Here is a 126,767-nt window from a genome sequence, read left to right on the forward strand (position 1 = left end):
CAAACTAGAGATCCAATAAAGCTGTGTTTCCCCTCTGCTTACATTACTCATTACATGGATGACCTGATGGTTTCTTCCGCTTGTTTACAGGAAACCCCAAAATTAGCCCAAATTATTGTTTTAGCCTTGCAAAAAAGGGGCTTCACTATTGCCCCTGAAAAAATTCAAACACAATACCCCTTTTTGTTCCTTGGATTCCAATTAGAACCTACATCCATTTATTCTCAAAAGCTAGCAATTAGAAGATCGCAGCTACATACCTTAAATGATTTTCAAAAACTTTTGGGTGATATTAATTGGCTTAGACCTTACCTTAAACTAACTACCGGTGATTTAAAACCTCTATTTGAAATCCTGAATGGTAGCCCTGATCCTAATTCCATTAGGGTTCTGACTCCCGAGGCTGAAAAGTCTCTACTAAAGGTTGAACAGGCTATTAGCCAACAATTCAGCCCCTCCAAGACACTGTATCTGATCCTTTTTGGAACAAAGTTTACACCCACAGACCTCCTATGGCAAGATAATCATCCACTAATGTGGATCCACCTGCCCACAACCCCCCCCCCAAATACTCCCTACTTATCCCTCCTTGATTTGCCAGACCATTTTCTTGGGGCTTAAGCTGGCTACCCACCATTTTGGCCGCGATCCAGATATTATCATTTCTCCATATTCACAGGAGCAGCTTGCTTGGCTGCAACATAGACATGATGACTGGACAGTCCTGCTGTCCATTTATCAGGGAACATTTGATACTCATTTACCAGGAGATAAATTATTACACTTCCTCCATGTTACCCCCTTTGTCTTCCCAAAGGTTACACATCTAAAACCGATACCAAATGCCTTGACTGTTTTCATAGACAGATCTAAGAATGGAAAGGCCTCCTTTGTTGTTAAAGATCAAGCTTTTTCTGTCAATACTCCATACGCTTCTGCCCAATTGGTAGAACTTTATAGTGCTTTAGAAGTATTTAAATTAGTAAATCAATCATTTAACCTTTTCTCTGATAGCCATTATGTAGTCAGAGCTCTCCAAGTCTTAGAGACTATCTCTACCATACAACCTTCAACACCTACCTTTAAACTATTTTCAGAAATACAAAAACACATAAGGGCCCGGCCAAACCCATTCTTTGTGGGCCGTATCAGGGCTCACTCGAATGTGCCCGGTCCTTTAACCAAAGGAAATGATCTAGCCAACAAAGCCACTAGGCTGGCCATGATTGCTTCTCTTAGTGAGTCCTTACAAGAGGCACAGATGGCACATTCACTCCATCACCTTAATGCTCAAACTTTGCGGCTTAAGTACAAAATTACTAGAGAACAAGCCAGACAAATTGTCAAAAATTGTAAGAACTGCCTGACCCTACTTCCTGAGCCACACATTGGGGTTAATCCCAGGGGCCTTGTTCCGGGAGAAATATGGCAAATGGATGTCACCCATGTCCCATCTTTTGGAAAATTAAAATTTGTACATGTTACCATTGATACCTTTAGTGGGTTCATATGTGCCTCTGCACACACAGGAGAGGCCACAAAAGATGTTATTGCTCATATCCTCTACACATTTTCGGTTATGGGACAGCCCAAAATGCTAAAAACAGATAATGGGCCCGGCTATGTTAGTCACAAATTTAAACAATTTTGCTCCCAATTTCAAATAAAACATATTACAAGCATACCTTATAACCCTCAGGGACAAAGAATTGTGGAACAAGCCCATCAAACCCTTAAAAATACACTGTTAAAGCTTACTGCCCAAGAAACTCTCTATTCTCTTAAAGGCAGCGCTAAATTCTTATTGTCCCATGCTCTTTTTGTTTTAAATTTCTTAACCTTGGATAATCAAGGGCGTTCGGTCACTGATCGCTTATGGTACCCCTCAACCAAGATGGATCATGCTCATGTTCTTTGGAAGGACCCCCTAACTGGACAATGGCAAGGTCCTGACCCCGTGATAGTTTGGGGAAAAGGGTTCGCCTGTGTTTATAATTCTAAAGAAGGGGGAGCCTGATGGCTCCCTGAAAGATTAATAAAGCTGTACAATAAATTCCAAACAAATTCCAAGATTGATAAAGCCTTATAACAAATTCCAGGGTGGCGCCTGAGAACAATCTATTTTTCCTTTCAGATAATGACCCACTACTGGATTACTGGAGAGGAGGTGTGCCTCCTCTCCCTCCATCTGGAGATCATCGGAGCATGAGCACCCTATCAGGTCTACAACTATACATGGGTAATTATAAACCAGGCTGGAGACTAGGTCCATAGTACATCTCATACAGGAACTTCACCAATGTGGAGTCCCCTCCATATTGATTATGCAAACTGGCCCTAGGAGCCGAACCAGCCTGGGGGGGGGTACCCAACATCTATTGGCCTCAAGAAAAGGTACCCCCTAACAAAGGGAGGCTCAACCCGGGAAGCCCTGGATTTGGGGGCCTGGGGTGTACCGGGCCTGGCTCTACCTCTCCAGGATGTGACTCCATTGCTGGCCGAAACGCCCTTTATGAGATACTATACAAAATTGGCTATAATACTGGGTTCTATGTTTGTCCTGGGCCCCATCGGCCCAGATCACAAAACTATTGCGGGGTCCAGGAGGCGTTTTTTTGTGCTTCATGGGGATGTGAGACTACAGGGAATACTTACTGGAAACCCTCCTCCACATGGGATTATATCACCGTGGATATGGATACACAAAATAAACCTCACAACTGCACCAGTTGGTGCAGCCCCTTGTTAATTAATTTCACTTCCCAAGGAAAAGCGAAAGATTGGACAAAGGAGCCATGAGGCCTCTCCTGGGGCCTTCGCCTCTATCTGACTGGCTATAACCAGGGACTCTATTCTACCATAAAGTTACTCAAAACTGTCCCTAGCACATACAGGGCTTCTATTGGACCAAACCCTGTTCTTCATAGTTTTGTTACCTCTCTGCCAAATAGGGCTCAGAGCCCAAAAACCCAGTGGCCACACAGGCCCCACAAGATTCCCTTGTAAGTACTGTCTTTCAGCCAACCATTCCTCCAGGCCCTATGCCATCCTCCAGAGTCATACTTTCCATCCTTAATGCACCAGCCTCAGCTTTACTTCTCCAAGAGCAGATAAATAATTCCTCCAAATATGTGGAATGCTGGATGTGCTTTTCTTCTTCCCCTCCATTTTATGAAGGCATTGCCCTTTTTGGAGAATTTATTTATACCAATGAATCCAATGTCCTATATGAAGGCTCTTTAGGATTTACCCTCACTGAGGTATCCAGGGTGGGAAGTTGTATTTTGGGAGAACATATGCTCCCTCCTCACCAGCTGTTAGAAATATGCAACCATACCTTGGTTGTTAACAAACATCATGAGTACCTGCTTGCCCCAAACCATATCTATCTGGCATGTTCATCAGGGCTGGCTACCTATGTAATAATATCTGATTTCTTGCAGCAGCGTGATTATTGCATATTAGTACAATTACTCCCCAGACTCAGCATTCATGAGCCACAAGATATCTTGGATTTTTGGGATAGAAACCCTGGTGCACCCCATCGAAAAAAAAGAGAGCCTATATCGGCCATCACTCTCTCAGTCCTCTTGGGGTTAGGAACAGCAGGGACAGGCACAAGCATCGCTTCTCTTGTGACCTCCCAACAAAATCAACAATGCTATCATTTACTCAGCACTGAAATTGACCAGGACCTAGCTGAACTGAGAGAGGGCTTAGCCAATTTAAAAGATTCTGTTGCCTCCATTTCAGAAGAAGTACTGCAAAATAGAAGAGAGCTTGATTTGCTCTTCCTACAACAAGGAGGACTTTGTGCAGCCTTAAAAGAGGAATGCTGTGTTTTTGTAGACAAGACTGGACTTGTGGAAGACAGTCTGAGAAAAGTGAGAGATAGCCTAGAAAAACGAAAGAGAGAGACAGAGCAACAGGAGTCTTGGTACAAAAACTGGTTTTGTACATCCCCATGGCTCTCTACCCTGTTGCCTTCAATTTTAGGGCCCCTTGTGGGCCTGCTTCTATTGATTTCCTTCTGTCCTTGGGCCTTTCAGCGACTTACATGCTTTATTAAATCACAAATAGATTCTGCTTTGCCTAGAAATTCTGTTTCAGTACATTATCATCGCTTGGAGACCAGAACAGCTGAGGAGAACCAGAGAGATGACAAACAAGATGAGGTGCCCACAACATATTGGGAGAGGCTCAACTTCCACAATCTCCTAAATTAATGCCATTTGGCCCCTACCCTTTCGCCCCTGGGCTCAAGTAAGAGGAATGAGAAGATGACCCGAAGTAGCCATACTCAGAGACGGGCAACTTCCTCTGACCCTTGACCAATCTAAGACACGGAGCCTTGAGGGCGACAAGGTAATCCGATGATGGATAAGGCTAGGGTTCGAGAGGTCGATCCTAAGACAGAGGTGGCTGACCCCGTTTAAATGTACTGGCCGGTCAAATGCTCCTCTGCCCAGTTTCTCCCCCCAAAAAACATACACATATAGCCCAGAACGGTGTGTTACAGCATAAGTTCATTCCTAGCCATTGGGGTGCAGTCCAAACTGCAAGAATGGCTCGCCATGGCCGAGCTGGGCACTCTGTGAGGCATGTCTGATCTCTCTCAGACCATTACTTCTACCTAATGGTCTTTCTATAAAAGAAAAACGGGGGAGATGTAGGGAGCCATATTGGCTTTGGGCCTGGCCACTTTGTGACTGTATAGCTCAAGGTGGCTACATGACTCTGGGCTGTATGGCCACAGATGCTCACCCCTAAGGTGGCTGCTGTAAGATTATGAGATTGTTGTACAAAAGCCTCTTCCAGGAAGATTCCGGGAGCAATCACAGGATGTTTCAGCCTGAGCAAACACCAGATGTCCCTGAGCAGATTCCTGAGAAGGGTTCGACCTTTTCAAAGAACATGTTCCCGGTAGACTTTTGCCTCTTTGTTTAAGGAGGATACCTTGCAGTTTAGTGATTCACCTTATATCCTTGGGCACTTCCCAATACTCCCCCACCCTAAGCTTCAATTCCTGCCTCAGAGCTTTAAATGCTGTACATTCCTCTCAATAAACGAGACCTTGACAACAGAACCTTGCTTGGTCTCCTTCTTTTCTCCCCCCCTTTGACCCTCAGGTAGTGCCTCTTCGGAACCCTGAATAACTAGACCTGCTGGATGGGTCAAGACAAGGACTGGAGAGACAGTTCAATGACTGACTGCATGCTGCTCTTCAGAGGACACCAGTTTGTCTCCAAATAACCACACGAGATGGCTCAGACTCACCTGTGACGTCAGCTCTGGGAGATCTGTCACTTTATTCCATTAGCCAGGGGCACTGCACTCACCCCTGCATGTGTATGGATTTCTCTCTCTCTCTCTCTCTCTCTCTCTCTCTCTCTCTCTCTCTCTCTCTCACACACACACACACACACACACACACACACACACAAACGCATACACACAAACACACAATTAAAATAAAACAAATGATTTAAAAAGTAAAAGTAAATGTATATTGCATTCAAAATCAACTTTAACAAACATATAAACAAGTTTCAAAGAGGAAATCATTTATAAAAGAACATTTTATTATTGGTTTTAAATATTATTTATTGTGCGTGTGGTGTAGGATGTGTTTATGAGTGTGGGGTGCTGTGCAGCCTGCACATGGGAATCAGAGGACAACTTATGGGAGTTGGTTCTCTCCTTCCACCATAATCCTGGGCACTGCCCTCAGGTGACCAGGCTTTCACCACAAGACTGAACCATCCCACTGACCCTTAGAAGATATTTTCAAAGTCCCAAGTCATTGTGCTTACAGTCCATGTTCATAGATGAGGAAGTTATCCTAACGGTGCATTGGAGGCTCTGTGCTGCCTGGGTTTAATGTCCAATTGGCCCGAGCTATGGTCACCTGAGGGAAGGAAACCTCAGCTGAGAAACAGCTTCATGCAGGCAGAGCGGTACAGACATTTGATGCCCACAGTGGGGAGGCAGAGGCAAGGTGATCTCTGTGAGTTCTAGGACAGCAAGGCAACAGGACTACATAGAGACAGACTTCCTGTTTCAGGTCTGGGCTGGTGGCACTGGGTTCTATAAGAAAGCAGGCTGAGCAAGCCATGAGGAGCAGAACAGTAAGTGGCCGCCCTCCATGGCCTCTGCATCAGCTCCTGCCTTGGGGTTCCTGCCCTGTCTGTCTTCTGTTTTGACTGCTTTTGATGCTGGACTGAGATATGGAAGAGACAACAAAATAAACCTTTTCTTCCCCCAGTTGCTTTTGGTTGTAGTTGGTGTTTCTTCACAGCAACCGACTCCATGCTTGAGACATGGGCTCACACTCAAAGTCCCAACATGGGCTTTTCAGAAAACCTTTCCTTTTCTTAAAGCTTTGTGTCGTTTTTAATGTGTGTTATTTCTGTCTGTCTGTCTGTCTGCCTGCCTGTCTCTTTTTGTGCATCAGATCAGCGCAGTAATTTGAGAGACTAGAAGGAAGTGTAGCTCCCTTGAGAAGTGTTGTTAGACACCCAGGCTCGGTGCTAAGAAGTAAACTCAGCATCTCTGGTAGGTCAGCCTCTGCTCTCAGTGGAGCCATCTCTCTAACCCAAATTTCACTTTCCTTTTAGGAACTCGATTGCCTCGTCCCAAGATCAGAACAGCAGAGGACTTGGCCAGTGAGGAAGAAGACATACAGATATGTAAGAAGAGAGCCGAGACACCAAGACTTAAGACTACCACTCCAGCTAGAAGACCACTGTGTACCAGTGTGACCCACGCTGGCTCAGTGGATGACAATGCTTGGCAAGCCTGGGGACCTGAATTAAGTGTTCGTACCTCACGTGACTGTGGAAGGAGGGAACTGATTCCACGAATGTCTGCCCTGACTGTGGCATGCACGTGCACACAATACTCACTCAATAATCATGAAAAATAGAATGTGAGGAGTTAAACATAAACATGTTTACAATTCAGGAAAGCAATTTTAATTTTAGGGCGTCACCTTCTCTTCTCCCTGTTATGACTAGTCTCCCCCTCCTCTTTATCTTCTTAGGTTGTTAATTATGTTGAAAATATTTTTGTTTATTTTTATTTGCATGAGGGTTTGTGCCCACGTGCATGTTACTGTAGCTGGCAGTGCTCAGACAGGGCCAGAGAGGAAGTTGGATCCCCTAGAAATGGAGTTAGAGGCCACTGTGAGCTTCTATGGGGTGCAAACATGGAGGAGAAGCCAGTGCTTGTAACTGCCAAACCATCTCTCCACCATCATATGTAGTCTAAGATGATCTAGAATTTACTATGTAGCTGCGGATGAAACTCCAGGTTCTTCTGCCTCTATGTCATGTGTGCTGGGATTGCAAGCATGTGCTTGTATGAAAATTTCATAAGTCAGAGTCAAAGGCCAAAGCCACAAAGGAATATCGACTACTTTGCTACATTGCAATTAAAAACTATTCATCAAAATGTGTATCTCATTCTCTATATCTCTGTGTATGACTATCTATATATGTCAATATACATACATACATACATAAATACATATATACATACATACATAAATACATATATATATATATATATATATAGAGAGAGAGAGAGAGAGAGAGAGAGAGGGAGAGGGAGAGAGAGAGAGAGAGAGGAGGATCAGCAGAACTAACATAAAAAGCAGGTCTTGGTGATGTGTGCTTTTGCTTTATTTCATAACACCAGCAGGAAGGGGGAGGGAGGAAGAAGATGAGGATGAGGAGGGAAGGAGAGAGAAGGGAAAAGGAAAAGAGGCTTTAAGTGTTTAACAACAGAAGGCAAAAATGCTGTCTTGGGTGCTTACATAGCCACCGAGAGTGTAGCACAGACAGGGTGCATGTTAGAGCATCCACATATCAGTTGTGGGAACCTCGAAGACACAATATAAACTGGAAAAGCCACAAGACTTAGAAATGAAGCAGGTAACTGAGCATGGTAGCACATGGCTGTAATCCCAGAACCAGGAAGGCAGAGGCAGGAGGATCAGGATTGGGGGTTGCAAACTAGCCTGGGCTATGTAGGGAGACCCTATTAATGACAAAAAAGGAAGAAGAAAGGATGGAAAAAATGAGACAGACAGACAGACAGACAGGAGGGGAGGGTGGGGTGCATCTCTGTGGCAAAGTGCTTGTTCTATGAATCAGGCTTTGGGGTTAGTCTAGAACAGTGGGGAAAAATCTAACATCTGTCCTGGTATGACGATGCTGGTGAATTTCTGAGTTCAAGGCCAATCGGGTCTATATAGTGAATTCTGGACCAGACATCCATAGTGAGATTCTATGTAAAACAAAAAAAGTATAACTTTGTTTATATGACAATCAAACCCAGAGAAGCTAAAAAATACACCCTTGGCAGCCCATGAGCATGTATGCGGCAAAGCCTTAAGCCAAGCAGATATAAGTGTTAGATTCAGGATGTCTCCGGGGTGGCTGGGAAGCAGGGATGTGACATTAGACAGGGGGATCATCAGTATAGACCGCATTCTATTAGTGAATCTGGAGGACACAGTGCATTGGGTATTTCCCATGGAAAGTATACATTTTATTGGGAAACTGTCAAATTGTCCTCTAATCTATGTCTCTACCCTTTAATGTCGCTGCCCTGGCCTTAGTTGGCGATGTTTCCTTCTGCTGTGGTGTAGGTGACCATCGAGTGCTCAGCCCTGTAGGACACCGCCATCCCACCCCAAGGCGTGAGGGAGAGGAAAGAGTTCCACAGGCAGAGGTAGGGGAGGAGAGTGCCCTGAAATGCTGTGTTCTGAATGTGGCTTTGTCTCCTGATCCTGAGGTCACTGCAGCCATGGTCACATGCCCAAGTCCAAGTCAGCAAGGTCAGCTAGCATCCAGTCAGGAGGCACTAAACGTTCTCGGTGAGATATAAAAAGAAAAAGAGAAATGGGAGAAGTGGGAGGGGACATGGAGGGGAGGAGGGAACACAGGCCTGAGGGAGTGGGAGGGTGGGGACGCAGGTGTACATGATAGAGTCATGTTGTACACAAATGTGAACTTACCAAAGAATAAGTAAAGGTACTGTACTATAAGTCTATTTATTTAATTATAATTAATTTATTTACTATATGAGTGTACTATCTGCATGTGCACCTGCGCACCAGAAGAGGGCATCAGTTCCTATTGCAGGTGGGTGTGAGCCACCATGTTGTTACTGGGATTTGAACTCAGAACCTCTGGAAGAGCAGCCGGTGCTCTTAACCTCAGAGCCATCTCTCCAGCCAGTATATGTAGGGCACATTCTTTTTTTTTTTTTTTTTTTTTTGGTTCTTTTTTTCGGAGCTGGGGACCGAACCCAGGGCCTTGCGCTTCCTAGGTAAGCGCTCTACCACTGAGCTAAATCCCCAGCCCCTAGGGCACATTCTTTATGTGTTTGACACGTGCAGAGTGTCAGAGCATTCTCAAGAACACAGGTTTACTGGTTGTCCTTGGCCACCAGAGTGATGCATCCAGGGACAGGGCCTCCATGTCAACAGACTTCACTGGTTCTCATAATAGGGCTGAATGCCTTGTCTCCCAGACCACGTCTGAGGCCTGTTCACCCACAGGACGGCACAGAGCATGCACAGGAACAGGGGCAACTCCAGAAACACCAGGATGCATAAGTAGAGGCTGCCCAGAATGTACCTGGAAGGGACAAAGTCACAATGAGCTCCCTTTGCAGAAGGTGACGCTGCTGCCCTGTGTTATCTGACTGTGTCCACCCCAGGTCTGTGTCCACAGAGATCTATGCAGGGACAAGGACAGGACTGCCTGAAAGGCCAGTGTGATTAATCCATAGCCCAAGAATTAGCTGTGAACTGGGGCCGGGCCTGCTCGCTCCAGACCAAACCCATGGGCCTCTAACCTCAGGGCCTCTACCCATGCTGTCACCTCCTCCCCAACCCACACCCAAATCTCTTCTAACTGGACTTTCTCCTGGTGTCATTCATTCATTCATTCATTCATTCATTCATTCATTCTATGTAGGCCTAGCTGAACCACTCTGGCTGTGAATCAACTCACAGACATCCACCTGTCTTCTCCTCCCAGGTACTGAGTGTCTTGTGCTTCCACACCTGCTGCTTATTTATTTTACATAGATAATTGTGTGTGTGTGTGTGTGTGTGTGTGTGTGTGTGTGTGCTCATGTGAATGTATGGAGGTGCACATGCGTGTGCATCAATGTAGAGGTCAGAGGACAACCTTGGTCATTCCTCAAGAGCCACTCACTACTCTGTGTTGGTCCTGAGACAGGTCTCACTATGTAGTCCAGGCTAGAATGGAATTCACTGTGTAGTCCAGGCTGGTCCTAAAGTCATAGTGGTTGACCTGCCTCTGCCTCCCAAGTGCTGGGATTAAAGGTGGGAGCCACCACACCTGGCCCATCTGTCCTGTTTTCTGACAGGATCTCTCACTAGCCTGAAGCTCAACAAGTAGGCTGTGTAGCCAGTGAGTCTCAGGCATCCTTCTGTCTCTACATGGACAACTCTGGTCCTTCAGGTATGAGCCGCCATGGCTGACTTTCCCTGTAGGTGATATGGCTCGAACTCAGATGGGCAGAACCATCTCCGCACAGCCATTTCTACAGGCTCTGGGTGTGTTTGGCATGATTTCTCTAGGTTATTGTGAGTGTGGGCAGAGTCCACAGCAGGTAGCCATGAGAGGCCAGCACATTTTGGAATTCTAGAGCCCAGGTTTTGCCAGAAAATTCACAACTGCCAGGAGAGATACTAACAAGGGATAAATTAGGGTTAGCTCCATTTGGCCCCACAAGTGCCAGGGCTACTGCAGGATAAAAGGTTTAGCAAGGTTTTTAATATTTACTGCCAACAAGTGGGTCTTTATCTGAGTGTCATTTTGTGTCCTTATTTTTAGATGAGCATCTGGTACTCACAAGACCCTCCAGGTTAGCCTAAGGTTGGGAATGCAGGAGAGGCATACAAGAGGGAGATCCAAACCCTTCTCCTCTGCTCTCTCAGTATGACCCCTCTTCCCCAATCCAAAGGCCTCAGGGATATTGTTTCCTCACCGTGGGCTGGAAGCAGGAATTGTGTCATTTGTGGTCACGCCGGGCTGAGTGTCAACTGGTGAGGATCTGGTGGGCTCCAGAATTTTTTTACTGCTCCCAGGGCTCCAACCTGTGATTCCGGCAAAGGATGGCAACATAAGACAATTCCCACGATCTCCATACTGTCTCCTACCCATAGGAAGCTCTGTCACTCTGCTTCACACAGCTCCCTGGGGCACGTGGACAGCTGTCTGACAGCCTATCACCCCCATGTCCACACCAAAGCCTGGTCATGGATTCCCTTTTCAGCCCAGATCAGGGTGCACAGTATCTGACCTGCACTTGTAACCATGAAGCCAGTCTTCTTATAGAGGAGGGTGTAAGTGTCAGTGACAAGATACTTGGTGAATGCCATGTCTCATCCAACCTCAACCACACTGTTTGCCTCCTTGTCTGCCATTCTTCTGGGGACAAACAGGGTAGTGGGACTCCTTGTCTGCCTGGCCCACTCTTTCCCAGTGTAATCCAGAAAGGCCACTGAGCATTCTTCTCTGAGGAATGAGCAGATGGAAAGTTCTAGAAAGGCAGGTGCTTGCAGGGCCCTGGAGAGTGGCCTCTACTGCAGAGAGCTAGCAATTCAGTGGGATTTTCATTCCCAGGCTTCAGTGTGGATCCACAGAGGAGGTTGCAGGGACACATAAAGGGTAATTCATAATTGAGAGACAGGAGCTGGGTGTGGTGATGTATGTTTGCAATCCAAGCGCTGGAGCAGAGACAGGAAGAGCAGGCATTCAAGATGAGTCCTGAGAACTCAGTGACTTTGTAGTTTCCCTTGGCTACACGAGATCCTCTCTAATAATTATGATGATGATGAAGATGGAGAATGAGAACAAGAAGGAGAAAGAAATTTAAGAAGAAGAACAACAAGAACAGGAAGAAGATGATAAAACTTGGAATTTACAGAGGGGATTGACCCCTTCCTTCACTCCCTTCACAGCCGCTGCCCTTAAAGACATGCTCGAACTAGGTTCTAAGAACAAGGGAGGCCCCATAATCTGAGAATGAACTATAGACAGGGAGTATATTAGGGATCAAAGTAGCTGAAAGCCTCCTTTCCATCCTAGAAGGAGAAGTTTTGAGGAATCCTCTGAGTTTCTTCCGGCAGTAAATTGTTTCTGGGAAAGGGGGACACAGGTGAGTATGTAGAATTTGAGAGTATTCCTCAGGGAGCTGAGATGCCCCATATACTTTGTAGGCCCCTCCTTCTGTCTCTGGTAGTCTCCCAGAAGTCCCAGAACCAGTGATGAAGCTGGTACCCTAAGAACCTCCATGGAAGGGAACTGCCCACTCAGTCCCAGGACAGAGGTGTCTTTGAGAGAAGGGAGCTGATGTGCAGGGGTTCTGTTCCCATATGGAGATTAGGGACAGGATTATTTGAGTCCTTGGAGAGGGGAATTGTGTCTTATCAGGACAGGAAGTCACAAAGAGCCAGAGATTCAGAGCCTGTCTCCAGAAATGTTGACACCTGAAACTGTCCCACAGTGCACAGAGAGAATCCCCAACAGAGGCTAATGAGAGGACTCAGTGGGTCCTTGTTTGCCAAACCTGATGCCTTGAGTTTGACCCATAAGGTGGAAATCAAAAACTAACACCCAGAAGTTCTCCATTAACTCACACACAGCATGGGCCAGTCCCTATACACAAATAAACAGATAAATACACAATCAAGCAAACAAATGAATAAAGTAAAAAATGATATCCAAGAACACAGGTTCTCCACTGTGCTTGTGTGCATTTAAACACTTGTACTGGTATATACATACACTGTCATACCTACTGCACATGTTCTCATAGAAGCATGTGTGGACACACACTCCCTATCCTGGATCACTCATGCTCCGAGTTCATCACGCTAAGGATCATGGCTTCCTTCTTCCATGAGGGAATGATAGGCGTGGACTCAGGCTGCCCTGGCATGAAGGAGGCTTACCTGGGACCACAGACAATTCAACCTTAAAGGACTTATCAATAACTAAGGAGAGATCGATCAATGGTATATCCACCGCACATATGTAGGTGCCTGCATCCTCCAGGGTGAGGCTCTCCAAGGTCACTGTGAAGGTCAGGTTGTCTGGATGGTCCCTGATGGACACTTGGCCATTCCTAGCTTCTTCTGAGCCTCCAGTCTAGGCAATATCTTTGCAAAATAGAATAAATGACCCTCTGCACCAGTATTTCTTATTCATCTTGAGTCTTTCCTCATACTGACAAGTCACGCTCAGGGACTCCCCCACAGTACCTGTCACACTGCTGTGGCCACGCAAAGGGACAGAGCCTAGAGAACATGAACCTCCATTCTATACCTCATAGCTGTATGAGAAGAAAGGCCTCCCTTGAGTCAGGTCTTAGAAAACCCTCAGGTCTAAGGCAACAGTGAGAAAGGAGAGAAGCTTTGTCAGAGCAGGAGTCAGCACTGATGTTATAGAGACATTGTAAGATAAATAGAGATCTTGTTCATGGCAGTGACGGTCACAGGTAATGCTCTCAGGGGGTCCTGATTCTGTCTCACATGTGGTAGACATGACCATATTGTGCACAGAATCCTGGCAGCACTGTTGAAGCAGATGCTGACCGCTGCCACCCAACCCCTAAACCCACCCACCTGCCTTTTCTCTAGACCAGTCTGCTTGTGCTGTCTGTTCCTTTCACCTCCTTTGGCCCTGTCAGGCTTACAACAGGAGCTTCCATTTTCAACGTTGGACCTGACACACCTGCCCCTGTGCCCACCTGGCAGCCAAGGAAGGAGCAGTGCTGAAGGCAGTCACAATCCTATTCCTCTGGGGATCATTTCTTCAGCTCAGTTGTCACCTGCATCCATGCCGGAGCCCAGAGGGACAAAGGAGCAGTCTCCTTCTAGACAGTAGAATGTCCTTCTGCCTAGTTCTCCTTTCTGTCTTTAGCTTCCTGGTTCCTTGCTCCCATGTGAGGCACCAGATGAAAAGGTACAGGGAGGGCTCTATCGATGTTCCAGGCCTCAGAGGCTCTGATTCCTACCACACCCAGCAAGTAGAGACACGCATGGCTGTGGATTGAGGATGCCCTCTGTCTCCAATGCCTTCTACCTCCTGCCTGAGAGGCCTGGGGAACATTTTCTTTTTTGGTCAGGTGGCCCACCCTCTCTGACAAGCCACTTCCTGACTGGGTTTGAAAGCTGCCCCTTTTCACTCTAGCTCTGTGATCACAGAGGAACCACCTCCTCTCAAAATTCAGATTATAGGTTGCTCTTAGTCTTTGGGGTCTTTAGCACTATTTCTGGGTTCACACTGCTACTCAAGCTCATGCTATGACCCCCCCCCCCCCATCCCTCGGAGATTATCTGGGCATGTGAGTCCTCACACAGTATACGGACCTGTAAGCCACAGCTATCTTCTCTCCCATCATCCCCTCCATCATATTCTGTTTGGTTTGCAGTTTGTCTGTGGCAGCATCTCTAGCCCAGGCTAGCCTCTGTGTAGCTAAGATGTCCTTGAACTCATCTTCCTGTCCTCACATCCTGAGTCCAGAGATTTTAGGTGTCTGTCACCACAGCCCAGTCATGGTGTGCTCGAGATGGAGCCCAGGGATTCGCTCAGGCCAGGCAAGCACTGTGCCAACTAAGACACATCTGTGGCCCTGATGATTTGAGAAAGTGTCTCACACGGCCACCCAAGCTGGGCTGCAATGCACTATTTAGCTCGAGCTAACCTTGAACTCACAGAAATCTCCCTTCCCTTCAGTGCCAGAAGTAGATGGGAGCCACTATGCATGACAGCTCTGTCTTCTTGTGTCTCCTGGCCCCATGTCTAGATCTGGACATGATTTGGTTTAGGTGTTGTGTGGAGAAATGTAAGAATGACTGCAGATACTACTTTCTGATGACTCACTTTCCCAGTGCTGGCCATCCACTTCTATTTCTTGTTGAGGAAGAAGTGAGTACTGAAGCCCACTCACGCACCTGACCATAGAGACACACCCCTCTGATCTATAGAAATATCTGCAGGCTGTGGTGATATTTGCAGGGGACATTTACACTTACATTACCCTAGGTTGGGACCCTATACTGGGTATCCACTGTTATTCCACTCACTTCTCGTCCCTACCAACACAGAATGCAGATGGCCTCCCTACTAACACAGAATGCGGTTTTCCCAGTAACCCAGAATGCAGATGTTCTTCCACTGTATCATTTTCTTGCCTCTCACTGGTTTATCTTCAGGGTTTCTGCCTGCACTCTGTCTGTGTCCACTCTTTCTTTAAGCTCTACAGAATATCAGATCAACAAGAGCAAAGGAACTTTATGCATTCATTTCAGGACTCTAATTCAAGGTCACTGCTTGGTATCTGTCATAATCACACTGTTCTTTTCCTGTGAAGAGACACCATGACCACAACAGCTAGTATCAGAGAAAGAATGTACCAAGGGCTGGCTTACAGTTTCGGAGGCTTAGTCCATTTCTATCATGGGAGGAAGTATGGGGCAAGCAAGTCATGTGTGGTCCTGGAGACACAGCAGAGTGCTATTTCATGATGTTTAGGCAGAGAGAGAATGGTCCAGACAGAGAGGACAAAGAGAGGTTGGATGAGAGAGGAGAGAGAAGAGAGGAGATGGTAGACAGGAGAGAGAGAGGAGGGGGGGCTTGAGGAGAAAGAGCTCACAAGCGATTCAGTGCCTGGTGTGAGCTTTATGAAACCTCTAAGGCCACTACTACTAATCCACTTCCTCCAACAAACCCAGAACCCTAGTCCTTCAAACCCTGTCAAACTGTTCCAGTCCCTGGTAACAAGGCATTTGGATATATGAGTGGGGCTGGGGAGGTGGGGGAGATGGCGGGGTTTGGGGTCATTCTTTTTTCCAAAGCAGTAATTTAAAGTTTATTCTAGTTATAATTTAGATTATTCTGACATTACGGTAGCATCACATGGCACACTTCTGAGTCCATTCCCGAGATGTTCTGCTGTGCTTGTCTCTGCCTGTTTTACAAATCCATGCAATCTCTGACACCAGGGGGTCCTCTGGGTTTGGATCACATAGCAGTGAACAAATGGATAAAAGGACTTTAGAAATAGTTACAGCAGGAGGCTGCTCTGATCTTAGAATATCAAGACAAATCCTGCCATTACTGTTAATATTTGGATGATAAGTTCTTGGTCTAAATGGTACCTTAGCTGGTTTGAAAGGCTGGTCTGCAGGAAACCACCACAGTATCCAATGAATTCTCACTGTGTCCTAACAGCATAGGAGGGCAGGGGATTCAGAATCTGTCAGAAGCCATAACAAGACAAGCTAATAACTAGCAGGTGTTCATCCTGAGATGGCCAGCCTCGGATTATTATACAATCTGTGACTGGTTCGCCCTCATTACACAAGGATGTAAGGGATTCATTTCAGGAAAGATTACTGCTATTAAAATGCTTTTCCTGTTATTATTATTAAACACTTATAGCAATCATTAAGTAGTAGCACACCCCTTTGGAGCAGATCTCTGCAGATCTACGAAGATGTACTGTCCTGTAGTGATGCTATATAGATAAGTAGATGACTTCTTAGTCTTAACGATGATTCTATAAGAATTGCTAAAATTAAATCAGTGATTATTAAAGTCTTTTATAGTGGGGCTGCTATTCTATTATGTCTTTTTCTGCTAGTCAAAACTACAGTGAGAACTCTGCCAGTCTCCCAAGTGTCACTAGTTAATTGCTCTTAGTAAACAGACTTTCTCCTACTCAGAGCACATTCCAAGAGTTTGTAAAACAATTAACCAAAGGTCCTAAAAAGGAAACTAATAACTTATCATAGGTGCTAGGGCAAAGGATAAAATATTGACTGCAACTCCGGCGAAAACAGATTCTGATGAGGATGTGGAGAAAGAGGAGCACTCCTCCATTATTGCACACTGGTACAACGATTCTGGAAATCAGTCTGGAGGTTTCTCAGAAAACTGGACATTGAACTACCTGAGGACCCAGCTATACCTCTCTTGGGCATATACCCAAAAGATGCCCCAACATATAACAAAGACACATGCCCCACTATATACATAGCAGTCTTATTTGTAGTAGCCAGAAGCTGGAAAGAACCCAGATGCCCTTCAACAGAGGAATGGATACAGAAAACGTGGTACATCTACATAATGGAATACTACTCAGCTATCAAAAACAATGACTCTATGAAATTCATAGGCAAATGGATGGAACTGGAAAATATCATCCTGAGTGAGGTAACCCAATCACAGAAAAACACACATGGTATGCACTCATTGGTAAGTGGATATTAGCCCAAATGCTTGAATTACCCTAAATGCACAGAACAGATGAAACTCAAGAAGGATGACCAAAATGCAGATGCTTCACTCCTTCTTTAAAAGGGGAATAAGAATACCCTTGGGAGAGAATAGGGAGGCAAAGTTTAGAACAGAAGCTGAAGGAACACCCATTCAGAGCCTGCCCCACATGTGGCCCATACATATACAGCCACCAAATTAGATAAGATGGATGAAGCAAAGAAGTGCAGGCCGACAGGAACTGGATGTAGAACTCTCCTGAGAGACACAGCCAGAATAAGGCAAATACATAGGCGAATGCCAGCAGCAGACCAGTGAACTGAGAATGGGACCCCCGTTGAAGGAATCAGAGAAAGGACTGAAAGAGCTGAAGGGGCTTGAGACCCCATACGAACAACAATGCCAACCAACCAGAGCTTCCAGGGACTAAGCCACTACCCAAAGACTATACATGGACTGACTCCAACTGCATAGGTAGCAATGAATAGCCTAGTAAGGGCACCAGTGGAAGTGGAGGGCAGTAATGGGGGAAGGATTGGGAGGGGAGCACCCATATAGAATGGGAGGGGGAGGGGTTAAGGGAATGTTGTCATGGAAACCGGGAAAGGGAATAACATTTGAAATGTAAATAAGAAATACCCAATTTAATAAAGATGGGAAAAATAAATAAAAAAAGAAAATAAAAAAATATTGACTGCATTTATCTATAGAAAAGTTCACTAATAACTTAGTTGTGGTTTTAAACCATCAGTGAACCTGTGAAGCTGAGACAGGTGATGGATGGTCAACCAGATAATTACTCTTAATGGATATGCATGCAAACATTCTCTGTTGTAAATTTTTATTTCAATTTATGATTTGATTTTTTGTAGGAACTTGTGATGAACTTTGTGACATGTGATCATGTATTCTGAAAGATGTTTACGTGCTGAGGACAAGGAGAAGAGTCAGGACTGAGCTGAAGAGTCAGGACTGAGCTGGAGGGGACTGAGCTGAAGAGTCAGGACTGACTGAAGGAGAATGGAGCTGAACTGAGCTAAGGAGAACTGAGCTAAAAGGATCTGGGCTGAGGAGAAATGCAAAGTGGAATAACTTAGAGACTATAGGTAACATGAGAGAGCAATGTGCAGAATATGGAAAGAGGAAAAAAGAAGAAGCTGGAGAGAGCAGACGTAACTGGCAGGTTTTTCCTCACCATGAGACAGAACAGGTCATTTCTTAACAGCAAGGCAGACTTAATCTTATTAAAAGGAACAAGCCTTTCCTTTACAAACTTGAGTTTAATTCATTTAGCTTTTAAAGGGTAGAAGCTATTTCTTTCTCAATAAAGATTGGCGCTCATGTTTCATCCAGAATGAGTGAGTTCTTTTTGCAGCATTGCTTCTTCTTTTGCTCCATGTGCATATGTAAGTATGGATATGTGTGTAAGTATGTAATTTTGAGACTGTATGCATGTGTGTGTGTAAGAATGTAATTGTGAGAATGCATGTGAGGTGGTCCCAACTGATTTGAGAGGAAATGTATAAATGTACATTCATGAATCGGTATGTGAACTTATATAAGTTTATGCATTTTTGCCGATGTAAAAGTTTTTCCTTCTGCAAGGGCTATTCACTTCCCTTGGTGCGATAGAAGTTTATTGCTCCAAACTTCCCCCTAGCCTGACAAGCAAGAGGCATAGGGGCAAAAGGAAAAAGGCTCTAGCAATTAATCCCCTACTTTATCTCCTGATGGTTTAGAATGAGGTGCTAAATGCCAGAGACTGCAGTTTCTGGCCTCAGAGGAACACAGAAGACAGGTCAGTTACACTAGCAGAGCACAGTGACTTAGACATAGAAAAGTAAATCAGCTACAGTAGCATAGTAACTTAGACTTAGATAAGTAAACTTATTATTATACAGCAAACCTAAATCTCTTGTAAGAAAAAGTCTTACCCCCCTTATCTCCTAGGAAAAAGTCCTACCCTCCACTGATTTTGTTCCCTCTCTGCTGCCTCAAGAAGAACCAACAAGAAAGAAGACTAATACCGGGGCTGCACCCAGCACCTATGCCTGGTGAGACTTTCAGGGGTTTTGTTGCTGGCAAATTCATCATGGTGCCCTGCAGGCTCAAAGCAGATGGTCTTTGGTTGAAGGCTCCCTTTGCACCAGCAAGTAAGATCTAACTCTAGGAAGCACAAGGCTGAGCAAAAGGACCAAATGGATTTTTCTGGACTTGCAATTGTTTTCATATTTGAACCAGGTCAAAATGTCAAGGGCCTGGATAGGGTGTGTCAGGGCCAGAGGGGAAGAGGCATCGGTCAGAACTAACCCCAACTCCTCCATGCTTCCCTAGAGGAGGCACCCTCAGTCCTAGGGTATCTCTGCCTGAGGAAGGGAACAGTCAGACTTTGGGGGAATTCTCAATACTGATCTGAACCGAGGGGCACAAGGGCACTTCATCTCCTGGCTGAACAGTGGCTAATGGAGATCAGAGAATGTGAGGTTTAGACACAGGTTTGTCTTACAGATGACCTCTGGGATTTCCTCAGAACAGGACTTGACTCATAGCACAGCACATGACTCATAACTAACTCAGCCAAGAGATCAGTGCTTACCCCCTGGTCCAGACTTGAGTGACATGGGAATGGAGAGTCACATTCCAGACAGTGTCACAGAACCTCCTGCAGGTGCCACATCAATGTTCCTGACACAACACAATGTCACAGTCCCTTTATACAAACACTTCAGTGAGGACAGGGGACTCATAAGTATTGGTGATGGTTGGTAACTATGCTCCAAATTGTACCTCATGTTCATCTTAGGTCACTCTGCCAGGAGCTGTCCTGGTTAGATAATCTTTGGGCAGACAAGGAACTGCATTAAAAGTTATATTGAGTCATAAAGAGATTTATAAACACAGTGCTGTAACAGAAAGTCCTATAGCAGCTGGGCTACTTCCTCTGACCACTATGCCATCTAGAGCCCCAAGACCCCTGCAGGGAGTTGGTATCCCAGGGAGTTCCATGGGCATGGGGAGATGACTCAGTAGGTAAGGTGCTTGCAGTGCAAAGTGATGACTTGAGTTCAGATCCCCAGAAGTCACAGAAAGCTGAATGCTCCCACACATCTGTAATCTCTGCACTCTTAGGTGAGAGAGGATGCAGAGATGGGGAAGTTATGGAACCTCCTGAGACATTTAGCTTGATATCTGCGCTAGGGAACAAGAGAGGCACAGTTTCAAATAAGGTGAGAGGTGAGGAGGGGCATGAGAGGTTTCCCTCTGTGTGTCCGTGGCATGTGCATGTCTCATGGCACATGTGTGCCCCCAGGAGGATTTTCCTTGTCCCCTCAAACACACAAAGATGCAACAAAATAAAACAACAGAAAGAAAGGATAACAACAAAAATCCCCCAACCCTTCATGGCAAGAAGGTGTACACTCAGGCCCAAGCCTGCAATGTTTTTCACAGCAGGAAGCAGTTGCTCTGCATCCTCTTCTCTCAAAGAGGATGGCAAGAGGTCCCAGTGGGACTCAGGTCCCTTCAGATAGGACATGGTCTTCATCAGGACATGGAGGTATAAAGAGCTCAGGCCTTGATTCTTTCCACCCCTTGGCTGGAAATGTGTGGTCCTGGCACTGTCAGGGTAGGACAAACAGCCCCTGAAGGACAGAGTTGTCTCTGTTCATTTGCACACACCTTCACATTCAGACACACACTGCACAACACACACTGGTCATTGCCATGTACTGACCCTGTATTCTCACTAGGCTGGTTTATTTCATGTCTTTGCCCAGGGCTGTGAAGGACACTCCCATGTTTTGACAGTTCTGTGTCTGCTGGGATCACGGACTTGTGATGGGAAAGTAAGGAGAATTGGGAAGGTGGGATTGTATGCAGGTCCTTGTGGTCCCTTCCAAGTCCATTTGAATGAATCCCACAGCACTTGTGCTTGTATCATCGGGAGAGAAACATGCCTGAGTTTCCTGTGAATGGGAGGTTCATGGGACAACCTTGACTGATGCTTGGCCAAGGTCCACTTCCCACCTTGATTCATGCTAATCCTCCAGGGGCTAAGCAAGAGGGCAAACTCAGCAGAATTGGTCATGTTGTGTGTTTCTCTTCATACTGACACTATGTGCTCAGGAATTCCCCCATGGAGCCTTGCATGACAGAGCAGAAGGAAGGACCCTGCAGGCCAGGAGTCCCCAGTTCTAGCCTCAGAGGAGGGCCAGGCTTAAAGATACTCCCTGGTGTCAGGAACTAAAGAGACCTCTGTGTTACAGGAGGCTGAGCAGGGACACTGCCTTCATCAGACCCAGGACTTGAGCCCGAGTGGTATGTGAGTGAGGGCACAGGGCGAGATGTGTCCATAGAAACAGGGGAACTGGGGCACAGTGACTAAGTGCCATATATGTGATTGTGTGTATTTTCTTGCATGTGTGTTGTTCAGTGAGGTGTGTACCTGTGTGTGTGTGTGTGAGTGTGAGACCAAGATACAAAATTTGTATTGTACTGTTACAGCCACTAGTGCCACAATTACCCCTATGAGTGTATCCTGACTCAAATGACGATGTACACATGTGGTATGTATAGCTATGTAAACTGTTGAGATTATAGTTACATCTGATGTATACAGTTTATATGCATCATGTCTGTAGCATGTGTGACACATGTCCTGTGCATAAGTGCATGAGGTATGTATACATACATATGAGGTGTGTAGTATGTATCATGTGTTGTGTGTGTACTATGCAACACAAGCCTGTGTTATATGTATGCTGTGGGTGGTACATACATATGTGTGTCATCTTTAGCACATGTGAGGAATGTTTGCATGTTTATGGTAGTGCACACACATGCCAATGACTGCCATTGATCCTGGAAGGTTACAATTGTAATGATATATGTGCCTTGGGCAGCCATGCCTTTTCTGTGTAGCTATAAGCCAGTGTAGACCAGCTTGCTTCAAGTGAGTTCTGGGAGGGTGGGCTCCAGGGGTGGCCCTGGCTCTGGGAGCCTCTCTCTCTTGATAGGGGGTAGGACTGGACCATGAGTTGCTCCATACGCCTCTCTTCAAAGGCAGAGGAAAGGGAAGGAGGGGAGGCACAGGTGCTGATGCTCCCAGAAATGCACCTGTACCCCCATCCCTAACTTCCTGCAGACACAGGCTTGGACTCATAGCATTTAAGAACAGTTGCTGGCATAGGAAAACCTCAACTCCAGACTGCCACAACCACACAAGTTTGCTTCTTGCTCTCTAGGGAAAATGAGTCAGCATACCCCCAACCCCTTGCCCCGGGTTAAGATGTCTCCTGTCCACTGTAGGTGGCAGGAAGTCACATGATGGCGCTAACAGTCTCAGCAGGAGAGGCAGGGGGGCATGTGTCACATAAACCCCCATCATCATGATGGTGGGGAGTGTGTGTGTGGAAATAGCATCATTCTCTGCAGCAAAGCACAGCTCTGGGGATCTGGTGGACCTGAGCATGACCTTTGGGGACTCAACTAACAGCAGGAAGGTTAGACTGAATTCAGGTGTGTTGGTGAAAATTGCTCAGGCTTTTTGCTTTGGGCGGCAAGCAGCATCCCATCTAACTGGTTCCTGGACATATCCTGGAGCTTTGGCCTACAGGAGTAGGAGGGACACTAGGTGAAAGGGGGACAGATTCTCTGTGTGGTTGATGGAACACTGTCGGAATTAATTCAGTTCCAGTCACCAACATCATAGACATTTCTCTTATTTCTTATACTACCTGATGTCTTTCCAAAGAAATAACATGGATTTTTCTTTGTCACATGTGTTTGATTTTTGTTAGTTTTAAATTGAATTAATTAAGTATTCGATACAGTCTCTCTGTATGGCAGGTTGATTTATAAGGCTTGATCAAGTGCTATAGATATATGCAAATGTGCTCGGGTGCTCACTGCCACATGCATGTACATCCCCACGTGTGTATGTTCTCCACAACTATATGAACACTCACACAATCGCTCACACTCACACACACACACACTCAATCGCTCACACTCACACACTCAAATATATACACACTCATGCACACTCACACACTCACACACTCACACATACAAATGTCCTCACACTCTCACACATGTGCATGCACATACACATACAAATACATGTACACACACTAACACATACACCTACCCTGACACACGCATATACACAATCATACACACAATCACACACTCACACACACACTCACACACACACTCACACATACACATACCCACACTCACACACATACACACACCCACACACACTCTCACACACACACACACTCACATGCATTGAAACACATACACACAGTCACATAGACTCACACACTCACACATAAGCATGCGCTCACACACTCACACATGTGCACACACATACACATACAAATACATGCACACACACTCACACATACACATACCCTGACACTCACACATATACCCAATCACACACACATAAACACACTCACACACACTCACACATACCCATACCCACACTCACACACATATACACACCCACGCATACTCACACACACATACATACACTCATACATACTCACACACATATTCACATACTTACACACACACACTCCCACATACTCTCACACACTCCCACACACAAACACTCACATATATACACACATTTGCATACACACAGAATTATCTCCTCCCTAGAACCCTTTCTTCATCGCCACCGCATCATTTTCCCATGAAGTGTCTTTGATTAATATTGAGTGGAAAGTACAGATCCAAGGAGAAATCTTTTGTATAACAACAGAACCATGGAAGTTAACTTTGAGAAAGTAGCAAATAATCACATTTGTGGACAAGAGCTCGTCTGCATGCTTCAGTTTGAGAAGGAGAGTGTTAACGAGGACAGAATGTCTGGGAGGAAAGAAGACAAAGAAGGAGGCCATGAGGGTCAAGCCCAGGCTAACAGTGTAAAATGACCCTGGCTTGCTGACTGCCAGCTGCCGCACAGTTTGGAATATGATGAGCCACAAACCAAGCTTGAGAGCTGTCCATCTCCAGGCTGAGATTAAGGTTGCCTTGGAGGAGACACAGGAATTCAGGATTGGGAACTGGGTGATGCAGGTGTTTATCCTGATGCTCTGAGAAGGAGCTTGGTGCAACTGTTCCCCTCCTCCCAGAGTGATCAGCAGAACAAAGATGGAAGCAGTGTGTGTGTGTGTGTGTGTGTGTGTGTGTGTGTCCCCACTAACCCAAGATTCTCTTAAAAGCAGGGCACACATTTTGTATGTTCTTAGTGCCTTGTTCACAATAGCCATAGTAAATTAAACTATGCATTTGAAAGCATGCTTCACAGACTGGAAAAATTAGAAACTTATTTCTGTGTCTAGCAAAAGTCTGCTGAGGTACATACTCCACAAAGTCGGGGTTCCAGGCTGTCTCCCTGTTCTGTGCACTCCCAAGAGCTGACTTTGCTTGCACATCTAAGCTAGTCATTACTGCAAGAGTGAGAAAGAGGGGTAGGAAGTGGATGACAAGAGCTCTCCCCAGGCCTGGGGCCGATTCACACTCACCCACACCTGTAAGGACACAGAAACAAACAGAGCCACAGAAACACATGAAGATGCTATGGAGAAAAGAGGAAATTCAGAAGACAACCGTCTTTTCATGACTCTTGCCAAGGTCTGCCCTGAGAAGCAAGAAAGCCAAAAAGAGAAACAACGTTCAGCTACCAGAAGAGGAAGTTTGTAGACACATCCAGTGCTGATCACTGCATCTCCACGGGGACAGATGCATCTGGGAGGTGCCTATTAGGGCTTTTCTGGACATGGGACACCTCCTTGTGTCTCTTAAGGGCCTTCTGTTGTAATAAGAGCCTTTCTAAGGATCAGGATGGAGGTAGGTCCCTCTTAAGGAGAGGAGGGAGTGCCAGAAGCAGATGTCTACTCTGGGCTGAATGGAGGACTGGATAAACAGAAGGAAGGGAGGAAGGAAGGGAACACCATCCCTTATCCCTCTCTGCTTTCGACCGTGGAGGCAATGTGGGCAGACACCTCACAGCCCACCACCCGGTCTTTCTACCACGGTTGACTGAATCCCTTCAAACCATGAGCCAAAATAAACCTGTTTCTCCTTAAGTGGTCTTTGTCTTGTTATTAATCAGACTAATGAGAAAAAAGAACTGGCATACGGTCTCTCGACAGAGGAAGGAATGCTGGCATTGCTGGTATAGGTCTTTAATCCCAATGCTGGGAGAGGCAGAGGCAGGGGGATCTCTGCGGGTTTGAGGCCAACCTGATCTACAAAGTAAGTTTCAAGATGGCCAAGAATACACAAAGATACCCTTTATTGAATAGAAAAATAAAGCAAAATAAACAACAATAACCACAACAACAAAAATCCACCAAAACAAACCAAAAAATAAAAAAAAGAGAGAAAAAATAATAAACAGACCTACAGGCTGTCAGTGATTTCATAGGTTATAGTGCACCTGTAAGGTTTGTCAACTTGTAACAAACTCGGGAAGAAAGAACCTTTATTGAGCATTTTCTTCTCTTAGGTTGACATGGCAGGCACGTTCATAAGGACCATTTCCTGATTGTGAATTGATGGATGGCTGTGATGCCATCCCTGGACAGGAGGTCCTGGCTTCTATAAGAAATCAGGCTGAACAAACCAGGGAGAGCAAGCCAGTGAGGAGCACCCCTCCATGGCCTCTGCTTCAGTTCCTGCCCCCAGGTTCCTGCTGAGCTCCTGAGCACTTCCTTCCAAATGGACTGCACCATAGAAGCATCAGCCAAATAAAACCTCTCCTTGCAGCACGTTGGCTTTGATTAGGGTTTTATCCCAGCAACAAAAATACAGATTAGGACAGACAGACAGATGGGTGAATGAACCAGACAGACAGACAGACAGAGAGAGAGACCAGATTATCTCACCCTAGACTCAGACACAGATTGGCTTATCACTATTTGTGACCCACCCAGACTCTTGACCTCATGACCCAACCTCAGCCTGTATCTCAGTTCCCCTTTCCCATATCCTCTTTGCTGCTCACTGTGTTTTGCCTTAAAAATGCAAGCACCAACTTCTCATTACATGCTCTATTTAAAATTAATTTTTAATTTAATTTTGGCTTTTGTTTTTTTCGAGACAGAGTGTAGGGCAGTGGATGGTGTCAACGGAAAGAACTGGTAAGGCTGTAGCAAGTTCAGAACTGCAATAAATCTCATAATTGAGAACAGTGGGGGTTCCAACTAGACTCGATCAGTTTCCTGTCCTGGATCATGTGACCATGACACCCCACCAAGAGGACCACAACAGGCAGTCAGGTAGGATAAAAACCTGGAGATCTCCATGATAACGAGATATCTACATAGGCCCAGAGTGTTTAACCAATGAGATTCCCTTCCTGGGCATCCCTTCCTTGAGATAGGATCATTTGGGGCTCAATCTGTAGACCAGCATGGCCTCAAACTCAAGGATCTGCCTACCTCTGCCTCCCTATGCTGGGATTAAACGTGTGCACCACCATGCCTCACACATTAATTCTTTTCTAAGGAAAGATGATGTGCAGAGGAAAGAAACAGCTCCCCTTTAAAACTTGTTTCTTTCAGAATGTACTCATTACTGCCTGGTGTGCAGTATGCTGAAAGACTTTGGTTTTGCATATTTTGTCTAGTTCAATTTTTAAAAGGCGTTTATGTATATCTGTATGGGTGGTCTATTGAGGCTATGCACACCATGTACTTGCAGTGCCCATTGAGGCCCACACAGGGCCTCAGATCCCCTGGAACTGGAGTTGCAGATGGTTGACGAGCTACCATGTAGATGCTGGGAACAAAATGCAGTCCTCTGGAAGAGCAGCCAGTGCTCTTAACCACTGAACCATCTCTGCAGCTCCAATTTTGTCTATTTCCACTTTTGTGTTGTTTAAAGCAGGACATAGACCTGAGACCTATTACTGAATTTTGCCCAGAATTAAAGATTCTGCAGCTTCCTTTATTTTATTTTAACAGGGTGAGGACTCAGGATGAGCCTTTAGCTCCGTGATCAAGTACTTGGCTGGCATACATGAGTTTCTGAATTCAATTCTCAGATCTGCAGGAGTTGGAATATCTGAGGCGCACATACAAGGAGACAAGGCTTCCCCAGCTCTGTCTCTATCTCAGTAAATAGCAGGACACATAGAGCTGACTCAGCTTATTTTTTTCTAGTAACAGTTATTTTCACAAGGTTCCCTGATCCTTCAACAGGATTTTCTGGAATTTTTCTCTTACCTGGGTCAATGCTCAAATGAATTTTAGACATAAGATCATATCCAACTTTTGTAATTCCACACCAGTAAATGTCAGCATCGCTCATCCTCAGGTCCTCCATGGTCACTGTGAAGATGAAGTGTGTCTGGTTGTCCCTGATGGACACACGGTTCTTCTTCACCAACCGCTCTGATGCATCGGTTTCAACGAGGATCCCACAGAGATGCCAACTAGATCCTCGGCACCAGTACTTGCTGTAATCCTTCCAGTGTGAGGCATATTGGCACCGCACGGTCAGGGAGCCCTGCTCCTGACCACTCACTTTCTCTGGTCCTATGAGTAAATCCTGAGCAGTGGAGTAGCCTGGAAAACACAAAATCAGAGATCACTGATCTACTCCAAGGGTGGGATAAGACCCCCGACCCTCAGTCAGTTTCGAGATGCCCCTGAGTGGGACACTGAGGTGCAGATCAATGCCAAAGCAAGAGGTTTATTTTCTGGTGCATTGGGATCCACCCTCAATTAGTCCCTCAAGGCAAGTGACTAAAAGGTGAACCCCAATGGCTAGAGCAAGCAGTTTTTATGCTTTTAGGGGTTTAGGTTACATCAGCACGGTTACAGTTCAAACTTACTGGCTAAGTATATTGATCTTTAAATCTCTTGGCTAGCAAGCATGGGTAGATCATGACATGCATTTAAATCTATCTGTAACTTTATACAGCATTAGGTGAGCATCAGCCAGTACATTCCAAGAATTGTGGGTGGAGAAAGGAAATTGGCCTGGCCTTGACCTGAGGCCTGTGGGTGTAAGGCTGGCGAAAGCCCCTAGGGTCCTTCCGTGGAACTCTACTCTGCCAAGTAGACTTCATGAGCTGAGTAATAACCCGTGAAGGGCTTCCCTTTTCCCACCACAGATCACCATAGTTTTCCTACTGGCTGAAGCCTCAAAATAAAAAAGAAAAGAAAGAAAGAAAGAAAGAAAGAAAAAGAGAAAAGAAAAGAAAGAGAAAGGAAAATAAGACCCCAAATATAGCTCTCAGAAGATAAAATGGTGACAATGACCAATCATGGATGGAGTGGAGGAAGTGTCAGAAGGCCATGTCTACTGGACATGATTCTGTCTTCCGTTAGGTACCCATTACCCTCAGGAGATTCATCTGAAGAAGCCACATCCCATGGCCACACAGAAGCCACTTGTGGTAGTCTTGGCAGTCTCTAGGATGAATGCCTTGGAGGCTGACCAAAATGACACCAACCATTCAGATTTCCCTATGGTGCAGAGCCCAAGCACATAGACCCTCTGCTGTCCTTCAGATCCATGGAATCTGAGTCCAGAGCTCCTGGTAAGGACTGAGGATGCAGCACCATTGGTGTGGTGCTGACACAGCGTGCACAAGGAGCATCTATCAAATACCCGCTGTAAACAAAATGATACAGGAGTCTCTGGAGAGATCGCTCAGTGGTAAAGACATGTTCTGCTCTTCCAGAGGTCATGTGTTCAATTCCCAGCACCCACATGGTGGCTTCAATCAAATGGCATCTGATAACCTCTTCTATTTTGTGTATGTATGTATGCATGTATATACATATATGTATATATATATCCCTATATGTATATATATATATCCCTATACATATATATATGAAAGAAAAACTAAATGAAGTACTTCAGGTTATTGACTTGAACACCAACACCACCAAGAACAAAGTATGTCCATAGTACCACAGGTAACAAAAATTGCTGAATGTTCTTATGTTAAACCAAAAGGACTCCACCAACAGCATGGAGACCCAGCCTGCAGTGTGGGAGAAAATCTTGTCAGACAATGGGTCTGACAGTTGGATAGCCAGGTGAGGTGGTGGGGGGTGTCTGTAATCCTAAAGACAGGAGGGTTGTGCAGATCACTGGCCAGACAGACTGAACCTGTGAGGTCCACGCACACTGGGAGACCAAATCTAAACAAACAAGGTGGAGAGTAATGAAGATGCTAAGTGCCAATCTGTGGCCTCCACATGTGTGTGTGCACCCATGTGTGCATCAGAAAGCACATGTATGCACATGCAGAAGGACACACAAACAAACATTTACACATACATACACCACACAGACACATTTTTTTCCTCAAAGAAACAAAAGTTAACCTTAAAGAAGCAGAGAACAGAACAGGGGTTATCAGCCTGGGCAGGGTATTAGGGAAGAAGGGAGAGGGCTGACTGCATAGAGGGAGAGGTGTTGGGACAGAGGTGTCTGCCATTTGACGAGAATGACAACTTCTAGAGTTGTATGAGACAGAGAAAAACTATGGTTGACAGTAGATTATTTCAAAATACCTCCTAGAGAAGATTTCACAGAAGTGACAAATGGTTATGATGAAAGCCCAGCCCCTGCTCTCCTTACCTCCTGTAGCAATGTACAGATGCCATATTGCACCCCATCAGGTTTTTCCCTCAAACTGTGGTCCGCCTATTTCTGCTTTCTGACTGGTGGCATTAAAATCATTCAGCACCACAGCCAGCCCCTGTGTATTGATTACTACGTCAATTAAAAATCAAAATGTGGGGTTGGGGATTTAGCTCAGTGGTACAGCGCTTGCCTAGGAAGCGCAAGGCCCTAGTTCGGTCCCCAGCTCCGAAAAAAAGAACCAAAAAAAAAAAAAAATCAAAATGTAACTGGAGATGGAGCTGCAGCCTAGAAATCCCAACAGTCAGAGGGTAGAACCTTGAAGGTCACAAGTTCAGGGTCATCCTAGGCTGCGTGTGCCATACATAAAACTAAAAATACATTTTAAAAAGAATTAGTTCATCCCCTCATTCGTCAGCTTTTCTGGAAGGTGTAGTCTTTGGTTTTGTTTTTTTATTTGATTCTGGTTTTCATTTTGGTTTTTCTGCAATACCCACAGAATCCCTGGGAGTTTGAAGCAGGTAAGTGAATCACCTAACCCTAACCCGGGCACAACATCTGTGTCACCCACACCACAGACATGGGAGCTTCTATAGCCCCTGCTCCTTACCTGGGAGGAAGAGGAAGAGCAGAGCAGAGATCTGCCACATTGTGTGGTCCCCTCTCCTGTCCTTGGAGGTGACAAATGCCAGCACCCTGCAAGGACTTGAAGCTCAGCTTGAGTTTCCTTTAGGTCTCTCTTGTCCACTTCACTCATTAACTTCCTTGATAGAACTTCTCAATTTTGCACACAGGAAGAAAGATGATGTCAGTCTTTGAGAAGACCAAGTCAGAGCATGGGAGGTCCAGCCAGGTGAACAGGGTGCACCTGTTCTACTGAATGGATGCAATGATGGACCTCAACGTGAAAGGCAGGTGGGATTCACAAGGAGAGATGCAGACAGACAGAAAATATGGAATCCAGCAAACCCCTCACCCAGGAGGTAACTGGGCTGTAGGGGATTATGGGAGAGGACAGCAACCAAAGACAGGGTGGCTGTTGTAAGAAGAGAGTACAATGTACCTCAGGCTAAGCCTATGGCAGTAGCCTAGGCTAAGCCCAGGATGGCAAAGTTTGTTGCTAAGGCTCAGCCCGGGGCAGCACTGCTATAGACCTCAGAGGAGATATTTCTCTGGCCAGGGAAATCTGTCACGGTGGCTACTAGGGCCACAGGCATTGGCCAGGTTTCATGTGGTTCAAGCTGGTCTTGAACTTCTGATATTCGTTTTTCCAACAGCAAATGCTGTGGTTAAAGGCATTCCCCAGCATGTTCAGTTTTATGAGCATCTGGAGAGTGAATGCATGGTTTCAAGAATGCTAGGCAAGTCCTCTACTCACTGATTTGAATCCACAAACCCCTTTTCTTTTCCTAGAAGGCAGAGTTTTGCTGTACAGCCCAATCTGGCTTCAAGCTCTCTCCTTCCCTTGTCAGCCTCCCAACTTGTGGCAATCTGCAGTTGGCTTAAATCCAGAGGTAAAATTGCAAGTGTGGATAGATATAAGTACTCTATACCTCTGGTATCAAGGTTTTCATGGGAGGAAGTTTAGAAACACACAGACACACACACACACACACACACACAAACCCCGCACACTCACACACATACACATTCCCACCACACAAAATACCATTTACTGATAATCTTTTCCTTTTTGTGTGGCACTGGCATCAAACCCAGGGTTCTGTGCATGGTAGACAGGCAAGCTGCCATTGAGCCAGAACTCCAATCTAAGGACACCACTTAAACTAAAAATAAGGGGCTGGAGGGACGGTTCAGTGGTTAAGAGCATTTGCTTCTTCTTCCAGAAAACCCAAGTTCTAGTCCTAGCACACACATGAGGTAGCATAGAAATCACCTGTAGATCTAGGGATTTCTGAAGCTCTGATCTCACACAGACAAACCAATGAAAGAAAAAAATAAAATGGAGGCTTAAGCAATAAATATGTAGTTAAATAAATATAAGGAGGTAGAGAGGTGGCATATGGGTAAGAGTCACCTCTGACCTTCATGAATAACTGCATTCACATGCACATACCTACACACAGTCACACACACAGTCTCACACACACACACACACACACACACACACACACACACACACACACACACTTAATAATTAAAAATAAAAGACAGTGCCTGGCGAGACAGCTCAGTGACTGAGTGCTTTCTGCTCTTTCAGAGTACCCCAGGTTGGCTCCAAATAACCACAGGAGACGGCTCAGCATCATATGTGACTTCAGCTCTGCCAGATCTGTCACCTCATTCTGTTACTCAGGGGCCCTGCACTCACACCTGCATGTGTATCTCTCTCTCTCTCTCTCTCTCTCTCTCTCTCTCTCTCTCTCTCTTTCTCTCTCTCTCTCTCTCTCTCTCTCACACACACACACACACACACACAAAATTAAAATAAAACAAATCTTTTAAAAATTTAAAATAATATATGTAATGTATTCAAAATCAAATAAAAAACTCAGGAACAAGTTTCAAAGAGGAAATCATTAATTGAAGAACATTTTATTATTGGCTTTAAATATTACTTATAGAGTGTGTGGTATAGGATGTGTTTGTGAGTGTGGGGGTGCATGCAGCCTGCACATGGGAGTCAGAGGACAACTTATGGGAGTTGGTTCTCTCCTTCCACCCTACGTCCTGGGTACTGACCTCAGGTGACCAGGCTTTCACCGCAGGGCTGATCCAAACCACTGAACCTTAGAAGATATTTTCAAAGTTCCCAAGTCATTGTGCTTACAGTCCATGCTCATAGATAAGGAAGATGCTCAGTGCTGCCTGGGTTTAATGTCCAGTTGGCCCGAGCTAGAGTCACCTGAGGGAAGGAAACCTCAGCTGAGAAACAGCTCCATGCAGGCAGAGTGGTACAGACATTTGATGCCCACAGTGGGAAGGCAGAGGCAGGGGGATCTCTGTGAGTTCCAGGATAGCAAGTCACCAAGACTCCATACAGGGACAGACTTCCTGTTTCAGGTCTAAGCTGGTGGCACTGAGTTCTATAAGAAAGCAGGCTGAGCAAGCCATGAGGAGCAGAACAGTAAGTGGCTGCCCTCCATGGCCTCTGCATCAGCTCCTGTCTCGCGGTTCCTGCCCTGTGTGTCTTCTGTTTTGACTGCTTTGATGCTGGACTGAGATATGGAAGAGACAACAGAATAAACCTTTTCTTCCCCCAGTTGCTTTTGGTTATGGTTGGTGATTCTTCAGGGCAACAGAATCCCTGCCTGAGACATGGGCTCGCACTCAAAGTCCCAACATGGGCTTTTCAGAAAACCTTCCCTTTTATAAAACTTTGTGTCGTTTTTAATGTGTGTTTATATGTCTGTCTGCCTGCCTGTCTGTCTGTGCACCTTATAAGATCAGGACTTACAGTGGCCAGAAGGAGGCATTAATCCCTTGACCTGGGCTATGAGACACCCAGGCTCGGTGCTAAGAAGTGAATTCAGCGTCTCTGCCAGAGCAGCCGCTGCTCTCAGTGGAGCCATCTCTCTAGCCCAAATTTCACTTTCCTTTTAGGAACGTGATTGCCTTGTCCCAAGATTGGAACAGCAAAGGATTTGACCATTGTTGATGAAGACTTACAGATATGTAAGAAGAGAGCCGAAATACCAAGACTTAAGACTACTGCTCCTACTAGAAGACCACCATGTACCAGTGTGACCCACGTTGCTCAGTAGGTGACGATGCTCCACAAGTTTGGTGACCTGAATTAAGTGTTTGTACCTCAAGTGACTGTGGAAGGAGGGAATTGATTCCACGAGGTCTGCCCTGACTGTGGCATGTACATGCACACACAATACGCACTCAGTAATCATAAAATATAGAATGTAAGGAGTTAAACATAAACACGTTTACAATTCAGGAAAACAATTTAAATTTTAGGGCGTCACCTTCTCTTCTTCCTGTTATGACTAGTCTCCCCTCCTCTTCATCTTCTTAGGTTGTTTATTTTATTGAAAATATTACTTTTCTTTTTATTTGCATGAGGGTTTGTGCCCCTGTCCATATCACTGTACCTGGCAGTGCTCAGACAGGGCCAGAGAGGAAGTTGGATCCCCTAGAAATGGAGTTTGAGGCCACTGTGAGCTTCTATGGGGTGCAAACCTGGATGAGAAGCCAGTGTTTGTAACTGCCAAACCATCTCTCCACCATCGTATGTAGCCTAAGATGACCTAGAATTTACTATGTAGCTGAGGATAAAACTCCAGTTTCTCCTGCCTCTACATCAAGTGTGCTGGGATTGCAAGCACGTGCTTGAATGAAAATTTCTTAAGTCAGAGCCAAAGGCCTAAGCCAGAAAGAAATATTGACCAATTTGCTACATTGCAATTAAAAGCAATTCATCAAAAGATATATCTCCTTCTCTATATCTCTGTGCATATGTCTATCTCTATATATCAGTATATATATGGAGGATCAGCAGAACTCACATAAAAAGCAGGTCTTGGTGATGTGTGCTTGTGTCGTATTTCATAACACCAGCAGGAAGGGGCAGGGAGGAAGAAGATGAGGAAGAGGAAGGAAGGAGAGAGAAGAGAAAAGGAAAAGAGGCTTTAAGTGTTTAACCACAGAAGGGAAAAATGCTGTCTTGGGTGCTTACATAGCCAACCAGAGGGCAGCACAGGCAGGGTGCATGTTAGGGCATCCACATATCAGTTGTGGGAACCTCAAAGACACAATGTTAACTGGTAAAGCCACAAGACATAGAAATGAAGCAGGTAACTGGGTATGGTAGCACATGGCTGTAATCCTAGAACTTGGGAGGCAGAGGCAGGAGGATCCTGATTGGGGGTTGCAAACTAGCCTAGGCTGTACAGGGAGACCCTGTTAATGACAAAGAAGGAAGAAGAAAGGACAGAGAAAACGAGAGACAGACAGACAGACAGACAGACAGACAGACAGACAGACAGACAGACAGACAGGTGGGGAGTGTGAGGTGCATCTCTGTGGCAAAGTGCTTGTTCTATGAATCAGGCTTTGGGTTTGTTCCTGAACACTGGGGGAAAATCTAACATAGGTCCTGGTATGACGATGCTGGTGAATTTCTGAGTTCAAGGCCAATGGGTCTACATAGTGAATTCTGGACCAGACATCCATAGTGAGATTCTATGTAAAACAAAAAAAGTATAACTTTGTTTACATAACAATCAGAACCAGAGAACCTAAAAAATACACCCTTGGCAAGCCCATGAGCATGTATGTGGCAAAGCCTTAAGCCAAGCAGATATAAGTGTTAGATTCAGGATGTCACCGGGGTGGCTGGGAAGCAGGGATGTGACAGCGGACAGGGGGATCATCAGTATAGACCACATTGTATTACAGAATCTGGAGGACACAGTGCATTGAGTATTTCTCATGGAAAGTGTACATATTTATTGGAGAAGCTCTCAAATTGTCTTCGAAATATCTACGTCTCCACCCTTTAATGAGCGCTGCCCTGTCCTTGGTTGGTGATGCTTCCTTCTGCTGTGGTGTAAGTGACCATTGAGTGCTCAGCCCTATATGACACCGCCATCCCACCCCAAGGCAGAGAGGGAGAGGAAAGAGTTCCACAGGCAGAGGTAGGGGAGGAGAGTGCCCTGAAATGCTGAGTTCTGAATGTGGCATTGTCTCCTGATCCTGAGGTCACTACAGCCGAGGTCACATGCCCAAGTCCAAGTCAGCAAGGTCAGCTAGCATCCAGTCAGGAGGCACTAACTGTTCTCGGTGAGATACAAAATGAAAAAGAGAAATGGGAGAAGGGGAGGGGACATGGAGGGGAGGAGGAAAACAGGCCTGAGGGAGTGGGAGGGTGGGGACGCAGGTGGACAGGATAGAGTCATGTTGTACACAAATGTGAACTTACCAAAAAACAAGTAAAGGTGCTGTGTTATAATTCCATTTAATTAATTATAATTAATTTATTTAATACATGAGTGTACTGTCTGCATGTGCACCTGCGCACCAGAAGAGGGCATCAGTTCCTATTGCAGGTGGTTGTGAGCCACCATGTTGTTCCTGGGATTTGAACTCAGAACCTCTGGAAGAGCAGCCGGTGCTCTTAACCTCGGAGCCATCTATCCAGCCAGTATATGTAGGGCACATTCTTTATGTGTTTGAAACGTGCAGAGAATCTTCTGAAAGTCTCAGAGCATTCTCAAGAACACAGGTTTACTGGTTGTCCTTGGCCACCAGAGTGATGCATCCAGGGACAGGGTCTCCATGTCAACAGACTTCATTGGCTCTCATGATAGGGCCAAATGCCTTGTCTCCCAGACCACGTCTGAGGCCTGTTCACCCACAGGACGGCACAGAGCATGCACAGGAACAGGGGTAACTCCAGAAACAGCAGGATGCAGAAGTAGGGACTGCTCAGAAGAGACCTGGAAGGGACATAGACACAATGAGTGCCCTTCCCAAAAGGCAACACTACTGCCCTGTGTTATCTGCCTGTGTCCACCCCAGGTCTGTGTCCACAGAGATCTATGCAGGGACAAGGACAGGACTGCCTGAAAGGCCAGTGTGATTAATCCATAACCCAAGAATTAGCCGTGAACTCCAGACCAAACCCATGGGACTCTAACCTCAGGGCCTCTAACCAGGCAGGCACCTCCTCCCCAACCCACACCCAGATCTCTTCTAACTGGACTTCTCCCACTTTCTCCTGGATGTCATTCATTCACTCACTCATTCATTCATTCATTCATTCATTCATTCATTCATTCATTTATACTATGTTGTCCTAGCTGAACAAAGATGTCCTTCAAGTCATAGACATCCACCTGCCTTCGCCTCCCAAGTATTGGGTGACTTTGCTTCCACATCCCCTGCTTATTCATTTTACATAGATAATTGTGTGTGTGTGTGTGTGTGTGTGTGTTTGCACACGTGAATGTATGGAGGTGCACATGTGTGTGCGTCAATGTAGAGGTCAGAGGACAACCTCGGTCATTCCTCAAGAGCTACTACTCTGCATTTGCCCTGAGACAGGTCTCACTATGTAGTCCAGGCTGGTCCTAAAGTCATAGAGTTTGACCTGCCTCTGCCTCCCAAGTGCTGGGATTAAAGGTGTGAGTCACCTCACCTGGCCCATCTGTCTTGTTTTCTGACAGGATCTCTCACTATCCTGAAGCTTGCCAAGTAGGCTGTGTAGCCAGTGAGTCTCAGGCATCCTTCTGTCTCTACCTCAGCAGCTTTGGTCCTTCAGGTATGAGCCGCCATGGCTGACTTTCCCTGTAGGTGATATGGCTCAAACTCAGATGTACTCAGAGGGGCAGAACCATCTCCCCAGAGCCATTTCCACAGGCTCTGGGTGTGTTTGGCATGATTTCCCTAGGTTCTTGTGAGTGTGGGCAGAATCCACAGAAGGTAGCCATGAGAGGCCAGCACATTTTGGAATTCTAGAGGCCAGGTTTTGCCAGAAAATTCACAACTGCCAGGAGAGAAACTAACAAGAGGTAAATTATGGTTAGCTCCATTTGGCCCTACGGGTGCTGGGGCTACTGGGGGATAAAAGGTTTAGCAAGTTTTTAAATATTTACTGCCATCAAGTGTGTCTGTATCCTAGTGTCACTTCTGTGTCCTTATTTTCAGATGAGTAACTGGTACTCACAAGACCCTCCATGTTAGCCTGAGGTTGGGAATGCAGGAGAGGCATATAAGAGGGAGATCCAAACCCTTCTACCTCTGCTCTCTCAGTATGACCCCTCCTCCCCAATCCAAAGGCCTCAGGGATATTGTTTCCTCACCGAGGCTGTGGGCTGGGAGCAGGAATTGTGTCAATTGTGGTCATGCTGGGCTGAGGGTCAACCGGTGAGGATGTGGTGGGCTCCGGAATTGTACAGCACCAAGGGCTCGAACCTGTGATTGGAGCAAAGGATGAGAACACAAGACAATTCCCACAAACTCCACACTGTCTCCTACCCATAGAAAGCTCTGTCACTCTCCTTTACCCAGCTCCCTGGGGCATGTGGACAGCTGTCTGACAGCCTATCTGCCCCATGGCCACACCAATGCCTGGTCAGGGATTGCCTTCCCAGCCCATCTCAGGGTGCACATTGTCTGACCTGCACTTGTAATCATGAAGCCAGTCTTCTTATAGAGGAGAGTGTAAGTGTCAGTGACAAGATACTTGGTGAGTGCCATGTCCCATCCAACCTCAATCACACCATTTGCCTCCATGTCTGCCATCCTTGTGAGGACAAACAGGGTAGTGGGACTCCTTGTCTCCCTGGCCCACTCACTCCCAGTGTAATTCAGAAAGGCCACTGGGCATTCTTCTCTGAGGAATGAGCAGATGGAAAGTTTTAGAGAGGCAGGAGCTTGCAGGGCCCTGGGGAGAGTGGCTTCTACAGCAGAGAGATAGTTATGTCAGTGAGATTTTCATTCCCAGGCTTCAATGTGAATACACAGAGGAAATTGCAGGGAAACATAAGGGTGAAATCAACATTGAGAACCATGGGCTGATGTATGCTTGCAATCTGAGCGCTGGAGAGGCAGAGACAGGAAGAGCAGGCATTCAAGTTGAGTTCTAAGAGCACGGTGGGTTTGTGGTTTACCTGGGCTACTCAAGTTCCTCTCTCAAATAGCTATGATGATGATGATAAAGATGGAGAAGAAGAAGGAGAAAAAAGGAGGAAGATGAAGAACAAGAAGAACAGGGAGAACAAGAAGAAGATGTGATGATTAAAACTCGGATTATCAAAGGCATTTGACCCCTTCCTTCAGCCCATGTCACCACCCCTCCCCTTAAAGAGATGCTTGAATTGGGTTCTAAGAATAAGGGAGGCCCCATAACCTGAAAATGAACTCTAGACACAGAATATTGGCAACCAAAGTAGCTGAAAGCCTGTTTTCCATCCTGCAAGGGGAACCTTGGAGGAATCCTCTGAGTTTCTTCCAGCAATAAATTGTTGCTGGTGTGGCGGGACTCAGGGGATCTCGGGGGCTTGGGGGGTTCCTCAGGATGCTGAGAAGTCTCTCAGGAGTCCCAGAGTCAGTGATGAAGTTGGTACCTCAAGAACCTCCATGGAAAGGAAGGGTACACTCAGTCCCAGGACAGAGCCGCCTTTGAGAGAGGGGAGCTGATGTGAAGAGGTATTGTTCCCTCATGGAGATTGGGGACAGGATCGTATGAGACCTGGGAGAGAGGACTCCTCTTTTAAAAGAACTGGAAGTCACAGAGAGCCAATGATTCAGAGCCTGTCTCTAGAAATTTTCACACCTGAAACTGTCCCACAGTGGACACAGAGAATCCCCAACATGGGTTCAATGGGTAAAGGCCCTTGCTTGCCAAGCTTAATGACTTGAGTTTGACCTACAAGGTGAAAATAGAAAACTAACACCTAGAAGTTCTCCTTTGACTCCCACACACCATGGACCAGCTCCTATACACAGACAAATAAACAAATATATAAAAAAACAAACAAATAAATAAAATAATAAAATGTCTTTTAAGAAGACAGGTTCCCCATTGTTTCTGTCTCTGCATGCACACACATGTAATGGTATACACACTCACTGTCACTTGTACCAAACATGTTCTAACAGAAGCAAGTGTGGACATACACTCCCTGTCCTAGATCACCCAATCTCCCAGTTCATCATCCTAAGGATCATGGCTTCCTTCTTCTATGAGGGAATGACAGCCCTGGACTCAGGCTGCCCTGGCATGATGGAGGCTTACCTGGGACCACAGACAATTCAACCTTGAAGAACTTATCAATCCCCAAGGAGTGATCGATCAATGGTATATCCACCGCACATATGTGGGTGCCTGCATCCTCCATGGTGAGGCTTTGCAAGGTCACTGTGTAGATGAGGTTGTCTGGATCAACCCCGATGGACACTCGGTCATTTCTAGCTTCTTCTGAGCCTCCTGTCATGACAATATCTTCACAAAGTAGAACAAGTGACCCTCTGCACCAGTATTTCTTATTTGTCTTGAATCCCTCCTCATACTGACAAGTCACGCTCAGGGACTCCCCCACAGTACCTGTCACACTGATGGAGCCATGAAGAGGGACACAGCCTAGAAAGCACAAACCTCCATTCTGCACCTCATAGCTAGACGGGAAGAAAGGCCTCCCTTGAGTCAAGTCTTAGAAAACACTCAGGTCTTGAGGAAACAATGAGAAAGGAGAGAAGCTTTGTCCGAGCAGAAGTCAGCCCTGATGTTATAGAGAGATTGTAAGAAAAATAGAGATTATGTAGTTATAGCAGTGACAGTCACAGGTAACCTTCTCAGTGGGTCCTGATTCTGTTTCACATGTGATATACATGACCATATTGTGCACAGACACCTGGCAGCAATGGTGAAGAAGATGCTAACTGCTCCTGGGCCCCATCCCACCCAACTCCCTTCAAGTGGCTGTGGTTTGAGGATGTCCTCTGTCCCCGTGGGCTTCTACCTCCTGCTCAAGAGGCCTGGGGAACATTTCCTTTTCCAGTCAGGTGGCCCACCCTCTCTGACAAGACACTACCTGAGTGGGTTTGAAAGCTGCCCTTCTCTTGCTCTACCTCTGGAATCACAGAGAAACCTCCTCCCTTCAAAATTCAGATTATAGTGTGCTCTTAGTTTATGGCGTCTTTAGCCCTATTTCCGGGCTCACACTGCTGGCCAAGCTCATGCTACGAGCTGATTACTGGGAGTTTACCTGGGTCTCTGAGTCCCCACAAAGTGTACAGACCTGTAGGTCACAGCTTTCTCCCCTCCCATCATCTCTTCCTTCTGATTCTGTTTGGTTTGTTGTTTGTCTCTGACAGCATCTCTAGCCCAGGCTGGACTCTATTTAGCTAACAAGGTCCTTGAACTCATCTTCCTGACCCCACATCCTGAGTCCAGAAATTTTAGATGTGTGTCAACACAACCCAATCATGGTGTGATCTTGATGGAACCTAGGGCTTTGTGCATGTCGGGCAAGCAATGTGCCGACTAAGACGCATCCTCGGCCCTGACCATTTGAGAAAGAATCTCATACTGCCGCCCAAGGTGGGCTGCAATGCACTATTTAGCTGAAGCTAACCTTGAACTCACATAAATCTCCCTTCCCTTCAGTTATGGAAGTAGATGGGAGCCACTGTGCATGACAGTTCTGTCTTCCTGTGTCTCCTGGCCCCATGTCTAGACATAGACAGGATTCCAGGTAGGTGTTGTGTTGAAGAATGGAAGAATGACCTCAGATACTACTTTCTGATAACTCAGATGACCAGTTCTGGCCGTCCACTTCTCTTTCTTGTTGGGGAACAAGGGATGAGAGTGAGTACTGAAGCCCACTCACCCACCTGACCACAGAGGCACTTACACCCCTCTGGTCTACAGAAATATCTGCAGGCTGTGGTGACATTTGTGGGGGACATTTACACTTAGAGTGCCCTAGGTTGTGACTCTTCTCTGTGTATTCACTGTTATTCTACTCACTTGTGATTCCTACTAATACAGAATACAGATGGCCTCCCTACTAACACAGAACGCAGTTCTCCTAGTAACCCAGAATGCAGATGTCCTTCCTATTAACATAAAATGCAGATGTTCTTCCACTGTATCATTTTCTTGCCTCTCACTGATTTATCTTCATGGTTTCTGCCTGCACTCTGTCTGTGTCCGCGCTCTCTTTATGCTCTACAGAATATCAGATCAACAAGCGCAAAGGAACTTTGTGCATTCACTTCAGGACTCTAAGGCAAGGTCACTGCTTGGTATCTGTCATAGTCACACTGTTCTTTTCCTGTGAAGAGACACCATGACCACAACAGCTAGTACCAGAGAAAGAGTGTACCCAGGGCTGCTTACAGTTTCAGAGGCTTAGTCCATTTCTATCATGGGGGGAAGCATGGGGTAAGCGAGTCATGTGTGGTCCTGGAGACACAGTGGAGTGCTATTTCATGATGTTTAGGCAGAGAGAGAATGGTCCAGACAGAGAGGACAAAGACAGGATGGATGAGAGAGAAGAGAGGAGATGGTATATAGGAGAGAGAGGCTCAAGGAGAAAGAGCTCACAAGTGATTCAGTGCCTGGTGTGAGCTTTATGAAACCGCTAAGCCCACTACTACTAATGCACTTCCTCCAACAAACCCAGAACCTTAGTCCTTCAAACCCTGTCAAACTGTTCCAGTCCCTGGTAACAAGGCATTTGGATATATGAGTGGGGCTGGGGATGTGGGGAAGATGGGGGGGGGGCTTTTTTCCAAAGCTGTAATTTAAAGTTTATTCTAGTTATAATTTAGATTATTCTGACATTACGATAGCATCACATGGCACACTTCTGAGTCCATTCCCGAGATGTTCTGCTGTGCTTGTCTCTGCCTGTTTTACAAATCCATGCAATCTCTGGCACCAGGGGGTCCTCTGGGTTTGGATCACATAGCAGTGAACAAATGGATAAAAGGACTTTAGAAATAGTTACAGCAGGAGGCTGATCTGATCTTAGGATATCAAGACAAATCCTACCATTACTGTTAATATTTGGATGATTAGTTCTTGGTCTAAATGGTACCTTAGCTGATTTGAAAGGCTGGTCTGCAGGAAACCACCACAGTATCCAATGAATTCTCACTGTGTCCTAACAGCATAGGAGGGCAGGGGATTCAGAATCTGTCAGAAGCCATAACAAGACAAGCTAATAACTAACAGGTGTTCATCCTGAGATGGCCAGCCTCGGATTATTATTCAATCTGTGACTGGTTCACCCTCATTACACAAGGATGTAAGGGATTCATTTCAGGAAAGATTCCTGCTATTAAAATGCTTTTCCTGTTATTATTATTAAACACTTATAACAATCATTAAGTAATACCATACCCCGTTGGAGCAGATCTCTGCAGATCTACGAAGATGTACTGTCCTGTAGTGATGCTATATAGATAAGTAGATGACTTCTTAGTCTTAACGATGATCCTATAAGAATTGCTAAAATTATATCAGTGATTATTAAATCTTTTATAGTGGGGCTACTATCCTATTATGTCTTTTTCTGATAGTCAAAACTGCAGTGAGAACTCTGCCAGTCTCCCAAGTGTCACTAGTTAATTGCTGTTAGATAGTAAACAGACTTTCTCCTACTCAGAGCACATTCCAAGAGTTTGTAAAACAATTAACTAAAGGTCATAAAAAGGGAACTAACGACTTATCATAGGTGCTAGGGCAAAGGATAAAATATTGACTGCAACTCCGGCGACAACAGATTCTGGCAAGGATGTGGAGAAAGAGGAACACTTCTCCATTGTTGGAGGGATTGCACACTGGTACAACCATTCTGGAAATCAGTCTGGAGGTTCTTCAGAAAATTGGACATTGAACTACCTGAGGACCCAGCTATACCTCTCTTGGGCATATACCCAAAAGATGCCCCAACATATAACAAAGACACATCCCCACTATGTTCATAGAAGTCTTATTTATAATAGCCAGACGCTGGAAAGGACCCAGATGCCCTTCAACAGAGGAATGGATACAGAAAATGAGGTACATCTACACAATGGAATACTACTCAGCTATCAAAAACAATGATTCTATGAAATTCATAGGCAAATGGATGGAACTGGAAAATATCATCCTGAGTGAGGTAACCCAATCACAGAAAAACACACATGGTATGCATTCATTGATAAGTAGCTATTAGCCCAAATGCTCGAATTACCCTAAATGCACAGAACACATGAAACTCAAGAAGGATGACAAAATGCAGATGTTTCACTCCTTCTTTAAAAGGGGAACAAGAATACCCTTGGGAGGGAATAGGGAGGCAAAGTTTAGAACAGAGACTGAAGGAACACCCATTCAGAGCCTGCCCCACATGTGGCCCATACATATACAGCCACCAAATTAGATAAGATGGATGAAGGAAAGAAGTGCAGGCCAACAGGAACCGGATGTAGAACTCTCCTGAGAGACACAGCCAGAATAAGGCCAATACATAGGCGAATGCCAGCAGCAGACCAGTGAACTGAGAATGGGACCCCCGTTGAAGGAATCAGAGAAAGGACTGAAAGAGCTGAATGGGCTTGAGACCCCATACGAACAACAATGCCAACCAACCAGAGCTTCCAGGGACTAAGCCACCACCCAAAGACTATACATGGACTGACTCCAACTGCATAGGTAGCAATGAATAGCCTAGTAAGGGCACCAGTGGAAGTGGAGGGCAGTAATGGGGGAAGGATTGGGAGGGGAGCACCCATATAGAATGGGAGGGGGAGGGATTAAGGGAATGTTGTCATGGAAACCGGGAAAGGGAATAACATTTGAAATGTAAATAAGAAATACCCAATTTAATAAAGATGGGAAAAATAGATTAAAAAAAAGAAAATCAAAAAAATATTGACTGCATTTATCTATAGAAAAGTTCACTAATAACTTAGTTGTGGTTTTAAACCATCAGTGAACCTGTGAAGCTGAGACAGGTGATGGATGGTCAACCAGATAATTACTCTTAATGGATATGCATGCAAACATTCTCTGTTGTAAATTTTTATTTCAATTTATGATTTGATTTTTTGTAGGAACTTGTGATGAACTTTGTGACATGTGATCATGTATTCTGAAAGATGTTTAAGTGCTGAGGACAAGGAGAAGAGTCAGGACTGAGCTGAAGAGTCAGGACTGAGCTGGAGGGGACTGAGCTGAAGAGTCAGGACTGACTGAAGGAGAATGGAGCTGAACTGAGCTAAGGAGAACTGAGCTAAAAGGATCTGGGCTGAGGAGAAATGCAAAGTGGAATAACTTAGAGACTATAGGTAACATGAGAGAGCAATGTGCAGAATGCGGAGGAAAAGAGGAAAGAAGAAGAAGCTGGAGAGAGCAGACGTAACTGGCAGGTTTTTCCTCACCATGAGACAGAACAGGTCATTTCTTAACAGCAAGGCAGACTTAATCTTATTAAAAGGAACAAGCCTTTCCTTTACAAACTTGAGTTTAATTCATTTAGCTTTTAAAAGGTAGAAGCTATTTCTGTATTCAATAAAGATTGGTGCTCATGTTTCATCCAGAATGAGTGAGTTCTTTTTGCAGCATTGCTTCTTCTTTTGCTCCATGTGCATATGTAAGTATGGATGTGTGTGTAAGTATGTAATTTTGAGACTGTATGCATGTGTGTGTGTAAGAATGTAATTGTGAGAATGCATGTGAAGTAGTCCCAACTGATTGAAGAGGAAATGTATAAATGCACATTTATGAATCGGTATATGAACTTATATAAGTTTATGCATTTTTGCCTATGTAAAACTTTTTCCTTCTGCAAGTGCTATTCACTTTCCTTGGTGCAATAGAAGTTTATTGCTCCAAACTTCCCCCTAGCCTGACAAGAAGAGGCATAGGGACAAAAGGAAAAAGGCTCTAGCAATTAATCCTCTATTTTATCTCCTGATGGTTTAGAATGAGGTGCTAAGTGCCAGAGACTGCAGTTTCTAGCCTCAGAGGAACACAGAAGACAGGTCAGTTATAGTAGCAGAGCACAGTGACTCAGCCATAGATAAGTAAATCAGATATAGCAACATAGTAACGTAGACTTCGATAAATAAAATTATTATTATACAGCAAACCTAAATCTCTTGTAAGACAAAGTCTTACCTTATCTCGTAGGAAAAGTCTTACTCTCCACTGATTTTGTTCCCTCTCTGCTGTCTCAAGAAGAACCAACAAGAAAGAAGACTAATGCCGGGGCTGCACCCAGCAAGAAACACCATGCCTATGCCTGCAGGCATCTGTTAAATGGTGAGACTTTCAGGGGTTTTGTTGCTGGCAAATTCATCATGGTGCCCTGCAGGCTCAAAGCAGATGGTCATGGGGTTGAAGGCTCCCTTTGCACCAGCAGGTGAGATCTTTAGGAAGCACAAGGCTGAGCAAAAGGACCAAATGGATTGTTCTAGACTTGCAATTGTTTTCATATTTGAACCAGGTCAAAATGTCATGGGTCTGGGAAGAGTGTGTCAGGGCCAGAGGGGAAGAGGCATCAGTCAGAACTAACCCCAACTCCTCCATGCTTCCCTAGAGGAGGCACCCTCAGTCCTAGGGTATCTCTGCCTGAGGAAGGGAACAGCCAGACTTTGGGGGAATTCTCAATACTGATCTGAACTGAGGGGCACAAGGGCACTTCATCTCCTGGCTGAACAGTGGCTAATGGAGATCAGAGAATGTGAGGTTTAGACACAGGTTTGTCTTACAGATGACCTCTGGGATTTCCTCAGAACAGGACTTGACTCAGCACAGCACATGACTCATAACGAACTCAGCCAAGAGATCAGTCTGTACCCTCTGGTCCAGACTTGAGTGACATCGGAATGGAGAGTCACATTCCAGACAGTGTCACAGAACCTCCTGAAGGTGCCACATCAATGTGCCTGACACAACACAATGTCACAGTCCCTTTATACAAACGCTTCAGTGAGAACAAGGGACTCATAAGTATTGGTGATGGTTGGTAACTGTGCCCCAAATTGTACCTCATGCTCATCTTAGGTCACTCTGCCAAGAGCTGTCCTGGTAAGATAATCTTTGGGCAGACAAGGAACTGCATTAAAAGTTATATTGAGTCATAAAGAGATTTATAAACACAGTGCTGTAACAGAAGGTCCTATAGCAGCTGGGCTACTTCCTCTGACCACTATGCCATCTAGAGCCCCAAGACCCCTGCAGGGAGTTGGTATCCCAGGGAGTTCCATGGGGGTGGGGAGATGATTCAGTAGGTAAGGTGCTTGCAGTGCAAAGTGATGACTTGAGTTCAGATCCCCAGAAGTCACAGAAAGCTGAATGCTGCCGCATGCATCTGTAATCTCTGCACTCTTAGGTGAGAGAGGATGCAGAGATGGGGAAGTCAGGGAAGCTCCTGAGACATTTAGCTTGATGTCTGCGCTAGAGAACAAGAGAGGCCCAGTTTCAAATAAGGTGAGAGGTGAGGAGGGGCATGAGAGGTTTCCCTCTGTGTTTCCATGGCATGTGCATATCTCATGGCACATGTGTGCCTCCAGGAGGATTCTCCTTGTCCCCTCAAACTCACAAAGATGCAACAAAATAAAACAACAGAAAGAAAGGATAACAACAAAAATCCCCCAAACCTTCATGGCGGGAATGTGTACACTCAGGCCCAAGCCTGTGATGTTTTTCACAGAAGGAAGCAGATGTTCTGTGTCCTCTTCTCTCAAAGTGGATGGCAAGAGGTCCCAGGGAGACACAGGTCCCTTCAGATAGGACATGACCTTTATCAGGACATTGAGGTATAAAGAGCTCAGGCCTTGATTCTTCCCACCCCTTTGCTGGGAATGTGTGGTCCTGGCACTGTCAGGGTAGGCCACACAGCCCCTGAAGGACAGAGTTGTCTCTGTTCATTTGCACACACTTTCACATTCTGACACACACTGCACAACACACACTGGTCATTGCCATGTACTGACCCTGTATTCTCACTAGGCTGGTTTATTTCATGTCTTTGTCCAGGGCTGTGAAGGACACTCCCATGTTTTGACAGTTCTGTGTCTGCTGAGATCACGGACTCATGATGGGAAAGTAAGGAGAATTGGGAAGGTAGGATTGTATGCAGGTCCTTGTGGTCCCTTCCAAGTCCATTTGAATGAATCCCACAGCACTTGTGCTTGTATCATCGGGAGAGAAACATGCCTGAGTTTCCTGTGAATGGGAGGTTCATGGGACAATCCTGAGAGATGCTTGGCCAAGGTCCTCTTCCCACCTTGGCACATGCTAATCCCCCAGGGGCTAAGCAAGATGGTAAACTCAGCAGAATTGGTCATGTTGTGTGTTCCTCTTCATACTGACACTATGTGCTCAGGAATTCCCCCATGGAGCCTTGCATGAAAGAGCAGAAGGAAGGACCCTGCAGGCCAGGAGTCCCCAGTTCTAGCCTCAGAGGAGGGCCAGGCTTAAAGATACTCCCTGGTGTCAGGAACTAAAGAGACCTCTGTGTTACAGGAGGCTGAGCAGGGACACTGCCTTTGTCAAACACAGGACTTGAGCCTGAGGGATATGTGAGTGAGGGCACAGGTGAGATGTGTCCATAGAAACAGGGGAACTGGGGCACAGTGACTAAGTGCCATATATGTGATTGTGTGTATTTTCTTGCATGTGTGTTGTTCAGTGAGGTGTGTACTTGTGTGTGTGTGTGAGTGTGAGACCAAGATACAAAATTTGTATTGTACTGTTACAGCCACTAGTGCCACAATCACCCCTATGAGTGTATCCTGACTCAAATGACAATGTATGCATGTGGTATGTATAACTATGTAAACTGTTGAGATTATAGTTACATCTGATGTATACAGTTTATATGCATCATGTCTGTAGCTTGTGTGGCACTTGTCCTATGCATAAGTGCATGAGGTATGTATACATACATTTGAGGCATGTAGTATGTATCATGTGTTGTGTGTGTACTATGCAACACACGCATGTGTTATATGTCTACATATGTTATATGTAGACTGTGGGTGGTACATACACATGTGTGTTTCATTAGCACATGTGAGGAATGTTTGCATGTCTATGGTAGTGCACACACATGCCAATGACTCCCGTTGATCCTGGAAGGTTACAATTGTAATGATATATGTGCCTTGGGCAGTCATGCCTTTTCTGTGTAGCTATAAGCCAGTGTAGACCAGCTTGCTTCAAGTGAGTTCTGGGAGGGTGGGCTCCAGGGGTGGCCCTGGCTCTGGGAGCCTCTCTCTCTTGATAGGGGGTAGGACTGGACCATGAGTTGCTCCATATCCCGCTCTTCAAAGGCAGAAGAAAGGAAGGAGGGGAGGCACAGGTGCTGATGTCCCAGAAATGCACCTGCACCCCCATCCCTAACTTCCTGCAGACACAGGCTTGGACTCATAGCTTTTAAGAACAGTTGCTGGCATAGGAAAACCTCAACTCCAGACTGCCACAACCACACAAGTTTGCTTTTTGCTCTTTAGGGAAAATGAGTCAGCATACCCCCAACCCCTTGCCCCGGGCTAAGATGTCTCCTGTCCACTGTAGGTGGCAGGAAGTCACATGATGGCGCTAACAGTCTCAGCAGGAGAGGCAGGGGGGCATGTGTCACAAAAACCCCCATCGTCATGAAGGTGGGGAGCCTGTGTGTGGAAATAGCATCATTCTCTGCAGCAAAGCATAGCTCTGGGGATCTGGTGGACCTGAGCATGACCTTTGGGGACTCAACTAACAGCAAGAAGGTTAGACTGAACTCAGGTGTGTTGATGAAAATTGCTCAGGCTTTTTGCTTTGGGCGGCAAGCAGCAGCCCATCTAACTGGTTCCTGGACAGATCCTGGAGCTTTGGCCCACAGGAGTAGGAGGGACAGTGGGTGAAGGGGGGGCAGATTCTATGTGTGGTTGATGGTACACTGTCAGAGTTAATTCAGTTCCAGTCACTGACATCATAGACATTTCTCTTATTTCTTATACTACCTGACATCTTTCCAAAGAAATAACATGGATTTTTCTTTGTCACATGTATTTGATTTTTGTTAGTTTTAAATTGAATTATTTAAATATTCCATACAGTCTCTCTGTATGGCAGGTTGATTTCTAAGGCTTGATCAAGTGCTATAGATATATGAAAATGTGCTCGGGTGCTCACTGCCACATGCATGTACATCCCCACGTGTATATGTTCTCCACAACCATATGAACACTCACACAATCGCTCACACTCACACACACACACACACACTCAAACATATACACACACACTCATGCACACTCACACACTCACACATAAGCATGTGCTCACACACTCACACATGTGCATGCACATACACATATAAATACATGTACACACATACACATACACCTACCCTGACACACACACATATACACAATCACACACACATAAACACACTCACACACACCCACACATACACATACCCACACTCACACACATACACACACCCACATACATTCTCTCTCACACACACTCACATGCATTGAAACACACACACACACTCACATAGACTCACACACTCACACATAAGCATGTGCTCACACACTCACACATGTGCACACACACACATACAAATACATGTACACACACTCACACATACACATACCCTGACACTCACACATATACACAATCACACACACATAAACACACTCACACACACTCACATACACATACCCACACTCACACACATATACACACCCACACATACACACCCACACATATATACACTCATACATACTCACACACATATTCACATACTTACACACACACACTCCCACATACTCTCACACACTCCCACACACAAACACTCACATATATACACACATTTGCATACACACAGAATTATCTCCTCCCTAGAACCCTTTCTTCATCGCCACCGCATCATTTTCCCATGAAGTGTCTTTGATTAATATTGAGTGGAAAGTACAGATCCAAGGAGAAATCTTTTGTATAACAACAGAATCATGGAAGTTAACTTTGAGAAAGTAGCAAATAATCACATTTGTGGAGAAGAGCTCGTCTGCATGCTTCAGTTTGAGAAGGAGAGTGTTAACGAGGACAGAATGTCTGGGAGGAAAGAAGACAAAGAAGGAGGCCATGAGGGTCAAGCCCAGGCTAACAGTGTAAAATGACCCTGGCTTGCTGACTGCCAGCTGCCGCACAGTTTGGAATATGATGAGGCATAAACCAAGCTTGAGAGCTGTCCATCTCCAGGCTGAGATTAAGGTTGCCTTGGAGGAGACACAGGAATTCAGGATTGGGAACTGGGTGATGCAGGTGTTTATCCTGATGCTCTGAGAAGGAGCTTGGTGCAACTGTTCCCCTCCTCCCAGAGTGATCAGCAGAACAAAGATGGAAGCAGTGTGTGTGTGTGTGTGTGTGTGTGTGTGTGTGTGTCCCCACTAACCCAAGATTCTCTTAAAAGCAGGACACACATTTTGTATGTTCTTAGTGCCTTGTTCACAATAGCCATAGTAAATTAAACTATGCATTTGAAAGCATGTTTCACAGACTGGAAAAATTAGAAACTTATTTCTGTGTCTAGCAAAAGTCTGCTGAGGTACATACTCCACAAAGTCGGGGTTCCAGGCTGTCTCCCTGTTCTGTGCACTCCCAAGAGCTGACTTTGCTTGCACATCTAAGCTAGTCATTACTGCAAGAGTGAGAAAGAGGGGTAGGAAGTGGATGACAAGAGCTCTCCCCAGGCCTGGGGCCGATTCACACTCACCCACACCTGTAAGGACACAGAAACAAACAGAGCCACAGAAACACATGCAGATGCTATGGAGAAAAGAGGAAATTCAGAAGACAACCGTCTTTTCATGACTCTTGCCAAGGTCTGCCCTGAGAAGCAAGAAAGCCAAAAAGAGAAACAACGTTCAGCTACCAGAAGAGGCAGTTTGTAGACACATCCAGTGCTGATCACTGCATCTCCACGGGGACAGATGCATCTGGGAGGTGCCTATTAGGGCTTTTCTGGACATGGGACACCTCCTTGTGTCTCTTAAGGGCCTTCTGTTGTGATAAGAGCCTTTCTAAGGATCAGGATGGAGGTAGGTCCCTCTTAGGGAGAGGAGGGAGTACAGAGAGTAGATGCCTACTCTGGGCTGAATGGCAGACTGGATAAACAGAAGGAAGGGAGGAAGGAACACCAGCCCTTATCCCTCTCTGCTTTCTACTGTGGATGCAATGTGAGCAGACACCTCACAGCCCACCACCCCACCTTTCTACCACAGTGGACTGAATCCCTTTAAACCATGAACCAAAATAAACCTGTTCCTCCTTAAGTGGCCTTTGTTTTGTTATTAATCAGACTAATTATTAAAAAGAGCTGACACATGGTCTCTGGATCGAGGAAGGAGTGCTGGCATTGCTAGTACAGGCCTTTAATCCCAATGCTGGGGGAGGCAGAGGCAGGTGGATCTCTGTGGGTTTGAGGCCAACCTGATCTCAAAGTAAGTTCCAAGATGGCCAAGAATACACAAAGATACCCTATATTGAAAAAAATAAAGCAAAATAAACAACAACAATAACAACAACAAAAACCCTCCAAAACAAACAAAAAATTTAAAAAAGAGAGACAAAAAAATATTAAACAGACATACAGGCTGTCAGTGATTTCATAGGTTATAGTACACCTGTAAGGTTTGTCAACTTGTAACCAACTAGAGAACTCTGGAAGAAAGAACCCTTATTGAGCACTTTCTTCTATCAGGTTGACATGGTGGGCACATAAGCAAGGAACAATTCTTGATTGTGAATTGATGGAAGGGTGTGATGCCATTCCTGGACAGGTGGTCCTGGCTTCTGTAAGAAAACAGGCTGAACAAACCAGGGAGAGCAAATCAGTGAGCAGCGCTAGTCCATGGCCTCTGCTTCAGTTCCTGCCTCCAGGTTCCTGCTGAGTTCCTGAGCACTTCCTTCAAAATGGACTGTGCCATAGAAGCATCAGCCAAATAAAACCTCTCCTCCCAGCATGTTGGCTTTGGTCAGGGTTTTATCCCAGCAACAAAATTACAGACTAGGACAGACAGACAGATAGGTGAATGGACCAGACAGACAGAGAGAGAGACCAGCTTATCTCACCCCTAGACTCAAATACAGATTGGCTTATCACTGTTTGTGACCCACCCAGCCTTTTGACCTCATGATCTAGCCTCAGCCTGTATCTCGGTCCCCCTCCCCCACATCCTCTTTACTGCTCACTGTGTTTAGCCTTAAAAATGCAGGCACCAACTTCTCATTACATGCTCTGTTTAAAATTAATTTTTAATTTAATTTTGGCTTTAGTTTTTTGAGACAGAGTGTGGGGCAGTGGATCAGAAGAGCTGGTAAGGCTGTAGCAAGTTCAGAACCCCAGAAAATCTCATAACTGAGAACAGCAGGAGTTCCAACTAGCTCCTGACCAGTTTCCTGTCCTGGAGCATGTGACCATGACACACCGCTAACACAATAACACAACAACCAGTCAGGTAGGATGAAAACCTAGAGGTCTCCATGATAACGAGGTATCTAGATAGGCCCAGACTGTTTAGCTGATGAGATTCTCTTCCTGGGTATCCCTTCCTTGAGACAGGGTTTCTCTGTGTAGCCCTGGGTCACTTGGGGCTCACTCTGGAATTTTTCTCTTACCTGGGTCAATGCTCACATGAACTTTAAACATGGGATCATATCCAGCTTTCGTAATTCCACACCAGTAAATGCCAGCATCGCTCATCCTCAGGTCCTCCATAGTCACTGTGAAAATGAAGTTTGTCTGGTTGTCCCTCATGGACACACGGTTCTTCTTCACCAAGCACTCTGATGCATCGGTTTCAACGAGAATCTTACAGGAACTCCACTCAGCTCCTCGGCACCAGTACTTCCTGTAATCCTTCCACCATGAGCCATATTGGCACCGCACTGTCAGGGAGCCCTGCTCCTGACCGCTCACCTCCTTTGGTCCTGTGAGTAAATCCTGAGCAGTGGAGCAGCCTGGAAAACACAAAATCACAATCACTGATCTCCTACGCCCAGGGTGGGATAAGACCCCCAACCTCAGTCAGTTTTACTTACTTTGAGATGCCCCTGTGTGTGACACTGAGATGCAGACCAATGCAGAAGTAGGAGGTTAATTTTTTGTCACATCAGGATTGACCCGCAATTAGTCCCTAAGGCAAGTGACTAGAAGGTGACTCAGAATGGCTAGAATACGCAGTTTTTATACTTTTTAGAGGTGCAGTTTACCTCATCAAGGTTACAGTTCAAGCTTATTGGCTAAGCATATTGACCTTTAAATCTATTGGTTAGCAAGTATGGGTAGATCATGACATGCTTTTGAACTGTATCGGGAACTTTCCAGGGTATTAGGTGCCTATCATCCAGTACATTAAAGAATTGTGCATGGAGATTGGAAATTGGCCTAGCCTTGACTCAAGGCCTGGGGGTATAAGGCTGGTGAAAGCCCCTAGAGTCCTTCAGTGGAACCCTACTATGCCAAGTAGAGTTCATGAGCTGAATAATAACTGGTGAAGGGCCTCTCTTTTCCCAAGACAGATCACCATAGTTTTCCTACTGGCTGAAGCATCAAAATTAAAAAAAAATAATAAAAGAACAAAAAAAGAAAAAAAGGTTGAAGACACCAGATATAGCTCTCAGAAGATAAAATGGTGACAATGACTAATCATGGCTGGAGTGGAAGAAGTGTCAGAAGGCCATGTCCACTAGACATGATTCTGCCTTTCTTTAGGTACCCATTACCCTCATGAGGTTCATCTGAAGAATCCACATCCCATGGCCATATACAGAAGCCACTTGTGGTAGTCTTGGCAGTCTCTAGGATGAATGCCTTGGAAGCTGACTGAAAGGACACCAACCATTCAGATTTCCCTACGGTGCAGAGCCCACAGCACACAGACACTCTGCTGTCCTTCAGATCCATGGAATCTGAGTCCAGAGCTCCTGGTAAGGACTGAGGATGCAGCACCATTGGTGCTGTGATTACACAGCGTGCACAAGCAGCATCTATCAAATACCCGCTGTAAACAAAATGATACAGGAGTCTCTGGAGAGATGGCTCAGTGGTAAAGACACTGTCTGCTCTTCCAGAGGTCTTGTGTTCAATTCCCAGCACCCACATGGTGGCTTACAACCACCAACCATCTGATAACCTATTCTGCTGTGTGTGAAAAAAAAACACCTATATGTGTGTGTGTGTGTGTGTCTGTGTGTGTGTGTGTGTTTGTGTCTGTGTGTGTCTGTGTGTGTGTAAAAGAAAGAAAAACCATAAAGGAAGTGCTTCAGGCTATTGACTTGAATACCAACACCACCAAGAACAAAATATGTCCCTAGTGCCACAGGTAAGAAAACAAAAATTGCTGAATGTACTTATTTTAAACCAAAAGGACTCCACCAACAACATGGAGAGCCAGACTGCAGTGTAGGAGAAAATCTTTTCAGACAATGGGTGTGCCAGTTGGAGAGCCATGTGAGGTGGTGAGGGGTATCTGTAACCACAGAGACAGGTGGGTCATGGAGATCACTGACTGCATAGACTGAATCTGTGAGGTCCATGCACACTGGGAGACCAAGTCTAAACAAACAAGGTGGAGAATGATGAAGATGCTAAGTGCCAATCTGTGGCCTCCACATGTGTGTGTGCACCCATGTGTGCACCGGAAAGCACATGTATGCACACACAGAAAGGCAGACACACAAACATTTACACATACATACACCACACAGACACATTTTTTTTCCTCAAAGGAACAAAAGTTAACCTCAAAGAAGCAGAGAACAGAACAGTGGTTATCAGCCTGGGCAGGGTACTAGGGAAGAAGGGAGAGGGCTGACTGCATAGAGGGAGAGTTGTTGGGACAGAGGTGTCTGCCATTTAATGAGAATGACAACTTCTAGTGTTGTATGAGACAGAGAAAAACTATGGTTCACAGTAGATTATTTCAAAATACCTCCTAGAGAGGATTTCACAGACTTGACAAATGGCTTTGATGAAAGCCCAGGCCCTGCTCTGATCCTTACGTCCTGTACCAATGTGCAAATGCCACATTATACCCCATCAGAATTTTTCCTCAAATTGTGGACCAGGCTGGCCTTGAACTCACAGAGGTCCACCTACCTTTGCTTTCTGAGTGCTGACATTAAAGGCATTCACCACCACAGCCAGCCCCTGTAAGTATTAATTACTGTGTCAATTAAAAATCAAAACGTGTCCGATGCCATCCCACAGCTCCTTGCTCCCAAATCCCACAGGGATGAGAGCTGAATACACAGAAGTGTGGACAATCCTGAGACTGCTGGACAGCCTGCCACTTCTGCCCACCTTTGCCCACATCCCTGACCCAAGAGGAAATTGCATAGTGTCTCTGTACACAGGAATATAGGAGGAGTCAGCTGCAGTGACTCACAGTTCAGGTCTGTGCCCGGAACTGAACTGAACAGGTCAAACAGCTTCCTGCACCCAAATCCTGTAGGGGAGAGAGCTTGACCCTCAGAAATGTGGACACTCCTGAGAAATCTGAGGAAACTGTCTGTCCACATCCCCAAGTCAAAAGGAAATCGCCTTGTGACATTTGTGTCCCCTGGGCACAGGAACCTAGGAGCAGTCTTTCAGGACCCTTCTGGTTCCTTCCTGTGCCAAGAGCTGAATAGCCAGTTGCCAGGAGGGCTTACATGCCTGAGAGCAGAGCACTCTGTTCCCAGAACCGGTTGAAAGAAAATAGGAAAACTGGTCTACAGGAGGGTCAAGCCATTATCAGAAACAGCAAGACAAGCTAACACCAGAGACAACATGATGGCAAGAGGCAAGCCCGGGAGTCTAAGCAACAGAAACCAAGACTACTTGGCATCATCAGAGCCCAGACATCCCAGCAAAGCAAATATTGGATATCCAAACACACTGGAAAAGCAAGATTTAGATTTAAAAATCACATTTTATGATGATGATGGAGGACTTTAAGAAGGACATAAATGACTCACTTAAAGAAATACAAGACAACACAAGTAAACAAATAGAAGCCCTTAAAGAGGAAACACAAAAAATCCCAGAAAACAGGAAAACACAGTCAAACAGGTGAAGAATTGAACAAAATTCTCCAGGATGTAAAAATGGAAATAGAAACAATAGAGGAAGCAGGAAGGTAGACAAACTTGGAGATAGAAAACCTAAGGAAGAGACCACCAGTAATAGACGGAAGCATCACCAACAGAAGAAAAGAGAGAGAAGAGAGCTCGGGGCGCTCGTGGATCGGCAGGATTCATAGAGTAAAAGTGGCCATTCTACCAAAAGCGATCTACACATTCAATGCAATCCCCATCAAAATACCAATCCAATTCTTCAGAGGGTTAGACAGAACAATTTGCAAATTCATCTGGAATAACAAAAAACCCAGGATAGCTAAAGCTATCCTCAACAATAAAAGGACTTCAGGGGGAATCACTATCCCTGAACTCAAGCAGTATTACAGAGCAATAGTGATAAAAACTGCATGGTATTGGTACAGAGACAGACAGACAGACCAGTGGAGTAGAATCAAAGACCCAGAAATGAACCCACACACTTACAGTCACTTGATTTTTGACAAAGGCGCCAAAACCATCCAATGGAAAAAAGGTAGCATTTTCAGCAAATGGTGCTGGTTCAACTGGAGGTCAGCATGTAGAAGAATGCAGATCGATCCATGCTTATCACCCTGTACAAAGCTTAAGTCCAAGTGGATCAAGGACTGCCATATCAAACCAGATACACTCAAACTAATAGAAGAAAAAGTGGGGAAGAATCTCGAATACATGGGCAGTGGAGAAAATTTCCTGAACAAAACACCAATGGCTTATGCTCTAAGATCAAGAATCGACAAATGGGATCTCATAAAACTGCAAAGCTTCTGTAAGGCAAAGGACACTGTGGTTAGGACAAAACGGCAACCAACAGATTGGGAAAAGATCTTCACCAATCCTACAACAGATAAAGGACTTATATCCAAAATATACAAAGAACTCAAGAAGTTAGACCGCAGGGAGACAAATAACCCTATTAAAAAATGGGATTCGGAGCTAAACAAAGAATTCACAGCTGAGGAATGCCAAATGGCTGAGAAACACCTAAAGAAATGTTCAACATCTTTAGTCATAAGGGAAATGCAAATCAAAACAACCCTGAGATTTCTCCTCATACCAGTGATAATGACTAAGATCAAAAACTCAGGTGACAGCAAATGCTGGCGAGGATGTGGAGAAAGAGGAACACTCCTCCATTGTTGGAGGGATTGCAGACTGGTACAACCATTCTGGAAATCAGTCTTTAGGTTCCTCAGAAAACTGGACATTGAACTACCTGAGGACCCAGCTATACCTCTCTTGGGCACATACCCAAAAGATGCCCCAACATATAACAAAGACACATGCTCCACTATGTTCATAGGAACCTTATTTATAATAGCCAGAAGCTGGAAAGAACCCAGATGCCCTTTAATAGATGAATGGATACAGAAAATGTGGTACATCTACACAATGGAATACTACTCAGCTATCAAAAACAATGACTCTATGAAATTCATAGGCAAATGGATGGAACTGGAAAATATCATCATGAGTGAGGTAACCCAATCACAGAAAAACACACATGGTATGCACTCATTGATAAGTGGATATTAGCCCAGATGCTCGAATTACCCTAGATGCACAGAATACATGAAACTCAAGAAGGATGACAAAATGCAGATGCTTCACTCCTTCTTTAAAAGGGGAAGAAGAATACCCTTGGGAGGGAATAGGGAGGCAAGGTTTAGAACAGAGGCAGAAGGAACACCCATTCAGAGCCTGCCCCACATGTGGCCCATACATATACAGCCACCAAACTAGATAAGATGGATGAAGCAAAGAAGTGCAGGCCGACAGGAACCGGATGTAGAACTCTCCTGAGAGACACAGCCAGAATACAGTAAATACATAGGTGAATGCCAGCATTAAACCTCTGAACTGAGAATGGGACCCCTGTTGAAGGAATCTTAGAAAGGACTGAAAGAGCTTGAAGGGGCTTGAGACCTCATATGAACAAAAATGTCAACCAACCAGAGCTTCCAGGGACTAAGCCACTACCCAAAGACTATACATGGACTGACCCTGGGCTCCAACCTCATAGGTAGCAATGAATATCCTAGTAAGAGCACCAGTGGAAGGGGAAGCCCTTGGTCCTGTCAAGACTGAACCCCCAGTGAACGTGATTGTTGGCGGGAAGGGCGGTAATGGGGGGGGGATGAGGAGGGTTAGGAGGATATTGGCCCGGAAACCGGGAAAGGGAATAACAATCAAAATGTAAATAAGAAATACCCAAGTTAATAAAGATGAAAAAAATAAAAACCCAAAAACACTCAGGAAATCCAGGACACAATGAGAACATCAAACCTAAGGATAATAGGTATAGAAGAAAGCGAAGACACCCAACATAAAGGGGCAGTAAGTATCTTCAACAAAATTATACAACAAAACTTCCCAACCTAAAGAAAGAGATGCCCATAAACATACGAGAAGACTACAGAACTCCAAATAGATCGGACTAGAAGAGAAATTTCTCCGGTCACATAATAGTCAAAACACCAAATGCACAAAACAAAGAAAGACTATTGAAAGCAGTAAGGGAAAAAGGTCAGGTAACATATAAAGGCAGACCTATAAGTATTACACCAGACTTCTTATCAGAGACTATGAAAGCCAGTAGTTCTTGGGCAGATGTCATACAGACCCTAAGCAAATACAAATGCTAGCCCAGGCTACTGTATCCAGCAAAACTCAATTAACATAGATGGAGAAACCAAGATATTCCATGACAAAACCAAATTTACGCAAGATCTTTCTACAAATCCATCCCTACAAAGGACAACAGATGGAGAACCTCAACACAAGGAGGGAAACTACACCCTAGAAAAAGCAAGAAAGTGATCTCCTTGTGACAAAACCAAAGGAAGAGAGACACACAAACATAATTCCACCTCTAAGTAAAAAAATAAGAGGAAGTAACAATCACTTTTCCTTAATATCTGTCAACATCAATGGACTCAATTACCCAAAAAAAAAAAAAAAAAAAGACATAGACTAACAGACTGGATATGTAAAGAGGACCCGGCATTTTGCTGCCTACAGGAATCACACCTCAGAGACAAAGACAGACACTACCTGAGAGTAAAAGGCTAGAAAACAACTTTCCAAGCAAATGGTTCGGAGAAACAAGCTGGATTATTCATTCTAATATCAAATAAAATTGACTTTCAACCAAAAGACATCAAAAAGATAAGGAGGAAACTTCATATTCATCAACGGAAAAATCTACCGAGATGAACTCTCAATCCCAAATGCCTATGCTTCAAATGCAAGAGCACCTACATTCATAAAAAAAACCTTACTAAAGCGCAAATCACACATTGCACCTTACACAATACTAGTAGGAGATTTCAACACCTCAGTCTCATCAATGGACAGGTCATGGAAACAGAAATTAAACAGAGATGGAGAGAAACTAACAGAAGTTATGAACCAAATGGACTTAACAGATATTTATAGAAAATCCCATCCTAAAACAAGAGGATATACCTTTTCCTCAGCACCTCATGGTACCTTCTCCAAAATTAACCATATAATTGGTCACAAAACAGCCCTCAACAGATAAAGGAAGACAGAAATGATCCCATGCGTCCTGTCAGATCATCATGGACTTAACCTTGTCTTCAATAACAACAATAAAGACAGAACACCCACATATACATGGAAGTTGAACACTCTACCCATTGATAACTTGGTCAAGGAAGAAATAAAGAAAGAAATTAAAGACTTCTTAGAATTTAATGAAAAGAAAGGCCAAATTTATGGGGCAATGAAAGCTGTGCTGAGAGGAAAACTTAGTTCTGAGTGCCTGCAGAAAGAAACGAGAGAGGAGAGCATGTCAGCAGCTTGACAGCACACCTGAAAGCTCTAGAACAAAAAGAAGCAAATACACCCAGGAGGAGTAGAAGGCAGGAAATAGTCAAACTCAGAGCTGAAATCAATCAAGTAGAAACGAAAAGGGCTATACAAAGAATCAACAGAACCAAAAGTTGGTTCTTTGAGAAAATCAACAAGATAGATAAACCCTTAGCCAGACTAACCAGAGGGCATAGAGAGTGCGTCCAAATTAACAAAATCAGAAATGAAAAGGGAGACATAACAACAGAATCAGAGGAAATTAAAAAAAAAAATCATCAGATCCTACTACAAAAGCCTCTATTCAAGAAAACTGGAAAATCTGGAGGAAATGAACAATTTTCTACACAAATATCAATTACCAATGTTAAATCAGGAACAGATAAACCATCTAAACAACCCAATAACTCCCAAAGAAATAGAAGCAGTTATTAAAAGTTTCCCAACCAAAATGAGCCCAGGACCAGATGGATTTAGTGCAGAATTCTATCAGACCTTCATAGAAGGCCTCATACCAATACTGTCCAAACTATTGCACAATATAGAAACAGAAGGAACACTACCAAATGCCTTCTATGAAGCCAAAATTACTCTTATACCTAAACCACACAAAGGCCCAACAAAGAAAGAGAACTTCAGACCAATTTCCCTAATGAATATTGACACAAAAATACTCAATAAAATTCTTGCAAACAGAATCCAAGAACACATCAAAACAATAATCCATTATGACCAAGTAGGTTTTATCCCAGGGATGCAGGGATGGTTCAATATACAGAAACCCATCAATGTAATCCACCATATAAAAAACCACAAAGATAAAAACCACATGATCATTTCACTAGATGCTGAGAAAGCATTTGACAAAATTCAACACTCCTTCGTGTTGAAAGTCCTGGAAAGATAAGGAATTTAAGGTCCATATCTAAACATAGTAAAAAGTGATATAAAGCAAACCAGTAGCTAACAGTATACTAAATGGAGAGAACATGGAAGCAATCCCACTAAAATCAGGGACAAGACAAGGCTACCCACTCATTCCCTACTTACTTAATATAGTACTCAAAGTCCTAGCCAGAGCAATCAGACAACGAAAGGAGGTCAAACAGATACAAATTAGAAAGGAAGAAGTCAAAATATCACTATTTGCAGATGATATGATAGTATACTTAAATGACTTAGAGAACTACTAAGCCTGGTAAATAACCTCAGCAAAGTGGCTGGGTATAAAATTAACTCAAACAATTAGCCTTCCTCTATTCAAAAGATAAACAGGCTGAGAAAGAAATTAGGGAAATGACACCCTTCACGATAGTCCCTAATAGTATAAAATACCTTGGTGTGACTCTAACCAAGCAAGTGAAAGATCCGTATGTCAAGAACTTCAAGTCTCTGCCGAAAGAAATTGAAGAAGATCTCAGAAGACGGAAAGACCTCTCATGCTCATGGATTGGCAGGATTAATATAGTAAAAATGGCCATTTTGCCAAAAGCAATCTACAGATTCAATGGAATCCCCATCAAAATTCCAACTCCATTCTTCATAGAGATAGAAAGAGCAATTTGCAAATTCATTTGGAGTAACAAAAAACTCAGAATAGCAAAAACTATACTCAACAATAAAAGAACTTCTGGGGGAATCACCATCCCTGATCTCAAGCTGTATTACAGAGCAAATAGTGATAAAAACATTATGATATTTGTACAAAGACAGGCAGATAGATGAGTGGAACAGAATTGAAGACCCAGAAATGAACCCATACACCTATGGTCACTTGATCTTTGACATAGAACTAAAACCCTCCAATGGAATAAAGATAGCATTTTCAACAAATGGTGCTGGTTCAACTGGAGATCAGCATGTAGAAGAATGCAGATCGATTCGTTCTTATCACCTTGTAGAAAGCTCAAGTCCAAGTGGATCGAGGACCTCCATGTAAAAAACAAGTACACTCAAACTAATAGAAGAAAAGTGGGAAAGAGTTTCAATCACATGGGCTGCAGAAAGTTTCCTGAACAGAACACAAATGGCTTATGCTCTAACATCAAGAGGCAACACGTGGGATCTCATAAGACTACAAAGCTTCTGTAAGGCAAAGGACACTGTCATTAGGACAAAATGACAATGAAAGGTTGGGAAAAGATCTTTGCCAATCCTACATCTGATAGAGGGCTAATAGCCAAAAGAGACAAAGAACACAAGAAGTTAGACTCCAGAGAGCCAATTAACTCTATTGAAAATGGGGTACAGAGCTAAACAAAGAATTCACAGCTGAGGAATATCGAATGGCTAAGAAGCACCTAAAGAAATGTTCAACATCCTTAGTCATCAGGGAAAGGCAAATCAAAACAACCCTGAGATTCCACCTCACCCCAGTCAGAATGGTTAAGATCAAAAACTCCAGCGACAGCAGATGCTGGTGAGGATGTCGAGAAAGAAGAACACTCTTCCACTGTTTTGGGGATTGCAAACTGGTACAACTACTCTGAAAATCAGTCTGGAGGTTGCTCAGAAAATGGACATTCCACTACCAGAGGACCCAGCTATACCACTCCTGGGCATATACCCAAAAGATGCTCCAACATACAACAAAGAGACATGCTCTATTATGTTCATAGCAGCCATATTTATAATAGCCAGAAGCTTGAAAAAACCCAGATGCCCTTCAATAGAGGGATGGATACAGGAAATGTGGTACATCTACACAATGGAGTACTACTCAGCTATCGGAAACAATAACTTCATGAAATTCATAGGCAAATGGATTGAAATAGAAAATATTGTCCTAGGTGAGGTAACCCAATCACAGTAAAACATACATGGTATACACTCACCGGTAAGAGGGTATTAGCCCAAAGGCTTCAACAACCCAAGATGCGAATCCAAAGAACAAATGTAGCTCAAGAAGAAGGATGACCAAAATGCAGATGCTTCACTCCTTCTTAAAAGGGGGAACAAATATATCCTTAGAAGGGGATATGGAGGAAAATTTAGAGCAGAAACTGAAGGAACAGATATTCAGAGCCTGCCCCACATGTGGCCAATACATATACAGCCACCAAAGCTAGATAAATTGATGAAGCTAAGAAATGCACGTTGACAGGAGCCAGATATAGACCTCTCCCTGAGAGACACAGCCAGAGCTTGTCAAATGCGGAGATGAATGCTAGCAGCAAACTCCTGAACTGAGAATAGGCCCACTGTTAGAGGAATTAGAGAAAGGATTGAAAGAGCTGAAGGGGCTTGTAACCCATAAAAACAACAATGCCAACCAACCAGAGTTTCCAGGGATTAAACGACTACCCCAAAACTATACATGGACTGACCCATGGCTCTAACTGCATATGTAGCAGAGGATGGACTTGTAGGGCACCAATGGAAGGAAAAGCCTTTGGTCCTGCCTAGGTTGGACCAACAATGTAAGGGAATGTTGGGGGTGCATAAATGGGGGTGGACGGGGAGCGGAGCACCCTCATAGAAGAAGGGGGGAATTGGAGGCTTATGGGCAGGAAACTGGGAAAGGGCATAATATTTGCAATGTAAATAAAGAGTTATCAAATAAAAAATGAAAGAAATAATTTTAAAAGAAAAATGCAAACACCAACTTCTCATTACATTGTCTTTTAAATTTAATTTTGACTTTAGTTTTTAGAGACAGAGTGTGGGGCAGTGGACGATGCCACCAGACAGAGGAACTGGTAAGGCTGTAGCAAGTTTAGAACCCAACACATCTCATAACTGAGAACAGCAGGGGTTCCAACTAGCTCCCCACCAGTTTCCTGTCCTGGAGCATGTGACCATGACACCCCACTAAGACAAAATTACAACAATCAGTCAGGTGGATAAAAACCTAGAGGTCTCCATGATAAAGAGGTATCTAGAGGCCCAGAGTGTTTAGCCAATGAGATTACCTTCTGGCTATCCCTTCCTTGAGACAGGGTTTCTCTGTGTAGCGCTGTATCATTTGGGACTCACTCTGTAGATCAGCATGGCCTCAAACTCAGAGATCTGCCTACCTCTGCCTCCCTAAGCTGGGATTAAACCTGTGCAGCACCATTCCTAACACATGAATTCTTTTCTAAGGAAAGATGATGTGCAGAGAAATGAAACAGCTCCCCTTTAAAACTTGCTTCCTTCAGAGTGTACTCATTACTGCCTGGTGTGCAGTAAGCTGAAAAACTTTGGGTTTTGCACATTTTATCTAGTTCAGTTTTAAAAAGACATATGTGTGTGTGTGTGTGTGTGTGTGTGTGTGTGTGTGTGTGTGTGTGTGTATCCATAGACTGTTGTAATTATGCACACCATGTACTTGCAGTACCCATTGAGGCCTGAAGAGGGCCTCAGATTCTCTGGAACCGGAGTTGCAGATGGTTGCGAGCGACCATATAGATGCTGGGAACAACATGCAGTTCCTCTGGAAGAGCAGCCAGTGCTCTTAATCACTGAGCCATCTCTGCAGCTCCAATTTTGTCTATTTCTTTTGTCGTAGTTGTTTAAAGCAGGGCATAGACCTGAGCCCCATTACTGAATCTTGCCCAGTATTAAAGGTTCTCAGCTTCCTTTATTTTATTTTAACGGGTGGAGGACTCAGGATGAGACTCTAGCCTCATGATGGAGTACTTGGCTGGCACATGTGAGATTCTGAGTTCAATTCTCAGATCTACAGGAGTCGGAATATCTGAGACGCACATACAAGGAGACAAGGCTTCCCCAGCTCTGCATCTATCTCAGTAGATGACAGGACACATAGAGCTGACTCAGCTCATTTTCCTAGTAAGAGTTAGATTTACAAGGCGCCGTGATCCTTCCCCAGGATTTTCTGGAAATTTTCTCTTACCTGGCTCAATGCCCACACGGACTTTAAACATGGGATCATATCCAGGTTTCACAATTCCACACCAGTAAATGCCAGCATCGCTCATCCTCAGGTCCTCCATGGTCACTGTGAAGATGAAGTTTCTCTGGTCGTCCCTGATAGACACACGGTTCTCCTTCACCAAGCACTCTGATGCATCGGTTTCAACGAGAATCTTACAGGAACTCCACTCAGCTCCTCGGCACCAGTACTTCCTGTAATCCTTCCAGTGTGAGGCATATTGGCACCGCGCGGTCAGGGAGCCCTGCTCCTGACTGCTCACCTCCTCTGGACCTGTGACTGGATCCTGAGCAGTGGAGCAGCCTGGAAAACACAAAATCACAGATCACTGATCTCCTACTCCCCAGGTGGGATAAGACCCCCGACCTAAGTCAGTTTCAAGATGCCCCTGAGCGGAACACTGAGGTGCAGATCGATGCCAAAGCAATAAGTTTATTTTCTGGTGCATTGGGATCGACCCTCAATTAGTCCCTCAAGGCAAGGAACTAGAAGTTGAACCCGAATGGCTATAACAAGCAGTTTTCATACTTTTTAGGGATTTAGGTTACATCAGCAAGGTTACAGTTCAAACTTATTGGCTAAGCATATTGATCTTTAAATCTCTTGGCTAGCAAGCATAGGTAGATCATGACATGCATTTAAATTTATCCGGAACTTTATAGGAGGTTAGGTGAGTATCAGCCAGTACATTCCAAGAATTGTGGATGGAGAATGGAAACTGGCCTAGCCTTGACCTGAGTGAGGCCCATGGGTCTAAGGCAGGTGAAAGCCCCTAGGGTCCTTCCGTGGAACTCTACTCTGCCAAGTAGACTTCATGAGCTGAATAATAACCAGTGAAGGGCTTCCCTTTTCCAAGACAGATCATCATAGTTTTCCTACTGTCTGAAGCATCAAAATAAAAAAAAAGAAAAGAAAGAAAGAATAGAAAAGAAAGAGAAAGGAAAATAACACCCCAAATATAGCTCTCAGAAGATAAAATGGTGACAATGACCAATCATGGGTGGAGTGGAGGAAGTGTCAGAAGGCCATGTCTACTGGACATGATACTGCCTTTCTTTAGGTACCCATTACCCTCATGCAGTCCATCTGAAGAAGTCACATCCCATGGCCACACAGAAGCCACTTGTGGTAGTCTTGGCAGTCTCAGGGATGAATGCCTTGGAGGCTGACCAAAATGACAGCAACCATTCAGATTTCCCTGCAGAGCCCACAGCACACAGACCCTCTGCTGTCCTTCAGATCCATAGAATCTGAGTCCAGAGCTCCTGGTAAGGACTGAGGATGCAGCACCATTGGTGCGGTGCTGACACAGCGTGCACAAGCAGCATCTATCAAATACCCGCTGTAAACAAAATGATACAGGAGTCTCTGGACAGATGGCTCAGTGGTAAAGACATGTTCTGCTCTTCCAGAGCTCGTGAGTTCAATTCCCAGCAACTACATGGTGGCTTACAACCATCAAATTGGATCTGGTAGCCTCTTCCGGTATGTATGAATTTTATATATGTGTATATATATATACATTTATATATATGTGTATATATATATAATTTAAAAAGAAAGAAAACTATAATCAAATTTCTTCAGGATATTGTCTTGAACACCAACACCACCAAGAACCAAGTATGACCCTAGTGCCACAGGTAAGAAAACAAAAATTGCTGAATGTACTTATTTTAAGCCAAAAGGACTCTACCAACAGCATGGAGAGTCAGTCTGCCGTGTGGGAGAAAATCTTGTCAGACAATGTGTCTGACAGGTGGAAAGCCAGGTGAGGTGATGGGGTGGGGTGGCTGTTACCCCAAAGAGAGGAGGATCTTGGAGATCACTGGCCAGACAGACTGAACCTGAGAGGTCCATGCACACTGGGACACCATGTCTACACAAACAAGGTGGAGAGCGATGAAGATGCTAAGTGCCAATATTTCGCCTCCATATGTGTGTGTGTGTGTGTGCACCCACGTGTGCACCTGAAAGCACATGTATGCACACACAGAAAGACAGACACACAAACATTTACACATACATACACCACACAGACACAGTTTTTCCTCAAAGAAACAAAAGTTAACCTTAAAGAAGCAGAGAACAGAACAGTGGTTATCAGCCTGGGCAGGTTAGTAGGGAAGAAGGGAGAGGGCTGACTGCATAGAGGGAGAGGTGTTGGGACAGAGGTGTCTGCCATTTGATGAGAATGACGACTTCTAGAGTTGTATGAGACAGATAAAAACTATGGTTGACAGTAGATTATTTCAAATTACCTCCTAGAGAAGATTTCACAGACTTGACAAATGGCTTTAATGAAAGCCCAGCCCCCGCTCTGATCCTTACCTCCTGTACCAATGTGCAGATGCCACATTGTACCCCATCATGTTTTCCCTCAAATCGGTCGGCCTACCTCTGCTTTCTGAGCACTGGCATTAAAATCATTCAGCACCACAGCCAGCCCCTGTGAGTATTGATTACTGTGTCAATTAAAAATCAAAATGTAACTGGAGTTGGAACTGCAGCCTAGAAATCTCAATTGTCAAAGTGTGGAACCTGGAAGGTCACAAGTTCAGGGTCATCCTAGGCTGCGTGTGCCAAACATAAAGCTAAAAATACATTTGTAAAAGAATTAGTTCATCTACTCATTTGTCAGCTTTTCCGGAAGGTGGGCTCTTTGTTTTTGTTTTTGTATTTCATTTTGTTTTTTCTGCAATTCCCACAGAATCCCTGGGAGTTAGCAGCTGGTGAGTGAATCAGCCGGTTTTCCCTAACCCCACACAGACCCTCTGTGTCACCCACACCACAGACATGGGAGCTTCAGTAGCCCCTGCTCCTTACCTGGGAGGAGGAGGAAGAGCAGAGCAGAGAACTGCCACATGGTGTGGTCCCCTCTCCTGTCCTTGGAGGTGACAGTTGCCAGCACCCAGCAAGGACTTGAAGCTCAGGGTGAATTTCCTTTCGGTCTCTCTTTTCCACTTCTCTTATTAACTTCCTTGACAGAACTTCTCAATTTTGCATACGGGAAGAAAGATGATGTCAGTCTTTGAGAAGACCAAGTCATGGCATGGGAGGTCCAGTCAGGTGAACAGGAACTTCCTCTAATCAATGGATGCAATGCTAGACCTCAGCGTGAAAGGCAGGTAGGGTTCACAAGGAGAGATGCAGAGAGACAAAAGATGGAATCCAGCAAACCCTTCACTCAGGAGGTTACTGGATTGCAGGGGATTATGGGAGAGGAGAGCAACCAAAGGCAGGCTGGCTGCAGTAACAAGAGAGCACAAGGTAGCACAGGCTAAGCCCATGGCAGTAGCTTAGGCAAAGCCCAGGATGGCAAAGGGTGTTGCTAAGGCTCAGTCTGGGGCAGCAATGAGATAGACCTCAGAGCAGGGATTTTTCTGGCCAGGGACATCTGTCACAATGGCTACTAGGGCCACAGGCATTGGCGAGGCTTCATGTAGCTCAAGCTGGCCTTGAACTTCTGATTTTCCTTTTTCCAGCATCAAATGTTGTGGTTAAAGGCATTCCCTATCATGCTTGGTTTTATGAGCACCTGGAGATTGAATGCACGGTTTCAAGAATGCTAGGCAAGTCTTCTGCCCACCAATTTGAATACACAAACTCTTGTTCTGGAGTTTTGCTGTGCAGCCCACGCTGGCTTCAAGCTCTCCCCCTCCCTTGTCAGTCTCCCAAGTTGTGGGAATCTGCAGTTGGCTTAAATCCAGAGGAACAATTGCAAGTGTGGATAGATGTAGGTACACTCTCTCTGGTATCAAGGTTTTCACAGGATGAAGGTTAGAAACACACTTGGAAACACACACACACACACACACACACAGAGGCTCATAGTTACACAGACGAGTACATGCACCCACACCACACACACTCCACAAACCATACATATACATACCACAGACATATACATACATATACTAAGACATACAGTGCATACACATACACACATGTAACCCAGCATGCATGAATACACACATACCACACACATATACATACAAACCCCACACACAGAAACACACATACACCACATACACAGACACATACACAACCTACCTCAGCCCTGCCACAGACACACGAAGCCCACATCCTCACACGCATACATTCCCACCACATAAAATACCACTTAATCATAATCTTTTCCTTTTTGTGTGGTACTGGCATCAAACCCAGGGTTCTGTGCATGGTAGAGAACCTTGCTGCCATTGAGCCACAACTCCAGTCTAAGGACACCATTTAAAGTAAATATAAGGGGCTGGAGGGAGGGTTCAGTGGTTAAGAACATTTGCTTCTTCTTCCAGAAGACCCAAGTTCTAGTCCCAGCACACACACGAGGTAGCACAGAAATCACCTGTAGATCTAGGGATTTCTGAAGCTCTGATCTCACACACACAATCCATTAAAAGAAAAAAATGCAGGCTTAAGGAATAAATCATAGTTAAATTAATATAAGAAGGTGGAGAGGTGGTTTATGGGTCAGAGTCACCTCTGAGCTTCATGAAGAACTGCATTTACATGCACATATGCACACAGTCACAGACACACACACACACACACACACACATACACACTAATTAAAATAAAAGACAAGGACTGGAGAGACAGCTCAGGGGCTGAGAGCATTGCTGCTCTTTCAGAGGACCCCAGTTTGTATCCAACTAACCACACGAGACGGCTCAGACTCAACTGTGACTTCAGCTCTGGGAGATCCATCACGTCATTCCGTTAGCCAGGGGCACTGCACTCACCCCTGCATGTGTATGTGTGACACACACACACACACACTCACACACAAACACACAATTAAAATAAAACAAATGATTTAAAAAGTAAAAATAAATGTATATTGTATTCAAAATCAACTTTAACAAACATACAAACAAGTTTCAAAGAGGAAATCATTTATTAAAGAACATTTTATTATTAGTTTTAAATATTATTTATTGTGCATGTGGTGTGGGATGTGTTTGTGAGTGTGGGGATGCAGTGCAGCCTGCACATGGGAGTCTGAGGACAACTTATGGGAGTTGGATCTCTCCTTCTTCCCTAAGTCCTGGGCACTGACATCAGGTGACCAGGATTTCACCACAAGGCTGATCCATCCCACTGACCCTTAGAAGGTATTTTCAAAGTTCCCAAGTCATTGTGCTTACAGTCCATGCTCATAGATAAGGAGGTTATCCTAACGGTGCATTGGAGGCTCTGTGCTGCCTGGGTCTAATGTCCAATTGGCCCAAGCTAGAGTCTCCTGAGGGAAGGAAACCTCAGCTGAGAAACAGCTCCATGCAGGCAGAGTGATACAGACATTTGATGTCCACAGTGGGGAGGCAGAGGCAGGAGGATCTCTGTGAGTTCCAGGACAGCAAGCTACCAGGACTACATACAGGGACAGACTTCCTGTTTCAGCTCTGGGCTGGTGGCACTGGGTTCTATAAGAAAGCAGGCTGAGCAAGCCATGAGGAGAGGAACAGTAAGTGGCCGCCCTCCATGGCCTCTGCATCAGCTCCTGTCTCGGGGTTCCTGCCCTGTCTGTCTTCTGTTTTGACTGCTTTTGATGCTGGTCTGAGATATGGAAGAGACAACAGAATAAACCTTTTCTTCCCCAAGTTGCTTTTGGTTGTGGTTGGTGTTTCTTCACAGCAACAGAATCCCTGCCTGAGAGAGGGGCTCGCACTCAAAGTCCCAACATGGACTTTTCAGAAAACCTTCCCTTTTATAAAACTTTGTGTTGTTTTTCATGTCTGTCTGTCCGTCTTTCTGTCTATGCATCTTGTAAGACAGGTCTTACAGAGGCCAGAAGGAGGCATTAATCCCTTGAGCTGGGCTGTGAGACACCCAGGCTGGGTGCTAAGAAGTGAACTCAGCGTTCCTGACAGAGCAGCCGCTGCTCTCAGTGGAACCATCTCTCTAGCCCAAATTTGATTTTCCTTTTAGGAACTCGATTGCTTCATCCCAAGATCGCAGAGGACTTGACCATGGTTGATGAAGACTTACAGATACGTAAGAAGAGAGCCGAAACACCAAGACTTAAGACTACAGCTCCTACTAGAAGACCACAGTGTACCAGTGTGAACCGCGCTGGCTCAGTTGGTGACGATGCTCCACAAGCCTGGGGAATAGCATTCAGTGTTCGTACCTCACGTGACTGTGGAAGGAGGGAACTGATTCCATGAAGGTCTGCCCTGACTGTGGCATGCACGTGCACACACAATACGCACTCAGTAATCATAAAATATAGAATGTAAGGAGTTAAACACAAACATGTTTACAATTCAGGAAAACAATTCAAATTTTAGGGCGTCACCTTCTCTTCTTCCTGTTATGACTAGTCTCCCCCTCCTCTTCATCTTCTTAGGTTGTTTATTTTATTGAAAATATTATTTTTCTTTTTATTTGCATGAGGGTTTGTACCCCCCGTGCATGTTACTGTACATGGCAGTGCTCAGACAGGGCCAGAGAGGAAGTTGGATCCCCTAGAGATGGAGTTAGAGGCCACTGTGAGCTTCTACGGGGTGCAAACCTGGATGAGAAGCCAGTGCTTGTGACTGCCAAACCATCTCTCCACCATCGTATGTCGTCTAAGATGACCTAGAGTTTACCATGTAGCTGAGGATAAAACTCCAGTTTCTCCTGCCTCTGTCATGTGTGCTGGGATTGCAAGCATGTGCTTGAATGAAAATTTCTTAAGTCAGAGCCAAAGGCCTAAGCCACAAAGAAATATTGACCAATTTGCCACACTGCTATTAAAAGCAATTCATCAAAATATATCTCCTCTATATCTCTGTGCATATCAGTGTATATATGGAGGATCAGCAGAACTAACATAAAAAACAGGTCTTAGTGATGTGTGCTTGTGTCGTATTTCATAACACCAGCAGAAAGGGGCGGGAAGGAAGGAGAGAGAAGAGAAAAGGAAAAGAGGCTTTAAGTGTTTAACCACAGAAGGGAAAAATGCTGTCTTGGGTGCTTACATAGCCAACCAGAGGGCAGTACAGGCAGGGTGCATGTTAGGGCATCCACATATCAGTTGTGGGAACCTCAAAGACACCATGTAAACTGGTAAAGCCACAAGACATAGAAATGAAGCAGGTGACTGGGCATGGTATCACATGGCTGTAATCCTAGAACTTGGGAGGCAGAGGCAGGAGGATCAGGATTGGGGGTGCAAACTGGCCTGGGCTGTATAGTGAGACCCTGTTAATGACAAAGAAGGAAGAAGAAAGGACAGAGAAAAACGAGAGACAGACAGACAGACAGACAAACAGGCAGGCAGGCAGGCGGGTAGGCTGGGAGTGTGAGGTGCATCTCTGTGGCAAAGTGCTTGTTCTTTGAATCAGGCTTTGGGTTTATTCCTGAACATTGGGGGAAAATCTAACATAGGTCCTGGTATGATGATGCTGGTGAATTTCTGAGTTCAAGGCCAATCGGGTCTATGTAGTAAATTCTGAACCAGACATCCATAGTGAGATTCTATGTAAAACAAAAAAAGTATAACTTTGTTTACATAACAATCAGACCCAGAGAAGCTAAAAAATACACCTTTGGCAAGCCCATGAGCATGTATGTGGCAAAGCCTTAAGCCAAGCAGATATAAGTGTTAGATTCAGGTTGTCACCGGGGTGGCTGGGAAGCCGGGATGTGACAGCAGACAGGGGGATCATCAGTATAGACGACATTGTATTACAGAATCTGGAGGACACAGTGCATTGAGTATTTCTCATGGAAGGTGTACACATTTATTGGAGAAGCTGTCACATTGTCTTCGAAATATCTACGTCTCCACCCTTTAATGAGCACTGCCCTGTCCTTGGTTGGTGATGCTTCCTTCTGTTGTGGTGTAAGTGACCATCGAGTGCTCAGCCCTATATGACACCGCCATCCCACCCCAAGGCAGAGAGGGAGAGGAAAGAGTTCCACAGGCAGAGGTAGGGGAGGAGAGTGCCCTGAAATGCTGTGTTCTGAATGTGACATTGTCTCCTGATCCTGAGGTCACTACAGCCGAGGTCACATGCCCAAGTCCAAGTCAGCAAGGTCAGCTAGCATCCAGTCAGGAGGCACTAACTGTTCTCGGTGAGATACAAAATGAAAAAGAGAAATGGGAGAAGGGGGAGGAGACATGGAGGGGAGGAGGGAACACAGGCCTGAGGGAGTGGGAGGGTGGGGACGCAGGTGGACAGGATAGAGTCATGTTGTACACAAGTGTGAACTTACCAAAAAACAAGTAAAGGTGCTGTGTTATAATTCCATTTAATTAATTATAATTAATTTATTTACTATGAGTGTTGTCTGCATGTGCACCTGCGCACCAGAAGAGGGCATCAGTTCCTATTGTAGGTGGTTGTGAGCCACCATGTTGTTACTGGGATTTGAACTCAGAACCTCTGGAAGAGCAGCCGGTGCTCTTAACCTCGGAGCCATCTATCCAGCCAGTATATGTAGGGCACATTCTTTATGTGTTTGAAACGTGCTGAGAATCTTCTGAAAGTCTCAGAGCATTTTCAAGAACACAGGTTTACTGGTTGTCCTTGGCCACCAGAGTGATGCATCCAGGGACAGGGTCTCCATGTCAACAGACTTCATTGGCTGTCATGATAGGGCCAAATGCCTTGTCTCCCAGACCACGTCTGAGGCCTGTTCACCCACAGGATGGCACAGAGCATGCACAGGAACAGGGGTAACTCCAGAAACAGCAGGACGCAGAAGTAGGGACTGCTCAGAAGAGACCTGGAAGGGACATAGACACAATGAGCGCCCTTCCCAAAAGGCAACACTACTGCCCTGTGTTATCTGCCTGTGTCCACCCCAGGTCTGTGTCCACAGAGATCTATGCAGGGACAAGGACAGGACTGCCTGAAAGGCCAGTGTGATTAATCCATAGCCCAAGAATTAGCCGTGAGCTCCAGACCAAACCCATGGGACTCTAACCTCAGGGCCTCTAACCAGGCAGGCACCTCCTCCCCAACCCACACCCAGATCTCTTCTAACTGGACTTCTCCCACTTTCTCCTGGATTTCATTCATTCATTCATTCATTCATTCATTCATTCATTCATTCATTTATACTATGTTGTCCTAGCTGAACAAAGATGTCCTTCAAGTCATAGACATCCACCTGCCTTCGCCTCCCAAGTATTGGGTGACTTTGCTTCCACATCCCCTGCTTATTCATTTTACATAGATAATTGTGTGTGTGTGTGTGTGTGTGTGTGTGTGTGTGTGTGTATGTGTTTGCACACGTGAATGTATGGAGGTGCACATGTGTGTGCATCAATGTAGAGGTCAGAGGACAACCTCGGTCATTCCTCAAGAGCCACTACTCTGCGTTGGTCCTGAGACAGGTCTCACTATGTAGTCCCGGCTAGAATGGAATTCACTGTGTAATCCAGGCTGGTCCTAAAGTCATAGAGGTTGACCTGCCTCTGCCTCCCAAGTGCTGGGATTAAAGGTGTGAGTCACCTCACCTGGCCCATCTGTCTTGTTTTCTGACAGGATCTCTCACTAGCCTGAAACTTACCAAGTAGGCTGTGTAGCCAGTGAGTCTCAGGCATCCTTCTGTCTCTACCTCAGCAGCTTTGGTCCTTCAGGAATGAGCCGCCATGGCTGACTTTCCCTGTAGGTGATATGGCTCAAACTCAGATGTACTCAGAGGGGCAGAACCATCTCCCCAGAGCCATTTCCACAGGCTCTGGGTGTGTTTGGCATGATTTCCCTAGGTTCTTGTGAGTGTGGGCAGAGTCCACAGCAGGTAGCCATGAGAGGCCAGCATATTTTGGAATTCTAGAGGCCAGGTTTTGCCAGAAAATTCACAATTGCCAGGAGAGAAACTAACAAGAGGTAAATTATGGTTAGCTCCATTTGGCCCTACGGGTGCTGGGGCTACTGGGGGATAAAAGGTTTAGCAAGTTTTTAAATATTTACGACCAACAAGTGTGTCTGTATCCTAGTGTCACTTCTGTGTCCTTATTTTCAGATGAGTAACTGGTACTCACAAGACCCTCCATGTTAGCCTGAGGTTGGGAATGCAGGAGGGGCATACAAGAGGGAGATCCAAACCCTTCTACCTCTGCTCTCTCAGTATGACCCCTCCTCCCCAATCCAAAGGCCTCAGGGATATTGTTTCCTCACCAAGGCTGTGGGCTGGGTGCAGGAATTGTGTCATTTGTGGTCATGCTGGGCTGAGGGTCAACTGGTGAAGATGTGGTGGGCTCCGGAATTGTTGTACAGCACCAAGGCCTCGAACCTGTGATTGGAGCAAAGGATGAGAACACAAGACAATTCCCATGAACTCCACACTGTCTCCTACCCACAGGAAGCTCTGTCACTCTGCTTCACATAGCTCCCTGGGGCATGTGGACAGCTGTCTTATAGCCTATCTACCCCATGGCCACACCAATGTCTGGTCAGGGATTCCCTTCCCAGCCCAGATCAGGGTGCACAGTGTCTGACCTGAACTTATAAACATGGAGACAGTCTTCTTATAGAGGAGAGTGTAAGTGTCAGTGACAAGATACTTGGTGAGTGCCAGGTCCCATTCAACCTCAACCACACTGTTTGCCTCCTTGTCTGCCATCCTTGTGGGGATAAACAGGGTAGTGGGACTCCTTGTCTGCCTGGTCCACTCCTTCCCAGTGTAATTCAGAAAGGCCACTGGGCAGTCTTCTCTGAGGAATGAGCAGATGGAAAGTTCTAGAGAGGCAGGAGCTTGCAGGGTCCTGAGGAGAGTGGCTTCTACTGCAGAGAGATAGCAATTCAGTGAGATTATCATTCCCAGGTTTCAGCGTGAATCCACAGAGGAAATTGCAGGGAAACATAAGGGTGAAATCAAAATTGAGAACCATGGGCTGATGTATGCTTGCAATCTGAGCGCTGGAGATGCAGAGACAGGAAGAGCAGGCATTCAAGTTGAGTTCTAAGAGCACAGTGGGTTTGTGGTTTACCTGGGCTACTCAAGTTCCTCTCTCAAGTAACTATGATGATGATGAAGATGGACAAGAAGAGGGAGAAAAAAGGAGAAAGAACAAGAACAAGAAAAACAGAGAGAACAAGAAGATGTGATGATTAAAACTCGGATTATCAAAGGCATTTGACCCCTTCCTTCAGCCCATGTCACCACCCCGGCCCTTAAAGGGATGCTTGAATTGGGTTCTAAGAACAAGGGAGGCCACATAATCTGACAATGAACTCTAGACACGGAGAATATTGGGCACCAAAGTAGCTGAAAGCCTGTTTTCCGTCCTGCACGGGGAACCTTGGAGGAATCCTCTGAGTTTCTTCCAGCAATAAATTGTTGCTGGTGTGGCGGGACTCAGGGGATCTTGTGGGCTTGGGGGGTTCCTCAGGAGGCTGAGAAGTCTCTCAGGAGTCCCAGAATCAGTGATGAAGCTGGTACCCCAAGAACCTCCATGAAAAGGAAGTGTACACTCAGTCCCAGGACAGAGCCGCCTTTGAGAGAGGGGAGCTGATGTGCAGAGGTACTGTTCCCTTATGGAAATTGGGGACAGGATCATATGAGACGTGGGAGAGAGGATTCCTCTCTTAACAGAACTGGAAGTCACAAAGAGCCATCGATTTAGAGACTGTCTCTAGAAATATTTACGCCTGAAACTGTCCCACAGTGGACACAGAGAATCCGCAACAGGAGCTAATGAGATGTTTCACTGGGTAAAGGCCCTTGCTTGCCAAGCTTACTGACTTGAGTATGACCTACAAGGTGAAAATAGAGAACTAACACCCAGAAGTTCTCCTTTAACTCACACACACCATGGACCAGCTCCTATACACAGACAAATAAACAATATATAAAAAGGAAATAAATAAATAAAATAATAAAATGTCTTGTAGAACACAGGTTCCCCATTGTTTCTGTCTGTGCATGCACACACATGTAATGGTATACACACACACTCACTGTCACTCGTACCAAACATGTTCTAACAGAAGCATGTGTGGACACACTGTCCCTATCCTGGATCACTAACTCTCCCAGTTCATCATGCTAAGGATCATGGCTTCCTTCTTCTATGAGGGAATGACAGCCCTGGACTCAGTCTACCCTGGCATGAAGGAGGCTTACCTGGGACCACAGACAATTCAACCTTGAAGAACTTATCAATCCCTAAGGAGTGATCGATCAATGGTATATCCACCACACATATGTGGGTGCCTGCATCCTCCATGGTGAGGCTTTGCAAGGTCACTGTGAAGATGAGGTTGTCTGGATCATCCTTGATGGACACTCGGTCATTTTTAGCTTCTTCTGAGCCTCTGGTCATGACAATATCTTCACAAAGTAGAACAAGTGATCCTCTGCACCAGTATTTCTTATTCATCTTGAATCCCTCCTCATACTGACAAGTCACACTCAGGGACTCCCCCACAGCACCTGTCACACTGCTGGGGCCATGCAGAGGGACACAGCCCAGAAAGGACAAACCTCCATTCTGCACCTCATAGGTAGATGGGAAGAAAGGTCTCCCTTGAGTCAAGTCTTAGAAAACCCTCAGGTCTTGAGGAAACAATGAGAAAGGAGAGAAGCTTTGTCAGATCAGAAGTCAGCCCTGAGGTTATAGAGAGATTGTAAGATAAATAGAGATTATGTAGTTATAGAAGTCACGGTCACAGGTAACCCTCTCAGTGGGTCCCGATTCTGTCTCACATGTGGTAGACATGACCATATTGTGCACAGACACCTGGCAGCACTGGTGAAGAAGATGCTAACTGCTCCTGGGCCGCATCTCACTCAAATCCCAACCCTACCCTCCAGCCTTCTCTCTAGGCCAGTCTGCTTGTGCTGGCTGCTCCTTTCACCTCCCATGACCCTGTAAGGTTTAAAAATGGAGCTTCCATTTTCAACGATGAACCTGACAGACCTGCCCCCATGCTCACCTGGGACCTGAAAGAGGAGCAGAGCTGAAGGTAGCCAAAACCCTGTTAGTCTGGGTATCATTTCTTCTGGTCAGTTGTCACCTGCATTCATACCAGTGCAAAGAGGGACAAAGGAGCAGTCACCTTCTAGACAGTAGAATGTCCTCTTACCATTTTCTCCTTTCTGTCCTCAGCTTCCTGGTTCCTTGCTCCCATGTGAGGCTACAGATGAAAGGTATAGGGAGGGCTCTAGTCCTCAGAGGTTGTGGTTCCTACCATGCCCAGCAAGTAGAGACACCCATGGCTGTGTTTTGAGGATGTCCTCTGTCCCCGAGGGCTTCTACCTCCTGCTCAAGAGGCCTTGGGAACATTTCGTTTTCCTGTCAGGTGGTCCACCTTCTCTGACAAGACTCTTCCTGAGTGGGTTTGAAAGCTGCCCTTCTCTTGCTCTACCTCTGGAATCACAGAGGAACCTCCTCCCTTCAAAATTCAGATTAAAGTGTGCTCTTAGTTTATGAGGTCTTTAGCCCTTTTTTCTGGGTTCATACTGCTGGTCAAGCTCATGCTATGAGCTGATCCCTGGGAGTTTACCTGGGTGTCTGAGTCCCCACAAAGTGTACAGACCTGTAGGTCACAGCTTTCTCCCCTCCCATCATCTCTTCCTTCTGATTCTGTTTGGTTTGTTGTTTGTCTGTGGCAGCATCTCTAGCCCAGGCTGGACTCTATTTAGCTAACAAGGTCCTTGAACTCATCTTCCTGCCCCCACATCCTGAGTCCAGAAATTTTAGGTGTGTGTCAACACAACCCAATCATGGTGTGATCCTGATGGAACCTAGGGCTTTGTGCATGTCGGGCAAGCAATGTGCCAACTGAGACGCATCCCCAACCTGACCATTTGAGAAAGAATCTCATACTGCCGCCCAAGCTGGGCTGCAATGCACTATTTAGCTCAAGCTAACCTTGAACTCACAGAAATCTCCCTTCCCTTCAGTGCTGGAAGTAGATGGGAGCCACTGTGCATGACAGTTCTGTCTTCCTGTGTCTCCTGGCCCCATGTCTAGACATAGACAGGATTTCAGGTAGGTGTTGTGTTGAAGAATGGAAGAATGGCCTCAGATCCTACTTTCTGATAACTCAGTTGAGCAGTGCTGGCCGTCCACTTCTCTTTCTTGTTGGGGAACAAGGGATGAGAGTGAGTACTGAAGCCCACTCACCCACCTGACCACAGAGGCACTTATGCCCCTCTGGTCTACAGAAATATCTGCAGGCTGTGGTGACATTTGTGGGGGACGTTTACACTTAGAGTGCCCTAGGTTGTGACTCTACTCTGTGTATTCACTGTTATTCCACTCACTTCTAATTCCTACCAACACAGAATACAGATGGCCTCCCTACTAACACAGAATGCAGTTCTCCTAGTAACCCAAATGCAGATGTCCTTCCTATTAACATAAAATGCAGATGGTCTTCCACTGTATCATTTTCTTGCCTCTCACTAGTTTATGTTCAGGGTTTCTGCCTGCACTCTGTCTGTGTCCATGCTCTCTTTATGCTCTACAGAATATCAGATCAGCAAGATCAAAGGAACTTTGTGCATTCACTTCAAGACTCTAAGGCAAGGTCACTGCTTGGTATCTTTCATAGTTACACAGTGCTTTTGCTGTGAAGAGACACCATGACCACAAAGCTTGTATCAGAGAAAGAATGTACCCAGGGCTGGCTTACAGTTTCAGAGGCTTAGTCCATTTCTATCATGAGGGGAAGCTTGGTGGCAAGCAAGTCATGTGTGTTCCCTGAGACACAGTGGAGTGCTACTTCATGATGTTTAGGCAGAGCGAGAAAGGTAGAGAGAGAGAGGACCAAGAGAGGAGTGATGAGAGAGTAGAGAGTAGAGAGGAGAGAGGAGAGAGGAGAGAGGAGAGAGGAGAGAGGAGAGAGGAGAGAGGAGAGAGGAGAGAGGAGAGAGGAGAGAGAGGGTGAGGGAGAGAGAGAGAGAGAGAGAGAGAGAGAGAGAGAGAGAGAGAGAGAGATCACAAGTGATGCTGGGCTTGGTGTGAGCTTTGTGAAATGTCTAAGCCCATCACCACTAATGCACTTCCTCCAACAAGCCCACAGCCCTAGTCCTTCAAACCCTGTCAAAGAGTTCCACTTCCTGGTAACAAAGCATTTGGATATATGAGTGGGGCTGGGGAGGTGGGGAAGGTGGTGGTGTTTGGGGTCATTCTTTTTTCCAAAGCAGTAATTTAAAGTTTATTCTAGTTATAATTTAGATTATTCTGACTTTACGGTAGCATCACATGGCACACTTCAGAGTCCATCCCCTAGATACTCTGCTGTGCTTGTCTCTGTTTCATAGATCCCTGCAATGTCTGGCACCAGGGGGTCCTCTGTGCTTGGGTCACATAGCAGTGAACAAATGGATAAGATGACTTTAGAAATAGTTAAAGCAGGAGGCCGCTCTGATCTTAGAATGTCAAAACAAATCCTGTCATTACTGTTACTATTTGGATGATAAGTTCTTAGTCTAAATTGTACCTTAGGTGTTTTGAAGGGCTGGTCTGCAGGAAACCACCATAGTATCCAATGAATTCTCACTGAGTTCTAATAGCATAGGAGGGCAGGGAATTCAGAACCTGTCAGAAGCCATAAGATGATAAGCTAATAACTAGCAGCTGTTCACCCTGCGATGGCCAGCCTCGGATTATTATATAATGTGTGACTGGTTCGCCCTCATTATGCAAGGATGTAAGGGATTCATTTCAGGAAAGATTCCTTCTATTAAAATGCTTTTCCTGTTATTATTTTTAAACACATATAACAATCATTAAGTAATAGCACACCCCTTTGGAGTAGATCTCTGCAGATCTACGAAGATGTACTGTCTTGTAGTGATGCTATGTAGACAAGTAGATGACTTCTTAAGTCTTAATGATGATCCTATAAGAATTCCTAAAATTGGGGATTTATCTCAGTGGTAGAGCACTTGCCTAGCAAGCGCAAGGCCCTGGGTTCAGTCCTCAGCTCTGAAAAAAAAAAAGAATTCCTAAAATTATACCAGTGATTATTAAGCTCTTTTATAGTGGGGCTGCTATACTATTACATCTTTTTCTGATAGTCAAAACTGCAGTGTGAACTCTGCCAGTCTCCCAAGTGTCACCAGTTAATTGGTCTTAAATAGTAACCAGACTTTCTCCTACTCAGAGCAGATACCAAGAGGTTGTAAAATAATTAACCAAAGGTCATAAAAAGGGAACTAATGACTTATCATAGGTGCTAGGACAGAGGGTAAAATATTGACTGCATTTATCTATACAAAATTCACTAATAACTTAGTAGTGTTTTTTTTCAACAGAATGTTTATTAAAAATATAGACTATGCTTAAAGTCTAGTTGTGGTAAACCTTCAGTGAACCTGTGGAGCTGAGACAGGTGATGGATGGTTAGCCAGATAATTACTCCTAATGGATATGCATGCAAACATTTTCTGTTGTGAACTTCTATTTCAAATTATGATTTGATTTTTTGTAGGAACTTGTGATGAACTTTGTGACATATGATCATGTATTCTGAATGATGTTTAAGTGGTGAGGTCAAAGAGAAGAGTCAGGACTGAGCTGAAAAGCAAGGACTGAGCTGGAGGGGACTGAACTGAAGAGTCAGGACTGACTGAAGGAGAACTGAGCTGACCTGAGCTAAGGAGAACTGAGCTAAAAGGATCTGGGATGAGGAGAAATGCAGAGTGGAATAACTTAGAGACTATGGGTAACATGAGAGAGCAATGTGCAGAATGCGGAGGAAAGAGGAAAAATGAAGAAGCTGGAGAGAGCAGAAGGAGCAAGCAGGTTTCTCCTCAACATGGGGCAGAACAGGTCATTTCTTAAGGTAGGCTTAGTCTTATTCAAAGGACAAGCCTTTTTTCTTACCAACTTGGGTTTAGTTAATTTAGAATAAAAAGAGTAGAAGCTATTTCTTCATCTTTCATCCAGAATGAATGAGTTCTTTCTGTACCAGAGCTTGGTCTTTTGCTCCACATGCATATGAAAATATGGATGTGTGTATAACTATGTAATTGTGAGAATGTATGCATGTAGGAATGTAATTGTGAGAATGCATGTGAGGTGGTCCCAACTGATTGGAGAGGAAATGTATAAATGCACATTCATGAATCAGTATATGAACTTACAGAAGTTTATGCATTTTTGCCTATGTAAAAGTTTTTCCTTCTGCAAGGGCTATTCACTTCTCTTGGTTCAATAGAAGTTTCTTGCTCCAAACTTCCCCCTAGCCTGACAAGCAAGAGGCATAGGGACAAAAGGAAAAGTCTTTAGCAATTGATCCTCTACTTTATCTCCTGCTGTTTTAGAATAAGGTGCTAAATGCCAGAGACTGCAGTTTCTAGCCTCAGAGGGACACAGAAGACAAGCTAGTTACACTAGCAGAGCACAGTGACTCAGCCATAGATAAGTAAATCAGATATAGCAACATAGTAACGTAGACATAGATAAGTAAATTTATTATTGTACAGCAAACCTAAATCTCTTGTAAGACAAAGTCTTACCCCCTTATCTCATAGGAAAAGTCTTACTCTCCACTGATGCTCTTCCCTCTCTGCTGCCTCAAGAAGAACCAAGGAGAAAGAAGACTAATGCCGGGGCTGCACCCAGCAAGAAACACCATGCCTATGCCTGCAGGCATCTGTTAAATGGTGAGACTTTCAGAGGTTTTGGTGCTGGCAAATTCATCATGGTGCCTGCAGGCTCAAAGCAGATGGTCACTGGGTTGAAGGCTCCCTTTGCACCATCAGGTGAGATCTAGCTCTAGGAAGCACAAGGCTGAACAAAAGGACCAAATGGATTATTCTGGATTTGCAATTGTATTCTCATTTGAACCAGGTCAAAATGTCAAGGGCCTGGAAAGAGTGTGTCAGAGCCAGAGGGGAAGAGGCATCAGTCAGAACTAACCCTGACTTCTGCATGCTTCCCTAGGGGAGGCACCCTCAGTCCTAGGGTATCTCTGCCTGAGGAAGGGAACAGTCAGACATTGGGGGAAATCCCAATACTGATCTGAACTGAGCGGTACAAGGGCACCTCATCTCCTGACTGAACAGTGGGTAATGGAGATCAGAGAATGTGAGGTTTAGACACAGGTCTGTCTTACACATGACCTCTGACCTCTGGCATTTCCTGAGAACAGGACTTGACTCATAGCACAGCACATGACTCATAACCAACTCTGCCAAGAGATCAGTGCTTACCCCCTGGTCCAGACTTGAGGGACGTGGGAATGGAGAGTCACTTTCCAGACAGTGTCACACAACCTCCTTCAGGTGCCACATCAGCATGACTGACACAACACAATGTCACAGTCCCTTTCGACAAACACTTCAGTGAGGACAAGGGACTCAGAAGTATTGGTGATGGTTGGTAACTGTGTTCCAAATTCTACCTCATGCTCCTCTTAGGTCACTCTGCCAGGAGCTGTCCTGGTCAGATAAGCTTTGGCAGACAAGGAACTGTTTTAATAATTATATCAAGTCACAAAGAGATTTATAAACACAGTGCTGTAACAGAAAGTCCTATAGCATCTGGGCTACTTCCTCTGACCCATGATGCCATCTAGAGCCCCAAGACCCCTGCAGGGAGTTGGCATTCCAGGGAGTTCCATGGGTGTGGGGAGATGACTCAGTAGGTAAGGTGCTTGCAGTGCAAAGTGATGACTTGAGTTCAGATCCCCGGATGCCATGTAAAGCTGGAGTCTGCTACATGCATCTGTAATCTCTGCCTTTCTGGGTGAGCTGGGATGCAGAGATGGGGGAATCAAGGAAGCTTCTGAGACATCTAGCCTGATGTCTGCGCTAGAGAACAGGAGAGGCCCAGTTTCAAATAAGGTTAGAGGTGAGGAGGGGCATGAGAGGGTTCCCTCTGTGTGTCTACCACATGCACATGTCTCATGGCACATGTGTGCCTCCAGGAGGGTTCCCCTGTCCCCTCAAACACACAAAAATGCAGCAAAACAAAACTATAGAAAGAAGATAAAAGGATAACAACAAAAATCCCATAACTCTTCATAGCAAGAAGGTATACACTCAGGCCCAAGCCTGCGATGTTTTTCACAGAAGGAAGCAGATGCTCTGTGTCCTCGTCTCTCAAAGAGGATGGCAAGAGGCCCCAGGGAGACACAGGTCCCTTCAGATAGGACATGGCATTCATCAGGACATGCAGGTATATAGAGCTCAGGCCTGGATTCTTCCCACCGCTTGGCTGGAAATGTGTGGTCCTGGCACTGTCAGGGTAGGACACACAGCCACTGAAGGACAGAGTTGTCTCTGTTCATTTGCACACACCTTCACATTCAGAAACACTGCACAACACACACTAGACATTGCCATATGCTGACCTAGTATTTTGGCTAGGCTGGTTTATTTCATGTCTTTGTCCAGGGCTGTGAAGGCCAATCCCATGTTTTGACAGTTCTTTGTTGGAATCATGGCCTTGTGATGGGAAAGACAGGACAATCGGGAAGTTGGGATTGTACGCAGGTCCTTGTGGTCTCTTCTAAGTTCATTTTAATAAATCCCACAGCACTTGTGCCTGTGTCATCCGGAGTGAAACCTGCCTGAGTTTCCTGTGAATGGGAGGTGCATGGGACAATCCTGACTGATGCTTGGCTAAGGTACTCTTCCAACCTTGGTGCATGCTAATCCTCCAGGGGCTAAGCAAGATGTCGAACTCAGTAGAATTTGTCATTTCATGTGTTCCTCTTCATACTGACACTATGTGCTCAGGAATTCCCCCATGGGGCCTTGCACAGGGCCATGACAGAGAAGATGTAAGGACCCTGCAGACCAGGAGTCCCCAGTTCTACCCTCACAGGAGGGCCAGGCTTGGAGAGGCTCTCTGGAGTCAGGAACTAAAGAGACCTCTGTGTTACAGGAGCCTGAGCAGGGACACTGCCTTTGTTAGACCTAGGACTTGAGGCTGAGGGGTAAGTAAGGGAACAGGGAGAGAGGTGTCCATGGAAACAGGGGAACTGGGCCACAGTGACTAAGTGCCGTATATGTGATTGTGTGTATTTTCTTGTATGTGTGTTGTTCAGTGAGGTGTGTGTGTATCTCTCTCTCTCTCTCTCTCTCTCTCTCTCTCTCTCTCTCTCTCTCTGTGTGTGTGTGTGTGTGTGTGTGTGTGTGTGTATGGGTGTGTAACCAAGACACAAAATCTGTATTGTACTGTTACAGCCACTACTGCCACAACCACCCCTATGAGTGTATCTTGACTCTAATGCATAACCATTGACAATGTATGCATGTGGTATGTATTGCTATGTAAACCGTGGAGTTTATAGTTACATCTGATGTGTGCAGTTTATATGCATCATGTCTGTAGCATGTGTGGCACATGTCCTGTGCATAAGTGCATGAGGTATGATATATATACATATGAGGTGCATAGTATGTATCATGTGTGGTGTGTGTACTATGCAACACATGCATGTGTTATATGTAGGCTGTGGGTGGTACATACATGTGTGTGTCATCTTTAGCACATGTGAGAAATGTTTGCATGTCTATGGTAGTGCACACACATGCCAATGACTCCCCTTGATCCTGGAAGGTTACAATTGTAATGATATATGTGCCTTGGGCAGCCATGCCTTTTCTTTGTAGCTATAAGCCAGTGTAGGCCAGCCTGCTTCAAGTGAGTTCTGGGAGGGTGGGCTCCAGGGGTGGCCCTGGCTCTGGGAGCCTCTCTCTCTTGATAATGGGTGGGACTGGACCATGAGTTGCTCCATATGCCTTTCTTTGAAGGCAGAGGAAAGGGAAGGAGGGGAGGCACAGGTGCTGATGTCCCAGAAATGCACCTGCACCCCCATCCCTAACTACCTGCAGACACAGGCTCGGACTCATAGCTTTTAAGAACAGTTGCTGGCATAGGAAAACCTCAACTCCAGACTGCCACAACCACACAAGTTTAGTTCTTGCTCTCTAGGGAAAATGAGCCAGCATGCCTCCAACCCCTTGCCCAGGGTTAAGATGTCTCCTGTCCACTGTAGGTGGCAAGAAGTCACATGATGGCCCTAACAGTCTCAGCAGGAGAGGCAGGGGGGCATGTGTCACATAAACTCCCATCATCATGAGGGTGGGGAGTGTGTGTGTGGAAAGAGCATCATTCTCTGCAGCAAAGCACAGCTCTGGGAATCTGGTGGACCTGAGCATGACCTTGGGGACTCAACTAACAGCAGGAAGGTTAGACTGAACTCAGGTGTGTTGATGAAAATTGCTCAGGCCTTTGGCTTTGGTCAGCAAGCAGCAGTCCATCTAACTGGTTCCTGGACAGATCCTGGAGCTTTGTCCCACAGGAGTAGGAGGGACAGTGGGTGAAGGGGGGACAGATTCTATGTGTGGTTGATGGAAAACTGTCGGAGTTAATTCAGTCCCAGCTGCCGACATCATAAACATTTCTCTTATTTCTTTACACTACCTGTTGTCTTTCTAAAGAAATAACGTGGATTTTTCTTTGTCACATGTATTTGATTTTTGTTAGTTTTCAATTGAATTAATTAAAAATTTGATACGGTCTCTCTCTATGGCAGGTTGATTTCTAAGGCTTGGTCACGTGCTAGAGATATATGTAAATGTGCTTGGGTGCTCACTGCCACATGCATGTACATCGCCATGTGTGTATGTTCTTCACAACCATATGAACACTCACACAATTGCTCACACTCACACACACACACTCAATCGCTCACACTCACACACATAATCGCTCACACTCACACACAGTCAGACACATACACACACTCAATCACACTCACACACTCACACATACGCATGCCCTCACACACATCTGCACACACATACACATACAAACATATGTACACACACTCACACATACACATACCCTGACACTCACACATATACACATTCACACACACATAAACACACTCTCACACACTCACACACACACACACATACACACACTCACATATACACACACATTTGATCCACACAGAATTATCTGCTCCCTAGAACCCTTCTTCATCGCCACTGCATCATTTTCCCATGATGTATCGTTGATTAATAGTGAGTGGAAAGTACAGATCCGAGGAGAAATCTTCTCTATAACAACAGAACCATGGAAGTTAACTTTTAGAAAGAAGCAAATAATCACATTTGTGGAGAAGAGCTCGTCTGCATGCTTCAGTTTGAGAAGGAGAGTGTTAACTAGGACAGAATGTCTGGGAGGAAAAAAGACAAAGAAGGAGGCCATGAGGGTCAAGCCGAGGCTAACAGTGTAAAATAACCCTGGCTTGCTGACTGCCAGCTGCTGGTCAGTTTGGAATATGATGAGCCACAAACCAAGCTTGAGAGCTGTCCATCTCCAGGCTGAGATTAAGGTTGCCTTGGAGGAGACACAGGAATTCAGTCAGGATTTGGAACTGGGCGAAGCAGGTGTTTATCCTGATGCTCTGACAAGGAGCTTGGTGCAACTGTTCTCCTCCTCCCAGAGTGATCAGCAGAACAAATATGGAAGCAGTGTGTGTGTGTGTGTGTGTGTGTGTGTGTCCCCACTAACCCAAGATTCTCTTAAAAGCAGGGCACACATTTTGTATGTTCTTAATGCCTTGTTCACGATAGCCATAGTAAATGAAACTATGCATTTGAAAGCATGCTTCACAGACTGGGAAAATTAGTAACTTATTTCTGTGTCTAGCAAAAGTCTGCTGAGGTACAAACTCCAAAAAGTCAGGGTTCCAGCCTGTCTTCCTATTCTGTGAACTCCCAAGAGCTGACTTTGCCTGCACATCTAAGGTAGCCATTCCTGCAAGAGTGAGAGAGAAGGGTAGGAAGTGGATGACAAGAGCTCTCCCCAGGCGTGGGGCCACTTGACACTCACCGACCCATGTCGGGGCACAGAAACAAACAGCAACAGAAACACGTGAGGTTGCTATGGCGAAAAGAGGAAACTCAGAAGACAATGGTCTTCTCATGCCTCTTGCCAAGCTCTGCCCTGAGATGAGAAGCAAGAAATCCAAAAAGAGGAACAACCTTCAGCTACCAGAAGAGGAAGTTTGTAGACACATCCAGTGCTGATCACTGCAGCTCCACGGGGACAGATGCATCTGGGAGGTGCCTAGTAGGGCTTTTCTGGACATGGGACACCTCCTCGTGTCTCTTCAGGGCCTTCTGTTGTGATCAGAGCCTCTCTAACGAGCAGGATGGAGGTAGGTCCCTCTTAGGGAGAGGAGAGAGTACCAGGAACAGATGTCTACTCTGAGCTGAATGAAGGACTGGATAAACAGAAGAAAGGAAGGAAGGAAGGAAGGAAGGAAGGAAAGGAAGGAAGGAAGGAAGGAAAGGAAGGAAGGAAGGAAGGAAGGAAGGGAACACCATCCCTTATCCCTCTCTGCTTTCTACCATGGAGGCAATGTGAGCAGACACCTCACAGCCCACCACCCTGCCTTTCTACCACAGTGGACTGAATCTCTTTAAACCATGAGCCAAAATAAACCTGTTCCTCCTTAAGTGGTCTTTGTCTTGTTATTAATCAGACTAATGAGAAAAAAGAACTGACATACAATCTCTGGAAAGAGGAAGGAGTGCTGGCATTGCTGGTAAAGGCCCTTAATCCCAATGCTGGGGGAGGCAGAGGCAGGTAGATCTCTGGGAGTTTGAGATCTACCTGATCTACAAAGTAAGACAGCCAAGAATACATAAAGATACCCTATACTGAAAAGCAAAATAAACAACAATAATAACAACAACAAAACCCCACCAAAACAAACAAAAAAATAAAAAAGAGAAAAAAAATAGACACACAGGCTGTCAGTGATTTCATAGGTTGCACTGCACCTGTAAGGTTTGTCAACTTGTAACAAACTAGAGAACTCTGGAAGAAGGAACCTTCATTGAGCATTTTCTTCTATCAGGTTGACATGGCAGGCACGTTCATAAGGACCATTTCCTGATTGTGAATTGATGGAAGGGTGTGATGCCATCCCTGGACAGGTGGTCCTGGTTTCTATAAGAAATCAGGCTGAACAAACCAGGGAGAGCAAGTCAGTGAGCAACGCCCCTCAATGGCTTCTGCTTCAGCTCCTGTCTCCAGGTTCCTGCTGAGCTCCTGAGCACTTCCTTCAAAATGGACTGTGCCATAGAAGCTTCAGCCAAATAAAACCTCTCCTCCCAGGACATTGGCTTTGGTCAGGGGTTTATCACAACAACAAAATTAGACTAGGACAGACAGTCAGATGGGTGAATGAACCAGACAGGCAGACAGACAGGCAGACAGACAGACAGACAGACAGAGAGGCCAGCTTATCTCACCCCTAGACTCAAACACAGATTGGTTCATCACTGTTTGTGACCCACCCAACCTCTTGACCTCATGATGCAGTCTTGGTCCCCCGCCCCATCATCTTTCCTGCTCACTATGTTCTGCCTTAAAAATGCAAGCACCAACATCTCATTACATGCTCTATTTAAAATTAATTTTTAATTTAACTTTGGCTTTAGTTTTTCAAGACAGAGTGTGGGGCAGAGGAAGGTGTCACCGATCAGAAGACCTGGTAAGGCCTTTGCTGTAGGATGATGTCACAGGTGAGGCAGGCACAAGATAGAAGGAGGCCTGTTTGGATGAGAAGGAAGGATGGGCGGGAGAGAAGTTTGAAGGAAGAGGAGGAGACTAAGGGAGAGAGGAGGAGAAGAGGAGACGGAGAGAGGAAGGAGAGAAGCTGTGGCAGGACAATATGGCGGGTGACGTTAGGATTCCACGCTGTACCTTTACAGGTTGTTACGAATGTTCTTAAGGGATGGATGGTACTGGGCTTTGTATGTTTAGGTGGGCAATTATATCTTACCAATTGGGTTAAAGATTATTGTGTTGTGTGTTCTTTTATGTGATGGTTTGAGTGTAGGAAAGTGTGTGGCGGCAGTAGACTCTGGGCCGCCGAGGAGTTGGGATGTGTTTCTGCCAAGATATCTAGCAGATATCTTGGGGCACCGCGGTGCTGGACCTAGCGAGGTAAAAGACACCCATACTTCTTTTATTTTTATATTTTTACAACAACATGTTGCAAGTTCAGAACCCCAGTAAATCTGATAATTGAGAACAGCAAGGGTTCCAACTAGTTCCCTACCAATTTTCCTGTCCTGGAGCATGTAACCATGACAACCCACTAAGAGGACCACAACAACCAGTCAGGTAGGATAAAAACCTAGAGGTCTCCATGATAGATAGGCCCAGAGTGTTTAGCCAATGAGATTCCCTTCCTGGGCATCCCTTCTTGAGACAGGGTTTCTCTGTGTAGCCCTGGATCATTTGGGACTCACTCTGTAGACTAGCATGGCCTCAAACTCAGGGATCTGCCTGCCTCTGCCTCCCTAGTGCTGGGATCAAATGTGTGCACCACCATGCCTCACACATGAATTCTTTTCTAAGGAAAGATGATGTGCAGGGAAAAGAAACAGCTCCCCTTTAAAACTTGCTTCCTTCAGAGTGTACTCATTACTGCCTGGTGTGCAGTAAGCTGAAAAACTTTGGTTTGGCATATTTTGTCTAGTTTAATTTTTTTTCTGGTTTTGCGTTTTTATTGGGGTTTATTATGGGCAGGAGGAACTGCCACCTTAAAGTATGCCCCTCCCACCAAGCAGATCCATTCTAATCCTCCTCCCGTGCCTTCTGCCTTCTACGACTTTTTCTTTGTGCTGCTCTTTGTGTAGCCTGCAGCAGCCTCAGGCTACTCAGAAAATTTCCTTCTCTTCTTAGGGGCTAGTTTAATTTTTAAGAGGCGTTTATGTATATCTGTATGGGTGGTCTATTGAGGCTATGCACACCATGTACCTGCAGTTCCCATTGAGGCCTGAAGAGGGCCTCAGATTCTCTGGAACCGGAGTTGCAGATGGTTGCGAGCTACCATGTAGATGCAGGGAACAACATGCAGTTCCTCTGGAAGAGCAGCCAGTGCTCTTAATCACTGAGCCATCTCTGCAGCTCCAATTTTGTCTATTTCCTTTGTCGTAGTTGTTTAAAGCAGGGCATAGACCTGAGCCCCATTACTGAATCTTGCCCAGATTTAAAGGTTCCACAGGTTCCTTTATTTTAATGGGGGGAGGACTCTGGATGAGACTCTATCCTCATGATCGAGTACTTGGCTGGTACATGTGAGATTCTGAGTTCAATTCTCAGATCTGCAGGAGTCGGAATATCTGAGACGCACATACAAGGAGACCAGGCTTCCCCAGCTCTGCATCTATCTCAGTAGATAACAGGACACATAGAGCTGATTCAGTTCATTTTTTCTAGTAACAGTTAGTTTTACAAGGCTCCCTCATCCTTCAACAGAATTTTCTGGAATTTACTTCTTACCTGGGTCAATGCTCACACGAACTTTAAACGTGGGATCATATCCAGCCTTTGTAATTCCACACCAGTAAATGCCAGCATCGCTCATCCTCAGGTCCTCCATGGTCACTGTGAAGATGAAGTGTGTCTGGTCGTCCCTGACGGACACACGGTTCTTCTTCACCAACCGCTCTGATGCATCGGTTTCAACGAGAATCACACAGGTTTTCCACTCAGCTCCTCGGCACCAGTACTTCTTGTAATTCTTCCACCCTGAGGCATATCGGCACCGCACTGTCAGGGAGCCCTGCTCCTGACCGCTCACCTCCTCTGGACCAGTGAGTGAATCATGAGCAGTGGAGCGGCCTGGAAAACACAAAATCATGTATCACTGATCTCCTACTCCCTGGGTGGGATAAGACCCCCGACCCTCAGTCAGTTTGGAGACATCCCTGAGTGGGACACTGAGATGCAGATCGATGCAGAAGCAAGAGGTTTATTTTCTGGTGCATTCGGATCAACCCTCAATTAGTCCCTCAAGGCATGTGACTAGAAGGTGAACCCCAATGGCTAGAGCAAGCAGTTTTCTGGAGAGATGGCTCAGTGGTAATCGCACTGGCTGTTCTTCTAGAGGTCGTGAGTTCAATTCTCAGCAAACACATTGTGGCTTACAACCATCAAATGGGATCTGATAACCTAGTGAGTGTGAAAAAATATATGCATATACTGTAGTATACTGTGCTTCAGGCTATTGACTTGAACACCAACACCCCCAAGAACAAAGTATGTCCCTAGTGCCACAGGTAAGAAAACAAAAATTGCTGAATGTACTTATTTTAATCCAAAAGGACTCCACCAACAGCATGGAGAGCCAGCCTGCAGTGTAGGAGAAAATCTTGTCAGACATTGTGTCTGACAGTTGGTAAGGCAGGTGAGGGGAGTGTGTGCTTCTTTAACCTGAAAGACAGGAGGGTTGTGGACATCACTGACCAGACAGACTGAACCTGAGAGGTCCATGCACACTGGGACACCATGTCTAAACAAACAAGGTGGAGAGTGATGAACATGCTAAGTGCCAATCTGTGGCCTCCACATGTGTGTGTGTGTGCACCCACGTGTGCACCTGAAAGCACATGTATGCACACACAGAAAGACAGACACACAAACATTTACACATACGTACACCACACAAACACATTTTTTCCTCAAAGAAACAAAAGTTAACCTCAAAGAAGCAGAGAACAGAACAGTGGTTATCAGCCTGGGCAGGTTGTTAGGGAAGAAGGGAGAGGGCTGACTGCATAGAGGGAGAGGTGTTGGGACAGAGGTGTCTGCCATTTGATGAGAATGACAACTTCTAGATTTGTATGAGACTAATAAAAACTATGGTTGACAGTAGATTATTTCAAATTACCTCCTAGAGAAGATTTCACAGACTTGACAAATGGCTTTAATGAAAGCCCAGCCCCCGCTCTGATCCTTACCTCCTGTACCAATGTGCAGATGCCACATTGTACCCCATCATGTTTTCCCTCAAATCGGTCGGCCTACCTCTGCTTTCTGAGCACTGGCATTAAAATCATTCAGCACCACAGCCAGCCCCTGTGAGTATTGATTACTGTGTCAATTAAAAATCAAAATGTAACTGGAGTTGGAACTGCAGCCTAGAAATCTCAATTGTCAAAGTGTGGAACCTGGAAGGTCACAAGTTCAGGGTCATCCTAGGCTGCGTGTGCCAAACATAAAGCTAAAAATACATTTGTAAAAGAATTAGTTCATCTACTCATTTGTCAGGTTTCTGGAAGGTGGGCTTTTTGTTTTTGTTTTGTTTTTGGTTTTTTATTTTGTTTTCTTTTTTCTGCAATACCCACAGAATCCCTGGGAGCAGCTGGTGAGTGAATCAGCCGGTTTTCCCTAACCCCACACAGACCATCTGTGTCACCCTCACCACAGACATGGGAGCTTCAGTAGCCCCTGCTCCTTACCTGGGAGGAAGAGGAAGAGCAGAGCAGAGAACTGCCACATGGTGTGGTCCCCTCTCCTGTCCTTGGTGGTGACAGATGCCAGCACCCGGCAAGGACTTGAAGCTCAGGGTGAATTTCCTTTCAGTCTCTCTCTTCCACTTCTCTCATTAACTTCCTTGACAGAACTTCTCAATTTTGCATACGGGAAGAAAGATGATGTCAGTCTTTGAAAAGACCAAGTCACGGCATGGGAGGTCCAGTCAGGTGAACAGGAACTTCCTCTAATCAATGGATGCAATGCTAGACCTCAGCGTGAAAGGCAGGGAGGGTTCATAAGGAGAGATGCAGAGAGACAAAAGATGGTTTCCAGCAAACCCTTCCCTCAGGTGGTTACTGGATTGCAGGGGATTATGGGAGAGGAGAGCAACCAAAGGCAGGCTAGCTGCAGTAACAAGGGAGCACAAGGTAGCACAGGCTAAGCCCATGGCAGTAGCTTAGGCAAAGCCCAGGATGGCAAAGGGTGTTGCTAAGGCTCAGTCTGGGGCAGCAATGAGATAGACCTCAGAGCAGGGATTTTTCTGGCCAGGGACATCTGTCACAATGGCTACTAGGGCCACAGGCATTGGTGAGGTTTCATGTAGCTCAAGCTGGCCTTGAACTTCTGATTTTCCTTTTTCCAGCATCAAATGTTGTGGTTAAAGGCATTCCCTATCATGCTTGGTTTTATGAGCACCTGGAGATTGAATGCACCGTTTCAAGAATGCTAGGCAAGTCCTCTGCCCACCAATTTGAATACACAAACTCTTGTTCTGGAGTTTTGCTGTGCAGCCCACGCTGGCTTCAAGCTCTCCCCCTGCCTTGTCAGCCTCCCAAGTTGTAGGAATCTGCAGTTGGCTAATCTAGAGGAACAATTGCAAGTGTGGATAGATGTAGGTACACTCTCTCTGGTATCAAGGTTTTCACGGGATGAAGGTTACAAACACACTTGGAAACACACACACACACACACACACACACACACACAGAGGCTCATAGTTACACAGACGAATACATGCACCCACACCACACACTCTACAAACCATACACATACATACCACAGACATATACATACATATACTAAGACATACAGTGCATACGCATACACACATGTAACCCAGCATGCATGAATACACACATACCACACACATATACATACAAACCCCACACACAGAAACACACATACACCACATACACAGACACATACACAACCTACCTCAGCCCTGCCACAGACACACAAAGCCCACATCCTCACACGCATACATTCCCACCACATAAAATACCACTTAATCACAATCTTTTCCTTTTTGTGTGGTACTGGCATCAAACCCAGGGTTCTGTGCTTGGTAGACAGGCATGCTGCCATTGAGCCACAACTCCAGTCTAAGGACACCATTTGAAGTAAAATAAGGGGCTGGAGGGATGGTTCAGTGGTTAAGAACATTTGCTTCTTCTTCCAGAAGACCCAAGTTCTAGTCCCAGCACACACACGAGGTAGCACAGAAATCACCTGTAGATCTAGGGATTTCTGAAGCTCTGATCTCACACACACATACCATTAAAAGAAAAAAAATGCAGGCTTAAGCAATAAATCATAGTTAAATTAATATAAGAAGGTGGAGAGGTGGTTTATGGGTCAGATTCACCTCTGACCTTCATGAAGAACTGCATTTACATGCACATACACACACAGTCACAGACACACACACACACACACACACACACACACTAATTAAAATAAAAGACAAGGACTGGAGAGACAGCTCAGGGACTGAGTGCTTACTGCTCTTTCAGAGGACCCCAGTTTGTATCCAACTAACCACACGAGACGGCTCAGACTCACCTGTGATTTCAGCTCTGGGAGATCCATCACCTCATTCCGTTAGCCAGGGGCACTGCACTCACATATGTATGGATCACACACACACACACACACACACACACACACACACACACACAAACACACAATTAAAATAAAACAAATGATTTAAAAAGTAAAAATAATTGTATATTGTATTCAAAATCAACTTTAACAAACATACAAACAACTTTCAAAGAGGAAATCATTTATTAAAGAACATTTTATGGGGTTGGGGATTTAGCTCAGTGGTAGAGCGCTTGCCTATGAAGCACAAGGCCCTGGGTTCGGTCCGCAGCTCTGAAAAAAAGAACCAAAAAAAAAAAGAACATTTTATTATTGTCTTTAAATATTACTTATAGAGTGTGTGGTATAGGATGTGTTTGTGAGTGTGGGGTGCAGTGCAGCCTGCACATGGGAGTCAGAGGACAACTTATGGGAGTTGGTTCTCTCCTTCCACCCTAAGTCCTGGGCACTGACCTCAGGTGACCAGGATTTCACCACAAGGCTGATCCACCCCACCGATCCTTAGAAGATATTTTCAAAGTTCCCAAGTCATTGTGCTTACAGTCCATGTTCATAGATAAGGAGGTTATCCTAACAGTGCATTGGAGGCTCAGTGCTGCCTGGATTTAATGTCCAATTGGCCTGAGTTAGAGTCACCTGAGGAAACCTCAGCTGAGAAACAGCTCCATGCAGGCAGAGTGGTACAGACATTTGATGCCCACAGTGGGGAGGCAGGGGCAGGGGGATCTCTGTGAGTTCTAGGACAGCAAGTCACCATGACTACATACAGAGACAGACTTCCTGTTTCAGCTCTGGGCTGGTGGTCCTGGGTTCTATAAGAAAGCAGGCTGAGCAAGCCATGAGGAGCAGAACAGTAAGTGACCGCCCTCCATGGCCTCTGCATCAGCTGCTGCCTCGGGGTTCCTGCCCTGTCTGTCTTCTGTTTTGACTGCTTTGATGCTGGACTGAGATATGGAAGAGACAACAGAGTAAACCTTTTCTTCCCCAAGTTGCTTTTGGTTGTGGTTGGTGATTCTTCAGGGCAACAGAATCCCTGCCTGAGACATGGGCTCACACTCGAAGTCCCAACACGGGCTTTTCAGAAAACCTTTCCTTTTATAAAACTTTGTGTTGTTTTTCATGTCTGTCTGTCCGTCTTTCTGTCTATGAACCTTATAAGACAGGTCTTACAGAGACCAGAAGGAGGCATTAATCCCTTGAGCTGGGCTGTGAGACACCCAGGCTGGGTGCTAAGAAGTGAACTCAGCGTCTCTGCCAGAGCAGCTGCTGCTCTCAGTGGAGCCATCTCTCGAGCCCAAATTTGATTTTCCTTTTAGGAACTTGATTGTCTTTCCCAAGATGGGAACAGCAGAGGACTTGTCCAGTGTGGAGGAAGACTTACAGATAGGTAAGAAGAGAGCCGAGACACCAAGACTTAAGACTACCACTCCAGCTAGAAGACCACTGTGTACCAGTGTGAACCGCGCTGGCTCAGTGGGTGATGATGCTCAGCAAGCCTGGTGACCTGGATTCAGTTTCTGTACCTCATGTGACTGTGGAAGGAGGGAACTGATTCCTGTGGCATGCACGCTCACACACACATCACACATGTACTCAATAATCATGAAAAATAAAATGTAAGGAGTTAGACACAAACATGTTTACAATTCAGGAGAGCAATTTAAATTTTAGGGCGTCACCTTCTCTTCTCCCTGTTATGACTAGTCTCCCCCTCCTCTTCATCTTCTTAGGTTGTTGATTTTGTTGAAAATGTTTTTGCTTATTTTTATTTGCATGAGGGTTTGTGCCCCTGTCCATATCACTGTACCTGGCAGTGCTCAGACAGGGCCGAAGAGGTAGTTGGATCCCCTAGAAATGGAGTTAGAGGCCACTGTGAGCTTCTATGGGGTGCAAACCTGGATGAACAGCCAGTGCTTGTGACTGCCAAACCATCTCTCCACTGTCGTATGTCGTCTAAGATGACCTAGAATTTACCATATAGCTGAGGATGAAACTCCAGATTCTCCTGCCTCTAAGTCAAGTGTGCTGGGATTGCAAGCACGTGCTTGTATGGAAATTTCTTAAGTCAGAGTCAAAGGCCTAAGCTAGAAAGGAAATATTGACTAATTTGCTGCACTGCAATTAAAAGCTTTTCATCTAAAGGTATATCTCCTTCTCTATATCTCTGTGCATATGTCTATCTCTATATATCAGTATCTATTGCTATAACTATCTATCTATACATATCTATATCTATATCCATATCTATATCTATATCTATATCTATATCTATATCTATATCTATATCTATATCTATATCTATATCTATATATCTGACAGTGGAGGTAATTCAGTCAATATAGGGCCCGTTGAACCAGCATGAGGACCTGAGGCAGATCAGAAGAACTCACATAAAAAGCAGGTCTTGGTGATGTGTGCTTGTGTTGTATTTCATAACAACAGCAGGAAAGGGGAGGGAGGAAGAAAACAAGAATGGGGAAGGAAGGTGAAGGGAAAAGACCTTCTAAAGTGTTTAACCACGGAAGGGAAAAATGCTGTCTTGGGTGATTACATAGCCAACCAGAGGGCAGCACAGGCTGGGTGCACGTTAGAGCATCCACATATCAGTTGTTGGAACCTCAAAGACACCATGTTAACTGGTAAAGCCACAAGACTTAGAAATGAAGCAGGTGACTGGGCATGGTAGCACATGGCTGTAACCCCAGAACTAGGGGGCCGAGGCTGGAGGATCAGGATCGGGGGTTGGAAACTACCCTGGGCTGTATAGTGAGACCCTATTAATGACAAAGAAGGAAGAAGAAAGGACGGAGAACATTGAAAGACAGGCAGGCAGGCAGACAGACAGACAGATAGGAGGGGAGTGTGGGGTGCATCTCTGTGGCAAAGTGCTTGTTCTATGAGTCAGGCTTTGGGGTTACTTCAGAACACAGGGGGTAAATGTAACATTGGTTCTGGTATGACAGTGCTGGTCAATTTCTGAGTTCAAGGCCAAACGGGTCAATACAGTGAATTCTGGACCAGACATCTGTAGTGAGATTCTATGTATGTAAAACAAAAAAAATATATAACCTTGTTTATATAACAATCAGACCCAGAGAAGCTAAAAAACACACTCTTGGCAAGCCCATGAGCATGTATGTGGCAAAGCCTTAAGCCAAGCAGATATAAGTGTTAGATTCAGGATGTCACCAGGGTGGCTGGGAAGCAGGGATGTGACAGCAGACAGTAAGGTCATCAATGTAGACTGCATTCTATTAGTGAATCTGGAGGACACAGTGCATTGAGTATTTCTCATGGAAGGTGTACGTATTTATTGGAGAAGCTGTCAAATTGTCTTTGAAATATCTACATCTCTACCTGTTAATGAGTGATGCCCTGGCCTTGGTTGGCGATGTTTCCTTCTGCTGTGGTATAAGTGACCATCAGGTGCTCAGCCCTATATGACACCACGAATTACAGACAAGGCAGGGAGGGAGAGGAAAGAGTTCCGCAGGAGAGGTAGAGGAGTACACTGCCCTGAAATGCTGAGTTCTGAATGTGGCATTGTCTCGTGATCCCAAGGTCACTACAGCCTTGGTTACACGCCCAAGACGAGGTCAGCAAGGTCAGCTAGCATTCAGTCAGGAGGCACTAACTGTTCTCTGTGAGATTCAAAAAGAAAAAGAGAAATGGAACATGAAGGGGAGCAGGGGACACAGGCCTGAGGGAGTGGGAGGGTGGGGACGCAGGTGGACAGGATAGAGCTATGTTGTACACAATGTGAACACACCAAAGAACAAGTAATGGTGCTGTGTTATAATTCTATGCAATTAATTTTAATAAATTTATTTAATATATGAGTGTACTATCTGCATGTGCACCTGTATAGCAGAGGAGGGAATCGGATCCTATTGCAGGAGGTTGTGAGCCACCAGTGTGGTGACTGGGATTTGAAATCAGGGCCTCTGGAAGAGCAGCTGCTGCTCTTAACCACTGAGCCAATTCTCCAGCGGGTATTTATTGGGCACATTCTTCTATGTGTTTGATAGAGCGCAAAGAATCTTCTAACCATCTCAGAGCATTCTCAAGGACACAGGTTTACTTGTTCTCCTCAGCGAATATAGGTGATGTGTCCAGGACAGAGCCTCCACGTCAACAGTCTTCACTGGTATCCGTGACAGGGCCAAATGCCGTGCCTCCCAGAGCACCTCTAAGGCCTGTTCACCCACAGGAAGGCACTAATCATGCACAGGAACAGGGGCAACTCCAGAAACACCAGAACCCAGAAGTAGAGGCTATTCAGAAGGGACCTGGAAGGGACATAGTCACAATAAGTCTCCTTCTGAGAAGGGGATGCTGATACCCTGTGCTATGTTCCTGTGTCCTCCCCAGGTCTGTGTCCACATAGATCTATGCAGGGACAAGGACAGGACTGCCTGAAAGGCCAGTGTGATTAATCCACAGCTCAAGAAGTAACCGCGAACTCTGGCCTGGCCTGTTCTCTGCAGACCAAACCCATGGGACTCTAACCTCAGGGCCTCTAACCAGGCCGGCACCTCCTCCCCAGCCCACACCCAGATCTCTTCTAACTGGACTTCTCCTCACACTTTCTCCTGGGTGTCATATGTATATATATGTATATATGTGTATATATATACACATATACACATACTATGTAGTCCCAGCTGAAACACGATGGCCTTCAACTCATAGACATCCACTTGTCTTCACCTCCCATGTACTGGGTGTCTTGTGTTTCCATACCCCGTGCCTTATTTATTTTACATATATAATTCTTTGTGTGTGTGTGTGTGTGTGTGTGTGTGTGTGTGTGTGTGTGTGTGCTCATGTGTATGTATGCAGGTGCACATGGGTGTGCTTGAATGTAGAGGTCAGAGAATAACCTCGGTCATTCCTCAAGAGCCACACTTCTGTGTCTGTCTTGAGACAGGCCTCATTATGTAGTCCAGGCTAGAATGGAATTCACTATGTAGTCCAGGCTGGTCCGAAAGTCACAGAGCTTGACCTGCCTCTGCCTCCCAAGTGCTGGGATTAAAGGTGGGAGCCACCACAGCACACCATCTGTCTTCTTTTCTGACAGCATATCTCACTATTCTGCAACTTGACAAGTACGCTGTGTAGCCAGTGAGTCTCAGGCATCCTTCCGTCTCTACCTCAATATTTCTGGCCTTTTAGGTACCACAATGCCTGATTTTTCCTGTAGGTGATATGGCTCAAATTGAGATGTACTCAGATGGGCAGAACCATCTTCACCAAGCCATTTCTCAAGGCTCTGGATGTGTTTAGGTAGTGCCTGCTTGGCAGGAAAATAATTCCAGCTCGGTGGGTCTGTATCTGAGTCTCACTTCTGTGTCCTTATTTTTAGATAAGCAACTGGCACTCACAAAACCCTCCAGGTTAGCCTGAGGTTGGGAAATGCAGGAGGGGCATACAAGAGGGAGATCCAAACCCTTCTACCTTTGCTCTCTCAGTATGAACCCTCCTGCCCAATACGAAGGCCTCAAGGACATGGTTTCCTCACCGAGTCTGTGGGCTGGGAGCAGGAATTGTTTCATTTGTGGTCACGCTGGGCTGAGTGTAACTGGCTGTGGATCTGGTGGGCTCCAGGATTTTTATACTGCTCCCAGGACTTGAACCTGTGATTGGAAGCAATAATGGGAACACAAGACAATTCCCATGACCTCCACATTGCTTCCTACCCACAGGAAGCTCTGTCACTCTGCTTTACACGGCTCCCTGGGGCATGTGGACAGCTGTCTGACAGCCTATCATCCACATGGCCACACCAATGCCTGGTCAGGGATTCCCTTCCCAGCCCATCTCAGGGTGCACAGTGTCTGGCCTGCACTTGTAAACATGGAGACAGTCTTCTTACAGAGGAGAGTGGAAGTGTCAGTGACAAGACACTTAATGAGTACCAGGTCCCATCCAACCTCAACCACACTGTTTGCTTCCTTGTCTGCCATCTTTCTGGGGACAAACAAGGTAATGGGACTCCTTGCCTGCCTGGTCCACTCATTCCCAGTGTTAGCCAGAAAGGCAGCTGGGCAGTGTTCTCTGAGGAATGAGCAGATGGAAAGTTCTAGAAAGGCAGGTGATTGCAGGGCCCTGGGGAGAGTGGCCTCTACTGCAGAGAGACAGCTGTGTCGGTGGGATTTGCCTTCCCAGACTTCAGTGTGGATCCACAGAGGAGGTTGCTGGGAAACATAAGGGGAAAATCAAAATTGAGAACCGGGAGCTGGGTTTGCTGATGTATGTTTGCAATGCGAGCGCTGGAGCTGCAAAAAAGCAGGCATTCAAGATGAATCCTGAGAACACAGTGAGATTGGGCTACTTGATATCCTCTCTCAAATAACTATGATGATGATGATGATGAAGATGGAGAAAGAGAAGGAGAAAAAGAAGGAGAAAGATGAAGAACAAGAAGAACAAGGAGAACAAGAACAGAAAGAAGAGGAAGATGTGGTGGTAGAAACTGGGATCATCAGAGGCATTTGATACCTTCTTTCAGTCCCTCACCACCCCTGCTCTTAAGGGTTCTAAGAACAAGAGAGGCCCCATAATCTGAGAATGAACTACAGACATGGAGAACTTTGGCCACCAAAGTAGCTGAAAGCCTGTTTTCCATCCAGCAAGGGGAACCTGGAGGAATCCTCTGAGTTTCTTCCAGCAGTAAATTGTTGCTGGGAAACAGGGACATGGGGGAGCTTGGAGGAGTTGAAGGGGGTCCTCAGGGTGCTGAGATGCCCTATACACTGTCTAGGCTCTTCCTTCTCTGTCTGGTGGTGTCTCAGAAGTCACAGAACCAGTGATGAAGCTGGTACCCCAAGAATCCCAATGGAGGGGAACTATCTACTCAGTCGCAGGTCAGAGGCACCTTGAGAGAGGGGAGTTGATGTGCAGGGGTTCTGTTCCCATATGGAGATTGGGGACAGGATCATATGAGACCTGAGAAGGAGGACTTGTGTCTTATCAGGACAGAAAGTCACAGAGAGGCAGAGACTCAGAGCCTGTCTCTAGAAAGTTTCACACCTGAAACTGTCCCACAGTGGACACAGAGAATCCACAACAGGGGCTGAGAAGAGGACTCAGGGGGTCCGTGTTTGCCAAGCCTGCTGACTTGAGTTTGACCCACAAGTTGTAAATAGAGAACTGACACCCAGAAGTTCTCCTTTGACTCTCACACAGCATGGGCCAGCCCCTAGTCACAGACAAATAGACAGATAAATACACAAACAAGCAAACAAATAAATTAGAAAAAGGCCACCTAAGGACACAGGCTCCCCACTGTGCCTGTGTGCATGGACACACATGTACTAGTATATACACACACTATCACACATGCCACACATGTTCTCACAGAAGCATGTGTGGATGCACACTCTGTCCTGGATCACTCACTCTCACAGCTCCTCATGCTAAGGATCATGGCTTCCTTCTTCCATGAGAGAATGACAGGCCTGGACTCAGGCTGCCCTGACATGAAGGAGGCTTACCTGGGATGACAGACACCTCAACCCTGAATGACTCTCTATTCCGAAAGCGGTAATAGGGAAATGGTGTATCCACCCCACATATGTAGGTGCCTGCATCCTCCAGGGTGAGGCTCTGCAAGGTCACTGTGAAGGTCAGGTTGTCTGGATGGTCCCGGATGGACACTCGGCCATTCCTAGCTTCTTCTGAGCCTCTGGTCATGACAATATCTTCGCAAAGTAGAACATGTGACCCTCTGCACCAGTACTTGATGGTCGACTTGAATTTCTCCTTATATGGACAAGTCACACTCAGAGATTCCCCCACAGTGCCTGTCACACTGCTGGGGCCACGCAGAGGGACACAGCCTAGAAAACACAAACCTCCATTCTGCATCTTATAGCTGGATGAGGAGGAAGGCCTCCCTTGAGTCAGCTCTTAGAAAACTCTCAGGTCTTGAGGCAACAGTGAGAAAGGAGAGAGGCTTTGTCAGAGCAGGAGTCAGCACTGAGGTTATGGAGACGTTGTAAGACAAATAGAGATTATGTGGTTATGGCAATGACCATCACAGGTGACCCACTCAGTGGGTCCTGATTCTGTCTCACATGTGGTAGAGATGACTGTAATGTGCACGGACACCTGTCAGCACCAGTGAAGAAGATGCTGACCGCTCCTGGGTCCCATCCCTCTCCACCCCCAAACCCACACTCTGGCCTTCTCTCTATGCCTGCCTGTCTGCGCTGGATGCTCCATTCACCTCCCGTGGCCCTGTCAGGCTTACAGCAGGAGCTTCCATTTTCAATGATGGATCTGACATACTTGTCCCGTGCTCACCTGGGACCCGAGAGAGGAGCAGAGCTGAAGGCAGCCACAATCCTATTCCTCTGCGGATCATTTCTTCAGCTCAGTTGTCACCTGCACCCACACCAGAGCCTAGAGGGACAAAGGAGCAGTCTCCTTCTACACAGTAGACTGTCCTCTTGCCTAGTTCTCCTTTTTCTCCTCAGCTTCCTGGTTCCTTGATCCCATGAGAGGCTCCAGATGAAAGGTATATGGAGGGCTCTATAGATGTTCCAGTCCTCAGAGCCTGTGGTTCCTACTATGCCTAGCAAGTAGAGACACCCATGGTTGTGGTTTGAGGATGCCCTCTGTCCCTGAGGGCTTCAACCTCCTGCCTGAAGGCCTGGGGGAACATTTCCTTTTTCGGTCAGGTGGTCCACCCTCTCTGAGAAGCCACTTCCTGAGTGGTTTAGAAAGCTGCCCTTCTCTTCCTCTAGCTTTGTGATCACAGAGAAACCTCCTCCTTTCAAAAATCATATTACAGGGTATCTGAGTCTACGGGGTCTTCAACACTATCTCTGCGTTCACACTGCTGGTGAAGCTCATGCTATGATGTGAATCCTGGGTCCCCTGCAGTGTTTCACCCCTTGTCAGACCCTTGTGTGTCCCCTGCAGTGTTTGACCCCTTCTGAGCCCTGCTGATGCATGTGGAAGCCTTTTGATCCTAACGAAGGAACGTCCTGGCTGGGTAGGAACACAGCTGGGGATACACCTAGGCGCTGGTCCATTCATTCCTGTCTTTTGCTCTCTGTCTTTGTCCCTGGGATTTAGGCTGGTCTTGCTGGATTTCTCCTCAGGAAATTTGGGGCACATAGTCATTCTTTTGTTACTGTAGCCTTAAGCCGGGTTTTCCCACTGTGCTTCCTAGATTTTTCTGCCTAGTCAACTTGGGGTATATATTCAATGGATAAAGCTACAGAATTGGCATTCTTTCTTAACAGGAATGACCCGCTTATGTGTGTTTTTTAATCCCACATGCTTACGCCCAGATCTCGGTGCTGTGGTGGTGAGAACATCAACAGATCTGTAGGTCACAGCTTTTTCCTCTCCTATCAGTCTGCCATCTTATTCTGTTTGGTTTGCTCTTGTCTGTGGCAGCATCTCTAGCCCAGGCTGGCCTCTATTTAGCTAAGATGTCCTGGAACTCATCTTCCTGCCCTCACATCCTGAGTCCAGAGATTCTAGGTGTGTGTCACCACAGCCCGATCATGGTGTGCTCAAGATGGAGCCCAGGGCTTCACACTTGCTAGGCAAGCACTGTGCCGACTAAGACACATCCTCGGCCCTGATGATTTGAGAAAGTGTCTCACACGGCCACTCACCTGGGCTGCAATGAACTATTTAGCTCAAGCTAACCTTGAACTCGCAGAAATCTCCCTTCCCTTCAGTGCCAGAAGTAGATGAGAGCCACTATACATGACAGTTCTGTCTTCCTGTGTCTCCTGGCCCCATGTCTAGACATGGACATGATTTCTGGTAGGTGTTGTGTTGAAGAATGGAAGAATGGCCTCAGATCTCTCCTTTCAGAAAACTCCATTTCCCAGTGCTGGCCGTCCACTTCTCTTTCTTGTTGGGGAAGAAGGGATGAAAGTGAGTACTGAACCCCGCTGACCCACCTGACTACAGAGGCACTTACACCCCTCTGATCTACAGGAATATCTCCAGACCGGGGTGACATTTTGGGGGTAAATTTATACTTTCAGTTCCCTGAATTGGGACTCAACTCTGTGTATCTACTCTTATTCCACTCACATCTGGTCCCTAATAACACAGAATGCAGATGGCCTCCCTACTAAAACAGAATGCAGTTCTCCTAGTAACCCAAATGCAGAAGGTCTTCCAATGTATCATTTTCCTGCCTCTCAGTGATTTATCTTCAGGGTTTCTGCCTGCACTCTGTCTGTGTCCACTTGTTGGGCCCTACCTTGGTGTTTCTGTCCCCCCCTCGATGAGCCTTTTAGCCTGCTATAGCAAGAAATTGTCTACACCCTTGGCAGCTGCTCTTAGCCCCTGATTTGGGGCTGGGATTTTCCATGGCACCCTTCCTCCCCACCCGAGACTTCCTGCTTGTTGTTGTTAAGAAGTTGTTTATGCCCCTGATTGGGTTGGAACTTTCACCACACAGAGTTTTCCTGTTTTCCTGGTTGGGGATTTTCACCTGCCTTGTTGTTTTCCACGGCTTTTGCCTTGGGTAATATAAGGAGATCTCAGCAAAGCCTTGGTGGCACTCACTGAAAAACGGGTGACCCGTGTACTTGATTTATTTCAATCCCACAGACCTACGCCCGATATTCATACACTGGTGGCGCAGGCGCCGACTTCTGGAGGTTCCACCGAGATCGGGAAAGAGAGGACAAACTGACGGGATCGTTCCAAAAGGCCGGCCAGCAAGGAAGCAGAACATATTGGGGACAAGCAGCGACCACGGGGCAAAACTGGAAGTAAGTAGTGCTACGAAGGTTTTGTCTTACCGATGGGAACTACAAGTTCTTCTCGTTATTGGTCGTAGATAAGCTTGTAAGTTTACTCAAACAACAAGGTACTGGTATTAAGGTAAAGATAGCCCAAGATTTTGTTAAAACTATAGAACAAGTCAGTCCTTGGTTTATAGCTAGTGGCAGTTTGAATATTCTGGATTGGAAAGGGAGATTGAGAAATTGGGAGCAAATGGCCAGGAAAGGCCCCAGTAAGCAGAGTTCAGAAGGATGGCAGAAATCGAAAACATGTGCAAAGATAAAGATTTGGGGTAGTGGTAAGTAAACCTTGTCAGAAGGGGACAAGGTAATAATGGTAAAATGTTTTTGTGTATGTGTTCTCTTTGAGTTATGCTAATATCTAGAGAAGCAAAGTCGATTCTCATAGATGCTTTTAGTCTTTGGACCCTGACTAGAGGCAGTTTACACCCTAGACAAGAGAGAGAATGGGGTTGAGAAAAACCGTCCTCCCAGACTCTCCACTTTGGAGATGCTTTGGCAAAAGAAGGAAGTGAGCTTAAGTTTTTTGGAGCTCTCTGGAGACAGAGGGAGGTGGGAGACGTCTTGCCTCCATGCTGGCTCCTATTGGAGAAGTGCTTATTTCTGGTTCTGGATCCTTTAGGATATCTGGGTCCCTTTGGTGGAACACCATCTAGTTCTTTTCCTCTATGTTTATTGTCTGTCCTTGGTGCACCAAGCTGTCCATGTATGTCAATTTATGTCTGGGTTTTGCTTCTCGTTGCTTGAATGTTTTGTGTTTCATGTTTTAAAAATAAAAATGGTTAAAACTTTAAATGCTGGTTGATTCACCCATTGATGTTTTAACTCCTTTCAAGAAAGGAACAAATAAATAAAAAGTTTCAATTGGCTTTTGGAGCCTGCATCTGTAGCTAGAAGCCTAAGTTGCTGAAAACGGGTGACCCTCGTATGTGTTTTCTTTCAATCCTGCAGACCTACGCCCCATATTCACACACTGGCGGCGCAGGCACCGACAAAGAAAAAGTCTGGGAAGTGGCGATTATTAAGAGACTTAAGGGAAATTAATAAAATTACGATACCTATGGGATCTACTCAACCTGGTCTCCCTTGTCCTGTAGCTATACGTAAGAATTGGCATATGATAGTTATTGACTTAAAGGACTGTTTCTTTACTATCCTACTAGATCCTAAAGACTGTGAGAGATTTGCTTTTAGCATTCCTTCTGTGAATTTTTCTTTTCTCTTCCTTTTCGTGATTGTTGTTGTTGTTTATTTTCTTTTATTTTTCTTTTCAACATAAGGTATCTTTCTGAATTTGCAGTCTAGACCAGGCTGGCCTCAAACTCACAGAGATTTGACTCTGTATCCACAGTGTTTTCAGTAAAATACTGGACCAGCAACCCCAGCATTTCTTCCTCTTTCCAGAGACTGCCGGTCAGTTCTTTTTTCTCATTACTCTGATTAATATCAACACAAAGGACGCTTAAGGACTGAAAGGTTTATTTTGGCTCATGGTTTAAAGGGATTCAGTCCACTGTGGTGGAAAGGCGGGGTGGTGGCTGTGAGATGTCTGCTCACATGGCCTCCACAGTGGAAAGCAGAGAGGGATAAGAGCTGGTGTTCCCTTCCTTCCTCCCTTCTTTCTGTTTATCCAGTCCGCCATTCAGCCCAGAATAGGAATCTGCTCTCTGCACTCCTTCTCTCCCTAAGAGAGACCTTCCTCCATCCTGCTCCTTAGAAAGGCCCTGATCACAACAGAAGGCCCTGAAGAGACACAAGGACGTGCCACATTTCCAGAGAAGCCCTACTAGGCATCTCCCAGATGCGTCTCTCCCGGTGGAGTTGCAGTGATCAGCACTGGATGTGTCTACAAACTTCCCCTTCTGGTAGCTGAAGGTTATTCTCCTTTTGGATTTCTTGCTTCTCACCTCAGGGCAGGGTTTGGCAAGAGGCTTGAGAAGACCATTGTCTTCTGAGTTTCCTCTGTTCCCATAGCAAGTGCATGGGTTTCTGTGGCTCTGCTTGTTTCTGTGGCCTGACAGGGGTTGGTGAGTGTGAAGTGGCCCCGTGCCTGGGGAGAGCTCTTGCTGTCCACTTCCTACCCCCCCCCTCTCTCTCTCACTCTTGCAGTAATGACTATCTTAGATGTGCAGGGGAAGTCACTCTGGGGAGTGCACAGAACAGGAAGACAGCAGAAGCCTGGAACCCTGACTTTGTGAAGTATATACCTCAGCAGACTTTTGCTGAACACAGAAATAAGTTGCTAATTTTTACAGTCTCTGGTGCATTTCTGGTAGCATCAGCACCCATGCCTCCCCTCTTCCCACACTCCTGTGCCTTTCAAGAGAGGCATATGGAGCAACGATAAATCCAGTCCTGCATTCTATCATGAGAGAGAGCCTCCCAGACCCAGGGCCAGCCACGGGAGTCCACCCTCCCAGAATTCACTTGAAGCAGGTTGGCCTACACTGTCTTATAGATACACAAAATAGGTATGTCTGCCCAAGGTACACCATTACAACTGTAACCTCATCAGATCAAGGGGAACATTGGCATGTGTGTGCACTACCATATACATGTGAACATCCCTCACATGTGCTAAACATGCCACACACATGTATGTACCACACAGCATACATGTAACCCAGGCATGTGCTGCATAGTGCACATGTGATACATACATACTACATGCATCATTTGTATGTATACCATACCTCATATACCTAACACAAGGCATGTATTGTACATGCTACAAACATAAGGCATATATACTGTACACATCAGATGTGTTTGCTTCATCTTTGTGTGTTTGAGGGGGCAAGGAGAACCTCCTGGGAGAACCCTCATGCTCATGCCACAGACACACAGAGGGAAGCCTCTAATGCTCCTCTTCACCTCTCATCTCATTTGAAACTGGTCCTCTCTTGTTCTCTAGCACAGACATCAGGCTAAATATCTCAGGAGCTTCCCTGATTCCCCCATCTCTGAGTCCTGTCTCACCTAGGAGGGCAGAGATTACAGATGCGTGTGGCAGACTCCAGATTACCTAGCTTCTGGGGATCTGAACTCAAGTCATCAGTTTGCACTGCAAGCACCTTACCTACTGAGCCATCTCCCCACCCCCATGGAGCTCCCTGAGATGTCACCTCCCTGCAGGGGTCTTGGGGCTCTAGATGGCATAGTTGGTCCCAAGAAGTAGCCCAGATGCTATAGGACTTTCTGTTACAATGCTGTGTTTATAATACCTTTATAACTCTATATAATTTTTAATGCAGTTCCTTGTCTGCCCAAAGCCTATCTGACCAGGCAGTTCCTGGCAGAGTGACCTAACATGAGCATGAGGTACAATTGGGTGCACAGCTACCAACCATCACCAATACTTCTGACTCCCCTCTTCTCACTGAAGTGTTCATCCACAGGGACTGTGGCAGTGTGCTGTGTTGGGTATGTTGATGTGGTACCTGGTGCAGGTTCTGTGACATTGTCTGGAATGTGACTCTCCATTCCCACGTCCCTCAAGTCTGGACCAGAGGGTACGGACTGATGTCTTGGCTGAGGTAGTTGTGAGTCATGTGCTCTGCTATGAGTCAAGTCCTGTTTGAGGAAATGCCAGAGGTCAGAGGTCATCTGTAGGACAGGTCTGTGTCTGAACCTCATCTTCTCAGGTCTCCATTAGCCTCCGTTCAGCCATGATAAGAAGTGCCCTTGTGCCCTTTGGTTCAGATCAGTATTGAGAATTCCCCAATGTCTGACTCTTCCCTTCCTCAGGCAGAGATACCCTAGGACTGAGGGTGCCTCCTCTGGGGAAGCATGGAGGAGTTGGGGTTAGTTCTGACCGATGCCTCTTCCTCCTTCGGTCCTGACACACCCTATCCAGGCCCATGACATTTTGACCTATAAATATAAAAACAATTACAAGTCCTGAACAACCCATTTGGTCCTTTTGTTCAGCCTTGTGCTTCCTAGAGCTAGATCTCACCTGCTGGTGCAAAGGGAGCCTTCAACCCAATGACCATCTGCTTTGAGCCTGCAGGGCACCATGATGAATTTTCCAGGACCAAAACCTCTGAGAGTCTAACCATTTACCAGATGCCTGCAGGCATAGGCATGGTGTTTCTTGCTGGGTGCAGCCCAGGCTTTCGTCTTCTTTCTCGTTGGTTCTTTGTGAGGCTGCAGAGGGGGAAGAGTGTTGGCGGAGGGTAATACTTTTTCTTATGATATAGGCGGGTAAGACTTTGTCTTATGAAAGATTTAGGTTTGTTGTATAATAATAAGTTTTCTTATCTAAGTCTAAGTTATTACGTTACCGTAGCTGATTTACTTATCTATGTCTAGGTCACTATGCTCTGGTACTGTAACTGACCTGTCTTCTGTGTCCCTCTGTGGCCAGAAACTGCAGTCTCTGGAATTCAACACCTCATTGTAAAACAGCAAGAGAAAAAGTAGAGGATTAATTGCTAGAGGCTTTTCCCTTTTGTCCCTATGCCTCTTGCTTGTCAGGCTAGGGGTAAGTTTGGAGCAAGAAACTTCTATTGAACCAAGAGAAATGAATAGTGCTTGCAGAAGGAAAAATGTTTATATAGGCAAAAATGGATAAACTTATATAAGTTCATATACAGATTTGTGAATACAGAATACATTTTCTCTCAAACCACTTGGGATCAGGTTACATGCATTCTCACAATTACATTCTTACACACACTCATGCATACATTCTCACAATTACATAGTTACACACACATCCATATTTACATTTGCATATGGAGCAAAAGACCAAACTCTGGTACAGAAAGAACTCACTCATTCTGGATGAAAGATGAAGAAATAGCTTCTACTCTTTTTATGCTCAATTAATTAAACCCAAGTTGGTAAGAAAAAAAGGCTTGTTCCTTTGAATAAGACTAAGCCTACCTTAAGAAATGACCTGTTCTGTCCCATGTTGAGGAGAAACCTGCTTGCTCCTTCTGCTCTCTCCAGCTTCTTCATTTTTCCTCTTTCCCTCCGCATTCTGCACATTGCTCTCTCATGTTACCTATAGTCTCTAAGTTATTCCACTCTGCATTTCTCCTCAGCCCAGATCCTCTTAGCTCAGTTCTCCTTAGCTCAGTTCAGCTCCGTTCTCCTTCAGTCAGTCCTGACTCTTCAGCTCAGTCCCCTCCAGCTCAGTCCCCTCCAGCTCAGTCCTTGCTTTTCAGCTCAGTCCTTCACTCTTTTTCTTGTTCTCAGCACTTAAACATCTTTCAGAATACATGATCACATGTTACAAAGTTCATCAGAAGTTCCTACAAAAAAATCAAATCATAAGTTGAAATAGAAGTTCACAACAGAGAATGTTTGCATGCATAATCATTAGGAGTAATTATCTTGCTAAACACCCATCACCTGTCTCAGCTCCACAGGTTCACTGAAGGTTTAAAGCCAGAGCTAAGTTATTGGTGAAGTTTTGTATAGATAAACCCAGTCAATATTTTATCCTCTGTCCTAGCAGCTATAATAAATCATTAGTTCCCTTTTTATGACCTTTGGTTAATTGTTTTACAACCTCTTGAAATGTGCTCTGAGTAGGAGAAAGTCTGGTCACTATCTAACAGCAATTAACTATTAACATTTGGGAGACTGGCAGAGTTCTCACTGCAGTTTTGACTATCAGAAAAGGACTTAATAGCAGTCTGACTGTAAAAGAGCTTAATAGTCACTGATATAATTATAGGAATTCTTATAGTATCATCATTAGGACTAAAGTCATCTACTTGTCTATATAGCATCACTACGAGACAGTACATCTTCGTAGATCTGCAGAGATCTGCTCCAAGGGGGTGTGCTATTACTTAATGATTGTTGTATGTGTTTAATAATAATAACAGGAAAAGAATTTTAATAGCAGGAATCTTTCCTATAATGAATCCCTTGTAGCCTTGATTAATAAGGCAAACCGGTCACAGATTATGTAATTTTCCGAGGGTGGCCATCTCAGGATGAATACCTGCTAGTTATTAGCTTGTCTCGTTATGGCTTCTGACAAATTCTGAGTCCCCTGCCCTCCTATGGTATTAGGACACAGTGAGAATTCATTGGATACTGTGGTGGTTTCCTGCAGATTACCCCTTCCAACCACCTAAGGTACCATTTAGACCAAGAACTTATTTAAATAGTAACAGTAATAGGAGGATTTATCTTGATAATCTAAGACCACAGCAGCCTCCTGCTTTAACTATTTCTAAAGTCCTTTTATCCATGTGTTCACTGCTATGAGATCCAAACCCAGAGGACCCCTTGGTGCCAGAGATTGTGGGGATCTCTAAAACAGACAGAGACAAGCACAGCAGAGTATCTCGGGGATGGACTCAGGAGTGTGCCATGTGATGCCACTGTAAAGTCAAAATAATCTGAATTGTAGCTGGAATAAACTTTATATTACTGTTTAAAAAACAGAATGACCCCTGACCCTCCCCCCCCCAATCCAACATCTCTCTAGCCCCATTCATATATCCAGTTGCTTTGTTACCAGGGAGTAGAACTGTTTGACAGGTTTGAAGGACTAGGGCTGTGGGCTTGTTGGAAGAAGTGCATCAGTGTGGGTGGGCTTAGAGCTCACACCAGGCACTGTGTCATTTGTGAGCGCTCGCTCACTCTCCCTCCCTCAGCCACTCTCTTCTCTCTGCTCTCTCCTCTCTCATCACTCCTCTCTTTGTACTCTCTCTTTCTCTCTACCTTTCTCTCTCTGCCTAAACATCATCCAGGACCACACATGACTTGCTTGCCACCAAGCTTCCCCCCTTGATAGAAATGGACTAAGCCTCTGAAACTGTAAGCCAGCCCTGCATACATTCTTTCTCTGGTACTAGCTTTGTGGTCATGGTGTTTCTTCACAGGAAAAGAACAGTGTGACTATGAAAGATACCAAGCAGTGACCTTGCCTTAGAGACTTGAAGTGAATGCACAAAGTTCTTTTGCTCTTGTTGATCTGATATACTGTAGAGCATAAAGAGAGCGTGGACACAGGCAGAGTGCAGGCAGAAACCCTGACAATAAACCAGTGAGAGGTAAGAAGATGATACAGTGGAAGGACATCTGCATTTTATGTTAATAGGAAGGACATCTGCATTTGGGTTACTAGGAGAACTGCATTCTGTGTTAGTAGGGAGAACATTTGCATTCTGGGTTGGTAGGAGAACTGTATTCTGTGTTAGTAGGGAGGCCATCTATATTCTGTTTTGGTAGGGATTAGAAGTGAGTGGAATAACAGTGAATACACAGAGAAGAGTCACAACCTAGGGCACTCTAAATGTAAATGTCCCCCACAAATGTCACCACAGCCTGCAGATATTTCTGTAGATCAGAGGGGCATAAGTGCCTCTGTAGTCAGGTGGGTGAGTGGGCTTCAGTACTCACTCTCATCCCTTCTTCCCCAACAAGAAAGAGAAGTGGACGGCCAGCACTGGGAAACTGAGTCATCAGAAAGTAGTATCTGAGGCCATTCTTCCATTCTTCCACACAACACCTATTGAAATCATGTCCATGTCTAGACATGGGGCCAGGAGACACAAGAAAACAGAACTGTCATGCACAGTGGCTCCCATCTACTTCCAGCACTGAAGGGAAGGGAGATTTCTGTTAGTTCAAAGTTAGCTTGAGCAAAGAGTCATTTCTGCCCAGCTTGGGTGGCAGTGTGAGATTCTTTCCCAAATGGTCAGGGCAGACGCTGCGTCTTAGTCGGCACATTGCTTGCCCGACATGCTCAAAGCCCTAGGTTCCATCAGGATCACACCATGACTGGGCTATGGTGACACACACCTAAAATTTCTGGACTCAGGATGTGGGGGCAGGAAGATGAGTTCAAGGACATTTTTAGCTAAATAGAGGCCAGCCTGGGCTAGAGATGCTGTCACAGACAAACAACAAACCAAACAGAATCAGAAGGAAGATATGATGAGAGAGGAGAAAGCTGTGACCTACAGGTCCGTACCCTTTGTGGGGACTCAGACACACAGATAAACTCTCAGGGATCAGCTCATAGCATGAGCTTGACCAGCAGTGTGAACCCGGAAATAGTGCTAAAGACCTCATAAACTAAGAGCAAACGATAATCTGAATATTGAAAGGAGGTGGTTCCTCTGTGACCCTAGAGCTAGAGCAAGAGAAGGGCAGCTTTCAAACCCACTCAGGAAGTGTCTTGTCAGAGAAGGTGGGCCACCTGACCAGAAAAGGAAATGTTCCCCAGGCCTCTTGGGCAGGAGGTAGAAGCCCTCGGGGACAGAGGACATCATCAAACCACAGCCACTTGAAGACTGTGGTAGGACACACAGCCTCTGAGGACTACAGCCCTCCCTATACCTTTCATCTGGAGCCTCACATGGGACCAAGGAACAAGGAAGCTAAGGACAGAAAGGAGAAAATGGCAAGAGGACATTCTACTATCTAGAAGGAGACTGCTCCTTTGTCCTTCTAGACTCTGGTATGGGTGCAGGTAACAACTGACCAGAAGAAATGATCCCCAGAGTAATATGGTTGTGGCTGCCTTCAGTTCTGCTCCTCTCTCAGGTCCCAGGTGAGCATGGGGGCAGGTCTGTCAGGTTCATCGTTGAAAATGGGAGCTCCTGTTTTAAGTCTTATAGGGCCATGGGAAGTGAAAGGAGCAGCCAGCACAAGCAGACTAGCCTAGAGAGAAGGCAGGAGGGTGGGGTTGGGAATTGGGTGGGATGCGGCCTAGGAACGGTTAGCATCTTCTTCAACAGTGCTGCCAGGTGTCTGTGCACAATATGGTCATGTCTACCACATGTGAGACAGAATCAGGACCCACTGAGAGGGTAACCTGTGATCGTGACTTCTATAACTACATAATCTCTATTTTTCTTACAATCTCTCTATAACCTCAGGGCTGACTTCTGCTCTGACAAAGCTTCTCTCCTTTCTCATTGTTTCCTCAAGACCTGAGGGTTTTCTAAGACCTGACTCAAGGGAGGCCTTTCTTCTCATCTAGCTATGAGGTGCAGAATGGAGGTTTGTGCTTTCTAGGCTGTGTCCCTCTTCATGGCCCCAGCAGTGTGACAGGAACTGTGGGGGAGTCCTTGAGCGTGACTTGTCAGTATGAGGAGGGATTCAAGACAAATAAGAAATACTGGTGCAGAGGGTCACTTGTTCTACTTTGCGAAGATATTGTCATGACCGGAGGCTCAGAAGAAGATAGAAATGGCCGAGTGTCCATCAGGGATGATCCAGACAACCTCATCTTCACAGTGACCTTGGAGAGCCTCACCATGGAGGATGCAGGCACCTACATGTGTGCGGTGGATATTCCATTGATCGATCACTCCTTTGGGATTGATAAGTTCTTCAAGGTTGAATTGTTTATGGTCCCAGGTAAGCCTCCATCATGCCAGGGCAGCCTGAGTCAAGGCCTTTCATTCCCTCGTAGAGCCATGATCCTTAAGGATGATAAACTGGGAGAGTGGGTGATCTAGGACAGGGAGTGTGTGTCCACACATGCTTCTGTTAGAACATGTTTGGTATAAGTGACAGTGAGTGTGTATACCATTATATGTGTGTGCATGCACAGACAGAAACAATGGGGAACCTGTCTTCTTAAAAGACATTTTATTATTTTATTTATTTATTTGCTTTTCTATATATTTGTCTATTTGTCTGTGTATAGGAGCTGGTCCATGGTGTGTGAGTCAAAGGAGAACTTCTGGGTGTTAGTACTCTATTTCTACCTTGTAGGTCAAACTCAAGTCATCAAGCTTGGCAAGCAAGGGCCTTCACCCAGTGAACCATCTCATTAGTCTATGTTGGGGATTCTCTGTGTCCACTGTGGGACAGTTTGAGGTGTGAATGTTGCAAGAGACAGGCTCTGAATCGATGGCTCTTTGTGACTTCCAGTTCTGTTAAGAGAGGAGTCCTCTCTTCCAGGTGTCATATGATCCTGTCCCCAATTTACATAAGGGAAGAGTATGTCTGCACATCAGCCCCCCCCCTCTCAAAGGCAGCTCTGACCTGGGACTGAGTGTACCCTTCCTTTCCATGGAGGTTCTTGGGGTACCAGCTTCATCACTGGTTCTGGGACTTCTGAGAGTCTTCTTGGCGTCCTGAGGAGCCCCTCAACGCCCCCGCCAAGGTCCCCTGAGTTCCACTACACCAGCAAAAATTTATTGCTGGAAAAAACTCAGAGGATTCCTCCAAGGTTCCCCTTGCAGGATGGAAAATAGGCTTTCAGCTACTTTGGTCGCCAATATTCTCCATGTCTATAGTTCATTCTCAGATTATTGGGCCTGCCTTGTTCTTAGAACCCAATTCAAGCATCGCTTTAAGGGCAGGGGTGGAGACATGGACTGAAGGAAGGGGTCAAATGCCTCTGATAATCCAAGTTTCTATCACCACATCTTATTCTTGTTCTCCCTGTTCCTGTTGGTCTTCATCTTTCTCCTTCTCCTCCTCCTCCTCCTCTTCTTCCTCCTCCTCCTCCTCCTCCTCCTCCTCCTCCTCCTCCTCCTCCTCCTCCTCCTCTTCTTCTTCTTCTTCTTCTTCTTCTTCTTCTTCTTCTTTTTCTTCTCCATCTTCATCATCATCATAGCTATTTGACAGAGGAACTTGATTGACCAGGTAAACCCCAAACTCAGGTAAACTTGAGTACCCCAGGCAAACCACAAACCCACTGTGTTCTTAGGACTCAACTTGAATGCCTGCTCTTCCTGTCTCTGCCTCTACAGCGTTCAGATTGCAAGCATACATCAGCCCATGGTTCTCAATTTTGATTTCACCCTTATGTATCCCTGCAACTTCCTCTGTGGATTCACGTTGAAGCCTGGGAATGAAAATCCCACCGAATTGCTAGCTCTCTGCAGTAGAGACCACTCTCCCCAGGGCCCTGCGAGCACCAGGCTTTCTAGAACTTTCCATCTGCTCATTCCTCAGAGAAGACTGCCCAGTGGGCTTTCAATTACACTGGGAATGAGTGGGCCAGGCAGACAAGGAGTCCCACTACCCTGTTTTTCCCCAGAAGGATGGCAGACATAGAGGCAAATGGTGTGGTTGAGGCTGAATGGGATGTGGCACTCACCAAGTATCTTGTCACTGACACTTACACTCTCCTTTATAAGAAGACTGTCTCCATGTTTACAAGTGCAGGCCAGACACTGTGCACCCTGAGATGGGCTGGAAAGGGAATCCCTGACCAGGCATTGGTGTGACCATGGGGCTGATAGGCTGTCAGACAGCTGTCCACATGCCCCAGGGAGCTGGGTGAAGCAAGTGACAGAGCTTCCTGTGGGTACGAGACAGTATAGAGGTCACGGGTATTGTCTTGTGTTCCCATCATTTGCTCTCTAATCACAGGTTTGAGGCCTGGGAGCAGTACAAAAATCCCGGAGCCCACCAGATCCTCACCAGCTGACCCTCAGCCCAGCATGACCACAAATGACACAATTCCTGCTCCCAGCCCACAGCCTCGGTGAGGAAACAATATCCCGGAGGCCTTTGGATTGGGGAGGAGGGGTCATACTGGGAGAGCAGAGGTAGAAGGGTTTGGATCTCCCTCTTGTATGCCTCTCCTGCATTCCCAAGCTCAGGCTAACCTGGAGGGTCTTGTGAGAACCAGTAGCTCATCTAAAAATAAGGACACAAAATGACACTCAGATACCGCTGTTGGCGGTAAATATTAAAACCTTGTTAAACTATGTCCCTTCCAGGTCTCTTCTGAGCAGCCCCTATTTCTGCATCCTGGTGTTTCTGGAGTTGCCCCTGTTCCTGTGCATGCTCAGTGCCGTCCTGTGGGTGAACAGGCCTCAGAGGTGCTCTGGGAGACAAGGCATTCAGCCCTATCATGAGAACCAGTGAAGTCTGTTGACATGGAGTCCCTGTCCCTGGATGCATCACCTCTAGTGGCTGAGGACAACCAGTAAACCTGTGTCCTTGAGAATGCTCTGAGACTTTTAGAAGATTCTTTGTACTCTATCAAACACATAAAAGAGTGAGCAATAAATACCAGCTGCAGAGATGGCTCATCGGTTAAGAGCAATGGCTGCTCTTCCAGAGGTCCTGATTTCAAATCCCAGTCACCACATTGGTGGCTCACAGCCATCTGTAATGGGATCTGATTCCTTCTTCTGGTATGCCAGTGGACATGAAGATAGCACACTCATTCATTGAATAAATTAATTAAAATTAATTAAATGGAATTAAAATAGAGTACATTTACTTATTCTTTGGTAAGTTCACACTTGTGTACAACATGACTCTATCATGTCCACCTGCATCCTCCTAGTCCCTCTGGCATGTGTCCCCTGCTTCCCTTCATGTCCCCTCTCCCTTTTCCCATTTCTCTTTTTCATTTTGTATCTCACCGAGAACAGTTAGTGCCTCCTGACCGAATGCTACCTGATCTAACTAACTTGGTCTTGGGCATGTGACCATGGCTGTAGTGACCTCAGGATCAGGACACAATGCCACATTCAGAACTCAGCATTTCAGGGCACTCTCCTCCTCTACTGTGCCTGTGGAACTCTTTCCTCTCCCTCTCTGCCTTGGGGTGGGATGGTGGTGTTCTTTAGGTCTGAGCACTCGATGGTCATGTATACCACAGCAGAAGGAAGCATCGCCAACCAAGGCCAGGGCAGCGCTCATTCAAGGGTAGAGATGTAGACACTTAGAGGACAATGTGACAGCATGTCAAATAGATACATACACCTTCCATGAGAAATACCCAATGCACTGTGTCCTCCAGATTCCGTAATAGAATGTGGTCTATACTGATAATCTCCCTGTCTGACGTCACATCCCTGATTCCCAGTCACCTTGGTGACATCCTGAATCTAACACATATCTGTTTGGCTTAAGGCTTTGCCGCATACATGCTCATGGGCTTGCCAAGGGTGTATTGTTCAGCTTCTCTGTGTCTGATTGTTATATAAACGAAGTTGTACTTTTTTTTTTTTTTACATAGAATATCGCTATGGATCTCTGGTCTAGAATTCACTGTACAGACCCGATTTTCCTAGAACTCAAAAATTCACCAGCACCATAATACCAGAATCAATGTTATATTTTTCCCCAGTGTTCTGGAGTAAACCAAAAGCCTGATCATAAAACAAGCATTTTGTCACAAAAATGCACCTTGCCTCCCCTCCTCTCTGTCTGTCTCTTGTCTGTCTGTCTGTCTGTCCGTGGTTTTTCTCCATCCTTTATTGTTCCTTTTTTGTTATTAACAGGGTCTCAAGGCTAGTATCCAACCCCTGATCTTCCTGCCTCTGCCCCCTAGTTCTGGGATTGCAGACATGTGCTACCATGCCCAGTAACCTGCTTCATTTCTCCGTCTTGTGACTTTACCAGTTAACATGGTGTCTTTGAGGTTCACACAACTGATATGTTGGTGCTCTAACATGCACCCTGCTTGTGCTGCCCTCTGGTTGACTGTGTAAGCACCAAAGACATCATTTTCCCCTTCTATGGTTAAACACTTTATAGCCTCCTTTCACTTCTCTCTCCTTCCCTCCTTGTCCTCATCTTCTCTCCCCCTTCCTGCTGTTGTTATGAAATAAAACATAAAACACAAGCACACATCACCAAGACCTGCTTTTACTGTGAGTTTTGCTGATCCGTCTCAGGTCCTCATGCTGGTTCAATGAGCCCTTTATTCACTTAATTACTTCTATTGTCTGATATATAGATGTAGATAGAGATAGAGATAGAGATATAGGTAGAGGTAGAGATAGAGGTAGAGATATCTATATAGAAACAGATATGGCTATAGATAGAAGGAGATATATATTTTGATGAATTGCTTTTAATTGCAGTGTATCAAATTAGTCAATATTTCCTTTCTGGCTCAGACCTTTGGCTCTGAGTTAAGAAATATCCATACAAGCACATGCTTGCAATCCCAGCACACTTGATGTAGAGCCAGGAGAACCTGGAGTTTCATCCTCAGCTACATGGTAAATTCTTGGTCACCTTAGACGACATACAACGGTGCAGAGATGGTTTGGCAGTCACAAGCACTGGCTGTTCATCCAGGTTTGCACCCCATAGAAGCTCACGGTGGCCTCTAACTCCATCTCTAGGGGATCCAACTTCCTCTCTGGCCCTGTCTGAGCACTTCCAGGTACAGTAACATGCACGGGCACAAACCCTCATGCAAATAAAAAGGAACAAAAATATGTTTCAAAAAAATCAACAACCTAAGAAGATGAAGAGGAGGGGAAGACTGGTAATAACAGGAAGAAGAGAAGGTGACACCCTAAAGTTTAAATTGCTTTCCTGTATTTTAAACGTGTTTGTGTCTAACTCCTTACATTCTATTTTTCATGATTATTGAGTGCATGTGTGATGTGTGTGCGTGTGCATGCCACAGCCATGGCAGACCTTCATGGAATCAGTTCCCTCCTTCCACAGTCACATGAGGTACCAGCGCTGAATTCAGGTCCCCAGGCTTGCGGAGGGTCATCACCCACTGAGTCAGCGTGGGTCACACTGAACACCGTGGTCTTGTAGGTAGAGCTCTACTCTTAAGTCTTGGTGTCTCTGCTCTCTTCTTAAGTGTGGATGAGTCTTCATCAACACTGGTCAGATCTTCTGCTGTTCCCATTTGGGACGAGGGAATCAAGTTCCTAAAAGGAAAGTCAAATTTGGGCTAGAGAGATGGCTCCACTGAGAGCAGCGACTGCTCTGGCAGAGACGCTGAGTTCACTTCTTAGCACCGAGCCTGGGTGTCTCATAGCCCAGGTCAAGGGATTAATGCCTCCTTCTGGCCGCTGTAAGTCCTGATCTTATAAGGTAGACAGACAGACAGGCAGGCAGACAGACAGACAGACAGACACACACACACGCACGCACGCACGCACGCACGCACGCACGCACACAGGCTTACACATGAAAAACAGCACAAAGGTTTATAAAAGGAAAGGTTTTTCTGAAAAGCCCGTGTTGGGACTTCGAGTGCGAGCCCATGTCTCAGGCAGGGATTCTGTTGCCGTGAAGAAACACCAACCACAACCAAAAGCAACTTGGGGAAGAAAAGGTTTATTCTGTTGTCTCTTCCATATCTCAGTCCAGCATCAAAAGCAGTCAAAACAGAAGACACACAGGGCAGGAACCCCAAGGCAGGAGCTGATGCAGAGGCCGTGGAGGGCGGTCACTTACTGTTCTGCTCCTCATGGCTTGCTCAGCCTGCTTTCTTATAGAACCCAGTGCCACCAGTCCTGACCTGAAACAGGAAGTCTCTCTGTATGTAGTCCTGGTGACTTGCTGTCCTGGAACTCACAGAGATCCCCCTGCCTCTGCCTCCCCACTGTGGGCATCAAATGTCTGTACCACTCTGCCTGCATGGAGCTGTTTCTCAGCTGAGGTTTCCTTCCCTCAGGTGACCATAGCTCGGGCCAATTGGACATTAAACCCAGGCAGCACAGAGCCTCCAATGCACCGTTAGGATAACCTCCTTATCTATGAGCATGGACTGTAAGCACAATGACTTGGGAACTTTGAAAATATCTTCTAAGGGTCAATGGGATGGATCAGCCTTGCAGTGAAATCCTGGACACCTGAGGTCAGTGCCCAGGACTTAGGGTAGAAGGAGAAAACCAACTCCCATAAGTTGTCCTCTGACTCCCATGTGCAGGCTGCACTGCACCCCCACACTCACAAACACATCCCACGCCACACGCACAATAAATATTATTTAAAGCAAAGCATAAAATGTTCTTTAATAAATGAATTCCTCTTTGAAACTTGTTTGTATGTTTGTTAAAGTTGATTTTGAATACAATATATATTTATTTTTCCTTTTTTAAAACATTAATTTTATTTTAATTGTGTGTTTGTGTGTGTGTGTCTCTGCCTTCCAGGAACAGAGCAAGGGTTTGTGGATTCAGCACGGTGGATAGAGGGTTTGCCTAGCCTTCGTGAAACCTTGCATTCATTGTCCAGATTCTCATAAAACCGAGCATGCTGGGGAATGCCTTTAACCACAGCATTTGATGTTGGAAAAAGGAAGACCAGAAGTTCAAGGCCATCTTGAACTACAGGAAACCTCAACTTAAAGCCACATCCTCCCTCTTGCTCTGAGCAAATGCCTGTGGCCTGAGTAGCCACTGTACCAGATGCCCCTGGCCAGAGAAATCCCTGCTCTGAGGTCTATAGCAGTGCTGCCCCAGGCTGAGCCTTAGCAACACCCTTTGCAATCCTGGGCTTCACCTAGGCTACTGCCATGGGCTGCCTTGTGCTCCCTTGCTACTGCAGCCACACTGTCTTTGGTTGCTCTCCTCTCCCATAATCCTCTGCATCTCAGTAACCTCCTAGGTGAGGGGCTTGCTGGATTCCATCTTTTGTCTCTCTGCATCTCTCCTTGTGAATCCCACCTGCTTTTCACATTTTGTCTAGCGTTCCATCCATTCAGTAGAGGACGTCCTTGTTCACCCGGCTGGACATCCCATGCCGTGACTTGGTCTTCTCAAAGACTGACATCATCTTTCTTCCTGTGTGCAAATTTGAGATGATCTGTGAAGGAAGTTGATGAGAGAAGTGGACGAGAGAGACCTAAAGGAAACTCAAGCTGAGCTTCAAGTCCTTGCAGGGTGCTGGCATCTGTCACCTCCAAGGACAGGAGAGGGGACCACACCATGTGGCAGTTCTCTGCTCTGATCTTCCTCTTCCTCCCAGGTAAGTAGCAGGGGCTATAGAAGCTCCCATGTCTGTGGTGAGGGTGACACACATGTTGTGCCCGGGTTTAGGGAAAACCGGCTGATTCACTCACCAGCTGCTAACTCCCAGGGATTCTGTGGGTATTGAAGAAAAACCAAAATCAAATTAAAACAAAAAAAAAAAAACAAAAATCACACCTGCCATAGTGTGTTTCTCAACCCTAGCTCCTCCATAAAAGCCGATGAATGAGTGGATGAACTAATTCTCTTAGAAATATGTGTGTAGTTTTATGTTTGGCATAAGCAGCTTAGGATGACCCTGAACTTGTGACCTTTCAGGTTCCACCCTCAGAACCTTGGGATTTCACGGGTGCAGCTCCATCTCCAGTTACATTGTGACTTATAATTGACACAGTAATCAATACATACAGGGGCTGGCTGGGGTGGTGAATGCCTTTCATGCCAGCACTCAGAAAGCAGAGGTAGGCAGACATCGGAGTTCAAGGCCAGCCTGGTCTACAATTTGAGGAAAAAACCTGATGGGTGCAGTGGGCATTTGCACATTGGTGCAGGAGGTAAGGATCAGAGCAGGGGCTGGGCTTTCATCAAAGCCACTTGTCACTTCTGTAAAATCTTCTGTAGGAGGTAATTTGAAATATTCAATTGTCAACCATAGATTTTATCTGTCTCATACAACTCTAGAAGTTGTCATTCTCATCAAATGGCAGACACCGCTGTCCCAACACCTCTCCCTCTATGCAGTCAGCCCTCTCCCTTCTTCCCTAATACCCTACCCAGGCTGATAACCCCTGTTCTGTTCTCTGCTTCTTTGAGGTTAACTTTTGTTCCTTTGAGGAAAAATGTGTGTCTGTGTGGTGTATGTATGTGTAAGTGTTTGTGTGTCTGTCTCTCTGTGTGTGCATACATGTGCTTTCAGGTGCACACATAGGTGCACACACACATGTGGAGGCCACAGATTGGCACTTAGCATCTTCATTACTCTCCACCTTGTTTGTGTAGACATGGCGTCCCAGTGTGCATGGACCTCACAGATTCAGTCTGTCTGGCCAGTGATCTGCACAACCCTCCTGCCTTTAGGGTTACACATACCCCACCACACCTCACCTGGCTTTTAATTTGTCAGACACAATGTCTGAAAAGATTTTCTCACATACTGCAGTCTGGCTCTCCATGCTGTTGGTGGAGTCCTTTTGGTTTAAAATAAGTACATTCAACAATTTTTGTTTTCTTACCTGTTGCACTGGAGTCATACTTGGTTCTTGGTGGTGTTGGTGTTCAAGTCAATAGCCTAAAGAACTTCCTTTATAATTTTCCTTCTTGTTTAATTATATTATATATATGCATATATATTACAGCTACAGTATATTTATGTAGTGTAGCTGTCTTCATACACATGAGAAGAGGGTTTCAGATCCCATAACAGAGGGTTGTGAGCCACCATGAGGTTTCTGGGAATTGAACTCATAATCTCTGAAAGAGCAGTCAGTGCTCTTCACAACTAGGCCATCTTTCCAACCTCTACAGTTTTCCTTAAAGATTTATTTATTTACTTATGTATTTTATATATGTGAGTTCTCTGTTTTGATGAATAGCAGAAGAGGGCCTCAGATACCATTTCAGATGGTTGTGAAAATGTCGGTGCTGGGAATTGAACTCAGAACTCCTGGAAGAACAACCAGTGCTCTGACCACTGAGCCATCTCTCCAGAGACTCCTGTATCATTTTGTTTACAGCGGGTATTTGATAGATGCTGCTTGTGCACGCTGTGTCAGCACCGCACCAATGGTGCTGCATCCTCAGTCCTTACCAGGAGCTCTGGACTCAGATTCCATGGATCTGAAGGACAGCAGAGGGTCTGTGTGCTGTGGGCTCTGCACCGTAGGGAAATCTGAATGATTGGTCAACCTCCAAGGCATTCATCCTAGAGACTGCCAAGACTACCACAAGTGGCTTCTGTGTGGCCATGGGATGTGGCTTCTTCAGATGACCCTCCTGAGGGTGATGGGTACAAAAAGGAAGATAAAATCATGTTCAGTGGACATGGCCGTCTGACACTTCCTCCACTTCAGCCATGATTGGTCATTGTCACCATTTTATCTTCTGAGAGCTATATTTGGGGTCTTCAGCCGTTTATCCCTTTTCTTTCTTTTCTTTCTTTGTTCCTTTCTTTCTTTCTTTCTTTCTTTCTTCCTTTCTTCCATTCTTCCATTTTATTTATTTCTTTTATTTTTCAAACTTCAGCCAGTAGGAAAATCATGGTGATCTGTTTTGGGTAAAGGAAGTCCTTCACAGGTTATTACTCAGCTCATGAACTCTACTTGGCAGAGTAGAGTTCTACTGAAGGACTCTAGGGGCTTTCACCAGCCTCACACCCACGGTGCTCAGGTCAAGGCCAGGCCAATTTCCTTTCTCCATCCACAATTCTTGGAATGTACTGGCTGATACTCACCTAACCTCCTATAAAGTTCCAGATAGATTTAAATGCATGTGATGATATACCCATGTTTGCTAGCCAAGAGATTTGAAGATCAATAGGCTTTGCCAATAAGTTTGAACTTTAACCTTGCTGATGTAACCTAAACCCCTAAAAGCATAAAAAATGCTTGCTATAGCCATTGGGGTTCACCTTTTAGTCACTTGCCTTGAGGGACTAATTGAGGGTTCACCAGAAAATAAACCTCTTGCTTTGGCATCAATTTGCATCTCAGTGTCCTACTCAGGGGCATCTTGAAACTGACTGAGGTCAGGGGTCTTAACCCACACAGGGAGTAGGAGATCAGTGATACATGATTTTGTGTTTTCCAAGCTGCTCCACTGCTCAGGGTTCACTCACAGGACCAGAGGAGGTGAGCAGTCAGGAGCAGGGCTCCCTGAAGTGCAGTGCCAGTATGCCTCATGCTGGAAGGATTACGGGGAGTTCTGGTGCCAAGGAGCTAGTTGGAGAACCTGTGAGTTTTCATTCAAACCAATAAGCCAGAACAGTTGGTGAAGGAGAACTGTGTGTCCATCAGGGACAACCAGACAAACTTCATCTTCACAGTGACCATGGAGGACCTGAGGATGAGCGATGCTGACATTTACTGGTGTGAAATTATGAGAGTTGGATATGATCACTTGTTTAAAGTTTGTGTGAGCATTGACTCAGGTAAGAACAAAATTCCAGAAACTCTTGGGGAAGGATCAGGGAGTCCTTTAAAACTAACATTTACTATAAAAAAATGAGCTGAATCAGCTCTATGTGTCCTGTTATCTACTGAGATAGGGACAGAGCTGGGGAAGCCTTGTCTCTTTGTATTGAATCTCAGATATTCTGACTCCTGCAGATCTGAGAATTGAACTCAGAATCTCACATGTGCCTGTCAAGTACTCAGTCATGAGGTTAAAGTCTCATCCTGAGTCCTCCCCTAGTTAAAATTGAATAAAGGAAGCTGCAGAACTTTTAGTTCTGGGCAAGATTCTGTAATAGGGCTCAGGTCTATGTCCTGCTTTAAACAACTACAACAAAGGAAATAGACAAAATTGGAGCTGCAGAGATGGCTCAGTGATTAAGAAAGATCACTGGCTGTTCTTCCAGAGGACTGCATTTTGTTCCCAGCATCTACATGGTAGCTCGCAACCATCTGCAACTCCAGTTCCAGAGAATCTGAGACCCTCTTCAGGCCTCAATGGGCACTGCAAGTACATGGTGTGCATAGCTACAAGAGACCACCCATACAGATATACATAAATGCCTCTTAAAAATTAAACTAGACCAAAAATGCAAAACCAACATTTTCAAGTTATTGCACACCAGGCAGTAATGAGTACACTCTGAAGGATGCACATTCTAAAGGGGAGCTGTTTCTTTCCTGTGCACATCACCTTTCCTTAGAAAAGAATTAATGTGTTAGGCATGGTGCTGCACATGTTTAATCCCAGCATAGGGAGGCAGAGGTAGGCAGATCCCTGAGTTTGAGGCCATGCTGGTCTACAGATTGAGACCCAAACGATCCTGTCTCAAGGAAGGGATTCCCAGTAAGGGAATCTCA

The 126,767-nt window shown here is 45.5% G+C and overlaps 5 protein-coding genes across 17 annotated transcripts; 1 reads left to right on the top strand and 4 right to left on the bottom strand.

Annotated features, from left to right (window-relative positions):
* Positions 1–9,040: 9,040 nt before the first annotated feature.
* Positions 9,041–30,692, bottom strand: Cd300ldl1 (Cd300 molecule-like family member D like 1). Its single transcript, XM_087575056.1, has 4 exons — positions 30,565–30,692; positions 27,575–27,916; positions 11,032–11,140; positions 9,041–9,647 (listed from the first exon to the last, which is right to left on the bottom strand). The coding sequence occupies exons 1-4, from the start codon at positions 30,602–30,604 to the stop codon at positions 9,500–9,502; spliced, it is 639 nt and encodes a 212-aa protein (XP_087431182.1). The 5' UTR covers positions 30,605–30,692; the 3' UTR covers positions 9,041–9,499.
* Positions 30,693–35,351: 4,659 nt separating this feature from the next.
* Cd300ld (Cd300 molecule-like family member D) lies at positions 35,352–68,232 on the bottom strand. Of its 2 annotated transcripts, XM_087569206.1 has the most exons (6): positions 68,063–68,232; positions 65,198–65,539; positions 53,047–53,388; positions 47,031–47,153; positions 37,730–37,841; positions 35,924–36,364 (listed from the first exon to the last, which is right to left on the bottom strand). In XM_087569206.1, the coding sequence occupies exons 1-6, from the start codon at positions 68,100–68,102 to the stop codon at positions 36,217–36,219; spliced, it is 1,107 nt and encodes a 368-aa protein (XP_087425332.1). In that variant the 5' UTR covers positions 68,103–68,232; the 3' UTR covers positions 35,924–36,216.
* A 5,247-nt stretch (positions 68,233–73,479) lies between these two features.
* On the bottom strand, positions 73,480–93,576 carry LOC148003174 (CMRF-35-like molecule 4). 10 transcript variants are annotated; one of them, XM_087575132.1, is made up of 6 exons: positions 93,425–93,572; positions 91,464–91,805; positions 75,679–75,963; positions 75,358–75,472; positions 74,747–74,842; positions 73,480–73,957 (listed from the first exon to the last, which is right to left on the bottom strand). In XM_087575132.1, exons 1-5 carry the CDS (start codon positions 93,462–93,464, stop codon positions 74,791–74,793), a joined length of 834 nt encoding a protein of 277 aa, XP_087431258.1. In that variant the 5' UTR covers positions 93,465–93,572; the 3' UTR covers positions 73,480–73,957; positions 74,747–74,790. The 10 variants fall into 10 exon arrangements, with proteins under 10 accessions (XP_087431258.1, XP_087431266.1, XP_087431257.1 ...); XM_087575140.1 differs by lacking the exon at positions 75,679–75,963; XM_087575131.1 differs by lacking the exon at positions 74,747–74,842.
* Positions 93,577–95,705: 2,129 nt separating this feature from the next.
* On the bottom strand, positions 95,706–103,761 carry Cd300cl1 (CD300c molecule like 1). The gene is made up of 4 exons (XM_087575057.1): positions 103,632–103,761; positions 102,821–103,165; positions 100,846–100,960; positions 95,706–99,613 (listed from the first exon to the last, which is right to left on the bottom strand). Exons 1-4 carry the CDS (start codon positions 103,690–103,692, stop codon positions 99,514–99,516), a joined length of 621 nt encoding a protein of 206 aa, XP_087431183.1. The 5' UTR covers positions 103,693–103,761; the 3' UTR covers positions 95,706–99,513.
* A 10,421-nt stretch (positions 103,762–114,182) lies between these two features.
* On the top strand, positions 114,183–118,263 carry Cd300c2l1 (CD300C molecule 2 like 1). 3 transcript variants are annotated; one of them, XM_087573805.1, is made up of 4 exons: positions 114,183–114,638; positions 115,328–115,450; positions 117,422–117,536; positions 117,775–118,263. In XM_087573805.1, exons 1-4 carry the CDS (start codon positions 114,578–114,580, stop codon positions 117,920–117,922), a joined length of 447 nt encoding a protein of 148 aa, XP_087429931.1. In that variant the 5' UTR covers positions 114,183–114,577; the 3' UTR covers positions 117,923–118,263. The 3 variants fall into 3 exon arrangements, with proteins under 3 accessions (XP_087429931.1, XP_087429930.1, NP_001417263.1); XM_087573804.1 differs by having other exon boundaries at positions 114,185–114,638; positions 115,106–115,450; NM_001430334.1 differs by having other exon boundaries at positions 114,499–114,638; positions 115,244–115,450; positions 117,775–118,258.
* The last annotated feature ends 8,504 nt before the right edge of the window (positions 118,264–126,767 follow it).

The sequence above is a fragment of the Rattus norvegicus genome, chromosome 10, assembly GCF_021556685.1.
Source record: "Rattus norvegicus strain SHRSP/BbbUtx chromosome 10, alternate assembly SHRSP_T2T, whole genome shotgun sequence".
NCBI classification, from domain to species: Eukaryota; Metazoa; Chordata; class Mammalia; order Rodentia; family Muridae; genus Rattus; species Rattus norvegicus.

Coding starts and splice junctions, on each gene's coding strand:
- Cd300ld (XM_087569206.1), bottom strand. CDS start 68,102: ATGTGGCAGTTCTCTGCTCTGCTCTTCCTCCTCCTCCCAG. Junction 65,540..68,062: donor GCTCTTCCTCCTCCTCCCAG/GTAAGGAGCAGG, acceptor TGTGTTTTCCAG/GCTGCTCCACTGCTCAGGAT. Junction 47,154..53,046: donor TCATGTGAGCATTGACCCAG/GTAAGAGAAAAA, acceptor TCCTATCTGAAG/GGACCTGTGTCTCCCTGGGA.
- Cd300cl1 (XM_087575057.1), bottom strand. CDS start 103,692: ATGATCCGCAGAGGAATAGGATTGTGGCTGCCTTCAGCTCTGCTCCTC. Junction 103,166..103,631: donor GCTCCTCTCTCGGGTCCCAG/GTGAGCACGGGA, acceptor TGTGTTTTCTAG/GCTGTGTCCCTCTGCGTGGC. Junction 100,961..102,820: donor TGAGGTGTCTGTCATCCCAG/GTAAGCCTCCTT, acceptor TTCCAATCACAG/GTTCAAGTCCTGGGAGCAGT.
- LOC148003174 (XM_087575131.1), bottom strand. CDS start 93,464: ATGTGGCAGTTCTCTGCTCTGCTCTTCCTCTTCCTCCCAG. Junction 75,473..75,678: donor CTCCATGTTTATAAGTTCAG/GTCAGACACTGT, acceptor CTCCAATCACAG/GTTCGAGGCCTTGGTGCTGT. Junction 73,958..75,357: donor GCACCCAGCCCACAGCCTTG/GTGAGGAAACAA, acceptor TGTCCCTTCCAG/GTCTCTTCTGAGCAGTCCCT.
- Cd300c2l1 (XM_087573804.1), top strand. CDS start 114,578: ATGATCCCCAGAGTAATATGGTTGTGGCTGCCTTCAGTTCTGCTCCTC. Junction 115,451..117,421: donor TGAATTGTTTATGGTCCCAG/GTAAGCCTCCAT, acceptor CTCTAATCACAG/GTTTGAGGCCTGGGAGCAGT. Junction 117,537..117,774: donor GCTCCCAGCCCACAGCCTCG/GTGAGGAAACAA, acceptor TGTCCCTTCCAG/GTCTCTTCTGAGCAGCCCCT.
- Cd300ldl1 (XM_087575056.1), bottom strand. CDS start 30,604: ATGTGGCAGATCTCTGCTCTGCTCTTCCTCTTCCTCCCAG. Junction 27,917..30,564: donor GCTCTTCCTCTTCCTCCCAG/GTAAGGAGCAGG, acceptor TGTGTTTTCCAG/GCTACTCCACTGCTCAGGAT. Junction 11,141..27,574: donor TCATTTGAGCATTGACCCAG/GTAAGAGAAAAA, acceptor CCGGAATCACAG/GTTGGAGCCCTGGGAGCAGT.